Below are 144,179 nucleotides of genomic sequence, written 5' to 3'. Positions count from 1 at the left end.
TTAATGTTTAAGTTATTTTCTATGGATCACCAGTCTCTGATGAAGTTCTGGTAAGCAAGAAACGTGTCAGTGGTGTTCCTTTTGCACCTCCCTTGTCCTAGCTAGCATGTACTTTTCATTAGCATAAAGGTAATTTATCATTATGCACTATGGGTTATTCACTAAAGTCCAAATGGCTTGCTGTTGTATGTGGCTATTCAGATTATATAATTCAGACATTATTCACACTGTTTAACAATGCCTGGATTTTCAGGTGGACTGAACACTGTGGACAGCTGAATTCCAGACCAAATACTTTAAATCCACGTCTGGGTATTAAAAAAATATCCCAGTTCAAATTTAAACAAACATTATTTTACAAATACCTGTGAGCATAAATTTGATAATTGTTATTTATTTGTGTCACACCTACTGTTAGAAAAATATATATATTTTGTTTTTATACTAACATTTGAGATGATGTTTGAAATATGGCAATATAAAGGACACTGTATATTCCAGTGGAGCCTCATCCGTAGGGCACTTGAGTAGTGCTTTACCAGTTTTTAGGTGAAAAAACAATTATTGCAATAGTTTAGAAACACCAAGATTATTTTTTGGTGCGGTGGGCGGGGGTAAACTAAAAAAAATTAGAATAAGGAAACATTTAAGTGTTCTGAATATAAACTGTATTCCTATGCTATAGTATGCCCCTATCCCTAACTTACTAGATCCCTCCTCCCACCAACCACCAAAAAATATTTTTTTACTCACCTTAATTCCAGTGCCAAGGTTCCTCAGTGCTCGATTGATCTCCTTTACCTGCGATGTCATATCGATGGAGGTTCTAACGTTGAATCAGTGCTTTCCTGTGGGCATTTTAAAGATGCTGGATGTCCTTTTGCAAAGTGTAAAGACGTCTAACATTGTTTCACTTGATGAAAAACCAGGAAGCACCTCTAGTGGCCACTCAAGATTGACTTAAAGGGACTCTCCAGGCACCCAGACCACTTCTGACCATTCTGACCATTCCCACCACCCTTAACCATGCAAGTGTAATTATTGCAGTTTTTTTTAGAAACTGCAATAATTACTTTGCAGGGTTAAGTCTTCCTCTAGAGGGACTTCCGTGTTCTTAGAACACGAAAAGTGTTTTAAACGACGCTGGACGTCCTCACGCTATGTAAGGACCTCCAGCGTTGCCGAAATCCCTATAGGAAAGCATTGAATAATTTAATAATCCCCATAGGAAAGTATTGAATAATGTTTTCCTATGGGGAGGTCTAATGCGCGCCCATTGCGTAGAGTAGGCGGAGCCTAACCCAGCGACGAGGGACATGGGCGCTGGACTCCGGTAAGTCACTGAAGGGGTTTTAATCTTCAGCAACATGGAATGGTGGGTGAGAGTGAGAGGGGTATTCACTTGCAGGGTTAAAGGGACAGGGGAACAACACCCAGACCACTACAATGAGATGTGTCCCTTAAAACAGCACTGTCACCGTCTGGGGACTTTGGCAAATTTGCAAAGACCCCCAAGGGTGACATAAATGCAGGGGGTCGGGTAGGGGCAGGTGAGGGTGAAATTTACTTACCTGAACCTGTTCTTCATGGGTGCAGTCATCTTATTCAGTCTGCTCCGACGTCACTGCTGTACACTCACACATGCATGACAGTACAGCATTGAAGTCTATGGAGAATTCCGCAGTACCACAGAATCCTCCATAGATACTGCCAATTCCCTGAAGCTCTCACTGCCATATATGTGGCTATTCATATTGTATAATCCATTATTCACACTATTTAACAATGTCTGGATTTTCAGCTGGACTAAGCACTGCTGGACAGCTGAAATCCAGACTAAATGCTTCAAATCCACCACTGGATTTAAAACATATCTGAACTATATAAGCTAGTAGCTAGCAAGCAAATATTTTAAATTACCCCAGTGGCACAAGGGTTAATTATGTGACAGCTGGCAAGAGCATTAAATGTAGTTAAAAAATATATATAAAATAATAGGAGTCAATAAGACCTCTTTATTACCATGTATGAGGTAGGTAGCCATTGCTGCCCAGTCACTGGAAAGGCCCTATCAACATGGAATAGGGAGGTAAAATAACCAAAGCTTGTGTATTTATCTGTAATAGGTGTCATTACTAAACATTTAAAATTAGTCACTGATAGCCATTTTTGCCTTATGAAATAACAGGGAGGGTGGGGGGTTAGTTGAAATTATGTAATGGCGGTAGACATTGGGTGGGGGCTATTTATTAAAATAAATTGGACTAAATATACATTAATGTATTTATTATATGTGAATCCTAGTGCCCTTCTACTTGCCCACACCCATTGGTAGCATTTAAGAGCTCTGATCTTAATATTCAGGGCAGATGACTTAATGTGGTGGGTGGGGCTCTAATTAATTAAACAAACATGGCAGACATGCAAGGTCCAGACTATAGTCTGCATTCTGGCTCAAAAGGTTATTTAGAATTGTCCCATGATTACATACACCCACAGAGTAATATTTTTTTTGCTTGTACTCACTGCTTGCAAGAAATCGTCAAACACAATCAATGTGACCTCCAGGGCTGTGAACTTTTATTATAACATCCTCAAGCTGTGGTCATCGTGGCAGTTTCATGAATGTTGCAAGAGAAATAACGGGAGACACGACACCCCCCCTCGGTCCATACATGGGAGAACTCCCGGCTATCCAGGACACAAGAGACTAGTCCACACAGACAGCATGCAGCAACAGGGCAAGCCAAAATGGCGGACGACATGTGCATAACGAGCCACAAGGCAGGAGAACCTGACATCCTGACAAGACTGGAACTCACCTTTGCAGCCTTTTGGGTGAAGCTGGCGGACAGGCTGGAGCAGGCACAGCCACACGAAGCAGTGGTGAATCTACCCAAATCCTCTTCACCCAGCTCCCACCAACAACAAGCAATCCCCAAGCTGAAGAGGGCTAGCAACAGGCTCCGGAGAGAACGGCACCTCCAGCCTACCCGACACTCCACCCGACCACACAGAGCAAAGCCTGGGAACCTCCATAAGCGACAGCCACAACAGTGGCAGGAATATACCAGAGAAAACACCTCAATGAAGGCACCAGGGAGACTCCCCCCCCAGCAACAGTTCCCATCTACCTACCCACAGCAAGCTGGGACGGCCTGCGGTACATAATCTGGCTACGGGACTTTGTATACCCTAGGGCAGGCATCGGCTAACATGTCCCAACCGCAAGGACCCAAGGGCCACCCACCCTACCCACGGACAACCAACTTATATGGCGTGCAACCCCCACAAAATGAAAGCTATCCTGCTTCTTACCACCCGATGTTTCTCTATAAGTTACTAAAGTTCAGTTTACTTAGTTGACACAAGTATGCTTTTACCGCACACACCTAATGTACTCCCAGTCGCATGCTCTATATCTCCTAATTCTGTACTTTAGGGTATTGCACCCCTAGCATTGTTTCCCATAGATATAAGGTGCAGGACTACCACCATGCCTATAACACATATGCCTGTTATGCTCTCTCTAACCCATTACTGTACCTGCAGACCACATAGCAGTACATATCCTGGGTCTAAATCCCATGAAGCGCAGACACCTCACATAGCGAGCTAATCACCAATTTTAAGCAGGTCATGCCTTTTTGCTTCAATTATTTGTATTACTTATGTTGTGTATACAGTCTAGACCTGCAACCAGACGAGTACAAACTGCTGGACTATCACTATATACAAAAAATGTGCCGAATCCATAATGCCACATATATGTCTGATTGTATTATCACTGTGCTTGCATACGCCGTTGTGGCAGTGTAATACGCATTGTTATTTTTTGCACAACGAAAAATAAAGAATTTAAAAAAAAAAAGCAATCCTTACACTATCACTATGAGAGTAACTCGAGAATCTTCATCAGAGCCAGACTGTTCAATCTCAGACCCTACAAAGGGATCCTACCCCCGATACCATGGGTCTATCTAGGGGTTAGTCTGATCTCTCTGTGAAGTTTACACTTTGGTGAGGAAATAAACAAGCAATAAAATAAGTGCAAAAAAGTGCTTCCCCAACACTAAAAATATATAGAAAAGATAAAATTCAACATGTAAAACATACACCAAGTGTATATATGTAAATACATAAACCACTTAATGTTCCAGAGATGTGAACTGATGTGAATGATGATATTTTTTAATTTGGAAGAGTATTCTTTAAAGGTACTTTGATCTTTGACCAGTGAATACAGCCAGTCCTGAGCCCATTTTCTAGATTTGGACATATATTTAGAAAAAAAAAAATTGAAAACTGTAATATAGTAATATTGACACAACCAACTAGAAATTGTGATGATCTTGATGAATTTGACAAACAGGCAAGAATATCATGATCTCATTTTGAAATGAAAAGGTATAAGCTTTCAAAAATCAATAAACAAATAGAAAATGTTAAACAACTAGATATTACGGATTACACAGTTACATAGTTGGAAAGAGACATGCGTCCATCAAGTTTAGCCTTTCTTATATTTATTTTTGCTGTTGATCCAAACGGAGGTATAAAACCAGTTTGAAGCACTTCCAATTTTGCACAAACTAAGAAAATAATCCTTCTTTACCCTGGATATCTCCATGAATCAATAAGTTATTACCTCACTAACTATTACATTTCTGAATTTTATATTTTTGCAAGTATTTATGTAAAACATCTGTATAGACTGTGATAATAACACCCAGGCAGATCATTCCACATCCTTGTTGTTTTCACTGTATAAAAACAAAACCTTTCTTTTGCCTTAGAGTAAATCCCCTTTTATCCAGTCGAAATGTGTGACCTTGTGTCCTATGTATAGTCCTGTTTATGAATTGATTTCCAGACATTTGGCCCTAAATATATTTGTATATACATATCCCCTTTGAGGTGCTGTTTTTCTAAACTTAAGATATTTACATTTGTTAACTCGTCTTCATAACTAAAATGCTATATTTTTTTATTAATTTTATATCCCACCTATGCAAAAGGGTGGGCCACTGATGTAAAACACATAACCAGAACCGCCCCAAATGGACAAGAATTCCCAAAAAGAGGGCGGGTCTGCATGAAGAATTAGAGGGTCAGCCTGGCGTGAAAGCATGTCATGCTGCTTGCCAATCATACAGGATGACCAACCAAGGGCATACTGTGCAGACAGTACCCTGAACTTGTCATAAATGCATCTAATGATGTACTAGCTCTAGGCTTTCTAAGCATTTGCTGGTCCACTCCTCTCCTTACCTTCTAACTAGAAGGCAGAAGCTCCTCTTATACAGTCTTGGAGAGAGAAAAAGCGTATGTAGTGAGTGTAGAAGAAAGGGAACATGCCACAGTGTTAGAGAGACTGAAGCAGCAACAGCATTCGAAGTGGGTATACTATCATCCTCATGATCGAAGATTCGTTTTCCAAGAGGCTACACTTCACACATCTTCTGAAACTGCCTTCTGCTGTGTTTGGTAAAATCTTCTCGAGGGAGGAGTTGCATTTACTTGGTATTCTTAAACAGATTGTATCAGATCAACTAAATCAATTTCTCTCATTTCTGGAGACCTTTTTGCTCGGAGGTGGGTTTTGCTAATGCAATACTCATCTCTAATCTCTTTGAGACCAATGAGGCTGCTGAGCATGCCAACCTGTCCTTAGAACAGTAACTTAGTCCAAGTAGGAAGCCCAATCAGTTAAACACAAAGCGCCGGAGTATAATTGCAATAATGCTACTTACGGATCTTCTGTGTACGGTCTTCTGTACAGTAAACTGTACATTCTGATAGATATCATCGCACATCTCCTTTTTATTGAGTGTGGCTCTCTACCTCTAATGTAGAGGACAAATGTTGAACCTTTACGTGGGTTTTTCTATAAGGTTTAACTTCTCCTAGCACCTTCGATGACGCGGAGTCCCAGATTCATTGGTTGATATATGATTCTGAGATGGATTAATCTGGTCTCATACACTTTGCGTATATCTAATGTATCCACACCTCCATGCTGAAGTCTCTCCTGTATAACACGTTTATTAGACCTAAGAATCCTCCATCTCCTGTCTTGGTGGAGGGTCAAGAGGAGTACGAAGTAGAATCTGTTCTTGATTCCCATTTCTCTTGTCCCAGACTTTAATATTTTATTCACTGGAAGGGGTACAGTCTTGAGGAATGTAGCTGGGATCCAGCTGATATTCACACTCCTCATTTAAGGGCATGCCTTTCATTCTTGTTTTCCTGTCAAGCCTGGTTCTTCCAGCCCAGTGGGCATGTCTTTCAGGTGAAGAACTTTAAAAAATCTTTCCTGATTGGAGCAGCACTCTCCTCAAGACTTGCAGAGGCACATCCTTTCACAAAATTAAATTGCCCCCGTCACTTCTAGTCCTGTTGTTTCTGCTGCACATTTCTTTTTTCTTGATATTCTGGTATTAGCCTTGTTTCTGGATTTTTTTGTAACCCTTTCCTGGCTAGTTTCTACATTATTCTATTTTTATGATCCCGACACGGCTAGTTATTATGTTTATCCATTTATCTGTAACTGTGACCTTGGCTTGTATACTAACTTTTATTTCTCTCATTTATACATTGACACTTGCCTCTCTAAGGTCTAGTAATAGGGCCTTTCTGTCTTCTCTGTCTGTTGTACTAGGTGCTAAATTTCTGGGTTTGCTCACCTGGAAAGCAGGATATGCAACCTTTTCCACGGGATGATTTTTTTTGCAGGCTGTATGGGGATTGCGGAAGGAAAGTGCTGGCCACAAACTTTTCTCTGATTGAAAAGTTAAAGGATTAAATACGTAAAAGGTTAAATAAAATATTGGATACAAGCTACATTTTAAATTAAGGAAAGGCATCCCTGTGGATTTTTTTTTGTATACAGCACATAGGAAATAGGTTAAGTAGATGGCATGTTTTTTATACCAGAATGTAGTCTAGGGGTTAAAGATTTTAGACTGTGTGCACTGAGCAGCCAAATCTACTCCCCCATATATTGGCTGTACTCTAAAATGCACTATGACATTTCTATTTGTTAATTTTTCCCCTTGATATACACCGGCACTATACTTTCTTTGTGCATTGATGACAGCATTTTTTATCTGTTTACTGAAGGGCCAGCACCGATGTTGAGCCTCTACTGCTTGTTAGCTTTTGGAGGTTACCTCTGCTTGCTGTGAATTCTGTGCCACATGCTACAGTTTCAAAACACAATACATTTTTAAATAGATCAATACGGATGTAGTAATTTTAAAACCATAGATGATGCCTTTATTCATCAAGGACAGAAGGACCCGACTCAATCTTGTCATTTGTGCTCACAGAATCAGGGCACCCAGGCAGGTCAATATGTCTGTCGTACATTGATAAATGCATTTGCCCAGGTGTAACCAGTACTGCATTTGCAGAATTTGTACAATGCAATCCCATATTGTTACTGCTTTGATTTTATAGATTATATAAAAAAAAAAAATAATGTTTTTTTCAATTTCACCAGGAATTCATCTACGTATATGTTTTGTTCACGGATATAAATTTTTTTACATTTATGAAAATGTAATAGGTGTTTGATAAGGGGCCAAATTTTCTATAGCCTATCATAGAATCATAGAATCTCTTTTAGGTGGGCAAAAGGTGTATTTTGCCAAATTGAGGAATCTCAGCATTTGCTCATATTGATCCCTCTTTATAACCCCTGGAAAAAGAGAGGTTGCCAGGACAAGTTGCTTGTGCCAGTACGAACTTATGCTGTTTCTTTTTAAAATACCCATTGTTAGAGTCAGTGACCAAAATCTTCTCATTTCTGAAACATCATGATTAGCAGAAAGATACTGGATGGCATAGAGATTGGTTTATGCAGCCACATGCTCAAATATGTTGTCTAACATAAAAATGTTAACCCCTTCAGGACTATGAATATTTTGATACGTAACACGTTTGTGTGCAAGGCCTTTTGGCACTTTTGCTATGCATTCATTCTACCACAATTCACACTTTCTGTATAACTGCACCCAAACATATTATATATAATTTTTAAAGAAAAAAAATATTATTGTTATTGCATGATGGTGTTAAGTTTTTGACAGAAGGAACCCATGAACCAGAACTAAGCCAAAGCATGGTACCAAGAGGAACAAGCAAAAACATACTCAAGGAAGGTCAAAGGTCAGGAAAGGCAGTATAGCTCCATAGACTATAAGACTAGTGTATGATCAGGTTCCAGATAATCAGATAAAGTCAAACAGACATACTGAAGTTAACACCACAGTAAGTCCAGTATAACTGAGCGTAGGGGATAAGGTTAGATGTGATTAAATAAGGGAGAGGATCACACATCTCCCACACAATTGGTAACTTAGGAATTAACTTTGGGAGGTAATTGGTCATTTGCCCCTTTAAGCGGAAGTCCCTTTGACGCGCATGCGTGTCTATGGGACATTCAATGTGTGAGGGTTGTCAATCTCTCATGGGGCTGCTGCGAGAAGCAAGAACCCATGGCACTGCATCCATTCAAGAAATTGTAATTTCTCCTTCCTCACCAAACAATTGCCGCATTGGCCAAGAAGGGAGTCGTGGTGAGGGAAAGCCCAGGTGAGTGAGACAGGGACCCTGACAGACGGTCTATGCTGTCAAGGGGTATTAAAGCCCACAGCATGACAGGATAGGCAATCATGTGGACCTTAAGTGGTTAAAATGATTTCCTGGCTACAAATCTTAACAATGGTTGTGATGTCAGATGTAGCCAAACATGTTTTTGCAGGGGCTGTAAAGTTTGGAGGTATCCAACTTTCATCTGGCTTTCTAAGAGTCTCCTTGAAGATGGTGGTTCACTTGAAGAACCATAACTAGAGGACTTGCTTAGGGGCTCAATATTGTCTTTCAGAGTATGACTGTCAGCAATGTCCAAAGTGTCACTCTCTGAGCCTGCTACAATGGTGTAAGCTATTATTTTCCTGCCTGTCTTACGCCCAACCTACACCCAACCCATAAAATGAAAATAACTAATCGCACTATAAATAGTTGTGATCTATCCTGAAAGGGTAACTTTTTTCTAAACTAACAAAAAAAAAAGGGTTAGCTTCATCAGAGAGAAAACTCTGATGACTGATCACAGATACTTTAGGAAGTTACTTGAGCATTTCTAGACATGCAATTTTTGGGTGCTGGGTAGTGACTGATCACAGATAGAGAGAGTGCAGAAGAGATATAGTAAAGTGAGCAGGGAGAAGGTTAAAAAAACAGAAATATAAGTAATATAACTTGATAAAGTGCAACAGTGTATATAGTGTTAAATATAATTATAAAGTGCTGCCAAGTAGACTAAATTGCCTCTTCCAAATCAAAGTGCTAATGTGAACATAAATCTAACAGTTGTCTAAGGCGTTCATAAACAGATTCATAAACAGTGTTATCAACACCTAAAAAGCACAAATGCAATTAAGACGGTGTATATTTGCCTTATGATCAAAGCTGGATTAACATAGAAGCTGATTGACATGAAATTCCAGGCCCATGGAATAGGCCCATTGCCTATTTTTTTTTTTACTACTCTTTACACGCTCTTGCTTTGTGCTGAGGGAATTAAGTATGGAAACCTAAGAGGGATGTAGGGAGCAAAACCTGTGTGTGCTGGCTGACAATGAAATGAGTTAAAGTAAAGCTGCCTTTGCACACTGTTCAAATGCTCTTGCTGCTTCGAAACATATTCCCTTTCTTCTACACTCACTACATGCACCTTTTCTTTGACCTAGACTGCATATTAGGTGTTTCTGCCTGCTAGTAAGAAGGTAAGGAGAGGAGAGAAGTGGACAGTTCTGGCGAGTTCTAGGGGACAGTCCCCAGAAAGCATAGAGTGAGCATCAGGGGCGGATCCAGTACCAAATCACGGGAGGGGAACTAGTAGATTATTTAAAGGAACAATCCAGGCACAATAACCACTACAGCCCTCTTAAGAACAGTTTGACATCTTACCTGGGGTCTGCGGAGGTTGGCACTATAGTAGGGAATAGGGGCAGTAATGTGTGTTAGGAGTGCTGTGTGTGTGTGGGGGGTGCAGTGTGTATGGTGGGGTGCAGTGTGTGTGAGGTGCGATGTGTGTGAGGGGTGCAGTGTGTGTGAGGGGTCCAATGTGTGTCTGAGAGCAGTGTGTGGGGGTGCAGTGTGTGAATATATATTTATTTGCATTTTTTAGATAGTATTTAAAATGTATAATAAAATTATTATTGTTATAATAAACTTTTAATTAAAACAATTATCTTTATATCCCCCCCTCCCTTCTTACCTTTGCCTGGGAGGGAGGACATAATCCCTGGTGGCCCTAGTGGTGAATCCCTGCTGGTCCGGTGGTAAGTGAACTCTAGCCTGCAGCTCCTGAGGCTAAAGTTCACTCTTGTGAGATCAGAGCATTGCCATGGTAACTGCGGTAATGCTCTGTGCTTGCAAGAGGAGACCCGGCGGAGCTGCAGGTAAGAGCTCCTGGTTTTCTCTCTCCCTCCCCTGCCGGCTGTCAGCAAAGTGCAGGTAATCTCCCCTCTGGGCCGTGAAGGCACACAGCAAGGCTGGCAATTGGCTAGAGCCGGCACTGTTAAGGCCGGCAGGGGAGAGCCTCAGCACAATCTCAAGGGGGAGCAATTGCCCCGTTGCCCCTCCCCCCCACATCCAGTCACTGGTGAGCACATCATTAAATGCCAAGCTCAAGGCACTGTCTGCATAGTACGCACTCAGTTGACTAGCATTCATGCCAAATAGGAAAGTCTGGGAACACCTGATAGTTTCTTAAAGCAGGCAGTCTTATTAGGAGTACCCTGGTGGGAGTATCCCCCAGTTAACTTTGAAACTTTGCATTCATGTCAGACTGACCTTCCAATTCTTCGGCAGATCCGCCACCTTTGTAGGTTATGTGATTCATGCCAGTGGCCGATTCTTGTACCGCACCCACCGACATCCTGGTTTACTCCATGCTAATGTTATGGCTTATGGATTTACTTGACTGATGAAAACAAGAGATTAGCATTGGGTATGTTTTTCTAATAGCGGCATCCTGTGAATTTCCCTCTATCACCACCTCCATCAGATGCATGACACTTGTTAGGTATGACTGTTTTAGTGTTTTCTCTTGATAAGATTCTGTAAGTAGGCTCAAGATTCTGTAAGTAGCTCTTGAGACAGTATATGATTATAGACAAAATATGCTTAAATATTTGATTGTTCTGCTCCATTTATTCAGGGCCAGATTTATCCTCTCTGCTGCCCCAAGGCCAGTTTTCTCAATACACCCTTGCTCCGCATCTCCCTTTATATATTGTCAGTACATTTATATATCGGCAGATATGCTGTGTTAAGATAGAAATTAAAAGTGTATACTGCCAGTCACCCTCACAACAGAGGTGACTCTATTTTGTATTACAAGGCTAAGACAGACACAAGATTTCTCTTTCTATCACTCTATTCATTCAGGTCTGAGCTAAGGAATGCAACTTATGTAAACAAGACAAGAAAACCAGACAGACGCCAAATAACAGATAACAGATCATTTTACTTTCTAAAAAAATTAACGGAACATTACTAGTTCCATTGTAAGAGAAAGGCTGAAATTAAGGTTAGGAGGTGTCAAATCTAATTTTACGACCGAAACTGCAGACACCCAGACTGGGAAAACACTTTGAAGTTGAAATGTTCTTTGATATATAGTAGCTATTAGAGATAACAAAATTATGTCAAACACATCACAAAATTAAGTTAACCCATTATACAAACAGGTAAATGGACCCCATGACAAGAATTGTCTGTGATGTAATTGCACCATCAACTGACCAAAAACTAGATTATAGTCTGTAGGGAAGACACACCTACAGTTCCCTATTGGTCCTATCGACTACTGACGGGCAGAGAGTTTTCCCCTTTAAAAGTAAGGACAAAGGGAAAAGAGGGGACATTCGGACCATTGGACACTCTCAAACTCTCTGGGACTTACATATTCTGACTCTTGGACTGGACTCAAAGCTCCCACTTCCAGACTCTCAAAACACTCTCTTGGACACACCTAATTCTTTATCTTTTGCAACTAAGACAACTTCAGAACTCTTCTATTTTCCACAATTCTCATCATACTTGCATTCAAAATTCCTGGGACATATCTACACATCTAATAGAAAATCTACAACCTAACTGGTAATTATGCTGATTTTATTTAATTAAATTAAATTAATAACGTTTTACAAATAGGAATATACATCTGGATAAATCTTGGTCAGATTTCAATTATTAGAAATCATAATTAGCTAAGGAATATATGGTTATAAAAATTCCATTCCTACATGTGGAATAAAGATAACGATATAGTAATGGTAAATTTGCCAAATGTTAGCATACCAAATTTTTATCCAGAGGTAATGATTTGTTCTGATACAAGATAGTGAATCTTAATTAGGAAAGTTAAAATTCTGCAAACGTAAAATCTGGTAGAATTATTCTTTTTGGATGCACAAATGAATAGTCAAATGATCTGGTATGAACATTACTTTAATTGTAAAATTGTAATATAATAGGATATCTGGTATGAAGATTGTAGCCAGCAGTGGAAGAGTTAATTCAGTGTGATTTGACGGTCAGCCAAAGTTTTTATTGCTTTACGCTGCACTGCTGCAGGTCTTATCAAAGTACATTGGACGTGTACTGGACTACAAGGAGGATGACTCTTCAGAAAAAAGAAATGCCTAAAACTGACAAAAAGGTTCACATTTTAACTTGAAAATAGATAAAAAAAAAAAAAAAAAAATCAGAAGCGCACTAATGTACTAATTATATTGATCATAGTAGTAACACTGATCAGCACTGAAAGGGCTAAAAATAAAAAAATGTATTACAGTAAGCATGGTTAGAACACACAGAGACACTCTAGCATTACAGCTCATTGACCACGTCAGCTCATTGAAGTGGTCTGGGTGCAGTGTCCCTATTGCACCTAGCGATGCAATGTTAAACGTTACAGTTCCAGAGAAACTGCAATGTTTACATTGCAGCACTAAGTCTGCCCTCAGTGGCTGTCGTCTAGTTTTCCTAGCCTTTATTCATAACTAATATGTTCCATCCCTTTTATTAAATTAAATTTCATAGTTTATCCTCTGCAATTGTTCTAATTGTGCAATATACTTCTTTAACCCCTTAAGGACACATGACATGTGTGACATGTCATGATTCCCTTTTATTCCAGAAGTTTTGTTCTTAAGGGGTTAAAACTGGTGCCCAAAACTGCACTGCATATTCAAGGTGGGGTCTTACCCTTGATTTATAAAATGACAAACCTCGTTATAAGTCCCTTTTTACATGACAGCACATTATTAGCAGCTCCACATTACATGCTGTTACCTAATTTGTTATCTATAACTGTCCATATATCTTTTTCATCCCCACTTAATTTATAAATTGCTTTTGTGTTCCTTATTCGAAAATGTAAGACTTTGCATTTATCTGTATTAAATCTAATCTGCCACTTTGCTGCCCAGTCCACCAACCTGTCTAAAGCCCTCTGTTGAGAATTATATAAAGTTCAGACTATATTATTGTTACTAGTTTTGTGTCATCTGTAAATTCTGGCACATGACCATCAATGTCCACTTCAAGATCATTTATAAACAGAATAAGACCTAGGACAGAAACACTAAGGCACCCCACTTACCACTTTTGTCCAATTTCAAAATGTTACATATACAACAAATCACTATTCTCAACATTCTACCCAAAACACACTTGCTCTTCTAAACCTGATTTCAGCGTTAATAGTAACCTTTTGTGTGGACCTGTATCAAATGCATTAGCAAAATCCAAGTGGATAACATCCCAATCTATATTTCTCCTAAGTTCTTCACAGAACGCATTACCTGTTTTTCATAAAACCATGTTGATTCCTGCTAATGGTATTGTTTTCCAAAATGAGTTTTTAAGTATTATCCCTTAACAGCTTTTCAAATAATTCCCCAACCACAGATGTTAAGCTCACATACATAGATACATAGTTACATAGTTACATAGCTGAAAAGAGACTTGCGTCCATCAAGTTCAGCCTTCCTCACATATGTTGTTGCTGTTGATCCAAAAGAAGGCAAAAAAACTAGTCTGAAGCGCTCCCAATTTTGCCACAAACTAGGAAAAAATTCCTTCTTGACCCCAAAATAGCAGTCAGATGTATCCTTGGATCAAGCAGCTATTACCCCACTAATTAGAAAATATATCCCTGTATGTTATGTTTTTGTAAGTATTTATCCAATTGCAGTTTAAACATCTGTAGTGACTCTGACAAAACCACATCTTCAGGCAGAAAATTCCATATCCGTATTGCTCTTACTATAAAAAACCTTTTCTTTGCCTTAGATGAAATCTCCTTTCTTCTAGCCTAAATGTGTGACCTCGTGTCCTATATATAGCCCTGTATATGAATAGATTTCCAGATAAAAGGTTTGTACTGGCCCTTAATATATTTGAATAAAGTTATCCCCTCTCAGGCGCCATTTTCCAAACTAAACAGATTGAATTTTTTTAACCTTTCTTCATAACTAAAATGCTCCATTCCTTTTATCAATTTTGTAGCTCGTCTCTGGACTTTTTCTAGAGCCATGATATCTTTCTTTAGAACAGGCGCCCAAAATTGCACAGCATATTCAAGGTGTGGTCTTACCAGCGATTTATAAAGAGGCAAAATTATATTTTCATCCCGAGAATTTATGCCCCTATTTATACATGACAAAACCTTACTGGCTTTAGCAACTGCAGATTGACATTGCATATTGCTGCCTAATTTGTTGTCTATAACAATTCCCAAATCCTTCTCGTGTGTGGTTATCCCTAATTCACTACCATTTAGTGTGTAAGTTGCTTGTGCATTCTTTTTTTTTTTTATTCTGTATTTTATTGTGCAAATAATGAACATAACAGGCTTGTCACGCCACAACAGCGGACCAAATTCATGCAGTATACATATATTGACATCGTCATGGCATTTAGATTTCTTGCACATTTTTTATATGTTAAATGCAGTTTCCAACATATTAGTCAGGGATGTCTAGGTTGAGGGAGCATGAGCAGGTTCATGAGAGATGCTAGACAAAGGAGTTAGTAAACTAACATATAGAAAAACTATAATTGTTATAAACGTCAGATAATAACATGCTAGGTAGGCCTCGATCTTGTAGTCTACATGAATGTGTATATGCTAGATCAAAGTTAGGCGTACATGATGCATCAAAGTAAGGTGTGAAGCCTCCGTGTGCATATGCATCAAGTTAAAGTTAACAGGCATAGTTAGTCAGCTAGTGTCAAGCCGGTGTGCATCTGTAAACTATGGTTACTAGTTAGGTGCGAGGCAGTGATGTACTATCTCAAGGTGCCAGTGACGAGTGCGGTTATTGGGTAGTTAAACTAAGCTTGGCGCCCATACTTGCTTTTATTAAGGCTAACATAAAGAAATATACAGTAGCTGTATTTCTGAGCTAGCGGGGATTCCTTTGAGCTTGCCCCTGAGTTTATAATTTACAAAATAATTAGTAAGAAGTAAGGCAAGAGCAGAATAAACATGCAAGCAGTATATGTAGCAATACTAGGAAAAGAAGATCCTGAGAGGCATGACAGGCTTATTACTTCTGGTAGGAGCCCCATGGTGTGGGCCAGTGGGCAAAGAGGCTACTAAGTAAGATTCCTCTATGTTGGGTACATTGGCATAAATATTAAATGACTGCACATAACACTACGGCTGCTGTGTGTATCCTAGGGTTTACCCCCCACCGATTAGTCTCAGGGACAGTCTCAGCCTATGCCAGCAGGGGGTACCACATGATCCCAGAGTGAGGAGTTGCACTGCATGTCAGCTTGCAATGATGTGGTCCGGTGAGTTGGGGCTTGTGTCTTGTGTATATTGCTGCTCAGCTCTCCTGGTTGCAGTTGCGGTCTTGCTTGTGTGCGCTTGGGTGATTTCTTCAACGCCATTTTGAGGCTCGGCACTGTGCGTCTCCTATTCCGCCGCCCCGTTAGTTTTCGTGTCGCAGAGGATGTGTGCTTGAGTGGGGAGCGCTTGGGTAGGTAGGCAGCTTTGTGTGGCAGAGCGGGCTGGAGTATGAGGCGCTCTAGCTTCCACCAGAGGTTAGAGAAGTGTCTGTCTATCTTTGAGAGTATGTCGTCGGGGGCTTTGTCGGCCCCTGTGATCCCAGGAGCATAGTGCTTTACCTTGTTCGAGAGACCTGCTTCCTGTTGTAACCGGAGGGTAAGTTGGCGTTTGCTGGGTGTCAATGGCTTTTGCTGTGTTGAGAGGCCTCTTGTTTGGGCATCATGGTGGGTACTTGTATTTTGCAGTGGCAAGCTTCAGATCAGAATGTGCCTGGAGGCTATGTTGTTTGCTGCAGGCTCGGAGGGAGAGTTCGTCTCTCTAGCTTCGGCCCACGTGGCATCCGCCATTTTAATTGAGGCTCCCAGGCTTCGCTGCATGGTGGTAGTGTTGCTGGGCTTGTGCCCTGTTGCAGCGATCTGATCCTCGGGGTAAGGACCGGGATCACCCCCACTGGTCCATGGGGGGGAGGGGGGGAAAGGGTCCGGTCCACACGGCTTTGGGCCTTTGGCTGGGCTCTGTAAAGCTCCCGCCGTCCGCCCCACTCACCACCAGAGTAGGCCCCAATCGGGACATCAAGGCCCTCTCCTCCAGGGGACTGCAGCTTGAGAAGCCAGCCTCACCCTGGATCCAGTTTACCCACAACACTGACGACTGTCGCTGGTGGTCGTTATGGAGGTTTTAAAAGAATGGTTTTAGAGGTTAAAGTTTGGTAACTCGCAGGAGCTGAGTGAACATGCGACCATCCAGCTCGGCGGTCCGACCCCGCCCCCCTGCTTGTGCATTCTTAACCCCAAAGTGCATAACTTTGCATTTCCCTACGTTAAATTTCATCTGCCATTTTAGTGCCCAGTCCTCCAATCTATCCAAATCCCTCTGCATCAAAGCAATATCCTGCTCACATTTTATTACTTTACAAAGTTTTGTGTCATCTGCAAACACTGATACATGACTTTCAATGCCTATTTCAAGATCATTTATAAATATGTTAAATAGAAGTGGTCCCAAAACAGAACCCTGAGGGACACCACTTACCACTTTTGTCCAGCTTGAAAATGTACCATTAATGACAACACGTTGTACTCTATCCTTAAGCCAATGTTCTACCCAAGAACAAGAATATTTATCTAGACCAATTTATTTTAGTTTGAAGACTAACCTATTGTGAGGAACCGTATCAAATGCCTTGGCAAAATCCAAGTAGATCACATCCACTGCAACACCCTGATCTATACTTCTACTTACTTCTTTGTAGAATGCAATTAGGTTAGTTTGACATGACCTATGTTTCATAAAACCATGCTGATTATTGCTAATAACAAAGTTCTTCCCAATGAATTCCTGAATATTATCCCTTAATAGCCCTTCAAATATTTTCCCAGTTACAGAAGTTAAGCTCACAGGCCTATAATTTCCAGGCAAGGATTTTGAACCCTTTTAAAATATAGGAACAACATCTGCCTTCCTCCAATCCTCCGGTACAACACCTGAAACAAAAGAATCTTAAAAAATTAAATACAGAGGTTCACTTATTTCCCCACTTAGCTCCTTAAGTACTCGTGGGTGAATACCGTCAGGCCCCGGAGCTTTATTTACATAAATTTTCTTTAATAGCTGTAGCACCTTGTCTCGAGTTATCCAATCACAAGTTATTTGCAAGTTTTTTGCAGCAATCATTTGCATATCTCTTGCCATAGGATCCTCATTAATATATACTGAAGAAAAATAGTTATTTCAAATTTCTCCTTTTTCCTGGTCTTCATTAGCTAATAAACCCAACTCTGTTTCCAGTGTACCTACACTTTCATTTTTTTTTTTTTTTAGAATTGATGTACTTGAAAAAAATGTGGGGGTTGGTTTTGCATTCTTTAGCTATCAATTTCTCATTTTCTTGTTTAGCCACTTTAATTGCCTTTTTGCAAGTGTTATTGGCTTCCTTATATTTTAAATAGGATGCCTCTGATTTGTCTGATTTAAACGCCCTTTTCTTATTTTTAATCTCTTGTTTTACTTCTCTACTAAGCCACATTGGTTTTAATTTGTTTCTTTTATATTTATTACCCAATGGTACATACTGAGACATGTACCTTTCTAATATTTGTTTGAATAGTTTCCATTTATCCTCAGTGTTTTTATCACTAAGGAGTTTATGCCAGTCGATATGTTGTAGAGCTGCCCTAATCTTATTGAAATTGGCTTTTTTAAAATTATATGTTTTAGTATACCCCACTTGCTTTTGCTTTTTTGAGTTTATTTCAAAATTTACCATATTGTGATCACTATTTCCCAAATGCTCCCCTACTTGAATATTGGTTAAAAGATCAACATTGTTTGTTATGATGAGATCCAGACAAGCATCGTTTCTAGTTGGTGCTTGTACCAGTTGTGACACACACGTCTGTAGTTTCTCAGATGAACCTTTTTTGAGATAGGTACCAGATCTGCTTTTCACCAATAATCTGGTATGATCCCTGAAAAAACAAAATCCTGAACGATTAAAACAGTGTCTCTGCCAGTGGGGATCTCTTTGCTCCCAAACCCTGGGCCCTGTCTCACAGCTACCCTAACTCCCCCACCCCCCACCATACCGGTCTGGGTTAACCAGGTCCCCACTGGCATTCCTTGAGTATCTCACTTTGCACTTACCATGGTTTCCTGGTTGCAATCAAGCTAAACTCCGACCACACAGCTCGTGCAAAATGGCGACGGTCCTTCCATTTGAAAAAGGAGTACAGGGTCCACTTCAGCACCTCACTGTGGCTCCTTGGAGCATACCCTGCGAAAGCTCAGTGAGCTATTCCAGAGCTTCTGCACGCGACTTCATGATCGGGCACAGGCTGCCATGAAGGGGCACGGTGTAGCCGACGTGGGAAGCAACCTGCCGAAGCAAACTAGGTCCCTTCGTGGTAATCACACCTTAACTGCTCCTGTGCAACCTGATGCCAGCGCCGAGAACCCCAAGAGTCATTACTTCATCGCAGTCATTACACTTACAGGAGATTGCCGACTGTGGTATCTTCCAACTAGATCCCCTGCTAGCTCCAGAGGGACCATGGGATGCAGGCCCTTACTAATGCCGGGAGTTGGAGGAGAGCTCAGCACAGACACCACCATGTGGTTACTCACCTGGACTCTCGTGACACCACGCCGTCCCAGCAACCCATCAGAATTGGTTGAACCCGGTGCCAGTCTGCAGCCTGAGAACACACACACGACAAGCAGATGCCGTATGATGTGCACAACTCAACGCCTGACTTATACTTATCAAAGCTATCCACACTGTTCTAAGTTTTATTATAATTATTGTTTCATTATTATGCAAATTTTCTCATACTACTTAGTATTTTTATTACTATTCTAATTCATCAATATGTGTGGATACTGATATGTGATATGTGATATAGAAAGTGCAGGAAAGAGTAGAAGTTTATTTTTTTTTATTTTTTTAACTGTACTAGAAGTCTCTCAGGCCCAGTCAATGTCTCAATAATTAAAATCTCTAATTATTACCAAATGGCCCAGATGTGCAGCCTTGTTATATGAAGCACTGGAGTGTGGATTTCACCAAAGATTACATACCTGGATCACATGTTTTAATGCTGTATTTTACTATCCTAGTCATATTGTTGATTGGTTTCATAAAGTTTCATGCTATGCTGTAGCTTGTCAAAGATTGCATTATTTTAATGCTAAGTATTGTTATTCATTGTAATATAGCTGATTTGGTTCACATAAAGTTTTGCACTAAACTGGAACTTCTTAGTGTAGTGATTGCATTATGTACAGAAAAGGAGACCCTTGAAACAAGGGGATCCTGAGAAGCAACTTTGGACACGGAAAAGGCACTTGAATGCCCGGTAACAGGAAAGAGAGAGAGAGTAATAGGAGAGTGAACAGGTGAAAGATAATGAGTCATAACCTGTACCCCCAACTTCCTTGATGTACCATACTTTTACAAAATAGTAGTAAAAATAGATAAATAGCCCCACACAAGGACTATAGAGGGGTAACAAACAAGAGAACCCCCAAAAATATCTCTCCAATAGCTGTCTAGTATTGTATGTGGATACAACCACCTAGACTAAGGCAAACACGCTAAATACCTGCTACCGCTAGCAAACCGAAAAGTCACCTAATAAAAAACTATAAAGTGCTACCTAAAAGTGTAAGGCAAACATAAGAAAAAAAAAGAAAAAAGAAATAAAGTGAAGGAAACGCTCGACGCGCGTTTCAGCGTGTATGCACGCCGTCGTCAGGAGCTAGTCAACCACTGTGTGCTCCCAGGCTTCTTAAGTATCTGACATATCATAACCGAATGGCCTGCAGCTGATCGAGGCAAATTGAAGGTGTCGTTCTGTCCCACCTCCTATACCGCGTCATAGCCGAATGGTGGCTATGCGTTGGTGGATATGTGGGTCAATCAAAAGGTGATCCCACGACGGATCCGCCTATCCTTATTACTGCACACACTCGGCGGCGGTCATAGGTTCAACAGCACGTCCGTCGAGTGTGGGCGGACAAGGGGGAGGGGATACAGTAACTGGCAATCCGATCGCCATAAATTCTCTAATGCTGGGCTGTCCAACTAAGTGGGAGTGTGAAGCTCCGTCTAAGAGGCGGGGCTTCGTGTCACTCACTAAAGTCCGGTAAGTGAGGATTATTCACTAAACTAGCATATCGCACATACACCAATTATGGTGTTTAACGAGGGCTAATAGATAAATAAACCACTTGTGAGTGCCCACAATGGAAGATCAAGTTACGACATCTAACCCAAGCTTAGAGGTAAAATGAATGCTGCAAGGCCAACTCTATAGCTCCACTATCTTAAAAGGTTATGCTAATGCATAATGTGGATTAATACATCAACCCCATATGCTGCAAAGAACTACGAAAAAAGAGAGAGAGGGGCCATTAGTTAAACTGCGTTAAATGACAATCCCTCAATTAAAGGGATAGTACTGTTTAGTCAGACAAAGAGCTAGTGATTACACACAATGTTGTTCCGAAGAACAGATGACAGAAAACAAAAAAACGTTATTATTTACATATATACACCATTGCGCGGTCAGCAATTTAGGGATTTAAAAATAGTTATAAGAGGGTGACTAGCCTATTAACCGTGGATGTTATAGTACCCTTTAAACTATAAAAATGAAGTGAATGAGAACCCCTCATTGAGTCCTTTAGGGGAGAGTGTTTTTAATTTATAAATCCAATAGGACTCCCTTTGTCTCAATTTGCGGTCCCAGTCGCCTTTGCGTTGGGGCTGGGGTATAAGTTCTATACCCATAAAACGTAGTCTGCTAGATGAATTAGCATGATGTATCTTCAAATGTCTGGAGATAGGGGTTTCCAATCTCCTTCTGACAGAGTTCACATGTTCCCTGATGCGGAATTTAAAGGGGTGGAAGGTCTTCCCCACATACTTAATTCCACATGAGCACGTCAGAAGGTAGATGACCCCCTCCGTACGACAGTTGAAGAAAGATTGTACACAATGAAAATCGTGATTGGAACTGTCTGAAAACATCTTAGTGTCTTTGGGTATAAATTGGCAGGCACTACAGTGTCCGCAACTATACGTGCCTTTAGGAAGATATGGTTTGGCTAAATTGCCAATTGGTCCAAAATGGCTAGGTACCAATAAGTCCCTGAGGTTTTTCCCCCTCCGAGCTGTAACTGACGGGAAGGGGGAGACCACTGATTTTAGTTGTTCGTCTGCCGTCAGGATTGGCCAATATCTGCCAAGAATCGACAGCATGGTATGCCAACCTGCATCAAAGGTTCCGATACAACGGATTTGGTGACTAATTATTGGACTGTTGTCTTTAAGAAGGTCACTTCTTTCGGACTTTAAGGCCCTTGAGTAAGCCCTTTTTAATACCCTGTTGGGGTACCCTTTATCTTTGAATGATTTTCTTAGGTTGGCTGCTTTGATTTTAAAATCATCCACCGTAGAACAGTTCCTGCGTAAACGCAGGTACTGTCCGGTCGGTATGCCAGCCTTTGAAGGGTAGGGATGGTGACTCTGCCAGTTCAAAAAACTGTTTGTGGCAGTCTTTTTACGGAATAGGGTAGTGGATATGTGGTCATCCTGCAGGGACAATGTAATGTCCAAGAAATTTAACTGTTTACCCCCAATTTCACTAGTAAAATGTAGATTTAAGTCATTATCATTAAGCAGTTGTACAAACTTATTAAAGTCTTCTGTAGACCCCAGCCACACTACCAGCACGTCGTCAATGTAGCGTTTCCAACAATATACCTGAGTCATATATTGAGTCAGACGTACATCTATTGACAGACTATGCTCCCAAGTACCCAGGTATAAATTAGCATAAGATGGGGCACAGGATGTGCCCATTGCTGTGCCAACGATTTGGTGGTAGATGGTCCCATTGAACAAAAAGATGTTTTTGGTAAGTACAAAATTCAAAATAGCACATACAAAATCAATATATTCTTGAGCGAATTTGGACTGTTGTAAAATTAGTCTTAAGTTCTTAATACCCAGGTTATGTGGAATGGAACTGTAGAGAGCCTCCACGTCCAGACTGCATAGTACTGCATCTTTGGGCACTATGAGACTCTCCATAGTTTGAAGCATCTGTTTGGTGTCCCTTACGTACGAGGGAAGTGCTAAAACAAAGGGACTCATTACTTTATCAAGATAAATACTCATATTTTGAGTTAAGTTTCCTGTACCGGACTATTGGTCTTCCCGTAGGATTTGTCATGGATTTATGGATTTTTGGCAAACTATAAAAAGTTGATATCGTTGGGTGCCTAGTAAACATAAAATCAAGCTCATCTTTGGTGATAAGTTTGTTGTCAAATGCCAGGGACAAAAGCCCTTTCACCTCAAGGATATATTCCCCCGTGGGGTCCGTCTGTAAAGTGCGATAAGTTTTAGTATCGCTCAGTAGTCGGTTTACCATAGTTATGTAATAAGGGCGGTCCATTATTACAATGTTACCGCCCTTATCCGAGGGTTTAATGATAATATGCGGATTATCACGGAGAGATTTAAGGGCATTCATTTCGGCATATGTTAAATTACCGTTTGTTTTAAAGTCCAAATCATTAGGGTTAATACATTCAATGTCCCTGCATACCATTTCCAGAAAAACCTCTATGCTTTTATAATCCTTAAAATGGGGAGTAAAGGTACTCCTGGGTTTCAAACCCGTCTGGGGTACGTCAGACTGTCCACCTTCCTCATTGCACTGCAACAAATCAACCAGAGTGTCTAGGCATTCTAAATCTTTTACCGTCAGCCCTAAATTCTGTGCCTTATGCTCTTTCCTAGTAGTGTGATATTTGAATAAGGCTAATTTACGGGCAAACAAATTCAAATCTTTAGTCCAAATAAATTTATTGAACGAATAAGACGAAAAGTTCTATTGCTGTTTAAGGGATAGAGGACAAATTGACCACTTTAAGATCATCGGAAGCTAGTTTCGGTACTTCCGTTGGCCCCTGCCCCTTTGAGATTGTCTGGTGTTTGGACCTTTGAATTCCTCGGCCTGTCTTAGGCCTAAAAAATCCACACCTTTGCGTAATATACTTTTTGGAAACTGGGTTTGTGATGTCTGGCTAGAGGAAGTGGACGGGTCTGACTCATTGTCAGTTGACTCGTATTCTGAGGTGCTAAATCGGTCAGAATCCGTTCTTATTCTTTTATTGAAATGACGGTATATTCTACCGGTATCGAAATCGTTAGTATCTCTTAAGAATTTCTGATGTTTCTTGGTCTTAATTTGATATGAGAACTTGTCAAGATTATTTTTTAATTTGACTTCCAGGCCTTGGAACAGAGGATCCACATTAAAGTTCTGGATTGCCTCTATCTCAGTGTCTAGTTCCTTTTGTATTTTATCAAGTTGTAAGTTCTCATATTTACAAATGATAGTCATAAATGTAGTCGAGCATTTAGATGCTGCCTCCTCCCACTCTTTGTTAAAACCATCAATCTCTATATTCCTAGAGGGTGGCACAAGAACTCTTAGGCCCCTCGGAATAATATTTTTAGAAATATATGTGTTTAGTGTCGAAATTTCCCAGCTGGTCTTAATTTGTTTCTTAAAGGTCCTAGTTAATTTGTTGAAACTGGTATGAATATTAGGAGCAAAGGGGGATGACAGGGAAGTGCTATTAGAAAAGACCACATCTGCATCAGTGCACCATTGATGAGCATTATGTGTTTCCACCTGCATCGAGAGGTATATATTCCTCTGATGAAGTAATCCTATGATCACGAAACGCATAAGGCAGCATCCTACACAGATTCCCGAGTGATAGACTGGAACGTATCCAGAGCCGCAGTGGAACGCACGCGGCTGACAGCCAGTGTTGATTCAGCACGAGGAGGTCCACACTCACTTTTATCTGGCCGGTGAGAGAGAGTTACGAACAATATTGGACCCTCAGTCTACATACCTGGTACTCTGCTTTTTTCACTTGGGACATTTTTAAATTTTACTTATGAGTCTTTTATATATATATTTGTATCGTACTGACAGTATTTATGTGCCAATAAAATCGTTTGGAATAAGCACTCTGTCTGCTACACTATATAATTGACACTATTTTATGGACTTTTAACTCCTTGTGGGAGTAAGAGTCATTTATCCATTCTCTGATTTATTTTTTAATTTGTATAGGTTCTCTCACATTGGTGTTTTAGAACCAATACTAGATTATTTTTTCAGCAATTTTCTGTTTCCCCTACCCTTGTATATGGGAGGCATTGATCCGATTAGCTGATACATTTATATTTTATAATTCATTAAGATATCTTTATCCTTAAGTTCCATTTCCACTAAGTCCTGTTACTCAATAGACACATACACCTTGTATTCTCTTTAACCGCAGGTGGCGGTTATTTTTGCAGTGATTAAGTGGTTATGGTTGTATTTGGTCTCATTTTCCAACTTTAAAGGTTATTCACCATTACAACTGGTGTTCACCTATTAAGTTACTTTTTATATATTCAAGAAGCATGTCAAGCAGCCATTAGTACTGAGTTAGTGCATATAAATGTGCGACGCATGTTAAGATATTTTTTGTCTTTTTTTCTTCCACTCCTTTTATGGGATTGCCTGTCTCTTTAAAAGTATTTTTGTAGTAAACAGGATACTACAGATTGGAATATAGATGTATAATAGGTTCGGTACTTGGTGTGGTTTGGGAGACTTGAATTACACTATAAATGAAAAATAAAAATGGGAAGGTAGTGTGAGTACCTGACATGTGCAGTGTGCAGCGCCCCTAGTATTGTACAGATTGCATTGGGGAGTCACAGTATACATGGATATTATAACAAATTCCAACCGCATTGGAATTCTCATGTTTACTAAAGCCAAATGCTCTCAGGATTCCGTACTGATTTTGTAACTTTTGTTTGGATGATTTCGCAAAACGGTGATTTTCACATCCAAACCCGTTTACAGCATCGGAAATGGAGATCTATTAACAAACGCATCTTGGCCGACGATAAACTGAATGCATCCAGCAGGATGCACATTCGCAAATTTTGATTCACTTGCTTTATGTAAGTGAATAGATAATTTGACAAACGCTAGCAACCAGCTGGGAATAAAATTTTTTTTTTAAAAACCCTTGGTGGCACGAGGATTATTATGTTGCAGCTGACCTCCTCTGCTAGTCAGCCGCCACAAGCAAATAAATAAATAGAAAAATAAATAGAGGTTAATCTATTATCTTTTCATTTTCTAGTTTAGCCAATCTAATTGCCCTTTTGCAAGCACAATTGACATGTTCATATTGAGTGCCCTTTTCTTTTCTTATTTGACTGACCCTTGTGCTAAGCCACATTAATTTTAATTTGCTTCTTTTAGATTTGTTTACCAATGGGATGTATTGAGAAATGTACTTTGTAGAATTTGTTTAAAAAACTTCCATGTATCCTCTGTGCTTTTGCCAGTGAATACTTCCTGCCAGTAAATAAGTTATAACGATGCCCTTATCCTATTGAATTTAGCCGTTTTAAAATTAAAGTATTTTTGCATAGCCAATATAAAATTAATATTTAGTTAATTTCAAATTATACTATATTATGGTCACTATTTTCCAAGTGCTCATTAAGTTGAATGTCTGATATTAGGTCAATATTACCATTATGATAAGATCCAGAGAAGCATCTCTTCTAGTTGGTTCTTCTACTAATTGACACATAGAATTATTGTTTATCAGGTTCAAAAAACTGTTTCCCTTAAAGGGACACAATAGTCACCAAAACAACTTTGGTTTAATGAAGCAGTTTGGGTGTATAGATCAAGTCCATCCAGTATCACTGCTCAATTTTCTGCAATTTAGAAGTTAAATAACTTTGTTTCTGCACCCTAAGCACACACCCTACATGTGACTTACACAGCCTTGCTAAACACTTCATGTAAAGAGTCATCTAATGTTTATACTTCCTTTATCGCAAATTTTATTTAATTCCTGCACAATTAATAGCAATTGATAGCTTGATAGACTCTGTAGGAGTCTTTTTATGTAATTAAAGTAACTTTTAGAGCTAAAAACTAATAAAGTAAGTAACATCTGATTGCAAGTGAAAACTTTTTTTTAATGCAGGCTGTGTCAGTCACAGCCAGGAGAGGTTTAGCTAGGGCTGCATAAACAGAAACAAAAGTGATTTAACTCCTAATTGACAGAGAATTGAGCAATGAGACGTCAGAGACACAAAAAAAAAAATCTGTTTAATTAAAGGATCACTACAGGGTCAGGAACACAAACATGTATTACTGACCCAATAGGGTTAAAACCACCATATAGCCCCCCCCTGGGTCCCTCATGTCTCCATAAATATAGCAAAATCTTACTGTATTTAAGCCTGAAGCTGTAACTCTGCATGTCTCAGAAAAACAAGCAGTCTGCTGACATCATCAGAAGTGGAAGCCTGATCCAATCACAGTGCTTCTCCATAGGATTGGCTGAGACTGACAAGGAGGCAGATCAGGGGCAGAGCCTGTATGATTCAAACACAGCCCTGGCCAATCAGCATATCCTCATAGAGATGAATTGAATCAATGAATCTCTATGAGGAAAGTTCAGTGTCTGCATGCAGAGGGAGGAGATACTGAATGTTCAGATGCATTTTAGGCAGCCAGGACCCAGGAAGGATCTCTAACAGATATCTGAGGAGTGGCCAGTGAAGTTATCACTAGGCTGTAATGTTAACACTGCATTTTCTCTGAAAAGACAGTGTTTACAGCAAAAAGCCTGAATGTAATGATTCTACTCACCAGAACAAATTCAATAAGCTGTAGTTGTTCTGGTGACTATAGTGTCCGTTTGAGCAAAAGTTGTTTTGGCGAATATAGTGTCCCTTTAATTGTACTACTAGTCCCTCTAGCCTAATCAATGTCTGAATAATTTAAAAAAAATGATTAACAAATTACCCAGTTGTGGCAGGGCCGGTGCAAGCATTTTTGACACCCTAGGTGAAAACAAATTTGCCGCCCCATTTGCTTTACTCAATCATGCAGACTGACACACATGCACTAACCCATGTATATTGATGCACACAGACTCCTATACACACACACTGATCCATGCAGACACACACATACAGACACACTGAGCCATAGAAACACACACACACATACAGATACACTGACCCATGTAGACACACACATATAGACACATTGACCCATGCAGACACACAATGACCCATGCAGACACACAATGACCCATGCAGACACACACAGTGACCCATACAGACACACACACTGACTGACCTACATAAACATACTGACTGAAGCAGACTAACACACATTCTCTGACATACCTTACCTTCATTTCTGTTCATTGCCTGCACCTGGCTGCCCATCACTTCCTTTCTCTGCACATTTCCTGTTATGCTCCCACCCACTTCTCCCCATGTACAGGGGAAGGGGCGGGAGCGAGGAATTGAAGCACCCGCGTGCTGCCGCTGTAAAAATGCATGTCTGGGAGTCATTTATCCATTCTCTGATGTATTTTTTAATTTGTATAGGTTCTCTCACATTGGTGTTTTAGAACCAATACTATATTATTTTTTCAGCGATTTTCGGCTGAGTGGGCTGTGGTGGATGCCGCCGGGCCTGTGTTGTACCGGGTGATAGTGAGCAACAATGTAAGTGCTTTTGAGTGTCCGGCAAAATGTCCGGCGGCATATGCAAAATAATTAATTTGATGGAGGGGCGGCCGCTGCAAGAACATAAAGCCTGGGCCGGAGCTCCTCCCCCCCTTAAACAGCACCCCAGGCGGCCGCCTAGTTTGTCTATGATTGGCCCTGGTTGTACTGCCTCCTTCCCCATATGTATTAATGTTTGGGGGCATGTAACATTCTTACTATTATTGTTATTTATATAGCACCAGCTTATTCCGCAGCGCTTTACAATAATACAATTAATGGATATCCCCTTTTTCCTATTATGCATATTTCTACCCATAAGGCTTCCACATTCTCACCTGTTTCATCACATACAAATTTCTTTAATATTTGGATTCAAATCAGGTTTATTATAAAGACATACCCTGCCCTTTTTTTTATTCTTTCAGTATGTTTCAGTAATCCTAGTTATGCCATACTGCTTCTATCATGCTTGACCTACCCTTAAGGACCCATAATGAGATAATTCCATCTACCTCCCTGGCCGTGTAAGACTTTTTCTCCATCTTATGTCTGTCTGTATACTCCATTATACTAGCATAACTACGCTGACATGAATGCACAAAGAATACCTAAAGTGTGAATGAGAAATAGTCCTTTTTAGGCTTGTATTGTTAATATCCTAACAAGTTTATCTCATAGGCATTTAGATTAATCACATTTATTGATCCTTGCAAGCTTATAGAAGTTACAACTACAGGGAGAAAACTAATTTTTAATTACTATTTAAATGGTGAATGTTGGACAAATTAGAAGATTTTCTTTATGATTTATTTACCTTAGAAGTAAGGTCATTTATGATAAGTAATACAAGAAGGAATCATGATTCACTTTTAAGGGACTGAGAAAAGTTATGTTTTGATTTACCACGTTTACTTTGTTTTAATTCAGAGAGTGTTTGAAAACCAACATTTAGTTTCTGTGTTCTTCCCTGCTCACTCCCTTCACAGAAGCAGGGAAGACCATATAGATGAACTGACAGTTTTCAAATACGGTCTGAACCAAGGTGCATGTATATGGTTACAGGATCCAGTCGCATACAGTTAAATATATCTCATTCAAAAATATCGATTTCCTTTCAAAACTTGTTCAAATTAGTATTATATTAAAAATAGTTGAGGTGACAGTTATTTGTAAACTTAAGCCATAATTTGTATTTGTATTGTATTTGTATAATTTCGTGTGACTGAAAACATGACTTAGCAAATTATCACTTTTCCTCCCAGCAAAAAATATACAATTGTATGAAGATGAATGAAATAGATGAAAATGAACAACTCCTTCAGAAAATGATGAACATGACATCAAAGAATATGAAACAGATGAAGATGAAAGAACATTACAAGATCATCAAAGAGTTGGGCAGTGGTTCATATGGACATGTTTTGTTAGCAGAACATAAAATAACAGGTAAAAACGTTCAATATCAGAATACATCACGACTGTAATATCAAGGAAAACAATAGTAATACAGACCTATTAATAAATTAGGATTTAATCTCAATAGGTTCATGCAACTTTAAATTCATTTTTCAATTATGAAATAAATGACAGTTACTGTTAAACAAGAACAAAGCTAAGGTTTGTTTGTTTGCCAGCAGATTGAGCTAGGCTAGGACTTTCATGCTTTCAAGTTTTATTAAAAGAATGCTTCAAGCACCATAACTACTGTAGCTTGCAGTAGCTGTTATTGTCCTAAGCGTGACCTGGTGCCCTCCCAGAGTAATCTGTAAAAACATCTTAGCATCTGCTCTATTTTTAGTCTTCTGCCAATGTGTAAGTAGGGTATGCCACCTATCTTGAAAAAAAAAAATAATAAAAAAAATTATATATATATATATATATATATATATATATATATATATATATATACCGACCATACTAATTTGCATAATAAATTATGCATATGTGTTATAGTGTAATTTAGAAATAAACAAAGATGTTTAAATGTCTATCTGTTCCTGTCCAAATTATAAAAAAAATTGAATTGCGTATATACGCTGAAGTAATTCAGAATGACACACGGAGTTCAGGTTAAAATAACTTCGAGGAAATTTATTGGCAAGTGAAGCAAGAGCGGGCTCGCAGGCCCTTTTAAGGGGAACTTTGCATCATCATTGATTATCGAGATATCAGTAAATAAACATTGTTAATTGGATTAATCGTTAAGTGTTTGTGTCAGTGACCACCTATCAATATGATTAATTGGCTCAAAAACTAAGTGGTTAGCTAAGTGTCCACCCACCGAGAGGTGGTATTGTTCTGGACACGGGTGTGGACAGAAGGCTCAAGCGCCATCTTTCCCAGCATGAGGTTTACTCGGTGGAAAGGGGGGCTTGAGCGTCATTTTACACAGTTAGTGATGTCAGTCTTGTGGTCAGGTGCAAGGTTCTCTTATGAATAGAACATTTCATTAGTACAGTGTTCTCATGGCCTTCAAATTATACTATGTTGCAAATTACAGGAGATTCAGCAATTCCTGGGTTAGTCATGTCTTTATAGAAAATACAGTCTCTGTTCATTGTATTAAGTGTTGTTGGGAAATTCTGTCATGTAATGTAGTTTAAAATGGAGAATCTGTCAGATAATGAGGACAAAATGGAGGGTCTGTCACTGTGTGAGGTTAAAATGGAGTTAGTACAATAATTCAATACAAGTTCAATAAAGATTTTTAATAATTCTACATCATATGTGACATCACAAGCTGTAAATTACAAGGAGTGACAAAACATGAAAATTATTTAAAATCATCAAAAAGCTACTTACAGTTTGATTTTGCTGTAAAAGTGATTGCTCCCACTGTCTCCCTGTCTCACAGCGAGGTGTCTTTAAGTCTCCCAGTGTCCTTATGTCTCCCCTAGTGTCTCAGTGACCCTAGTGCCTCACTGTGCCCATGTCTACCAGCGTCCCTAGTGTCTCAGTGTCCCCTAGTGTCTCAGGGACACAGACACTAGGAGATGTGGGGACAGTGAGACACTAGGAAACACTGGGATACATAGGGACAGTGTCCCCTAGTGTCTCAGTGTCCTCATGTATCCCGTAGTGTCTCAGTGTTCCCATGTCTCTCAGTGTCCCATAGTGTCTCAGTGTGCACTAGTGTCTCAGAGACACTGAGACAGTGGGAGACATGGGGACACTAGTATACATAGGTACACTGAGAGACATAGGGACACTATGTATACCAGTGTCTCATTGTCCTTATGTCTCTCTTAGTGTCTCAGTGTCCCCATGTCTCCCAGTGTTCACTAGTGTCTCATGGACACTGAGACACTTGGAGACATGGGGACACCGACTCTAGATGGTACTGAAATAGGTGCGGACACTGAGACACATAGGGACACTGGGAGACATGGGGACACTATGTATCCCAGTGTTCCCTAGTGTCTCAGTGCCCTCATGTCTCCCTTAGTGTCTCGGTGTCCCCATGTCTCCCAGTATCCCCTAGTGTCTCAGTATCCCCTAGTGTCTCAGTGACACTGAGACACTGGAAGACATGGGGACAAAGACACTAAGGGATACTGAGATACATGGGGACACTGAGACACTAGGGGACACTGGGAGACATGGGGACACATGGGAACACTGAGACACTAGGGAACACTGGGATACATATGGACACTGGGAGACATGGCAAAATTATGTTCCACGATTAGAATCCACGATCTCCGCTGGTATCACAGGTAAATCCACAGTCAGCGCTGAAAAGTAAGGCAATATCCCAATCCTCCCAATAACTGGACGAAACACAGTTTGGGAGTCAACTAACTGGCTTTATTTGCAGGCTTGTATATTTATACAGTTCCCCATGAAAGGGGTTTCCTTACAGAAGTTTAAGGGGATTTCTCCCATCATGCATTGTAATTCTCCCAGGGTACATTGCTACACGAGAGGGATACTCCCACTAAAATGGACGATTAAGTGGATTATCCCCTCGTGTAGCAAAACCGACAATTCACCTTAAAATACCTTGTATGAGCTTTACACGGTACATTGACATAACCGAACGTTCGGCAGATAGCTGGGGCCTAAGCGTATCTTTTGTGAGAATACCGCTCAGATCCCAGCTGAAATGACCGAACGCCGCAACAAATACAGTCATATATGGAAGTTCCCCTCAATCTACCGATTGCACTTAGGGGAACGATCCTACCGAACACCGGGCTCCCGAATGGTCTGGAAGTCCAGCGGTGTTCGAGTCATCGAGTAGCCGATTTCGGTTCCAGGCGCTCGACGACCAAACACCGCTGAAGAATAGACGATCCAAGATGGCCGACCGCCGCATGGTCGGTAGCCGAACGACGGCCACCTAAGAGAGCCTCTAATTAATTGCAATCGGTTAACAAGCGCCACACGACTCTAAGTGTGTGGTCTATCAGGGGAGCCCGTATTCGTTCCACGAACAGCCCGGATAGCTCGAAGTACTTGCATGCTGGTAGCTTACAGCTGCCAGCATGCGAACCACCATAGTACAGTATACACACAGCAAAATACACACAGCACAGAATACAGCCTACAGACAACCTTTCCACATATAGTCCAGAAGTGGCTAGGTTTGCCACAGTATCCCCTGGTGGCTCAGTGTCACCATGTCTTCCAGTGTCCACTAGTGTCCCCATGTCTCCCAGTTTCCATATGTCTCACAATGCTTCAATGTCGCCATGTGTCTGTATCTCCCAGGATCCTCCAGTGTCCCTATGTCTGTGTGCCCTAGTTTTCCCATGTCTCCCAGTGTCCCCATGTCTGTGTCCCCCAGGGTCCAGGTCCCCATGTATCTGTGTCCCCATGTCTCTGTGTCTTCCAGAATCCCCCAGTGTCCTCATGTCTCTGTGTGCCCAAGTGTCCCATGTCTCCCCTAGTATCTGTGTCTCCCCAAGTGTCCCATTGTCTCCCAGGATCTCTCAGTGTCCCCATGTCTGTATGCCCCAGTGTCCCCATGTCTCTGTGTTCCCCATGTCTATGTATTTCTGATCCCCCAGTGTCCCCATGTCTTTGTGTGCCCCCTGTGATACCTGTTACAGACTGCCCTTCTATTTGTCTCCCCCCCCCCCCATCCCTCACGCACCTAAGCTGCTGGCTGGACTCTGTGCTCCCCCGCGCATCAGTGAGTAGAGAGAGGCAGGGAGGGAGATGCTGTAACGTCCTATCCCTGTCTCTCTCCACACACACAGTATGCCGGTATTGCAGTTTAATCTCAGTTTATACTGAGAAAAATACTGGCACCAGCCAGGCAGCCTCAAATACCGTCTGTGTCGGTAAAATAATGGCCAGGTGGTAACCCTATAGTGTAATTTAATTAATTGGCTGAGCGAGTCAGCTAAGTGCCTAAATGAGAAGCAAATTGAACAAACTGACATACATTTTCTCCTGCTCTGAAACAAATGGATGCAGAACACAGGTAAGTGTCAAACCATAAACCAACAACTACAACAGAAGGAACAGCTTCCTACAGTACTGATACCGGAGAAACTGACGGAAGCCAAGCACAGAGAGATGGACACAGGTTTCTTCAGGAAGGAAGAGATTCTTTATTGGATCACCGATCGGGACTCAGAGGGACTAGCGTCACCAAAATACAGCAAAGTCTGAGTACTGAATACATAGAGTACATTCCTTATATAGCACTGTAGCTCCTCCCACAATTAACTACACCCACACATACCCTTAACCTATTTAATAAATAGAGTCTAAACTCATCCATCCGGTCTAACCACGTGGCTCATCTGATACAAAGGAGAGGGACGCGTAATTCCAGTTCTTACATTCCTGCACCTGGTCAGTACAGTGATGACAGTATCTTAGCTACGTGTTATTAACTAACTGATACTACAAACACATATACATACATATGCCTTGTGGCAATCTTAGCCTGCTAAACTTGTATTTTACTGGAATTACATCACATTCCCCCCTTTGATGCCTCTGATATTTCACAATTACTTGAGGCATCACTTAACCTTGGTTTGCATATACCTCAGGTTACCATGAACCAGACCAGACTTATCTTATGATGTGAATCTTTTAACACTCATCTTCCTGCATTGGTTCTCCTTGATCTAGAGCCTTATACTTATATATCGCCATTATCTGTGCAGCAGCCTTCCTCTCTGCTATACTTCCTATCAGGCTTTGCACAGACCTAACTACTAAGGGTATAAGACACGGTAGGAGTAGACACAACAGTAAAATCAGTAGGACTCCACCTACCACTGCCTTAAGCCCTCCAAACCACTCATACCAGCTACCAAACCAACTACTTGGATTGTACCCTTTCCATACCTGAGTAGGCACATGCACTAGTTTAACCATATGGCTAGTAAGCTCAGCTATTGCTTGCCCTTCGTCATCTATTTGAAGACAGCAATTACTTAGGTTAAACTTCCCACATACACCTCCCTCTACTGCCAAAAGGTAATCCAAGGCTAATCTATTTTGGTAGACTGCTGTCCTCATCCTGGTGTTATGCTTCGCTAGAAGATTGAGCGCTTGTGATGTCTCATTTGTGATAATCTCAACCACCGCCTGTAATCTTATAATACGGTTGAGCATATAAATAGGGGTTCTATAACCAAAGGTACCATCTTCTGCCCACGTGGCTGGCCCATAATAATCTATAATACGCTGGGGAGGCCATTCATTATCTTCCCAGGTGCCTATCTCTAAGGGTCCCCTTTTCTTCCTATGATTCACATCATACACTTTAACACCTAAAGTCTCACCTGTTTCAATCGGTAACAAGAAGAAGGATGGTTTGAGCATACCCAACACACATGCCCCTTCCCAGTCCTGTGGCAACTCCGAATAGGCTTTCTTACCACAGATCCAGTACAAATTTGCTGGGGCTCTCCAGGTAGATGTGATGGATAGATCAAACCACACATCCTTTAAATTGGCATATCTAGCAAACGGGTTAGATGGTTCTGAGACATTTGAAGCCGACCACCAAGTTGTATTCTTAGTATCATCATCATAAGCTTTTTGCCCTAGACAAGTTAATTCTCCTACAGAAGTATTATACATTATTCCTTTCCTTGCTATGCAAACATAACCTATGATGGAGGTCTTTAATCTCCACTCAGATTTACCTCTAACACTCAAATGATAATCGGCTTGTGTAGATATTAGTTGGTCAACTGCCTCAGAACCGGACATTACCTCCTTTGCTTCCCAAGGCCATTGGTCTCCCATGTTAGTACCTCCACACACATAGCAGTTGGTAACATTAAGACTACCGGCAATACTTTCAGCTAAATCGATGAACAGGTTTTTAGCATTATGGGGGATCTTATTATCTATACTCATCTCTTCGTAAAAGGAATGGTATACTTGATGAGTCTGGGAGGATACCGTATCAGTCTCTATTCCTATAAACAATAATGTCCCAGGATCTAAACCCGTCCCGTATATTTGAAACCCAAATAAATTTCCATACTTATCTAAGAACTTGTCGGGGTTATTAATAAGTATATGGACTGGGTTGCATTCCATAGACTTACAATAAGGGCTAGTCGGCAACTTAGTCACTATCATGTCTTTATCTACTGTCTGTCCCCAAGTCGCCCACCCCACACAAGACCAATATGGACAAAAGTTATAGTCTTTATTTGGGCATCTAGGACTCACATATTTATTTTTACTACTGGGACAAATATATTTATCATTAGACCCATACGTCCTCTCCCATCTAAGATCCCCACATACATTCCACGGTTTTCTACCACTTGATATCGCCTTACATGCATCAAATAGCAGAACACCCGAAGAATGTACGGATTCTAACACCGTTTTATTAATTAGGGTCCCCTGAGGATCTCCATTCCTGAGAGTCAACCAAATTGTACGAGGTTGATACTCCGGACTGAAGCACTTAGGTTCTCCTACTCCTAAATGGCACACACTATAATCTATATTTAAGTATCTACATCTCGATACATCTCCTTTACACTCGTATTGTGAATGCCAAATTAGGGTTTGGGAAATATGGTTACCTGTTCTCGTAGTCTTAATGCATACCTCACAGCTAGGAGTGTCGGTACCTCTACCTTCCTGAATATAAAAACACATGTAAATAAACACAATCAAAAGCACATCTTTCGCCGTCATCCTCAGTCTTCGTCCGTGCGATGGAACCTCAGCTTCCAGGATGTGAGGGCTGCAGGGAATGGAGTTCTGCTCGTCTTCACAGGTGTCCCTTCGAGACTTTCCTGGCTTATACACTATGTGATGGTAAGCGGACAGGCTTTATTATGGCCTTCTCACTCACACCTGTAACAATAAAATTTGTAATCCACAATAATTCCTCGTTACTCCGACTGAGTAGTGCGTTTTAACCGGATCTTGCAGGGATTCTCTGGATCTGCTGTAATTTGCCAAGAATCGACTGCTGCTGGTTTAACCCTGGAGTGATGTATCCACGGAGTCACTTCTGCTACTTTTATTGCTGTAGGGGTAGACAAAAGAACAACATAAGGACCTCTCCACTTGGGCCCTAACGGTACATTATTCCACTCTTTAATCCACACTTGGTCTCCTGGATGATAACTATGAACAGGGGGATAAATATTCACAGGTAATCTATCTTGTACCCATTTCTGTACCTCCTCCATAGTCTTACCCAACTCTACAACCTGCTGCCGGGTAATTCCTTCTCCCAACTGACTCAAGTCCCCCCTTAAGTTACCAAGTACGGGAGGTGGTCGCCCATACATGATTTCAAAAGGAGAGAGGCCCATCCTTCTGGTAGGGGTACTGCGGATTCGCAATAAAGCTATGGGTAAGAGAACGTTCCACTTAAGTTGGGTTTCCTGACACATTTTAGCCAACTGGTTCTTTATAGTTCTATTCATTCTCTCTACCTTACCAGAACTCTGGGGTCTATATGCAGTATGAAGCCTCCACTTTATACCAAGCATATGAGTCAGTTGTTGTAGGCACTGATGAACAAAAGCTGGACCATTGTCCGATCCTATAGAACAGGGTAGTCCATATCGGGGTATTATTTCTCGTAGCAGGAATCTCACAACTTCTCCTGCTTTCTCTGTACGAGTAGGACATGCTTCTACCCAGCCTGAATAGGTGCACACAATTACCAGCAGGTAACGATGTCCACCCGATTTAGGCATTACTGTAAAGTCTATTTGTAGATCGGACATGGGGAGTCCCCCCATAAACTGGACTCCTGGTGGCTTTACTGGTCCTTGTCTTGCATTATTCTTAGCACACGTTACACATCTGCGTACAATGGCCTGAGTCAAGTTGGACAATCTTGGTATGTAGAAATGTTTCCTGAGAGATTCTTCAGTACTGTCTCTCCCAGAATGTGTCCCGTTGTGATAATTTTGGACAATTTCTACCGCTAGTGATGCTGGTATGACTATTCTTCCATCTTCTAGCTGATACCACTTGTTCTCCAAATACTTTCCCGGTTCAGTCTTTAACCACTCCTCTTCTTGAGCTGTATAAACTGGAGTCCATTGGGACAGTGGAGTTGGTATAAGAGCAGCTATATGCCCCACATACTCCTGTCTTCCTGATTCAGCAGCACGCTTAGCTGCACTATCTGCCATCCGATTTCCCTTGGTTACATCACCATCACCTCTCAGATGTGCTCGACAATGAATAATACCGACTTCTTTCGGCTCCCACACTGCTTCCAATAGTTGTAGGATTTCAGCTGCGTACTTGATTTCTTTGCCTTCTGAATTCAGTAGTCCTCTTTCTTTATACAAAGCTCCGTGGGCATGAGTGGTTAAAAACGCATACTTAGAGTCCGTATAGATATTTACTCTTAAACCTTCAGCCAATTGTAACGCTCGTGTTAGTGCTATTAATTCTGCCTTTTGTGCTGATGTTCCTTTCGCCAGTGGCCGAGCTTCTATCACCTTGTCTATTGTTGTCACTGCATATCCTGCATAGCGGATCCCTTCTTTCACATAACTACTGCCGTCGGTGTAATATTGAACATCGGGGTTCTGGATGGGAAAATCACGAAGATCTGGTCTACTTGAAAATACTTCATCCATTACTTCCAAACAATCATGTTGACTTTCAGTAGGTTGTGGCAAAAGGGTAGCTGGATTTAAGGTGTTTACAGTCTCTAAATGCACTCTTGGGTTTTCACACAACATTGCTTGATACTTGGTCATACGGCTGTTACTAAACCAATGATTTCCTTTGTAATCCAACAACGTCTGTACTGCATGTGGGACTCGTACATAAAGTTCTTGACCCAGAGTGAGTTTATCGGCTTCAGCTACTAGCAGGGCGGCTGCAGCTACGGCTCTTAGACAAGGTGGAAGTCCGCTGGCCACTGCATCCAGTTGCTTAGACATGTAGGCAACAGGTCTTTGCCATGATCCCAAGTACTGTGTCAATACTCCCACAGCCATTCTTCTTTGCTCGTGTACATATAAGTAGAATGGTCGTGTGTGATCAGGTAGACCTAATGCTGGGGCACTCATCAAAGCCTTCTTCACATCTTCAAATGCCGTTTGCTGTTCTTGGGTCCATAAGAAGGGGTCGTGCTCTGTACCTTTGATAGCTGCGTACAGAGGTTTTGCTAGTATCGCATAGCTGGGAATCCATATCCTACAGAAGCCTGCTGCCCCCAAGAATTCTCGCACTTGTCTTCTATTCTTGGGTATTGGTATTTGGCAGACAGCTTCTTTTCTCTCTGGCCCCATAATCCTTTGACCTTCAGAGATATGGAATCCCAGATATTTGACAGTTGGCAAACACAACTGAGCCTTCTTCCTGGACACCTTGTATCCTGCCTTCCAGAGAATATGTAGTAGATCGTGCGTTGCTTGCTGACATTTTTCTTTTGTAACTGCTGCTATCAACAAGTCATCTACATATTGTAACAATACACATTCTCCTGGGATAGACTCGAAATCCAGTAGATCTTGACTTAGAGCTGAACCAAATAGGGTAGGTGAATTTTTAAACCCTTGGGGCAGTCTTGTCCAAGTCATTTGGCGTTTTGAGCCCGTTACAGCGTTCTCCCATTGGAAAGCGAAAATACATTGGCTTTCTGCGGCAATTCGGAGGCAAAAGAAGGCATCTTTGAGATCTAAGACTGTGAAGTAAGTAGCCCCGCCCGGAATTAAAGCAAGCAGGTTATATGGATTGGGTACAACTGGATGTATGCTAACAACCGCATCATTGACTGCTCTTAAGTCCTGTACAGGTCGATACTCATCTGTACCGGGCTTTTGAACAGGCAGCAATGGGGTGTTCCAGGGGGAAGTACAGAATTTTAGGATACCATACCGTATGAACTTATCCAGATAGGATTGGATGTTCTTCTTAGCCTTCTGCGGAATGTGATATTGTCTTAGGCTCACTGGATAAACCCCATGTTTCAGTTCAATTTTTATTGGTGGAATATTGCGGGCCAGTCCTGGTGGGTTGTTCTCTGCCCAAACTCCTGGTATGTTAAACAATGTCTCATCACTCCTAGGGTTTTGGCTAGTCAACACTGTATAAAGTCGCCACTCTTCTTCCTTTGGTACGGATAAAGTCATAATACCTGAAGGTCCATTAAACTTTAAAGATGTTGTTCCATCTGGTAGGAACGTAATCTGCGCTTGTAATTTGGATAGCATATCACGTCCCAGCAATTGGACTGGACATTCAGGCATATAAAGGAATTGGTGTTTTACTACGTGGCCTCCCAATGTACAGAGTCGACTTTTAAGAACCGGTCTTTCAGCACTTCTTCCAGTTGCTCCTATCACAGTAATAGTCCTTCCAGATGGAGGAGCAACTAGATTAGTCACCACTGAATGTTCAGCACCAGTGTCGATCATGAACGCACTCCTTTTCCCCCCTATTGATACATCGACCATAGGCTCCGCTCGACCAAGGGGGATGGAGCCCGGTCGGTATCAATAGTCCTCCATGACCGTGTCAGCCAATCCTACGAAGTCCCTACCTTCTCTATCGCGGGACCTTTGCGCTGCTGGAATATATCTGTCTTCCCTAACACTTCCTCTGTTCCCATTACTCCCTCTATAACCATTACTCCCTCCGGGGCCTCCTCTACCTCTCGCTCTGCCTCTAAAGTTTCCGTAGCCTGCCCTGGGTAGGACCCTCTCGTACTGCTCTCTTTGCGGACATTCGTTCCTCCAATGCCCTTCTTCCTTGCAATACGCACACTGATCCCTACTCAAAGGCTCCCTACTCCATCTATTATTGCCTCTATCTGGGCCCCGTTTATCTACGCCTGCGATCGCTACCGCTAGCATATCAGCCTTTTTACGCTTCTTGCGCTCCTCCTCTTTCTTGCTTTCTGTTTCCCTATTCATATACACCTTATTAGCTACCTCCATTAGTTGGGTGATTGACATACCTGCAAACCCTTCTAGCTTTTGTAGCTTGCGCTTAATATCTCCGTAAGCTTGGCTGACAAAGGCGGAGTTCACCATTCGGGAATTGTCTGCGTCTTCCGGATTAAAGGGGGTATACAAGCGGTATGCCTCCAATAATCGGTCATAAAAGACACTGGGCGCTTCATCGCTTTTCTGGATCACCTCAACTGTCTTCGACATGTTAATGGCTTTCTTTCCTCCGGCTTTCATGCCAGCAATTATAGCGTCTCTATAGGCTCTGAGTTGAACCATATCAGCACCATTTACGTTCCAATCGGGATCAGTGTTGGGATAATGTGTTGCGGCCCATGCTGCTGGATTAGCTTGGTTCAAAGCACGGGCTCTATCTTCTAATGCTTTAATGGCTGCTTGATTTATTCTTGTCCTTTCCTCATTGTTAAATAAAGTCATTAGTAACTGCTGGCAATCAGCCCATGTCGGATTATGCGTCTGTACTATTGAGGTGAACAGATCAGTCATAGCTTGTGGTTTCTCAGTATACGAGGAATTATGGGTCTTCCAGTTTAAAAGATCGGTTGTGGTAAATGGGACATATACGAAGACTGGGTCAGCGTGTGCCATTTGACCTGCGGCATCGATATAAGCTGACCCGGGATTTAAGCGAAGAGGCATCTGATAGTGCTTTAATTGTTGGGCACCAGTCAACTGTCGGGTTTGGATGGGGCTACGTAGGGAAGCGTCAGTCATGGGTTCCGGTCGGGGAGAGATAGGGTATGGGGATGTGGGAGGTTGGTTTTGGGAAAAGGTCGTAAATAAAACACTTCGAGCCGAGCTAGATGAAGCTTGACCGGAAGTCTGAAGTGGCGCCAAATCAGGATATTCGTTTCTAATGGGGGTGGATTCTGGTTCCGGAAGGGGAGATTTAGTACGAGGGGGGGTGGATCCTGTACTAGAGGAGGAAGCGGAAGTGGATGGGGGTAGTGAGGGAAGGGTTACAGGACTTCCTGCGTTTGCGTCACTTCTTCTTAACGGAAAGTAAGGGGGCGGCAAAGGGATCTCGGACTCAGGGGGCGTGTCCAAAATGGGCCTAACACCAGTCCTAGTGGACGAACAAGTCCTAGCTACCATGAGGCGACACTGTTCCTCGTGGCATGTCCGGAGCCATTTTGGCGAGTCATTTACGGCCTGTCTCCAACAATCAATATAAGGAAACTGGCCGTAAAGTTCAGGCCTACCTGATACAGCCACGTGTAAGCGCTGTACCAGAGTTGGATCCAAACTGCCACGTGGCGGCCATGCCGCAACCAAAGTAGGCCACTCCCTAGTACACAAAGTGACCAAACGTACAGGGGACATCTTAACCCCAAAATCACAAACTTTGAATCCCTTTTTAAAATTCTTAACCATACATCCTAAGGGATCCGGAATCGTTGACTGCGACGCACCCATATTTAACAGTGGAACGTTGTCGACAACGATTACTATACACGCGTACTATTCAACAGTCACACCCGTTTCCTCTGGCAACAGCACCACGTGGTACGGTTATCAAGTGAAACGTACACAATAACAATAAACACTCAGGGAATTCCCGTACACACACAGCTGCTACACCAGTCACTATATAATCAATATTATGCCCTTTGGCGTAACTACACAGTCACCCACGCTATAATTCTCTATATACGAATTACCCGTCTATAACACACCCCAGTAACATCGTCTTTTACAAATAGCGGTTACAGTACGGTTAGCATAGGTCAAAGCACAAGTTAAGGTCACAATACAATTATTAGTGGTTATGGTGTTAAACATGCAATGGACGACAATGATTAGTACTTATTATATAATGTCAGTAAATATACAGGGTTATGGTACCGTGCACTATAATACAGCAACACACTATTAACACTCTCGCTAGACGGCTGAGCTCGCGCTATCTAACAAGATATACACTTTACTAAACAATCGTTAACACATTTACAATTCCCAACTAAACTATTGGCCAGTACCTTGAATGGACTACCTAAAACTATATACACCCGTTTTGGTTAGCCACACTGCCCAATCACCACATATACATAGCGAGCTAGAGATCCGAATTTACACAGGCGCCTCTTAGTCGCACTATACAACGAGCTAGAGATCCGAATTTACACAGGCGCCTCTTAGTCGTACTATCAAAAGTCTAGTGGGTTCCAAATTTACACGCCTTCCCACTTAGCCCAGATAGGATGAGAACTAGCGAACCGAATTTACACAGGCGCCGCTTAGTCTCCCGGTCCCTCCGACCTAGCGAACGTAATATACACCCTAGAACGCTAGTCTAGACAAGACACCGGTGTCCGGCTAGGGCTATCTTACACCAGGACCCCGCCTGACTAACCAAATCAAACGGTCTGACTAAAGAGCGTTCGATCGAGCGGTGCGCCTTCGCTCCTTCCCTCCGACAGAGGGGGCAGATACAGATTCAAAAACCCCTTTGGGCCTACCGCACAATCGGTATACCCCTAGCGGGTCCTGCCGTCTAAAACAGCAGTTATCTTACCTCCTCGTTCCTGAACCTGAGTTCACACTCATCGACGGGGACACCCCAGCACTTCTCACGTAGAGGCCGATGATCTCCTGGACAACAGACCAGTGGCGCCGAGACGAAGGGAGGTCCACGCAGAAGTTCAGGGGTGCAGCCGTAGAGAACGTGGGCAAAGATAGACCGTCTCACGCCTCTGCCTCTCAGCTACCGTTGAACGATGAGCTTCCCGGCCAATGCACCAAATGATACCGGAGAAACTGACGGAAGCCAAGCACAGAGAGATGGACACAGGTTTCTTCAGGAAGGAAGAGATTCTTTATTGGATCACCGATCGGGACTCAGAGGGACTAGCGTCACCAAAATACAGCAAAGTCTGAGTACTGAATACATAGAGTACATTCCTTATATAGCACTGTAGCTCCTCCCACAATTAACTACACCCACACATACCCTTAACCTATTTAATAAATAGAGTCTAAACTCATCCATCCGGTCTAACCACGTGGCTCATCTGATACAAAGGAGAGGGACGCGTAATTCCAGTTCTTACATTCCTGCACCTGGTCAGTACAGTGATGACAGTATCTTAGCTACGTGTTATTAACTAACTGATACTACAAACACATATACATACATATGCCTTGTGGCAATCTTAGCCTGCTAAACTTGTATTTTACTGGAATTACATCACAGTACAGCTACTCCTGAGCTGACGCTCCTAGCATCTTCATGGGTTTGCAAAACCTTTTCTCTACCCTGCTTCCACATGATAGTGTTATCCAGCTATGTGCCTGTTTCCCAGCTATCTCTTCTCCTCTCACTCCACTAGAGGCCCCACTAAACTCTGCGGACCCCTTTCTAAATTATCTGTCAGTCTCAATGTTGCAATTTGCTTCTCTAGATCTCAATCAGGGCCGGCCTTAGGCCAATATGCGCCCTGTGCGAAAAAGTCTTCCCGATCATATCTTTTCATTATGGATACTGTGTGTATAGGGGTGTAGTGTTTCTATAGGGTATTAAATGAATTATTATTTCAAAACAAATATTAATTCCCCCTTCCCTTACACTCAGTTACACACACACACACACACATTCTTACAGACAGTCTAACATTGCTACAGAGAGTCACTCACACACACACACACAATTACAGGCAGTCACACACATGTACAGCTACATAACGTTAGTCACACATACACACTTACCTCTTGCCATTATGGACTGGAGTGAGGAGGGAAGGCACTCCAGTTCCTGGTAGTTGGGGAAGTAGGGGCTCCTTCCCACTTAGTGTGCAGAGGTTAAGGGCAGCGGGTGCTTTTAGTTCTGCCTCGGTACTAAATTAGGCTCCACCCCCACTGCTTTTTTTTTCTTTACAGAACTGGGTGGAGAAAAATGAAGTTCTCCATCCAGGTGGGTGGACAGGCAGTATAGGGGTGCTTTATGCACCCTGTCACCTGGGGCATGTGCGAGCTATGTTGGCGGCAGCATGACACCCCCTGCAGGCATGGCGCCCTGTGCTGCCGTACAGCTTGCACACCCCTCAGGCCGACCCTAGTCTCAATACAATTTCCAAAGAAGCCACTCACTCCCACCTGCCACAGAGGTATGGACCCAGGATGGAGTCATCCAGACATGCATACATGTAGCAATATGTGCACTTAGTCAAACCTGCAATCTTGCTACCACCCATTTCCACAGTTACCAAAAGCAACTAGTACATAAAAAGCAAAACTATAATTACCTTGTTGATTTCAACTCTTGTTTCTCAAATTCTACTTAAAAATAGCCTACTTAAAGGGATACTATAGGCACCAAAAAAAGCTTTAGCTTAATGAAGTAGTTTTAGTGTATAGATCATGCCCCTGAAGTCTCATTGCCATGTTTCCTGCCATCTAGAAGTTAAATCACTTTAGTTTCAGTTTATTCAGCCTTAGCCACACCTCACCTGGCTTGAATTTTTTTTTAATTTTCAATTAGATGTCACCTTGTTTTTAAAGTTTTTATCTTTTGCTCTGTAAATTGAACACAGGAGGCTCCTACATCGTTTAGAAGGCTATTAACAGAGCAAGAGATAAGACATTCTAAATTAAACAGAATGTGCAATAAAGGAAGTATAAACATTAGATGTTTCCTAAAGTGTTTAGAAAGACAGTGTAAGTCATATGCAGGGATGCCTAGAGTGCATAAACAAAGTAATTTAACTCCTAAATGGCAGATAATTAGGCAGTGATACTACAAGGGCATGGTCTATACACCAACAAAAACTCATAAACGTTTGGTGCATCTAGTGTTCCTTTAAAATAGACTACTTTTAAGCACCTCCAAGTTAGCAAGGTCAGTGAGAGTATACAAACACAGGTGGAAATTAGGGGACCATTCACCTAATTAACCCAACAGAAGCACACAGGGGACTCCTCCCCTTCTTTTTAACCCTTTCAGGTTTAGCAGATTTACTGAATAAGAAATACCTCTGGTCACAAATTGTAGTTCTCCAAGGGAAGTCCTGTATTTCATCTTTATCTTAAAAAAAGGCCTAATTTAAAGAAACTATTTTAAAGCAACTCTAAGTTAGAAAACACAGCGAGTCAGCTGTGGGTTTATATAGGTATACAAAAACACACACGTGGGAAGGGTTAGTTTCTTGATGCATAGTAGTAGCTTGTATTAGAGCCTTCCAAACATCCTCAACTTTTTGTGGGGCCTGTACCTTTAAGGTCTATTTAGAAGTGGGACCGGTACAATAGAATATTCCACTTCTGACACCACTTGTAATAAGGTCACTGCGGAAACAGCCACTCCAATGCTTTTTCAGGATGTTTATTTGCAAAACCAACAGTTTAACATCCAGTGTGATCTTTTCCCTTAAGAGAAAAATGAACTCAAAAAGCAAAAAAAAAAAAACCTATTCCTTTCAGGAGACGAACTAAACAGAGGTATTTCCTTTCTAACAGTACCGGCCAGCTAAGCTTGCTAAGCTTTTCCTACGTACTAGTCACAAACAATAATTAAACAGCACAAAGTTTAGCTCTGGCTCAGTTTAATACTTTCACTGTGTCTGTGATCAGCAGTCTAATGAGAAAATCTCAGCAGGCTGAATAGGGCTGGGCGGTGTTAAAGGGACACTCCAGGCACCCAGACCACTTCTGCCCATTGGAGTGGTCTGGGTGCCAACTCCCACTACCCTTAACCCTGCAACTGTAATCATTGCAGTTTTCTATAAACTGCAATAATTACATTGCAGGGTTAAGTCCTCCCCTAGTGGCTGTCTACTAGACAGCCACTAGAGGGAACTTCCTGGTCCCTAGCACAGATTGTTTTCCTGGCACTGGAGTTTCCCTTTAATTCAGTAGCAGCCGAAGCTGCTACAAGTTTTAACCTTCAAAGCAGTTCAAAATGAGTTATGTACACTGACTTTTGTACCTGCCCTTAACCCAATAACACCATTAGGACGTACCATGCCTCCTTGCAGAAGGTGGGAATGGTATGCTCTAACAATCGTGAGCCCCCAAGCTACATAAAAAAACCTTTGCCTACAGTCCGCATTGATCTCGATCAGATGGTACCAGGGAGATTGCCAACCCAGGCCATGTGATCTCGATGATGTCTCAATCGCATGGCTGCAATGGCAGTCTGCACAACCACCTGCAAGGGTAGTGCATTGGTTGTCAGACAATCCCTCAAACTAAATAAATAGTTAGAAAATTAGTAATTAAAGTATTTAGACAGTATATTAAACATGTATAATATATTATAAAGGAATTAAAGCATCTCATTAATATATTATACATATATAAGACATATAATTTCATTGTTCCTGTATTTTGATATATTTTACATAATTAATTGATTTTATTATTGATAATGTGAGGAATCTGCCTGACAACCCTGGAGAATTAAATTTTGCTTTAAAACAGTAAAACAGATAATGATGGTGATATCTACAGTGAAAATGCCTTTTTTGCAAAACTAAAATGCAAAAAAAACAAATATGAACAATAGATTTGGCCAGGATTTGTTACTGGATATATTTAATTTTGATTACCTTGGGTTGTCTACTTTTGCAAATGTTATGCCATTATATGGGTAGTACACATTCCTGGGCTGCCATACAGTCTCAAATGTGTAAACACTAAAATTGGCAAGCTTTATATTTGACCCTGTTGCAAATAAAATCTGGACATCACTGAAGACAAATACGTTTTAAATGTTTTAAAGCAGTAAAACAAATAAATGATGATAATATCATCATTGAAAGGTCAGGTATTTTTGTTGTCAAAAAATAAATAAAAATATGAAGCACTAACTTTGACCAGGGTCATATAGGGATGCTATAAGGTCTCAAAGGCAACATAGGCCCAGCAAACTAATCTGGAAAACTGAAATGGCAATGCCCTGTATTTTATCCTGTAACTTACCAAAATACCATAAAACCTGTAGATGGGGGATATTGTTGTACTCATGAGATATCACTGAACACAAATGTTTGTTTTAAAGCAGTGAAATATATAATGACAATTATAATGACAATTATATCATCAGGGTTTAAAAAAAATAAATAAAAATATGCCAAACAAAATAAATATAAACATTAACTTTGGCCTGGTTTTGTGACTAAGTGGCTACTAAAAAGGACTGGACATAACCCACTTTGAATACTCTTGGTTGTCTACTTTTGCAAATGGTAGACAAAGGCAAAGGCAACATAACCAATCTTACAAATTTCAAGGTGTAAAAACTAAAATGGCAAAGCTCTATATTTAGCCCTGTAACTTACCAAAAACCCCATAAAACGGGTACATGCGGGCAGATGTGTATTTTGGTTTTGTGTTGCTCCAGGAGTAAAAAACTTGCGCACCCCCTCAAATCTAAATTTTCCCCACCCCTTCATGTCAAAGCCGCACCTCTTTCTGTTTAAGACCAACATGCACTTTGACTGACAGACACACACCCTCACTGATGCATACACTGATATACACTTACTGATAGACACAGTCTATACACAGTCATTGGCACACATGTTTAACAAACACACACTTTCACTGAGAGACACAAACTCACTGACAGATATACATGCACATTCACAGACATACACACACACAAAAATTGACAGACAGACACATATTCAATGACAGACACAAATGCACACTTACTGACAGACACTAACTGACAGATACACATACACATTCACTGACACAGACAGACACACACACGCACTCTGTCACAGATACACACTACCTGACAAACACACACATACACATTAACTGAAAGACACACGTTCACTGTCACTGACAGAACACACATTCAGTGACACACATTTACTGACAGACACGCAAACACTCACTGATAGACATACATACATTCAATGACAAATACACACTAACAATCAGTCACAGACACACACACTGATAGACATGCACATTCACTGACAGACACATACACACACTGACAGACATACACACACTGATACGGACACACTGTCATGCTCCTTCTCTCGGCAAGAAAGACACTGCATGCTACTCGAGTGCGTCTATTTGTGAACAGTTGTTCCAATGTCAGATTAGTGTGAGTCTAAGCATGGATTCGGTCAGCGAGAACAAATTCAATAAGGACCTGAACGCAATTTGGGTCTTCAGCCGCTCCACAGTAATGCCAACCAATTGTTAAAGTGTACCGGCTTTATTAAATCAGGTCTTCCTGGAGCAAGTTGCCCTTTTGTGGTTCTTGTATACCCTATAGTGCATATATTGTATTGGATTCTTTGTTACTGACCTTGACTTGTTTAACCATTTCACCATGTTTAACGAGTTTCCCTCTCATGCCTTCTATTCTCAGCTCTGTGGGCGGTGCTGGAGGGGGTATATGGTCATGCTTAGCTGTTCTGGAGCTCCTTCTCCACCATCCGACAGCAGGAAAGACGCTGAACGCTACTAGTGCACGTCTGTTTGTGAATAGTCGCTCCAACGACCCTGAGCATGAATTCGGCCAGGAAATTCAAAATGGCCCAAATTCAGCTAAAGCTTGAATTTGGGTCCATTTTGATTTAGCTAGCACAGGACAAATTTGCGTTCAGAGTCTTCAGGCGCTCCACAGTGACGCCAAACAATCATTGTTATATAATGTCAGGACTTCCTGGAGCAAGTTGCCCTGTTGTGATTCTTGTATACTCTACAGTGCATTTATATTGTATTGGATTCTTTGTTACTAACCTTGGCTTGATTAACTGTTTCTCTACTCTCTGTGTTCCTGACCTTTTGGCTTGTTTATCGTTGTCCTGTTTTCTGTTACTCTCGATTTCTGCTTTCCATCTAACTATTTTATATGTTAAATCTGGCCATTCTAAGGTCTAGTAATACATTGCATTTTTTCACATAGGCCGATGATGGTTTGTGATTGTTAGATTCCCCTATACAACCATGCCATGCACTCACTCACTTACAAATTATAAAAAAAAAAAAAAATCCTCTCGTATAATGATAGCACTTACAAGTGGGATGTTCCTTCTAGTTGGGACAAGAAGCTCCCCCTTCTTTTTAGGATAATTGAAGTGCTCCGCCTGCTGCCTCTATATAACCTGCCAGTCAGAAGAGAACACCAGTTCTTCTTGTCCCGGCTAACGGGACGGACAAGTTTCCCCCAGGATCCAGGTGGAGATGGTGTGGTCAGCACAGGCTGCTGACCGGGGAGGTGAGCTGGATATCCGTTTATGTGGCATCTTTGGGAGTTTCCGGGCAGACCTCCCACCAAGGAGCTATGCGCATGCGCACAGCGGTGGAACGCACGCCCGGGTGGTTTTGCATTCCACCGAACAGCGCTACTGCGAATGCGCGAAGCGGTGTTCGCGATTTTGGCACCAAATTTGACATTTGGGCGCATATAAAGCTGTGCAGAACCTATCTGGCCCCAAGGGTGGGTGTACAGTCCTGGTTCTCCGTGTCACTAGCCCTTCTACACGGATTTAAGGTGGTTTGAGGTGAGATTTAACTCTTTAAACTCTCCCTTATCACCTATCTCTTTTGCATGCTCCTATATAAATGTCTGTTGTTTCTTTACAAATATGTCCAATCCTATTTTACTGGATAAGGCAGAAAAAGAGAAGATGTCAGCCTCTGTTCCTAAAAGAGCCACAAATAAATTGAAGCACTTAGCTTGTCTGGAATGTGCGGTCCCTCTACCTGATGGATGTCGCAAAAAAGACGTGTAATCAGTGCGCTACGGAATTGCTAGAAAAAAACAAGCAAACTGATATGTCTTTCTTCCTGTGCTGGTTTCAGGAAAATTTATCCCAGACTTTTGGATCTTTTAAAGATGCTGTTAAGAAAGAACTGGCTTTTCAGGAGAAGCAGATTAAGAAACATAGGAGAGATAGATCTCCCTCTCTATCTGATATCTCATCAGGAGAATGCTCTTCCTCCTTGCCTTCTGATATTTCTAGCGTAGCTTCGAGTGTGGAGGAGGGTTTTCCACCAGATAATAATAATGGATCTCCTTCAAAAAGAATGGAAGAATCCTGAAAGGCGTGCTTTTATTTCAAAACATTTTAAACTTCTTTTCAACCTACAGTGTGAAGAGAAATGGGAGGATCTTCCCAAGGTGGACATTGAGATAGCCCAGCTGTCAAAAAAGACACCAATGAAAGACCCAATGGACAAAAGAGCCGAAACTTTGTGTAGAAGAATTTTCCAAGCCGCAGGCTACCAGTGCAGAGCCGAAATAGCAGGTTCAGTGGTTCTCAGGGCACAGAGCAGTTGGCTCCAAGCCCTTGAAGATTCCCTCATGGGTAAGTCTGATTCCGACCCTGCCCATCTTATGTTCCTCCTAAAATTATCAAACGAATTTCTTTCGGATGCCTCTGATGAAATTCTTCTTTTATCAGCCAGAATCATGGGTTTGTCATATGTGGCCAGAAGAGCTCTGTGGCTACAAACATGGACAGCTGATTCAGCTTCTAGGGCAGCCCTGTGTGAACTACCCTTTGAGAGGAACAAGCTCTCCTTTGGAAGACATTATCAGACAGATGTCGGAAACTAGGAAGGCTCTACCTCTGGAGTCAAGACCCCAAAAGTATAAAAGATATCAGTTCAAGGGTCAGCGTTCCTTTCGTTACCAAGGGCGTTCTCGCAGATTTCGCAAAAACAGAGTGAATCCAGCAGTCAATGGTCTTGGCAGGATTTCAACAGACAAGAAAAAAAGAGGAAATTCTGACGCCAAGAGAGTACGAGGACGCCTTCGGTTCTTCGCCCGCGAATGGGTAGAGATAACATCCAACGGGTGGATTCTGAGAACTATTTCAGAGGGTTACAGAATAAAGTTCTCTGCAATACCACAACCATCCTTCCTACTGTCAAGCTATCCATCAAAAAAGAAATCGGAGGCTCTCCTGGCAGAAGCTCTTTTTCTTTTGCAAAAAGAGGATATAGAAAAGGTACCAAAACAATGGGAATTTCAAGGTGTGTACTCTCGCCTGTTCTTGGTACAAAAACAAGACAGATCTCCATTTCCAGTTCACGGCTCTACCCTTTGGCCTGTCATCAGCTCCTCGTATATTTACGAAAATCCTGGCACCCATAGCAGCTGCTTTGCGCCTGAAGGGTATTTCGATAGTTCCGTATCTGAATGACTGGTTCTTGAAAGCCCAATCGGAACAACTTCTAAGATCTCATCTCGAGATCGCTATGAAGATGTTGAAAGAGCACGAATGGCTCCTGAACCTAAAGAAATCCCAGTTGAGTCCTTCATTGAGTCTGGAATTCTTGGGTCTTTGGGTGGAATCAGAATCCCTGTCACTTTTTCTTCCAATAGAGAAACAAAGAAGGATTTTCAAAGCCGTATCAAGTTTGCAAAAAAAATCAAGCTCCATCAGGGAGGCTATGAGTTTACTGGGCCTCCTCACTTCTGCAAACCCAGCAGTGGCTTGGGCAAAGGCGGAATTAAAACCATTACAATGGGACATTCTCTCTCAATGGTCAAGGCGACAGGAGGATCTAGAGTCTGTCTTTCACCTATCCGAAGTGGTGAAGACTCAACTGAACTGGTGGAAAGAAGGAAACAACATTTCGAAAGGCCTCTCGTTTGCTCAACACCAGTGGATTACAATTACCACAGATGCTTTCCAGACTGGTTGGGGCGCCCATCTAGGTTCTCAGTTCCATCAAGGTGTTTGGAACAGGGAAGAGGCAAACGCCTCCTCAAACTTCAGAGAGTTGAAAGCTGTTTGGAAGGCACTGAAGTCCTTCAGTTCAATGATCACCAATCAAGAAGTAAGGATTCAGCCGGACAACACCACTACAGTGGCCTATTTAAATCGCCAGAGAGACACAAGGATGAAAGCTCTACAAGATCTCTGCTACCCCATCATGTCTTGGGCACAATCAAGACTTCTCGCGATTGCGGCTACACATATCAGAGGGTCTCTAAACGTAATTGCAGACGACCTCAGCAGAAGTCATTGGTCTCAGGCAAACTGGTCACTATCAAACCAAGTTTTCTTGGAGCTGGTTACCCGCTTTGGCCGGCCGGATATAGACCTGATGGCCACGAGGAGAAACAGAAAAATTCAGGTTTTTGCTTCTCCCCAAGCACAAGATTGTCCAGACGTTTTAGACGGTCTATCGATCACTTGGAATTTCAACATGGCTTATATTTTCCCTCCAATAGCCCTCATTCCCAGAATTATTCAGAAGATAAAATGTGAAAAAGCAAGAGTTCTAGCCATCCTCCCCTGCTGGCCAAACAGGAGTTGGTTTTCAGAAGTGGAAAACATGACCATCTCAAGTTGGACTCTCCCAATCTCTGCCAACATGATAGAGCGGGTGACTCTTCCCTTAGAAACCCTGGCAATGTTCCACCTGATGGCATGGCTTCTGCAAGGTTGGTCCTCCAAGGACATGGTCTTTCAGATCGCTTATGTGATGTGTTGCTGTCTTCAGTCCGCTTGTCCACGTCTAGAATTTATTTCAGGGTTTGGTTAAAGTACAGGTCCTGGTGTTCCATTCGAGGTTCGTATCCTGTCAGAGCTTCAGTCCCGGAAATTCTGTCCTTTCTGCAGGATGGGTTTGAAACCGGACTAGGGGTCTCTACTCTCAAGGGCAGATTTCAGCTCTAAGTCATTTCCTGGTTCGTGACATTGCCTCTGACCTGCTTATTCGCAGGTTTTGTAAAGCCATACAGGTGAAGCGGCCTCCCAAGATAGTCCCTTTTCCTACCTGGGATTTGTCCTTGGTGCTTCAAGCCCTTTGTGAACCACCGTTTGAACCATTAGTAGAGGTTCCCTTAAAGCTTCTTACCTTCAAGACAGCATTCCTTGTGGTGATCACCTCTACAAGGAGGATAGGTGAAATTCAGGCTCCTATCCTGAATTCACCATTTTTCATCAAGGTAAAGTTGTCCTGCACCCCAGGCCTTCTTTTTTGGCCAAGGTTATTTCAAGTACTTCTTTAAACCTACCTATTATTCATCCTGCACTTTGCCAGTCTCCTTCATCGGATCTTGAAAAAAAGTGGCATCTCCTTGATGTTAGAAGAGCACTGAATATCTACCTTCAGAGAACTCTGGATTTTAGGACCTCGGATCATCTCTTTGTCTCCTTTCAAGGCACTCACAAGGGCTGTGCTGCTTCCAGATCCTCTTTATCCAGATGGCTGACCAATGCTATTAGGTTAGCTTATCTGTAATGTTCAATTATTGACAATATGGATCACAACTGTAGATAACTGAAATTGTTTATTAATTTGTTATAATTGAAATAAAGTAAAATTCAAGTTGAGCTGTCTCTTTAATTCCTTGTCAGAAATTTAAGCAGCAGCAGGATTTGCAGAGAAGATTAGGTTGAGGCAATTATTAGTCCGAATAGAGATGAGATTCCAATGTAGAATTGTTAATTGGCAGCAGAACAATTAGTTAGGGAGAAGCAAGAGAAGGTAAGCAGAGATGCAGGATAACTATACTCCTGTTTAGGCAGATGAGTTCTACTTAGCTTTGTAGGGGTTATAATCCGGTTCGGTGAGATGATCTCAGAGAGGATTAAGGTTGCTGCAGACAAAAGAGTATCCAAAGGCAAGTCCGTGGTCGAGGAGAGGAGAAGGCAGGTAAACGATAAACAGTCCGGGTCCGATACACAGTAGAGGTAAACACAAATGCACTTAGCGTTGAGGTTTTCGCGGGAGGCTTTCAAATTGATCCAGCACTGAGGTGTTGACGCGGTCTCCCTTTGTATCCTGGGAGCGACCGCGTCAGAGGAGGGGGAGTGGCCGCGCTCCGTCTACCCGGAAGTCCCCGGAGTACGGATGCCGGAAGGTCTGACAGAACCCCCCCCATAAGAAGCAGCCACCGGATGCTGTCAACGAGGTCTGGAAGGGTAGCGAGCATGGAACGCGTTGATGAGTCGACGAGCATGCACCGCGGAGGACGACACCCAGGAATCCTCGTCAACTCCGTAGCCTTTCCACCGGACAAGATACTGTAAGGAACCACGATGGATTCGCGAATCCAGGATCCTCTGGACTTCGTATTCCTCTTCACCTTGTACCAGAATGGGATCAGGAGTGGTAAGAGTATCCCTTAGAAAAGGGTCGGAGCGGTGTGGTTTAAGCAGAGACACATGGAAGACAGGATGAATTTTCATGGTAGGTGGAAGTTTCAATCTGACCACGTTTTCGTTGATAAGAGACAATATACGAAAAGGGCCAAGGAAGAGAGAACTCAGTTTCTTTGAGGGACGGTTGGTGACAATGTTCTTTGAAGAGAGCCATACGAGATCACCAACGTTGTAAGCAGGGGAAGGTCGTCTGCCAGTATCGAAAAACTTTTTCTGAGCAGATGATGCATTTTTGAGGTTATCACGTAACTTGAGGAAGAGGGCAGACATGAAAGCGTTGTGGTTGGAGACGTATGGATTAGATGAAGGGAGTCCCTGATCAGGAATCGAAGAGGGATGGAATCCAAAATTTGAAAAGAATGGAGTCATTTTACTGCTAGCGTGTACAGAGTTGTTATATGAGAATTCTGCCATTGGTAACCATGTGATCCAATCGTCTTGTAAGTGAGAGCAGTAACACCGTAAGTATTGTTCAATACACTGGTTAACTCTCTCTGTTTGTCCGTTGGTTTGGGGATGATAGGCTGAAGACAATTTACGTTGAATACTGAGAGAGGAACACATCTCATTCCAGAATTTGGAGGTGAACTGTGTTCCCCTGTCTGAAATGATTTCCTCAGGAAGTCCATGGAGTTTCACTATGTTGTCGATGAATATTTTTGCAAGCTCAGATGAAGAGGGTAATTTCTTTAAAGGAATAAAATGAGACATTTTGGTGAAACGGTCTACCACTACTAGAATGGTGTTATGATGTTGCGAAGGAGGGAGTTCCACCAAGAAATCCATTGAAATGGACTGCCAAGGTCTTTCTGGGATCGGTAGGCTTAATAGTTGACCGAATGGTGGATGATGGTCAGATTTTGATCTCAGACAGGTTGGACAGGTTTTGACATAAGATTCTATGGTTCTGTCCTGGCGAGGCCACCAGTAATATCTTTTAGACAGTTCCAGTGTTTTCCTTGTACCAGGATGACCAGCCAGAGGGGAATCATGTATTAAGGTGAGAATTTTATTCCTAAACAAGGGAGGAATGTATAACCTGTTTTTGAAGTAGTAGAGACCGTCCTTTTTTGATAGTTTCTTTTGTTTGGGGAGCTCAAGATCTTCTTCTTTAAGATGTTTAATATCATCTATTAATGACGAAATGATACCTATGATTTTAGGTGGGGGAGTTCCAATCACAGGAAGATCTTGTTGAATTCTGGACAGAGCATCTGCTTTTTTGTTTCTGGATCCAGGTCTGTAAATAATTTGAAAATTGAATCGGGCAAAGAAAAGATTCCATCTTACTTGTCTGGCAGAGAGAGTTTTGTTCGAATGAAGATATTCAAGGTTCCTGTGGTCAGTGTAAACAATTACAGGAGTGCGTGAGTCTTCAAGTATGTGTCGCCAGTTTTCGAATGCTGCTTTAATACTTAACAATTCTTTTTCTCCTATAGGATAATTTCGTTCAGCAGGAGACATAGATCGAGAGAAAAAAGCCACTGGATGGAGAGGATCTTGAGGCGATCGTTGCTGAGAAAGGACAGCCCCGATAGCTGCGTCAGAAGCATCTGTTTCCATGACGTAGAGAAAATCAGGATTAGGGAGTTGGAGAATGGGAGCACTTGTAAATCTCCGTTTTAATTCATCAAAGGCTGCTTGAGCCTCTTCGTTCCAAGCAAAGGAACGTTTACTGCTATTGAGCAGGTTAAGCGGATGAGCTACATTGGAGTAATTTTTAATGAATTTCCTGTAGAAGTTGGCAAATCCCAAAAAACGTTGTAAGTCCTTAAGATTAGCAGGAGTAGACCAATTGACAATACAATCTATTTTTGAGGTATCCATACTTATGGAATGAGGGGAGATAACGTATCCCAAAAAAGTGATTTCATTGACTTCAAAAATACATTTTTCAGGTTTTGCATATAATTTGTGTGTTCTTAATCTGGATAATACCCATCTCACGTGTTTTCTGTGTTCCTCAAGGTTGTTGGAGTAGATGAGAATATCATCTAAGTAGATGATGACACAAACATCTAGGAGATCTCTGAAGATATCGTTTATGAAATGCTGAAAGGTTGCAGGGGCGTTACAGAGCCCGAAGGGCATGACAAGATATTCGTAAAGGCCATATCGGGTCCTGAACGCCGTTTTCCATTCATCATTGGCCTTGATTCTAACAAGGTTATATGCCCCACGAAGGTCAAGTTTAGTGTAGATGGTAGCTGTTCTTAATCTTTCGATCAACTCATTGATCAGGGGAAGAGGGTAACGATTCTTGATAGTTATTTTATTTAATGACCTGTAGTCGATGATTGGGCGTATGGTCTGGTCCTTGTTTCTTACGAAAAACATGCTGGAAGCGGCTGGTGAACAGGAAGGTCTAATGAACCCTTTACGGAGGTTCTCATCCAGGTATTCTTTGAGGGTTTTTAACTCTGATTCAGAGAGAGGGTAAATGTGTCCAAAAGGGATAGGAGCACCAGGAACAAGGTCAATCGGACAATCATAGGGTCGATGAGGAGGAAGTGTCTCCGCTTCCTTTTTACTGAATACATCGGCGAACTCAGAATAGATGGAAGGTATGGGGGTTTCTTCAGTAACTTGTAAAATGGGGATGTGTTGTAGACATGTTTCCTTACAATATGCAGAGTTAAAGGTGAGAGAGAAAGGAGCCCATGTAATGTATGGGTTGTGAGTCCGTAACCAGTCGATTCCTAATATGATTGGATAAAGAGGAGAGTTTATAACATCAAAAACAAGAAATTCAGAATGGATATGATTGGTAGTAGTTCTTAGAGGGATAGTTTCAGAACGAATGGGCCCCGAGGATATTAAGGAGCCATCAATAACTCTGACAGAGACGGAATTACGTTTTTGAACACAAGGAATTTTATTTTTTGTAACAAAGGATGAGTCCAGGAACACCCCACTAGCACCGGAATCAACAATGGCATCAGTGGTAATCCTTTCTTTGTCCCACTGCAATATGAGAGAAACAGAGGAGAGATGAGAAGTAGTTTTAGGAGGAAGTACACTCATTACATTCGTAGTAGAACCATGCTTACCGCCTCTAGGACGTTTCAATAGAGGACATTCTGGGACCACATGTTCTTGTGAAGCACAGTACATGCAGAGGTTCATTTGTCTTCTTCTGGTTCTCTCTTCTGGAGTAAGAGGACTTCTCAAAACCCCTATTTCCATAGGTTCTGTGGGAGTTACAGGTTTCTCTGGTGCTCGTGAAGAAGTGAAGGGTTTTTTCCATAGGGAGCTAGTGAGTGATTTCTCAGCTTTTCTTTCCCTAAGTCGTCTGTCAATGCTGATTGACAATTGGATAAGAGTATTCAGTGTAGTAGGTAGTTCCGTCCTGGAGAGCTCATCCTTGACAGCTTCAGATAACCCAATACGGAACTGGTTACGTAGAGTTATGTCATTCCACTGAGTTTCTGGTGCCCATCGTTTGAATTCAGCAATATAATCTTCGACAGGCCTGTTTCTTTGCTGCAGTGTTCTAATGGTTAAGTCTGCAGTTGCTTGTTTATTAGGGTCCTCGTAAAGGAGAGACATGGCTTCGAAGAATTCATCCAGAGAATCCAATATGGGGTCATCATTTTCCAGGAAGGAATGAGCCCAGGCCATGGGTTCGCCTCTTAAAAATGAAATAACAGAACAAACCTTAGATCTTTCGGTGGGATATGATCTAGGTTTTAAGGCAATCAACAATTTGCAAGAATTGATAAATTCTCGGTATTGGGACCTGTCTCCAGAAAACTTTTCGGGGCTGGAAACAGCAGGATCACTGGCCGAGTGTGTAACGGTATGAGGAGTATGTGTTTGTAAGTCCCTTACATAAGTAAGGATTCGTTCATTGGTGACCTGTAGGTCTTGCATGCCTTGAGTAAGCGTATCCACTCTTTGGTTCAATCTTGTGATTTCAGAAGTGAGATCTACTGGATCCATTAAGAGGGCTGGATCAATCTGTAATGTTCAATTATTGACAATATGGATCACAACTGTAGATAACTGAAATTGTTTATTAATTTGTTATAATTGAAATAAAGTAAAATTCAAGTTGAGCTGTCTCTTTAATTCCTTGTCAGAAATTTAAGCAGCAGCAGGATTTGCAGAGAAGATTAGGTTGAGGCAATTATTAGTCCGAATAGAGATGAGATTCCAATGTAGAATTGTTAATTGGCAGCAGAACAATTAGTTAGGGAGAAGCAAGAGAAGGTAAGCAGAGATGCAGGATAACTATACTCCTGTTTAGGCAGATGAGTTCTACTTAGCTTTGTAGGGGTTGTAATCCGGTTCGGTGAGATGATCTCAGAGAGGATTAAGGTTGCTGCAGACAAAAGAGTATCCAAAGGCAAGTCCGTGGTCGAGGAGAGGAGAAGGCAGGTAAACGATAAACAGTCCGGGTCCGATACACAGTAGAGGTAAACACAAATGCACTTAGCGTTGAGGTTTTCGCGGGAGGCTTTCAAATTGATCCAGCACTGAGGTGTTGACGCGGTCTCCCTTTGTATCCTGGGAGCGACCGCGTCAGAGGAGGGGGAGTGGCCGCGCTCCGTCTACCCGGAAGTCCCCGGAGTACGGATGCCGGAAGGTCTGACATTATCATTCCAAAGGGACTCCTCTTAGATTTCTGTTAAAAGCCCATTCCACTAGGGCTATGGCAACCTCCTGGGCAGAAAGAGCAGCTGCCTCACCTGAAGACATCTGTAAAGCAGCTACTTGGTCATCGTTTCAAACCTTTTATTAAACATTATAGGCTGGACATTTTCACATCATCTAAAGTTGCTTTTGGGCGTAAGGTGCTCCAGGCAGTGGTCTCCTGAGTCCCCACCCTTTTGTTTTGTTTCCAGGGATCTTGCTATATCCCACTTGTAAGTACTGCCACTATATGAGAGGAAAAGCAGTAATTTTACTTACCGTAAATTCCTTTTTTCTTAGTATAGTGGCAGTACTAGTTTTTCCCTCCACTTTGATATGTATTAAATAATTTTGCAGTATTCAGTCTCCGTTTGGTTATTTTGGATTACTGGTGTTCTCTTCTGACTGGCAGGTTATATAAAGGCAGCAGGCGGAGCACTTCAATTATCCTAAAAATAAGGGGGAGCTTCTTGTCCCAACTAAAAGGAACATCCCACTTGTAAGTACTGCCACTATATTAAGAAAAAAGGAATTTACAGTAAGTAAAATTACTGTTTTTTTTAATTTTACTTTCAATCCACCGAGCCATTGGGAGTGCTAAAGTGGATTCTCTTTTTACTTTTGAAGATCCAATGAAGATGCTGTTATGGCCAGCAAGAGAGCTCAGATATTCCTGCTCTGCTCTATCGTGCACCCCTTAGTGATGCAGGGGCCGGAATGATGTTATATTCAAGCACCCAACATCACTGCTGGGCGAGCGAGGGAGCAGAGCAGTAAGAGATCAGAGCTCTCCCTCGCTGCCTGCCTGCAATACGAAGAGCCGCCTGCCTTGGGGTAGGCTCTAGCGTGGCCAGCCAGCCAGCCAGCTCTTGGGTCCCCCAGTCCCGAGGACTAGAGCCATCTGGGCATATCAACCCACTATCACCCAGCGGTACTTCCCTCATTTTACATGACTATTATTTGTTTGCTCTCTCTGGGGCATATCCCAGCAGACCACCCATTATCGAACTTTAAGCGTGTTCACTTTTACTCTTACGTTTTTGTTTTTTTTGTGTTTTTTTATCTCTTTTTTTTTTTAAGTTGTATTATGTTTTGAGAAGCCTCTTTTTTTATAGTATTGCAATTGCTTCGAGCATTCAGGAAAGACGTAGCAGGCAGTGTGCTTTAACCAGCTCAGTTTTACTCCTTTACTATATGCAATGTGCTACTCGCTCATGCAATTCTCTTGATTCAGCAACGTAATTCGCAGCAAATCGTTTATTTAGATATGACATGTTCAGCCTGCATTTAGTCAGTGTTAAAACATACCCAAACCTGTACATGAAGCATCGTCAAGTTACATTTGCTCAGCATGCCCTCTACAAGTAACATTTAAACATTGCTATCACAGGATGCTAGAAAAGCTAGGATCTTAAACTATGACCTGTTCACAGCCCAGGGCTGAGGTGCTTATCCAGGGAATACTCACCTTAATTACAATTGTTATGTTAGTGGCATTTCAGCTGAGTGATAGCTTACAACATGAAAACCATACAGCCCTTTAAAGCACTAAGATACACTGAGAGTTAACTAGTTATTACTTAACACAATAGTCATCATGACACAGCATCGCAGAAGGGCACAAATGTTGATACCATCTCATTGTTTTCTTTCTTAAGTGCAACTCTGAGGTCCAACGAAGTCAGGATGCTGCAAGCTTGTTCATTCTCTAATAGTTTATCATTTAGACATACCGGCCTAGCTTACTATGCCTTTAAAACAAAAAATGTGCAAGTTTCCCATGCCACTGTTTAACCTATCTATGTTTATATGTAAACGTACGCTGTTGTGGCGCATGACTATGCTCTGTACTTACCTGCACAACAAAAATAAAGAATTAAAAAAAAAAAAAAGATGTGTAATAAAACAAAAAAAAACAATAATATATATATATATATATATATATATATATATATGTATATATATATATATAATATGTTAGTCGTCTTAAAGGAGCACACCAAGCACCATTACTATAGAGTGTGGTTGTGGTGCTAGGAGTGCCCTTTCACCCCCCAATGTACGTTTTCTAACCACTGGGCACTTTTCACTTCCTCCATGAGAACTGGAAGCTTTGTGCAATGAACTACACTTGACAATGCATGACTTAGCTCATTGCTTGAGAGAGAACAGAGTGCACAGAAGTATCCATGGTGCTTAGAGTGTTCCTTTAACCCCTTAGTAACCAGACGTTTTTTTAATTTTCTTACCATTTGGGACCAGGGCTGTTTTTACATTTCTGCGGTGTTTGTGTTTAGCTGTAATTTTCCTCTTACTCATTTACTGTACCCACACATATTATATACCGTTTCTCTTGCCATTAAATGGTCTTTCTAAAGATACCATTATTTTCATCATATAATTTTCTATAAAAACAATTATAAAATATGTTTACATTTTTTTTTTTTAAACACACTTTTTCTAACTTTGACCCCCAAAATCTGTTACGCATCTACAACCGCAAACACCCATGCTAAATAGTTTATAAATTTTGTCCTGAGTTTAGAAATGCCCAATCTTAACATGTTCTTAGCTTTTTTGGAAAGTTAAAGGGCTATAAGTACAAGTAGCACTTTGCTATTTCCAAACCATTTTTTAAAAAAAAATTAGCACAGGTTACATTGTAACACTGATATATGTCAAGAATCCCTGAATAACCCTTCACATGTATATATTTTTTAAAAGAAGACAACCTAAGGTATTAAACTTGGGGTATTTTGACTCTTTTCAGGCAACCATTTTACCACCAATCCATGCCAAATTAAAATAAATGAATAATAATAATTGATTATGTTTTTGACACACATAGCAATTTAAGCATACATGTACAGAGAACTTTAAGGGTTACTGCCAAAGAACACCCCAATATGTGTTTAGCAACATCTCCTGAGTACAGTGATATCCCCCATGTATATGTGTGTCGGGTTCTCTGGGAGCTAAAAGACCTTATTTGGAGGGTGCGCATTCCAGTTTTCCAACTTGGAAATTTCACAAATGGTCATCATGCACCCATGTCCTACTTGGGACATTTTTGAAGCTGGCCAATGTAATTTACCCCCATCACACCATATATTTTTTAAAGGTAGACACAGTGGGGTATTTCGAATGGTCGTATTTTTTTTTTTTTTAATTCTTTATTTTTGGTGCATATAGTAAGTTTAACATATTCGCTGGCATAGCCCCAACGGCTTTTGCCTGCACATCAATCAACATATAATAACATTTGTTAGGAATGCATAACAGTGCACATTTTGTGTTTTAAAGAAAAAGATAATAATACGTTGTAGTGGCTTAACGCTTGGAAAGAAGTACAGTGGGCTATAACCCACAAACTAGGAGCTATGACTAGTAGAGCTTGTTCTGATGTCGCTTTGTCGTCTGGGGTGTAAGACCCCCTAACGAGAGTCATCTATGTATCTTAGGACAATATACAAGAAAAGAAAGCTAAGTTGCTAACTGATTAACGGAACGATCTGTAAATCTAAATAAAATAAATAAGAATAGTATTGTGACTATTTCTGTGGTGATCATCAGCTGAAACAAACGAGGTATCCATTTCTATGTAGAGGTGCACTGGGAGGTTTCAGCACTTAGTAGATGATCCCCTTGTTGGTAGTGAGGGTGTCTAAATATTAAGGACAATCAAGCACCATATACCATACATAAGGAAATTTAAAAATAAGATGAAAAATCAAAAAATAAGAACAACTATGGTCCAGACTATTTGTAGAAAAATACCAGTATAATGGGAGATCGAAGGTCTGCATAACCTGAGTGTATCTTAGGAGCTCATCAGGGAGAGGAGAGTACTGGAATAGGGAACCTTAGCGGTTAGTCTGGATTGCTGGTTGTCGTCTGTTAGCTGGGGGTCTAGTGTATTCCTTAACCGGAGGGGACTCCGAGGGGAGGGTGCTAGGAAGTAGGCCTACGTGGGGCCCTGTCATGGTCATCGCTATTAGTAGGGCTATGGTGGGCACAGACTTTTTCCGGGGCATTCGTCTAATCGGTGCAGTGGGGGTAGAAGTGGGGGTGTTCAATATGAAGGTCGGGTCAAAGGAGTACTAGAGTCTCAATCTATGGCTGAGGTGTGATTCCCTATGTCACTGCTCCATGTTCATGTCGGGGGACAAAGGGGGTGACGTTGTCAACGTCCCATGTCCCACTGGTATCTTGGGCCTTCCGCACTTGCGGGGCGTCTCCGATGCCAAGCGCTGTCAGAAAGGTGCTGGCCTCCGCCACATCGGTGGCCTTGAACTGGGTGCCTTCTTTAATTACTGTGAGTGATCGAGGGGCAGTCCATCTATATGTTATCCCTTCTTCTTGCAGCCTTTGGGTGATGGGTTTCATGGTCTTTCTCCATATTAGAGTGGTGCGTTGAAGGTCTTGGAAGAGTGAGATCTTGTGGGTCTCAAAGTGCATAGGTGATTTATTATGGATAGCTCTCATCAAGGCTTGTTTGTCTTGCCTCGTTCCGCATCGCAGTATAATGTCCCTGGGTGCTGCAGGTGGCGCCCTAGGGGATTTTGCGATACGTTAAGCGCCGTCGTGTGTGAATTGCTTCGCCTGTTTTGCTGGGAGCAATGTAGTTATTAGGCGTCTTATGAGGTGCGGTAATTCCTCCGCAGTTACTGCTTCTGCGACCCCTCTGATCTTTATATTCTTCTGGCGGGACCTTTCATCCAGTAAGTCTAGTCTCAGAGACATGTGTGAGTGTTGCTCTTGTAGTTTCGTTACAGTGTCGCTCACCTCTGCCAGGTTGCTTTGCAGATCAGCTATGTTTGTGTCAGATGCCTGGATGCGGGCAGTGACCGCCCGTACCTCGGTCCGCACTGCTGCTATGTCTGCGGCAAACAGTTTTTGGATTCTGTCGAAGAGGTTATCAATGTCATGTTTTGTTGCAGGTTCAGTGTTGGCTGGGGTTTGTGGGGATGGGGGCCCTTCTGTAGGTGGTCCCTGTGTATCTTCACTCACCCCTGCTGTCATCTGGTAGTTATAGGCCCCTGGTTCGGCCTGTTCCAGCTCTTTGGGCCTGGGTGTGCGTTGAAGCAGCTTGCCGATGTCCTGTGAGTCATGAGGAATGGGTGCCTGAGATTTGTGGGATTTTTTGCCCATCTCTTCTGGCTCTGGTGCCTGCGCTTGCTGTTGATCGGGTGTAAGCCAGTCTGTATCCCACCAGGCCGCGGTTGCATGCGGCCTGTATTTCTGGCTGGCCGCGTGGGAGACCCTTGGGGGGCGACGTTTCTGCTTTGCACTCTGTTGAAAGGAAGGCATCGATGTGTGCCTTACGCTCTCCTGGAGCTGATTCTGGTCGCCCCGGTAGTCGGGGTGTGCTCGTCTAGGCGTTATTCGCTAGTTTCGTTGCAGGATTAGCGGAGCTCCCGAAATGGCGTCTGTGCCGTTTGCCCGCTAAGCTCCACCCCCCACCCCCCTCCGAATGGTCGTATTTTAACACTTTCCATGCACTAATTCTACCATCAGTCTTTGTCAAATGTTTGGGTAGTAATTTTTTTGTGTTATTTTTCTCTCACATTGTATTTTAGGCATGAATTCTCAGTTCCTGTTATGTGTTACTGACAAAGAAAACACCAATATGTATTCAGCAACATCTCCCGAGTACAACAGTGCCCCGAATGTACAGGTTTTATGGATGTTTGCAAACTTACAGGGGTCAAATGTGGGGCTTTCCTCTTTTCCATGTTTGCACTTGAGACTATATAGCATCCCAGGAATGAAAATTAACCCCGTCATGGCATACCATTTGTAAAAGTAGACAACCCACAGTATTAAAAATGGGGGATGTCCAGTCTTTTGTTGTAGCCACTTAGCCACAAGCGCTTGCCAAAGTTAGCTTTCATATTTGTTTTTTGCATTTTTTTTTACACAAAAACTGCACTTTTACTGGTGGTTTCCTCGTCGTGATACGTTTTATTGTTTTAAACACTCATATTTGTGTTCAGAGATGTCTTCTGAGTATACCAAAACCCTCCATGTACAGGTTTTATGGTGTTTTGGAAAGTTACAGGGTCAATGTAGGGCTTGCCCAATTCAGTTTGCCAAATTGGTTTGCTGGGTCTGTGTTGCCTTTTGAGACCATATGGTAGCCCAGGAATGTGAAATAACCCCATCATGCCATACCATTTTCAAATGTAGACAACCCAGGGTATTTCAAATGTGGTATTTCCAGTCTTTTGTAGTAGCCACTTAGTCACAAACGCTGGCCAAAGTTAGCATTTTTATTTGTTTTTAAAAAATGTTTTTTTTTTTATTAATTTATATATTATATATATATATATATATATATATATATATGCACACACACAAACACACATATAATACATATGTATGTATACATATACATATAATACGTGTGTATACAATACGTGTGTGTGTGTTATGTGTATGTGTGTATATATATATATATATATATATATATATATATATTTATATATATATGTGTTGTAACGGACCGTTTCGCTCACCAGAGGTTAAAAAACGTTTAGGCGATAATGCCCTTCCAGATAGACAAGCAGCTACTGCAATCACCAATCTCCCGAACTGCAAACTCTACGAATTCACCAACTCCCGAACAAGAGACACACGAACACTGGAAGCAGCCGAACAGGAAAAGCCCTATGAACAGCTTACACTCCTCGAAATCGGCATACAATCAAATTCCCCCCAAAAATGAGACAACACTTCACTTTGAGGGTTAAACAGGAACTCACTGTCCTGGCACATACAGTCTCTTTTATTCCCAATCCACAACCACAGTACAGCCCACAGGGTTTTACAGAACAACCAATCAAACCGTACAATACACACAGACACTCCCACACAAAATCCTCCCCTCTGCCTGTGATATGATTACTGAACACAATGGGTAATCTCATTATCACAGGCAGAGGAATACAGTTTTTACACAATATTTATAACTTCTAAAATATACATGTCACAAACATAAAACATACATTTTCATAATCAGCATGCGAGAAATAAACACATACTCAAAAATCAGGGCAATCGGTTCAGGGGTTAAAAAGTTATATGGAAGTCCTTTAGGACCGACCGCAAGCACATTTTCATGCCCAAAACAGTTCCATAGATTTGGGCTGTGCGGTCGGTCTATTTCAGGCTGAAAAAATGACTAAGTCCCATTCGAACGAGCGTTCGAATCTTCGAACGGGACTTAGTCTCTGCGGCTGCAAAATCACTGTGGGAGAAGGTAAGGCTCAGCGGTGTTCGCGGAACTGTGTAGCCGATTTCACTTCCATGAATTTGGCTACACATACCGCTGACCACATGGAATGAACCAAGATGGCCGCCGCCACGTGTTCGTTTTTCGAATGGCGGCCACTTCGACTACTTCGGCACTTAGACGGCATTCGAAGTGCCAATTTAAAAGTACAAACCCTTCCTTTGGGAGTTAAAGGGCCAGTAGCAGCACACCAAAAATCCATTATGCCCAAATCTTGTAATTAAAGGGCCACATCTTCCCGGGCCATAGTCAGAAGGCAAGAGGCGGGCAAGCAGCCCCCTCCAAGGACACGTGGCGAGGTCGGTTTCGCCACGTATGTGTATAAATATATATATATATATATACACACGCACACACTTTTATTTCCTATATATGTATAATATATTATAATTAAAGCATTTTATAATATATTATACATATATAATGCATATATATGATTTCATTGTAAGTGTATTTTGAGATATATGTGTATATAAATAAATGATCGATGCGGATCACCGGTCCAGGTAAGTTCAGGGCTTCAATTTGCCGTGGTCATACTAGGTACGTCCGCGGTCCCTAATGACCGTTTTGTTGTCGGACGTACCTAGTACGTCCACGGTCGTTAAGGGAATATACATAGATATATATATATAATTTCATTCTAAGTGTATTTTGATATTAATATATACATATTAATATCAAAATACAGTTAGAATAAAATGATATAATTTTGTAAAAATTAGTTTTACAGTTTTTTTATTTATTTTTAATTAGTATTTATTTACTATATATATATATATATATATAGTTATTATATATATAAACATGTATGTAACTTTTCTCGAAGTGTATTTTTATATTAATATAAGTATATATTAATATAAAATACACTTAGTATGATGCTTTATATATAAGATATATATATATATATATATATATCTTATATGTAAAAATACAATAATCCCCTGCACTCACGCTTAAAAAATGATCCAATCACCAGAGCTCCAATAGATAAAGAATCCAACAAGTAAGGCTGCTCTCCGGACTTTAAAACTAAAATGTATTGAGTAATATTAAAAATAACGACCAACGTTTCGGTCCCCACTCGGGACCTTACTCAGGGTCAAAAAGACAACAAGACAACCTTACTTGTTGGATTCTATATATATTATATATATATATATATATATATATATATATATATATATATATACATATATATATATATATATATATATATATATATATATATATACATATATATATATAAATCTCATATATACATATATTAAAAAAAAATGTTTACTTTTTTTAAAACTTTTTTCACCAACAGGGAAAACAATGGCTCTAAAACTAATGAAGAAAACATCAACAAGGAAAGAACGTTTTCTCATGGAATATTGTATATCATTATGCCTCTCATCTCATCTAAATATTATTAGAACTTACACTGTAGCCTTTGAAACCAACAGATATTTTATATTTGCTCAAGAGGCAGCAATAGCTGGTGATCTCTACTCTATCCTTGACCCCAGGGTAAGTGTTACAAAGTGTGTGTGTGTGCTGGTGTGTTTATTATATTTTTACATATGGCAATACATTGATAGCACTGGGGTATTCCTATTCTTATTCTGGAATGCTACAGCAAATGTCATGATGTTTTTTTCTATCTATATTTATTATATATTTGTGTGGTAAAGTAAGTCTTATGGCTTGACTGGTGTACAGATCTGTGTTTAAAAACGTATTGACTATATATGGTCAATACATTGTTAAACACAGATCTGCACACCAGTCAAGCCATACGACTTACTTTTCCCACAGAAATCTCCAATTTGCAGTAATGTTACTACAGAGCATATCAAATAAGTTCAACAAAGAATCACATTGTTGTCTCATTATCCATTTTAAACATGGATACTTTAAAGTTTGTTTGCTGTATAACAGCTTTGAAACACAACTCGGGAAGAGATACAAAGCCACTGAAGCACTCGTGTGCATATATATGTATATAAATGTATGTGTATATATAAATAATGTCAAATATATAGGCTCAAAATGTTAAGTCCTGAGCTACTTGCCAGACCATAACGTTACTCACCACCAGTTGCCCTGCATAACCTCACCACATTCTGCCCATCTCCACAGCCATCTCCTCATCCTAAACTGTGCCAATCTCCTGCCCTTAACACCACCTATCTGAGATTCTCTTTGATTTAATTACACTGTTGTGCTTTATTTAAACACAACCACCACCTCAAGTGGGATTACCAGTGTGTGCTACATCTGATTAACCATTCAGGAGACAGATTTTCCCAGCCTTTTCATACTGTAACAACGTATTGCACAGGCACCACAACTCTTTTCAGCATACCTCATTCAACTACAGGTTATGTATTTTATGCTGTTTGGAGCAAAGGATCAGTGAAACCAGATGCTGAGCCTAGTTACACTAGGTGACAGGAACAGACAGATTCTCAGTCCACATCCTACTGAACTACTAGGATGAGTAAAAGAGTGTGTAACCTGTTTTGTGTCTTGTTGCCCAGCAGCTTTTGTTATATCCACCGGCCACTGTCCAAAGTGAGTGAGTGGGGGGGTGGGGCCGGGCCAGGCCGGGCCGCCGAGCCGAGCGGCAGCCACCCTTGCTGGCTCCGGCTACAAGCTGCATAAAATACCCACAATCGAACCCGAAATCGCACTAACCACCGAAGAAAAGACAGGTGGTCGGGTGGTGAGGAACCAGAGAGCGAGGAGCTGCGGCACAAACCCGGCGGGCACCGCTAACGGAGCACAAAAAGCCCATAAAGCCTGTGACACGCCGCATGAGCGGGAACCGCAACACGCAAGAGACATGCAGGGGGTCGGATCCGGACCCGCTCCCCCCCCTCACGGCTGGGGGGGTGATCCCGGCCCAAGTGTCCGAGCTTCGGAGAATGGAGGAGGGGGCCCATCCGGTGAGTGTTGTCCTCCCTAACGGAGCCAAAATCGCGAACGGACACCCCGCGCATAAAAAGCAACCGGGTGGGCGCCACACGCACACAACGGAAACCCAGACCAGGGCGCCTCGGCCCCCCGGGATAGCGGGTCCCACGACTAGACCCCCCTGGGCGGCGAACCGACCGGCATGGAGCCGGCCCTGTTTTTCAGATTTGGTGGTGGTTCGGGGAAATGCCCCCAAATCTGCGAGCCCTGTGGAGCTGGGGTGCGCAGACCACTCGGTGGTTAAGTTGGCTCATTCAAATTGGCTCTTGTTTCTGTAAAATAGTACATTATATCTTCCACCTCTAAAATAAATAAATAACTAACACATTTGCCACTTAAAGGGGGCATCAATATACCACTTTCAAAACATTGCCATTTAAACTAAATCCATCTTGGCCATGTTGGCATTGATTTATATAAACTGGCCACCCCTCTTTATTATACAATAATAGTTAACATGAACCAAACCACAATTTTGATTAAAAACTGGCACCAAAGTGGCACCATCAACTCAATGCATATCAATAGGGATTTCTTAATAAGTAACCAATGTTTTCCTATATGAAAGCCCACTTGGTTCACCCAAAATGCCATTGATTTCAATACGCTGGGGAACCCACTATGTCATCCAACAACATTAAGCCTGAGTCAAACCACATTTCATATATAAACTGGCACCAAAGTGGCACCATCAACTCAATGTATTTCAATGGGAATTTCTGAATAAGTAACCAATTTGGCTCACCCAAAATACCATTGATTTCAATACACTGGGCAACCCTCTATGTCATCTAACAAAATTTAGCCTGAGTCAAACCACATTTCATAAAAAAACTGGCACCAAAGTGGCACCATCAACTCAATGCATTTCAATGGGAATTTCTGAATAAGTAACCAAGGCTTTATACATCAAATCCATCTTGGCTCACACAAATTGCCATTGATTTGAATACACTGCATACCCGTCTATGTCATCCAACATCATTTAGCCTGAGTCAAACATATTTTGTATCAAAAACTGGAACCAAATTGGGACCATCAACTCAATGCATTTCAATTGGGATTTCTAAATAATTAACTAAAGTTTTTCTACATCAAAATCATATTGGTTCACCCAAATTGCCATTGGTATCAATAGACTGAAAAACCCTCTGTCATCCAATAACATTTAGCCTGAGCCAAAGCACTTTACATATCCAAACCTGGCACCATCAACTGCATTTCAATGGGAATTACTGAATAGGTGAAGGGCATTGGGGAAGTCCCCGTATTACCACATTAAATATAGGACATTATTTTATACACTGCCATTACAGGTCTTGTGGTATATTAATACAATTGATGTCATGCAAGCTATGAGTTGGCATCACATCATCGGTTATTGTTTACCATAAAGAGCTGCTAGCCTTTGGCTTAACCCCTTCAGGACCAGACTGTTTTGGCCATGTTGCACGTTAAGGACCAGAGCTATTTTAACACTTTGTGGTGTTTGTGTTTAGCTGTAATTTTCCTCTCTCTCATTTACTGTTCCCATACAAGTTATATACTGTTTTTTTTCAGGACAAAAAGGGCTTGACATGCGCACAGTCGTTATTCGGCAGGTGCGCTGTTTACCCCAACACCCCAATAACTTACAGACACCGTATTTCTGTTGGAATATAAAAGTCCACAGCTTTATTTATTATTATAAACAAGGTAACAAATTGGGGTCATTGCCACATAATATAAATTTACCCCCATCCCCCACCGTACATAAATTACCCCCGGCAATGACCCCGACCAATAACAATACATAACATTATAAATAACAAATAACACATAACACATGGCCTACCAAAGAGGCCCCATATCCATAACTTTTTTAACTGTAGGGGTGTACCGAGACCCCCCTACACCACCTGGTTCGGAGCCACCGATGAGCTCGAACCCACAAACCATTTAACACTCTGGTCTAATCCAACCTAACTTTAGCCTAACCACTTAATACTCCTCCTACCTTCCAATTACCCAAGCCCTATCCCGCCGCTGTGACCAAACGGGAACTCCAAAACTACAGGGAGGGTGGAAGGGACAATTACCAGGTAAGTGTCAGTTCAGTTAAAATGTCCCTTACTCATAAAATGGCTGCTTAATATACTCCTATCTTCCAACCCCTATTTACAGATAACCACGCCCCTTTAACTGGTTACTCCCCTGCCTACTCCTGGCTCTGTCAAGGCCCACTCCCCTGACTGCGCTGTTCCATGGGCTTCATGACATGCGCACAGTCGTTATTCGGCAGGTGCGCTGTTTACCCCAACACCCCAATAACTTACAGACACCGTATTTCTGTTGGAATATAAAAGTCCACAGCTTTATTTATTATTATAAACAAGGTAACAAATTGGGGTCATTGCCACATAATATAAATTTACCCCCATCCCCCACCGTACATAAATTACCCCCGGCAATGACCCCGACCAATAACAATACATAACATTATAAATAACAAATAACACATAACACATGGCCTACCAAAGAGGCCCCATATCCATAACTTTTTTAACTGTAGGGGTGTACCGAGACCCCCCTACACCACCTGGTTCGGAGCCACCGATGAGCTCGAACCCACAAACCATTTAACACTCCGGTCTAATCCAACCTAACTTTAGCCTAACCACTTGATACTCCTCCTACCTTCCAATTACCCAAGCCCTATCCCGCCATAGCAAGAGACTTGATCCCTTAATGTCTCGAGCGACCCCCACCACACATAAATAGGGCTTTAGCAATACCTTCTAGGAAGCCTAAGTTTAATAGATCACACCCAACCTCAGACAGGTGCACACCATCCCGCCGAAAATAACCGGGCAACATACCCTCCAGTTCTAAGTGCCTCACCGGAACCCCCCCTATCCTTCTAATAAAAACTGACATGGCCTTATTAACTTTACCTCGGCAACGTGCCACAGCCGCCGGGTCCCTGGCATGCCTCCAGTTCAACCGCGGCACCATCTCAGACCACACAATTACCACGCCAGGGACCAGCTCACGTACCCTATCTAGGTCTCTCTTCATTCTCCTGACCAACACCTTCTGGGGGACCAAACCCAAATTATTGCCCCCACCGTGAATTAAAAGTACATCCGGGGCAAACCCCCTTGATAACATCCCAAAAATCTCCCCACTTATGCTCTGCCAGCTGAGACCCCGAAAACCAAACCACCGAAGGTCCACTGTGTCCAGAAGAAAACCCAGTTGTGTGCCTTGTCTCCGAACTGCAGCCCTCTTCTCTGCCCAGTAGACAAACGAGTGACCCACCAGCCAAGCGACCAAGCCTGAAAAGAAACAAATTCAGTTATCCGGCAGAGCACCTGTTTCCCACAGCCACCATTCCATTCACACCAACCTATCCGGCCTTACATATGCGCGGAACCGTATGGATTCCCACCTCCCAATCCGCTTTATCCGCTCCTCTCCTAGCCCGAGACGCGCCGCCTCAGTCGCAGCCTCAATACGGAAGGAGTGTGTACCAAATTGCCCGGGCTGCAAGCCCAATTTCGTTAAACCCATGCGAAAGACCCGCAAGAACTGAAAGCGCGACAGCGCTCTCCCATCCTCGTGTATCAAGAAGCAACCACCAACCTTTGGGCGAATCTGCAAAAACAAGTCCCCACATAACACCGGACACACCGTAGACCCAGGTAGCGAGGACAAGACAATTTTCTTACCCTTTCCGAAGACGTCCGTCTTCGAGCGCCGGAGCCAAATCACGACCTTGTCCTGTTCGACCACCGCATCCTCGAACCGGAGCCCCGTTGTCCCTGTCCTATTGGCGCTCACCAATTCTCCAATTCGAAAAGCCCCAAAGAAAGCCCATACGAAAGCCGCAGAAAACAAAGTTACCTCAAATGCCGATATGCACACGTCGTTCAACAACCCCACCAACCCTTGAAGGGTGGCAAAGGACACGGGCCTCCTCGTATCCACCGACCTCCTGCCTTTCTTGAATCCCCTCAAAGTTTGTTTCACCAAAAAATGTTTTGTCAAGTCCTCCCACCCGTTAAATTTGAACAGAAAAGCCAGAGCAGACATGTAGCGCTCAACCCTAGAAGGGGACGACCCACCTGCCACCAATCTGCAAAGAAGCCACAACAGCGTATCCAACCTACCGGCTGCTGAGTCGCCCACTCCAGCCTGCGCCATCATCTCCTCCCATTCACTCCAAACCTTTGTATAAGCGGCCCAAGTTCCCGGTGCTAGTGAGCTCCTGATGTATCGCCCAAGCACGATGTCCCGAGCCGCCACATATCCTCTGGGCACGCCTGCCCCGTCGCTTGTGCGTCCGGCGCCGCTTCCCGAAACCGCTCCCACTGCGAACGAGACAGAGCGTCAGCGACCACATTCAGCAGACCCGGCACGTGCCGCGCCCTGAAAACAATGTTCCAAGACATACATAAAAGCACTAGCTGGCGCAACAACCTTACCACGGGAAGGGACGACGCCGAGAGACTATTAATTACTTGTACCACCGCCATGTTATCAGAGTGGAAGATAACTTTCCTGTCCTTGAGCTCCCTGCCCCAGAGCGATACCGCTACCACCACTGGAAAAAGCTCCAAGAAGGCCAGATTCCTAATCAAGGGGCTCTCCAACCAAGCCTTAGGCCAAACCTCGGCACACCACTTGCCCCCAAGGTATGCCCCGAAGCCAACGCTCCCCGAGGCGTCCGTAAACAGCCCAGCGTCACTTAACGCCGTTGTCGCATCCCTGAAAAACACCCGCCCGTTAAATTTAGTGAGGAAACTGTCCCAGATGTCCAAGTCCTGTCTCATACCCACAGACACCCTGATGTAGTGACTCGGCAGCCGAACACCGCAGGTAGCCCTAGCTAGCAATCTACAAAAAACCCTCCCCATAGGGATCACCTTGCAAGCGCAGTTAAGGCTTCCGAGCAGGGACTGCAGTCGCCTCAGCGTAACTTTCCTAGCGCCCTTTACTGCGCTCACTTGCTGGCGGAGCACCCTCAACTTCTCCTCCGGCAGCCTACATTCCCCCATGACCGAGTCAATTTCCAGCCCCAAAAAACTCAGGCACTCGGTCGGACCCACTGTCTTGTCCTCAGCCAAAGGAATCCCAAACTGTTGCGCTATCCTCTGAAAAACCCGTAGTATCTGGGCGCATCTGTCGGACCCCGCCGGGCCCACACACAAGAAGTCGTCCAGGTAATGGACCACTGTACCCCCGCCCGTTTCCTTACGCACTACCCATTCCAAGAACGTGCTAAATTTTTCAAAGTACGCACACGAAATGGAGCAACCCATGGGTAGGCATAGGTCCACGAAAAATTTACCCTCGAAAAAACACCCCAACAGGTGGTGACAGTCCGGGTGGATAGGAAGGAGCCGGAATGCTGCTTCCACATCCACTTTCGCCATCAAAGCCCCTCGCCCTGCTCTCCGCACCAACTCGACAGCATGGTCGAATGATGCATACGATACGGAGCACAGGGCCTCGTCAATGTCATCATTTACCGATGCCCCTTTTGGGTATGATAAATGATGGATCAACCGAAACTTGCCTGCTTCCTTCTTGGGGACTACCCCCAGCGGGGACAGCCTCAAGTCAGACAATGGCGGAACCGCGTACGGCCCTGCCATTCTACCCAGCTGCACCTCCTTCAGCAACTTGTCCCGCACAACCTCCGGGTGTTCCCCCACCGACTTTAGGTTACTGCATAACCTCCCCACATCCCTACTCTGAAACGGTATGGTAAACCCCTCCGTAAAACCCTGCCATAAGAATTCGGCGTCCTGATGGTTACCGTACTGTTTTAGCCACTGTAGCATCTCGCCTATTTTCACCGGGGTTGCCCCCAGCGGCAGCGGAGGGGGCCGTCGCTCCATTGGCTCCCCCTCCTGGTGCAGACTTACCTCGTTTGAAACACCGACTGGCCCCATGGGCCCCCCCACAACCGGAGCACTCGTGCTTAAACCTGCACGACGTACCCCATTTGCATTGGCCCTCATTAAAGAGCCAACAGAAGCCTTTCTTTTGCCCGGCCGATGCAGGTCCCCCAGGGGCCGCACCGGCCGTCCCGTGAAAGGGCGCAGCCTTCTGCGCCATCATGTGCCGCATCCAGAGGGGGAGGTCCATTTGATCCCACCGCATGCTGGGATTTGCCGCTAACCTCTGGCGGAATTGCTCATCGTACCGCCACCATGCGACCCCACCGTAAGTCCGGTACGCTTCCCCGATCCCGTCTAGATAGCAAAACAGTTGGGAGCATTTATCCGGGGACTTTTCCCCTATCACACTGGCCAGGATACAAAAGGCCCTTAGCCAGTTCCCAAATGTTTTGGGAATCTTCCGATACCTACGTTTTTTCTCCTCCTCTTCCTTCTTCGCGTCCTTCTTGTCCTCCTCCTTCATGTCCAAAAACTCCTCCAACGGGAGGAGGGAAAAAACCTCCACAAACTCACCCTTCCAAATCTTTTCCTTTACCTCCAATTTCAAATGACATCCTAATGGGCCCGAGAAAGACACGTGCACGTTTTGCCGCGCAGCGTCGGTAATTTCGCCCCCTACACCTACCTTCTCCCCCGACTCCTTACTAGCTTCAGACACAGATAAACCCACCTCGCTATCCTGTGCCGGACCCTTGGCCCTACCCGACGACCCTTGGCCCTTCTCACACGTCCACACTCTCCCAAACTGAGGTGAAGATACTGCCCCACCCGCCCATGAGTCTAAGAAAGATTTTAAACAATTCAACAGTGTTCCTGCGTGTGGTGCAACAGTTGACTCACCGCCTGAGCCCGAAGCCGCGGAAGGCCGTGGGTTCGTCTCCCTTCCGTCCGCCATGCTTGGCTCCGGAGCATCCAATTGGCGCCGACTCCTGTCAGCCTGGCCCTGCCTCAGGACCGTGGGTGTAGGGCTGCGTGACCTGCAAGGAGAACGACACCTGGGTAGTGTGTCCACATGATCACATACCCGCCCCACCTCCTTACGCTCCTGCCTGTAGTTCCGCACCTTGTTCCGTCCCACTGCCTGGCCCTCCCGGCTGTAAGCGCTGCGCCGCTGACCTGGCGAGCTCCTGCCTGATGACCCAGACGCGCTGCGTCGTTGCCTCCTCCTCCGTTCCGCCGAAACTGATCTCCATCTACTATGCCTGCTTGTGGACCGGCTCCTCTCATGGCCCCTCCACCCGTCCGCCCGCCTCCTGTCACGCCTGGCACTGACGCCGCGCTGTTCCCTGCTGAGATGCGCCCTAGGGTCGTGTGTGAGATCCCGCCGCCCCTGGGAGCCGCCCCTGTGGCCCTCTCGCTCTCTCCTAACCCGTCCTGCCTCCATGCCCCGGGCTGATTCCTGGGAGCTATCCCTACGCGCTGTCCCTGGCCCCCTTTGGGCCGCATCGTGAATTGGGGATTCCACCTGCCGGTCCTGGCGTCCCCGGTCCCCCAAAGCCGTGGGCCCTGCCTGCCCCAAGGTACCTGGCTGGGCAGACCCGCCGTCTGTGTCCCCAGTGCTGCACCTGGCCCCACTATAGGCTGCCCCTGATGTGTCTCCTTGTCCAGGGGCTCCCCCTGCCATCAGGGGGACCGCCTGGTCTCCAGAGGCCTCCGCTCTGCCCCCTGTCCGCTGCCCGGCCCCAGCGTCATTCCCTGACTCACCGGGCCGCATCCGCTCACTGCTCCCTCCATCCGATCCGCTCTGGGTCCTGGCTCCTGCCGCAACCGTCCCGCCGGCCGCCTTCTTGCGGGGCGCGCACCGCGTGGCAGGCCGCGGCCTAGCTGCTGCCCGCGCCCGGCCAGCACCGCGTCGAACAGGCGGTGCCGGCCGCGGTACCTCCACTCCGCTGGGGCCCGCAACCTCATCCAGGGCCCCAACAGACTCCGCTGATGGGCTCCTCCGTCTGCCGACTTCGGGCTCCACGCCTGGGCTCAGCCGCTGGGGTGGTCTCGCCCTCCTCATGGAACGCCGTGCAGCCGCCGCAGGGGTTGTAGGGGGGGGACCCTGAGCCCCCAGTTGCTCATGAAGCCAGGCCAGTCCTCTATCCCTCACAGCAGCTCTCACTCCCTCCAGGATTTCCTCCAGCGATGCCATGATCTGAAAGACAAAAGAAAAACCAACACAGACCTGCCAAAACAATTACCAGGTAAGTGTCAGTTCAGTTAAAATGTCCCTTACTCATAAAATGGCTGCTTAATATACTCCTATCTTCCAACCCCTATTTACAGATAACCACGCCCCTTTAACTGGTTACTCCTCTGCCTACTCCTGGCTCTGTCAAGGCCCACTCCCCTGACTGCGCTGTTCCATGGGCTTCATTCTTTACATACCATTATTTGTATCATGTCATATAATAATAATAAAATATGGTGAAAAATTGTTTTTTGACTTTTTTTGACTTTTACTTGAAAAATCGTTTACTTATCTACAAAAGCTAATGGAAAAAACTGCTAAATAGATTCAAAATATTGTCCTGAGTTTCAAAACACCCAGTGTTTACATTGCGGTTTCAAAATATATATTTTTAAAATGTATCAATAGTGAAATTCTAACACTGTTATATGTCATAAATCTCTGAATCACACCTCACATGTACATATTTTTTTTAAACGTAGACAACCCAGGGTATTCAATAAGGGGTATGTCCAGTCTTTTTTAGTAGCCACTTAGTCACAAACACTGGCCAAAGTAAGCATTTATATTTGTTTGTGTGTTACAAATGTAAAAAGCAATTATGAACGCTAACTTTGGCCAGTGTTTTTGGCTACTAAAAAAGACTGAAAGGGACACTATTGTCACCTGAACAACTTTAGCTTAATGAAGCAGTTTTGGTGTATAGAACATGCCCCTGCAGCCTCACTGCTCAATCTTCTGCCATTTAGGAGTTAAATCCCTTTGTTTATGAACCCTAGTCACACCTCCCTGCATGTGACTTGCACAGCCTTCCATAAACACTTCCTGTAAAGATAGCCCTATTTAGGCTTTCTTTATTGCAAGTTCTGTTTAATTACGATTTTCTTATTCCCTGCTATATTAATAGCTTGCTAGACCCCGCAAGAGCCTCCTGTATGTGATTAAAGTTCAATTTAGAGATTGAGATACAATTATTTAAGGTAAATTACATCTGTTTGAAAGTGAAACCAGTTTTTTTTGTTATGCAGGCTCTGTCAATCATAGCCAGGGGAGGTGTGGCTAGGGCTGCATAAACAGAAACAAAGTGATTTAACTCCTAAATGACTGAATTTAGCAGTGAAATTGCAGGGGAATGATCTATACACTAAAACTGCTTTATTTAGCTAAAGTAATTTAGGTGACTATAGTGTTCCTTGAACATCCCCCATTTGCAATACCTTGGATTGTCTTCTTTTGCAAATGGTATGCCATCATGGGGGTAAGTCTCATTCCTGGGCTACCATACGCTCTCAAAGGCAACATAACCAACCTGTCAATTTTCAATGTAAAAAAATGTGACCCTTATATTTGACCCTGTAACTTTCAAAAACATTATAAAACCTGTACATGTGGGGTTACTGTTATACTCGGGAGACTTTAGTGTTATATTAGTGTTTAACCCTTTAAGACCGGAGGGCATACTATTACTATTACGCCCTATTTTAAGCTGCTCTAAACGCCGCCGGGCATAATAGTACGCCCTCCGTTTTTTTTAACTTACCCGGTCGCCGGCGATCCCACACCGGCGATTGCGGTTGGGGGGACTCCCAGGGAGCCCCCCACGGCACGTCCGTCCTCCTGGGGGCCCCCTGGCCATGTGAGAGTGAGGTCCTTGCGAGGACCTCACAATCACATGGCCGGGTTAGCTGGCTGAGGCATTGCCAGCAGGGGCACTAACTGTAATGACTGTAACTGTAATGTAATTAAAATAAGTGTAAAAAAAAACAATAATATACTTAAATATATATATGTTTATGGTAGAAAGGTGAACCCATTACTGTTGAAGGCCTGCGTGCCCACTTGAAAATTCTGTTACAAAAATGTATCTTCGCACATGTTGCGCTTTGACCGTTATGCATGAAACACTGATAGAGACCTGCGAGTCTCAATGTATTCTGCTCTCATCAACATAGAACCGAATAAAAAACATATTTACATAATATAGATGTGGTTTGGCTCAGGGTAAATGTTGTTGGATGATATAGAGGTGACCCCAGTGTATTTAAATAAATGTAATCTTGGGTGAGCCAAGATGGTTTTAATGTAATACAACCTTGGTTACTTATTTTAAAAATCCCTATTGAAATGCATTACGCTAAATGTGCCACTTTGGTGCCAGTTTTTTTTTATATGAAACGTGGTTTGGCTCAGGCTAAATGTTGTTGGATGATATAGAGGGGTCCCCAGCGTATTGAAATCAATGGCATTTTGGGTGAGTAAAGATGGTTTTAATATAGGAAAACCTTGGTTACTAATTCAGAAATCCCCATTGAAATGCATTGAGTTGATGGTGCCACTGTGGTGCCAGTTTTTAATCAAAATTGTGGTTTGGTTCATGCTAACTATTATTGTATAATAAAGAGGGGTGGCCAGTTTATATAAATCAATGCCAACATGGCCAAGATGGATTTAGTTTAAATGGCAATGTTTTGAAAGTGGTATATTGATGCCCCCTTTAAGTGGCAAAGGTGTTAGTTATTTATTTATTTATTTTAGAGGTGGAAGATATAATGTACTATTTTACAGAAACAAGAGCCAATTTGAATGAGCCAACTTAACTTATGTAACTAATAAAATGTATTATTCTTTTTATTGTTTTCATTATTTATTATTATAGCAGAAATTTGTAGAAATATGGCTTGCATATGAATACTGTATTAATCAAGAAATAATTATTTTGCACAGTTCATAATATTTCCATACATTTTGAATGAATAAAAAAAGTTAGATGAATATGAAGCTATCTTCTATCACTGAATAAGAAGCTGGCCAACTAAGAAGCAAGCTTCAACATCATGATAGCTAAAGCAGGATTGCAATTACGGCATATGGATAGTTTGCTGCAGTGATTGACTGACCTCTAGTGGTTGTAGACATGAATACTGCCACACTAGGAGGGTTTTTCACTAAACTCCAATTTTCACTAATTAAATCTAAACTTCAAAAATAGTCAAGTTGTAACTTAGAGAATTTTTCCAGGTAAGATACTTTTTGTTCATTAAAATTTAATTTGGAAAAACTGAGAGTTTAGTACACAACTCAATAATAATTAGTAATGTTGGAGTATCTTTGAAAACATTAAGAATGCCTAAAAACTATCAATTGGTACTTTCTTATGTAGAAAGACTGTTATTCATTAAAATCCATTAAACATATTTTTCTTACACTGCTCAAAAAAATAAATGGAACACAAAAATAACACATCCTAGATCTGAATTAATTAAATATTCTTCTGAAATACTGTGTTCTTTACATAGTTGAATGTGCTGACAACAAAATCACACACAAATTAAAAAATGGAAATCAAATTTTTCAACCCATGGAGGTCTGGATTTGGAGTCACACTCAAAATTAAAGTGGAAAAACACACTACAGGCTGATCCAACTTTGATGTAATGTCCTTAAAACAAGTCAAAATGAGGCTCAGTAGTGTGTGTGGCCTCCACGTGCCTGTATGACCTCCCTACAACGCCTGTGCATGCTCCTGATGAGGTGGTGGATGGTCTCCTGAGGGAACTCCTCCCAGACCTGGACTAGAGCATCTGCCAACTCCTGGACAGTCTGTGGTGCAACATGATATTGGTGGATAGAGCGAGACATGATGTCCCAGATGTGCTCAATTGGATTCAGGTCTGGGGAACGGGCGGGCCAGTCCATAGCATCAATGCCTTCATCTTGCAGGAACTGCTGACACACTCCAGCCACATGAGGTTTAGCATTGTCTTGCATTAGGAGGAACCCAGGGCCAACCGCACCAGCATATGGTCTCACAAGGGGTCTGAAGATCTCATCTCAGTACCTATTGGCAGTCAGGCTACCTCTGGCGAGCACATGGAGGGCTGTGCGGCCCCCCAAAGAAATGCCACCCCACACCATTACTGACCCACTGCCAAACCGGTCATGCTGGAGGATGTTGCAGGCAGCAGAACGTTCTCCACGGCGTCTCCAGACTCTGTCACGTCTGTCACATGTGCTCGGTGTGAACCTGCTTTCATCTGTGAAGAGCACAGGGTGTCAGTGGCGAATTTGCCAATATTGGTGTTCTCTAGCAAATGCCAAACGTCCTGCACGGTGTTGGGCTGTAAGCACAACCCCAACCTGTGGATGTCGGGCCCTCATACCACAATTATGGATTCTGTTTCTGACCGTTTGAGCAGACACATGCACATTTGTGGCATGCTGGAGGTCATTTTGCAGGGCTCTGGCAGTGCTCCTCCTGTTCCTCCTTGCACAAAGGCGGAGGTAGCGGTCCTGCTGCTGGGTTGTTGCCCTCCTACTGCCTCCTCCACGTCTCCTGATGTACTGGCCTTTCTCCTGGTAGCGCCTCCATGCTCTGGACACTACGCTGACAGACACAGCAAACCATCTTGCCACAGCTCACATTGATGTGCCATCCTGGATGAGCTGCACTACCTGAGCCACTTGTCTGGGTTGTAGACTCTGTCTCATGCTACCACTAGAGTAAAAGCACTGCCAGCATTCAAAAGTGACCAAAACATCAGCCAGGAAGCATAGGAACTGAGAAGTGGTCTGTGGGCACCACCTGCAGAACCACTCCTTTATTGGGGGTGTTGTGCTAATTGCCTATAATTTCCACCTGTTGTCTATCCCATTTGCACAACAGCATGTGAAATTGATTGTCACTCAGTGTTGCTTCCTAAGTGGACAGTTTGATTTCATTGACTGGAGTTACATTGTGTTGTTTAAGTGTTCCCTTTATTTTTTGAGCAGTGTATTTTAAATATTGTCATTTTGTATTCAATACATTAAATTGTTTTAAAATAGTGGAGAATTGCTCACTGCAAATAAAAGATATTTAATCCAGGTAAATGCTATATAGATGTAGCTATTTTTATTCTTGTTTGAAAGTCAATCATACATAATCAAATCTTTGCTTTTAATGAAGTCTGTTGTTCAAGAAAACACATGCATGTTGATTTTTCTAGATCAGGGGTAAACAACCCTCGGCACTCCAAATTTTTTATACAAGGCCGGCCTTAGGGGTGTGTGAGTTGTGTGGAAGCAGAGGTCACTGTAAGGAAACCTAGGATATCCAATCCTCATTCGGTAGTTTCCTCCCAAACCGCCAGAGCATCAGTGATTATAGCTCTCCGTTCGGTAGATGAAATAAACAAAATCCATATGAATACAATAGCTTTACAAGATGATTCCCTTAATAAAGCATACGCATCCCCAAACAACAGCCGAAGTCTAGAAGAAGGGTGTAACAGAACTGGCTTTTAATGATCACACACTGGCTTTTATGCAAGTCCCCATGCAAGGGGACATCCCACAGGGAGGGACAAAGTACAACCAATCATTTACAAGAAAACCGTAAAACACTCCCAGCACAAACATACAATTCCCTCCCCTAGTCCTGGAGATAATCAAGTCTGATAAAGTAATAACTTGATTATCTCCAGGCAGAAAAAATACAGTTTCCCCCAATATTTAGATCACCCCTTTAGGCATATGGTATCCACACAAACAATATGTCCCCTGATAGCCCCGATCTGGGTGACCAACATATTCAAATTTCACCCAGATAGGTTAAGGGGTTCTCCAAAAAATATGGAAGTCTTTTGTGACCGGCTAACCGCAAGGTGGCTGCCCAAAACAGTTCCATGAGTTTGGGTAGTTTTGCCGGTCTATTTCGTTAAGTAGCAAAAATCGAATAATCCTACGAACGGTTTCCCCTGGCTCTTAGCAGCGATTGTTCCCCTCATTGGAATGAACAAAAGTACCGAACAGCGCTCTTCTAGCTGTTCGGGAAATAAAGATCCAGCGTTTGTATGTTGAGACCGGTGTTCGGGAAGTCGAGTGTCTGATTTTAGTTCCAGACACTCGAAGACCAAGTCCCGCTGCCTTTGTTCGCATCAAAAAAAGATGGATGCTGTTTTCTCAGCCACGTGGCGTTCGGTAGTACGAACGATGGACGCACAGGTAGAGGTTTCAATTGAGGCATTCTTTGAAGTTTAACGAGCCAGGGGGGTGTTCTCTGTTCGGTAGTTACATCTACCGAATGAACAGGGGAGAAATAGTAAACATAAAGAGGGATTTCTTCACAATCACTATGGCAAAAGTGGTGCTAGCTGTCCGCACAGCTCGCAAAATATGACTTAGGGATACTGCAGCCCCCTAGATGACATTTTTATCTAACTCATTGCCAGACCAGAATAAAAATGCCCATGGTGGTCTGGTGGTGTATTGCACTACTGTACCAGCCACTTGTACAAATCATCATATCCTCTACCTCGACAAAAGAGGGTGAGTGTTTTTATGTGTGTCAGTGTATGTATCTGTGCTTGCATGTCAGTGTTTGTGTATATTTGTGTTTATCTCTGCATGTGTGTCAATCTATGGGTATTTCTTCCAGTGTATCTCTGTGTAAATGTGTCTGTGGGCACCTGTGTTATTTAATATATGTGTGTTTCTGTGTATAGCAGTGTGCACATGTGTGTTAGGCTGTGTATCTGTTTTTATGAATACATACCTGCATGCATTCACTAATATTGCACACAAACACGTCACTGCATCCAAACACCAATACTAAAAAAAAACACACACACACAAAAGGTGGATCCAAAAGACGTATTACTGAGTCTTAGAGTGGCCGGACTTAAAGGGATACTGTAGTGCCAGGAATACGCACTTCCTCCTACCCAGTAAATAAAGAGTTAAAAATCCTTTATTTACTTACCCTATGTCCCTCGGCGCTGGGTTAAAGTCCCGTCCCCTGCTCCGCCCCGCAACGAGCGGGGGTCTAATACGCATGTGCGGCAAATGCTGTGCACACATTACACTGCCCCATAGGAAAGCACTGAATCAATGCTTTCTTACAGTTAAAAATCTGCCGCTGGAGGTCCTCATGCAGAGCGTGAGGACGTCCAGCATCAGATAATAACCCAAAAATCGGTTACAATTCCAGAAGCGCCCCAAGTGGCTGTCTGGTAGACAGCCACTGAGGGCAGACCTAGAGCTGCAAACTAAGCATTGCAGCAGTAGGTGCAAAAGGGACACAGCACCCAAACCACTTCAATGAGCTGAAGTGGTCTGGGTGCCTAATAGAAGTACTCAGAGTCAAGACAAAGCTGGGTCAGGATATCAGAAATCACAAGTCAAATATGAACCTGAGGTCAGAAATCATGAGTCAAATATGAAGCCGAAGTCAGGATACCAAAAAACAGGAGTCAAATATTAAGCCACGGTCAGGATACCAGGAATCACAGGTCAAATACGAAGCCGGGGTCAGGATACCAGAAAGCTCAAATCAAATACGAAGCAGAGGTCAAACACAGGAAATCACAAGGGAATCTCTAGGAGCACTAAACAAGGATCAAACATAAATCAGTATAGGGCAATGAATGGGGGCTAAATTGGCTTACCTATGTTTTAATAGGTCCACATCATCTCTGCGGTCCAAAACAGATTAGGATCGCAATGATGACATGGTCACTTTAAGAGTACGCGTGACGTCACGTCCACATCTATATATAGACGTTGAGCTGCAAGGCCGCATAGTTCAGGAAAACCGTGCGGCAGGAGGAGGTCTGCTAGGATCGAGGGGGGTGAGTAATGCCACACTACCAACACACATATACACTTTACATCCTCTAGACACACACACACAAAGTGTCAGCATTACATGACATCCTGACCGTTTCAGGACTGTATATATCTGCACCTTAATGTATGTAATGTATATATTAGTTTGATAATGATTGTTTAACACTTTAGTTTATTTACAGCTGTTTTATTTAACAATTATACATATATTGCAATAAAAAAATTAAAGGCACACCATAGGCATAGACTCAATGAAGTGGTCTGAGTTTCATGTCCTGTCTGTTTTACCATGTAAGGTAAAACACTGCCATCCTGCAGGAATGACAATTTTAACATTGCAAGTTTTAAATGCCTCTAGCGGCTATCACTCTGAAGTGAAGTAGCAGAGTAAAAATGCAGCAATTTCTATCAGAGACAATCAGGTTGATGGAGTGCTGCGTTTTGACACACATGCACACTAGCCTGATAAAGGATTGGTTTTGATGAGATCATCAGTCTTGATGACAGTTGGAGACATCATCTGGGAGAGAAATCAATGGATAACTGGTATGAAACACAGAGTGCAAGTACTGCTAATAGGATAGCCACTTTACACTTTCCATAAATCTATTGCAGCATTCATCAGTATAAAAATAAAATCTGTATTGGAAAAATAGACAATAGAATTAACAACATGACATTAATACAAATAAAAATAAGAAAGTACACCTACAAAGCAGAACACTACTCTTTGGGGCATATTTACAACAAATCTTGCAAGACGGTCCTATCTAACTAGAGACAACGCTAATATGATAAAACATAAGAGTAGACAAATTGAAGTTACCATAAATGATCAGGCAACGGATGCCTGCACTCCTCAACCCCAATGCTGAGCAGGCATATCTGCTGTTGATCCAAAATAGGTTAAAAAAACATGTAAATTGCCCATAAAGCATTCTTCACTCCATTGTGATTATTTGATTTCTTAGTGGATGGACAAGGTCCTAATAATACCTATATTAACTTTTCTAGATGTTATTTTCCTTCTTTTCGAAAGAAAATAGCAAGAACATTTTAAAGGATACTGTCAAGCCCAGTGGGTATGTTTTATTGCTCATTGTAAAAATATTGCCAATCAATGTGGTGTGCATTCATTGTTTGATTGTCAATCAATGTTATGTGTGTAGTAAATGTTTTGCATACCATTTGTTCAAGTAGACACCACATGATATGTCATATGGTATATTTTAGACATGTGCACCAGTGAAATTTTCGTTTCGTAAAAAATGATTTGTGCTAAATAAAAATGTAATTCGTCCATTCCGAATTTTGTCCGTAAAACATTCATTTTTCGGACGAAATTCAATAAAAAATAATTTGTTTTTGGCCATTGGGACAAAAATAACACTGTGCATGCGCAAAAAGAAAAAAGCAAGGAGGGGAGCCGACAGCGCTACCAGCTCCCTCCTTAAATATGAACAATTCCTACCCCCCTGCATTAAAACATATGGTGGTCACTGTGACCCCATATTAATAAAAGAGAGGTTAAACCCTCCCGCGTGCACCTACTCGTGGTAGCCTGAACACTGGATATAAATCAGTATCTTATATAGAAGTGATAGAGAGCTACGGTAAAAGTACGTGTAACCAGTTATAGCAAAAACAATAACAATGTTGCAATATGAAAAAGTAGCTATTTAGATCAGTAACACAGCCTTGTAAGGCTATTCCACTGGCTGCTCACTGTTTAGGCGACATATCCCTACTCATGGCATGCTGCGAGTAGGGGCATGCGGGACCTATTGTCTTCCCCCCCTTCGGTCCCCATCCATGAGCGGCAGGTGGGGGCCAAAAGTAACAAAAGGGGGAGGACCTATTGTCGCAATTTGTAGGGAAAGCATGTTTTTTGCGGCAATCATTTGCATAGTTAATGAAGACCAGTAAAAGGCAGAAATTTGAAATAACTATTTCTCTTCAGTGTTAATTAATGAGGATCCTAGGGCAAGAGATATGCAAATGATTGCTGCAAAAAACTTGCAGATAATTTGTGATTGGATGACTCGAGACAAGGTGCTACAGCAGTTAAAGACAATTAATGTAAATAAAGCTCTGGGGCCTGACGGTATTCACCCACGAGTACTTAAGGAGCTGAGTGGGCAAATAAGTGAATCTCTGTATTTAATCTTTCAAGATTCTTTTGTTTCAGGTATTGTACCGGAGGATTAGAGGAAGGCAGATGTCGTTCCTATATTTAAAAAGGGTTCAAAATCCTTGCCTGGAAATTATAGACCTGTTAGCTTAACTTCTGTGACTGGGAAAATATTTGAAGGGCTATTAAGGGATAATATTCAGGAATTCATTGGGAAGAACTTTGTTATTAGCAAAAATTAGCATGGTTTTATGAAACATAGGTCATGTCAAACTAACCTAATTGCATTCTACGAAAAAGTAAGTAGAAGTATAGATCAGGGGTTGCAGTGGAGGTGATATACTTGGATTTTGCCAAGGCATTTGATACGGTTCCTCACAATAGGTTAGACTTCAAACTTAAAGAAATTGGTCTAGATGAATATTCTTGTTTTGGGCAGAACATTGGCTTAACCCCTTAAGGACAGAGCCAAATGTACACGTTGTGAACGAAACAAAATGTAAACAAAACCTGGCATTTGCGCTATATATCTGTCCAACCGTAATTCACCTCTTTCATATTAAATGCAGCCCCCCTTATTATATATCATTTTATTCAGGGGAAACAGGGCTTTCATTTAATATCAAATATTTAGCTATGAAACATAATTTAATATGAAAAAGATGGGAGAAAATAAGAAATGTTGTTATTTTTTTAGTTCTACATGACATTTTAACTGTCAACGTCATATTACTGTTTGCTTTTACTGCAATAAAATACACATATTTGTATTCAGCAAAGTCTCACGTGTAAAACAGTACCCCCTATGTACAGGTTTTATGGAGTTTTGGGAAGTTACGGGGTCAAATATAGCACGTTACATTTGAAATTGAAATTCGCCAGATTGGTTACGTTGCCTTTGGGACTTTAGAGTAGCCCAGGAATGAAATTTACACCCATAATGGCATATCATTTGCAATAGTAGACACCCCAAGGTATTGCAAATGGGGTATGTCCAGTCTTTTTCAGTAGCCATTTGGTCACAAACACTGGCCAAAGTTAGCGTTAGTATTTGTTTGTGTGTGAAAAACGCAAAAAACACCAATTTTGGCTAGTGTTTGTGACTAAGTGGCTACTATAAAGACTGGACATACCCCGTTTGCAATACCTTGGGTTGTCTACTACTAATGGTATGCCATCATAGGGGTAATTTTCATTCTTGGGCTACCATAGGGTCTCAAAGGCAACATACCCAATCTGGCTAATTTTAATGTGAAAAAAATGAAACACAAGCCTTATATTTGACGCTGTAACTTTTGAAAACACCATAAAACCTGTACATGAGGGGTGGGTACTGTTGTACTCGGGAGACTTCGCTGAACACAAATATTTGTGTTTCAAAACAGTAAAAAGTATCGCAGCAATAATATCGTCCGTGTAAGTGCTGTTTGTGCGTGAAAAATGCAAAAAAACGTAACTTTTACTGGCGATATCATCGTTGTAATACATTTTTGTCACGACTAATAATGTGGTCCAGCACGCAGAAACTATGTAAACATATACATAAGTAAGAAAAGGAAAATAACAGGATAGAGCGTAAACCGGACCTTAGAATGGCCGGACTAATACGCTGGTCAAAGGGAAAGCCGAGGTCAAGGAAGCCAGAAAATACTCAATACCGATAAGACAAGCCAAGTCAGGGATACCAGAGATCAGAATAACCAGGGAAACGCCAAGGATCAGGATACCAGGAAATCAGAAACACGAGAATAGCACTTTCAGGGAACCAGGAAACTGAAACCACGACATGGCAAAGTACTAGGGTGAATTAGGGGTTTAAATACCCCTTTCTAAGCTATGATTGGTCAGAGGGCGAACTCTGACCCCAGAACGTGCGTGTGCGTTGACGTCGTGACGTCACGCACACGTTAGTATAATTCTCGGGGGCGGGGCTATCCATAGACGCGACCACGTGGTCGGCGCCATATTGGATTCGGGCGTGATGCCCGGAAGAACTACGTGCGCGGTTCCCGGCTCGCCGACGAGCAGGTATGCTCGTGTAGTCGGAGCGGTCGTGCCGGTCGGGCACGACCGTGAGGCTCGGCGGGCCGGTGACCGCAACAGTACCCCCCACTCGAAGACCGCGCACCGGGCGGGAAGGACCCGGCTTAAGAGGAAAGCGGTTGTGAAATGACCGGATAAGACGGGGCGCATGGACCCGGTCAGCAGGAACCCAACAACGTTCCTCGGGACCATAACCCTTCCAGTCAACGAGATAGGACAAGACACCTCTGGATAATTTGGAGTCCATGATAGAACGGACTTCGTATTCTTCTTGATCACCCACTACCAAGGGCGGAGGAGGAGTGGATACCCTGGTGTAGCGATTGCAAGTAAGGGGCTTGAGCAGAGACACATGGAAAGTATTCGCTATTCTCATATGAGCCGGTAGTGCCAAAGTATAGGTCACTGGATTAATACGTTGGGTAACTCGAAAAGGACCAATGTACCGAGGGGCAAATTTCATGGACGGGACCTTAAGCTTGATATGTCTTGTGGAGAGCCACACCCTGTCACCTGGAAGATAGACAGGATTAGCGCCCCGTTTCTTGTCAGCTTGGACCTTTGCTCGTAATGAGGCTTTTTGCAGAGCTGAATGGACGGAATCCCAGGTATCATGAATCGATTCTAAACGGGTGTTCAAAGCGGGGATTTCTGTGTCTGAGAATGCAGAAGGAAAAACAGTGGGGTGATAACCCTGATTAACAAAGAATGGACTGTGATTAGAAGATTCATGAGTGGCGTTGTTTCTGGCGAACTCAGCCATGGGTAAGAGCTCATACCAGTTAGATTGATTGGCATTTATAAAGCAACGTAAATAGGCTTCTAAAGACTGATTCGCCCTCTCTGCTGCTCCCTTTGTTTGAGGGTGATATGCTGACGAAAAGGAGAGTTCGACGCCCAATTGTTTGCAAAAGGAACGCCAAAACCTAGAAACAAACTGGGTACCTCTGTCAGATACTATGCTTTTGGGTACACCGTGCAACCGAAAGATCTCTCTCAAGAATATTTGAACTAGATCTTGAGCAGATGGTAATTTTTTAAGTGGGACGAAATGTGCCATCTTCGTGAATCTATCAATAACCATAAGGACTGTATTAAACCCGTTTGAACTGGGTAGATCCACAATGAAATCCATGGCCAAGTGGGTCCATGGAGCACTAGGTATGGGCAGTGGTTGTAACAGTCCAGGAGGTGACCTAGGAGGAACTTTAGAAACGGCACATATTTGACATGCCCCAACATAATCTTTGATATCGTTTCTAAGAGCAGGCCACCAAAACCTCCTGGAGATGGCAGATAGAGTTTTATGGACTCCAGGATGGCCCGCTGTGAGGTTGTCATGGAACAAATCTAGTACCTTCTTTCGAAACTGAGGTGACACATACAGTTTGTCCGGAGGTTTTCCCACAGGTGCCTGAGTTTGATCTGCTATTATGGCACAGAAGAGTGGAGAAGACACTTCGGAAACTGTAGTGGCAATGAGGCATTCAGGAGGTACAATAGGATATATCACCTGTTCCGGAACTTCATCTGTCTCAAACTGCCGAGAAAGTGCATCTGCCTTGGTGTTTTTAGTACCAGGTCTGTATGTAATTACGAAATTGAATCGGGAGAGGAACAATGACCACCTAGCCTGACGAGAGGACAGTCTCTTAGCGTCCCCAATATAAGCCAAATTCTTATGATCAGTAAAGATCAAAAGTGGCTCTTTGGAACCTTCCAAGAGATGCCTCCATTCCTTAAGGGCAAGTACAATGGCCAAAAGTTCCCTATTCCCTATGTCGTAATTCCTCTCTGCAGGTGTGAGTTTGCGAGAGTAAAATCCACAGGGATGTAAAGGCGTATCAGGACTTTCTCTTTGAGACAGAATGGCTCCAACTCCTGTCTCTGATGCATCCACCTCTAGGATAAATGGTTTGGATGGATCAGGATGGGTCAGGACAGGTGCTGAGGAAAATAAAGATTTTAATCGTTCAAATGCCTCTCTTGCTTCTTTGGGCCAAGATATACAATTTGCTCCTTTTTTTGTTAAATTGGTTATAGGGGAAATCACGGAGGAAAATCCCCTTATGAATTTGCGGTAGTAATTCGCAAAACCTATAAAGCGTTGAGTAGCTTTAAGGCCCTTGGGTAATGGCCACTGTAAGACTGCCTCCAGTTTGCGAGGATCCATCTGGAAACCAGACGGAGATATAACGTATCCAAGGAATTGTATCTCCGTTTGGTCAAACTGGCATTTCTCCAGTTTACAGTAAAGGCCGTTCTGTAACAGGGTTTTCAGTACAATTCTCACATGTTCGTGATGTGTCTCTAGGTCTGGGGAATAGATGAGAATGTCGTCCAAATACACTAGAACGAACATGTGAAGGTACTCTCTTAGGACATCGTTAATAAAATCCTGGAATACCGCTGGAGCGTTACATAATCCAAACGGCATAACCAGGTATTCGTAATGTCCCATTCTGGTGTTAAATGCGGTCTTCCATTCGTGACCGTCCTTAATCCTGACTAGATTGTATGCACTTCGGAGATCGAGCTTGGTAAAGACTCGAGCTCCCTTCAATCTGTCAAATAGCTCTGATATAAGGGGAATAGGGTAGGCATTTTTTATGGTAATCCTATTCAAACCCCTATAATCAATACAAGGGCATAGGTCTCCTTCTTTTTTAGAGACAAAGAAGAATCCAGCCCCGGCTGGTGAGGAGGACCTATGGATATGACCCTTTCTGAGAGCATCCTTAATATATTCCTCCAAACAAAGATTTTCCGGGGGGGACAAGGCATAGACTCCTCCCTTGGGAGGCATAGTCCCTGGTAATAAGTTTATAGTACAGTCATAAGGTCTATGAGGAGGTAACCCTTCTGACTGGACCTTGTTAAATACCTCTTTCAAATCCATATACTGGTGTGGAATTTGTGTGGTCAAGGGAGGTGTAACAGGAACATTAATGGTGCCCATAGGTTGTGGGATTTGCTTAAAGCAAACACCTTTGCATCTCTCACCCCAACTCACAATCTCTCCTTCAATCCAATCCAAACGTGGATTGTGTTTCAGGAGCCAAGGGAAACCGAGTATTATCGGAACTGTAGGTGAAGATATGATTTGAAAGGTCATTTCTTCAGAGTGGAGAATACCCACTGAAACAGTGATTGGCAGAGTTTCGTGTGTGATGAAAGGCTGGGTAAGAGGCCTTCCATCAATGGCCTCGACTGCTATAGGTTTCTCTTTATGTCTTAAGGGCAGGAGATGTTTTGCAGAGAATTCTTTGTCTAGGAAATTCTCCGCTGCCCCAGAGTCAATCATAGCCTCACACTGAACAGTAGTGTTCTCGAAAGATAAGGTTACTTTGACAAGGAAACGGTTCTTAGTCAATTTAGGGGACATATACATCACACCTAAGGTCGGTCCCCGTACGTGCCTTAGGTGTGCAAGTTTTCCGGCCGAACCGGGCATGACGATCTTAGATGTCCCTTCTTGCCACAATACATACATAACCCCTCTTTACGTCTGTGTTGTCTCTCTGCCTCAGTGAGTTTAGCACTACCCAATTGCATGGGTTCAGGTTCTGGAAGAGTCGTTTGGCTACTCACCACTGGGTTAGAGAAACGAGGAGCTATGGACAAATTAGAACGTCTGTTACGTTGTTTGTTTTTCTCTCTCTCTCTGAGCCGGTTATCAATGTCTATCATGTAGGCAATAAACTCATTAAGATTAACCGGAAGGTCTCATCTTGTATATTCTCAGCTAAACCTTCAGAGAAAGCAGCCACCAGACCGCTATTGGTCCAATCAACCTCAGACGCTAATGTCCTGAACTCTATTGCATAATCGGCTACAGAACGACTGCCTTGCTTGATTCTCATAAGGGCTTTGGCAGCGTTCTTCTCCCTGTCTTTAGGTTCAAATGTAGCCTTAAAGGCCGTAAGAAAGGTACTGTAATCACGGGCTACTGCGTCACCACTTTCCCATAAGGGGTTAGCCCAAGTCAAGGCTTTTCCAGTTAATTGGTTCATCAGATAGCCTATTTTAGATCTATCTGTTGGGAATGAACCTGGGGAGGCCTCAAAGTGGTATTCTATTTGGTTTAAAAAACCTCTGAATTCCTTAGAATCACCTCCATAACGAGGGGGCGGTGACAAGGTTATGGACGGTGGTTTATGTGGTACGGGAACCACTACAGGTGGCGGAACCACAGGTGGTACAGGAGGGACCTCTAAATAGGCAGTCCTCTGGAGCAAGGTCTGAAATGCCTGGGCAAATTGGTCTAACCTGTGGTCCATATCCTCCACCCTATTTTCACAGGCGATCATATGTTTGCATAGTTCTGCAGGATCCATGGCCATGTCGTAATGTCACGACTAGTAATGTGGTCCAGCACGCAGAAACTATGTAAACATATACATAAGTAAGAAAAGGAAAATAACAGGATAGAGCGTAATCCGGACCTTAGAATGGCCGGACTAATACGCTAGAGACAGAGAATGGTCAAAGGGAAAGCCGAGGTCAAGGAAGCCAGAAAATACTCAATACCGATAAGACAAGCCAAGTCAGGGAAACCAGAGATCAGAATAACCAGGGAAACGCCAAGGATCAGGATACCAGGAAATCAGAAACACGAGAATAGCACTTTCAGGGAACCAGGAAACTGAAACCACGACATGGCAAAGTACTAGGGTGAATTAGGGGTTTAAATACCCCTCTCTGAGCTATGATTGGTCAGAGGGCGACCTCTGACCCCAGAACGTGCGTGTGCGTTGACGTCGTGACGTCACGCACACGTTAGTATAATTCTCGGGGGTGGGGCTATCCATAGACGCGACCACGTGGTCGGCGCCATATTGGATTCGGGCGTGATGCCCGGAAGAACTACGTGCGCGGTTCCCGGCTCGCCGACGAGCAGGTAAGCTCGTGTAGTCGGAGCGGTCGTGCCGGTCGGGCACGACCGTGAGGCTCGGCGGGCCGGTGACCGCAACAATTTTACTGTTTTGAAACACTAATATTTGTGTTCAGCGAAGTCCCCCGAGTAGAACAGTACCCCCCATGTACAGGTTTTATGATGTCTTGGAAAGTTATAGGGTTAAATATTGTGCTAGCAAATTAAATTCCCTTTATTTTCGGCATGGGTTGTCAGGCATGTCCCGCTAATTGTAATTAATTAAGATACCCAATTATGTAAAAATATTACATAAATATATATGTAGAATTAATATATGTGTATATATATATATATATATATATATATGTATGTGAATATATATGTATATATATATATATTTTTTTTTAAATATTTTTATTTATATATAGGTATATATATAGTGATATATACGTATATATTTATGTATATAGATATATATATTATTTCGTTCTACGTGTTTTTTGATATAAATATATATATATATATTAATATCACAATACAGTTAGAACGAAATAACACACATCTATATATTTTTTAATTATTTTTTTAATTATTTTATTTATTTTATTTTTTAACATATTTACATATTTTATTTTTTTATATTATATATAAATATATATATATATAACAATAATTATATATATATTTAATCAGTATCAGTCTACATGTAATTTGATATTAATATATATATATATATATATAATTATATATATATTAATTGTAAAATACACCTATACAGTGTACCTGTGTGTATGTATATGTGTATATATATATACTTAGATCATATATATATATATAATATATATATATGATCTAAGTATATATTATAATTTTTTTACACTTTTAACACTTATTTTATTTTCAGCCAGCAGGGGGACCACCTGTCATTACAGGCAGTCCCCCTGCTGGCAATACAGAAGCCAGCTATCCCGGCCATGTGATTCTGAGGTCCTCGCAAGGACCTCACTCTCACATGGCCGGGGGGGACCGGAGGAGGAAGATCTGCCGCAGGGGGGCCGGTGACCCGGCAAGTAAGGAAAGACAGGAGGGCGTACTATTACGCCCGGCGGCGTTTAGAGCCGCCTATAATAGGACGTAAAAGTACGCCCTCCGGTCTTAAGGGGTTAAGGATAGAGTACAACGAGTTGTCATTAATGGTAAATTTTTAGGCTGGACAAAAGTGGTAAGTGGTGTCCCTATGGATTCTATTTTAGGACCTCTTCTATTTATCATATTTATAAATGATCTTGAAATAGGCATTGAAAGCCACGTTTCAGTGTTTGCAGATTACATAAAACTTTGTAAAGTAATAAAATGTGAGCAGAATATTGCTTTGCTGCAGAGGGACTTAGATAGATTGGGGACTGGGCACTAAATGACAGATTAAATTTAATGTAGAGAAATGCAAAGTTATGCACTTCGGGGTTAAGAATGCCCAAGCAACTTACACCTTAAATGGTAGTGAATTAGGGATAACCACACACAAGAAGGATTTGGAAATTGTTATAGACAACAAATTAGGCAGCAACATGCAATGTCAATCTGCAGTTGCTAAGGCAAGTAAGGTTTTGTCATGTATAAATAGGGGCATAAATTCTCGGGATGAAAATATAATTTTGCCTCTTTATAAATTGCTGGTAAGACCACACCTTTAATATGCTGTGCAATGTTGGGCAACTGTTCTAAAGAAGGCAATAGAAAAAGTGCAGAGATGAGCTACAAAATTGATTAACGGAATGGAGCATTTTAGTTACGAAGAAAAGTTAAATAATTTAAATCTCTTTAGTTTGGAAAAACGGCGCCTGAGAGGGGATATGATAACATTACACAAATATATTCGGGGGCCAGTACAAACCATTATCTGGAAATCTATTCATGAACAGGGCTATACATAGGACACGAGTTCACGCATTTAGGCTGGAAGAAAGGATTTCATCTAAGGCAAAGAAAAGTTGTTGTTTTTTACAGTAAGAGCAATAAGGATATGGAATTCTCTGTCTGAAGAGGTGGTTTTATCAGAGTCCAAACAAATGTTTAAACAGCAATTGGATAAACACTTACAAAAACATAACATACAGGGATATCATTTCTAATTAGTGGGTAATAGCTGCTTGATCCAAGGAGATATCTGACTGCTATTTTGGGGTCAAGAAGGAATTTTCCCCTAGTTTGTTGCAAAATTGGAAGCGCTTCAGACTGGGTTTTTTGCCTTCTTTTGGATCAACAGCAAAAACATATGTGAGGAATCCTGAACTTGATGGACGCAAGTCTTTTTTCAGCTATGTAACTATGTAACTATGGTGGCAAAGTAGTGAGTTTAAGAATCGCCTGGGATTGTGAGAGTGTGTAGTAATTATATTGATATAATACCTGTTAAATATGAAAACAAAATTGTATTAATATATATATATGTTTACATGTAGGTTGGACTTCCTGAATCAATAATAAAACGGGTTGCCAAGCAACTGGCAGAAGCTCTGGACTTTATACACAGCAAAGCACTTGTTCACAGAGATTTGAAACTTGATAACATTCTTCTGTTTGACAAAGAATGTCATCTTATAAAACTTGCAGACTTTGGGCTTACAAGATTTATGGATTTTTTGATCTCGCCTATGTCAGGGACTCTCCCATATTCCTCACCTGAGCTTTGCAGCCTAGAAGATTCTGAAACTCTTCCATTGGATCCAAGTCTAGATGCATGGGCCTTTGGCATACTTCTGTTTTGCATTTCCACTGGTTACTTCCCATGGAATACAGCTGTTTGCAGTGACACACAATATGAAGAATTTGCCTTGTGGCAGAGAAAAGAACATTTCATAGATATTCCTTCTTCGTGGAAAATATTTACATCACAGGCTTTGGACATGTTCCAGAAACTACTAACAATCAATCCAGATAAAAGAGGTCCAGCAGCTGAGGTCCTGAAATATCTTACGGTGCCATGGAGAAAAGCTGTTTTAAAGATTACATGAATACAGTGTACAATTCCAAATTATTGGAGGGCGCCACTGATGACATCAACATTTTACAAAACCAAGTCAAGGCCATTCGATATAGATCAACTGAAAATGTTAGCTCTCAAAAAATGTTTCTCATTAACTCGTTCTGAAATAATGAAAAATTGAGGTCATCACAATTTAAACATTATGATATGGGAAAAGAGATTTCATTCCACTTTCAAACATTGAAAGCTTGCTTAAACCATGATTAATGTTAAAACAAAATAATTAAAAGTAAAGTGCAACCTAAACATAAGGTATAAATAAGGTTGAGGCATTTATGATTTTTTTTCTACAACTCTAAGATTAAAGTAGCTGGCCTAAAATATATTTAACTGTTATATATATTGTGTAATATAAAGTTTGCTATGGTTAGTGCAATGGTTCGTGCTAGAGCTCTTTTAATCTTACGACAGCACTGGAAAGTGCCACTTGGTCATACATACATGTCCCTGTCTACAAGTATTTACACTCCTGGGCACCAATTGTTACTCACAAGCAGAGAGCTGAATTAAATTAATGGCAGCTCAGCTACATATAGCAGTTACCTGTTCAGGAGCACAACTCCAACTAATCTCATGCCGGAGAAATATGTACTGACTTTGCCTGAAATTAGTGGTCTCCATAAGACACAATAGCCATTAAACCATGCACTAAGGGAAATATTTGCACACCATCCATGAATCTGCATGTCACTATCAGAGATAGATAGATAGATAGATAGATAGATAGATAAATGTACACTTACAGATATTTGTGAACAAGCATTTTGAACAAATAACTAGGCAAGAGACTTGATCTCAAGACAGAAAATTGACATGTATTTGTGGGTTTATAAATGTAAAAAGCGCAAGTAACATTTTCTTTTCTTTGGTTTTTACTACATATTGGGGCTGATGTGTGTGGTAGTCCTTGCTGCTTTAGCGCAGGACTTCTCTTTTTGTATTTGTATTTACTTTGTATCACACAGCCTGGTTACAATGCTGCTACCCATCCCATGTGTTCCCTATTAAGGGTTAATAAGTAAAGGGGTGTATATAAAAAATACCCCTTTCTGTCTCATTAGAGATATCTTTGCCAGAAGCTCAAGGAAGCAGGCTGAAGGGTCAGTGTTAGGACCCGCTTAGGGGGGGTCTGCCTTGACGTTGGCAGGCGGGCATCCCTCCAATGGCCATTGGAGCAACTAAATGACCTCCATTTGTCTAAATATACATAGGGATTAAGGAAAAAGCGCAAGTAACATTTTCTTTTCTTTGGTTTATAAATGTTGCCAGAATATTTTCAGATTGCAATATTCCTCCTCTACTGTATTGTTCAACCTGGTGAATTATGGTTTATATTACCTGAATAATAATAATTGAGCAAAATAGGGTTAGGGAAAGGAATAGTCAACCTTTGGCACTCTGATACTGCTCTTACAGACAATATGCTGGCAAAGCACCTGGGGAGATGTAGTCCATAACCTCTGGAGTGCTTATGGTTGCCTACCCCGGCATAGGCTATCATTCCTGACTTCTTTGCTTATGTAGCCTAAAATCCTTGCACTGGCTTTGCACAAGATATCACTTTGAAAGAACATAAAAATGATTATATTTAAAGGACCACTATAGTGCCCTGAGGGTGCCCCCACCCTCAGGGTCCCCCTCCTGCCGGGCTCTAGGGGGAGGAAGGGGTTAAACATACCTCTTTCTCCAGCGCCAGGCGGGGAGCTCTCCTCCTCCTCTCCGCCTCCTCGGCTGAATGCGCATGTGCAGCAAGAGCCGCGCGCGCATTCAGCCAGTCTCATAGGAAAGCATTTACAATGCTTTCCTATGGATGCTGGCGTCTTCTCACTGTGATTTTCACTAGAGGCTGAATTAACCCTATTATAAACATAGCAATTTCTCTGAAACTGCTATGTTTATGGAAAAAAGGGATAATCCTAGCTGGACCAGGCACCCAGACCACTTCATTAAGCTGAAGTAGTCTGGGTGCCTATAGTGGTCCTTTAAGCAATATTGAAATATCGTCCAAAGGAACTAACTATCATGGAGCAGTGTATGGTGTGTGTGTGTGTGTGTGTATGTATATATATATATGTATATATATATATATATATATATATATATATATATATACATAAAGGTATCATTGCATACTGCAATACTCTGGTATTTTGGCATTATATATATATATATATATATATGTGTGTTTTTAAAAGCAGGTTAAGAACACACTAAATAAGTGCAAGCAGGAAGTTTTTCCACACTTTGACTGAGCTTTGATGGGGACAAACTGCAGTGGCAGATCCAGAGCCTGATCTCGGGAGGGGCACTGGTAGATTATTTAAAGAAATAATCCATGCACAATAACCACTACAGCTCTGTGTAGTGGTTATGGTGCCAGGAGTGCCAGAACCCCCTCTCAGAGTAAGTAGTCAAACCGTTTAAGAACAGTTTGACAACTTACCTTGGATCTGCTGGGATATGGGGTAGGGCATAGGAGCAGTGGTGTGTGTGAGGGGTGCAGTGTATGTCAAAGGTTCAGTGTGTGGGGGGGTGTAGTGTGGGGCAATGTGTGTATGGGGCAATGTGTGTGTGGAGTAATGTGTGTATGGAGCGCTATGTATGTGTGTGTGGGGCAGTGTGTGTATGGGTGGGCAGTGTATTTGTGTGTGGGGCAATGTGTGATGGGGCAGTGTGTGAATGTGTATGGGGCAGTGTGTGTATAGGGGGCAGTGTATGTGTGTGGGGGGCAATGCGTGTATGGGGGGCAGTGTGTGAATGTGTATTATGTGTATGGGGCAGTGTGTGTGGGGGCATTGTGTGTATGGGGGCAGTATATGTGTGTGGGGGGCATTGTGTGTATGGGGGCAGTGTATGTGTGTGTGTGTGTGTGGAGCAATGTGTGTGGGGGCAGTGTGTGAATGTGTATGGGGCAGTGTGTGTTGTGCAATGTGTGTATGGGAGGCAGTGTGTGGATGTGTATTGTGTGTGTGGGGGCATTGTGTGTGTGGGGGCATTGTGTGTATGGGTGGGTAGTGTATGTGTGTGTGGGGCAGTGTGTGTATGGGTGGGTAGTGTATGTGTGTGTGGGGCAACGTGTGTATGGGGGCAGTGTGTGAATGTGTATGGTGTGCGTGTGGGAGCAGTGTATGTGTGTGGGGGGGGCAATGTGTGTTTGGGGGCAGTGTGTGAATGTGTATTGTGTGTATGGGGGCAGTGTGTATGGGGGGCAGTGTATGTGTGTGAGGGGGCAGTGTGTGTGTGTGGCAATGTGTGTATGGGGCAATGTGTGTATGGGGGCTGTGTGTGTATAGGTGGTCAGTGTATGTGTGTGGGGGGCAGTGTGTGAATGTGTATGGTGTGTGTGGGGGCAGTGTATGTATGAGGGGGCAGTGTGTGTATGGGGGCTGTGTGTGTGAATGTGTATGGTGTGTGTGTGGGGGCAGTGTATGTATGAGGGGGCAGTGTGTGTATGGGGACTGTGTGTGTGAATGTGTATGGTGTGTGTGGGGGCAGTGTGTGTATGAGGGGCAGTGTATGTGTGGCAATGTGTGTATGGGGTGGCAGTGTGTGAATGTGTATGGTGTGTATGGGGCGCAGTGTTTGTATGTATGGGGGGCTGTGTATGTGTAGGGCAATGTGTGTATGGGGCTGTGTGTGTGTGTGTGAGAGGCAGTGTGTGTATGGGGGGCAGTGTATGTATGGGGGGCAGTGTATGTGGAATCAGTGTGTGTGTGGGCAGTGTGTGTGGGGGGGCAGTGTGTGAATGTGTGGTGAGGAGGGTAGGGGGGCTTTTTAGAACTTTTTACTAAAATAAATAAACATTATGTCCCCCCTCCATTCTTACCTTTACTGAGGGAGGAGGGGGACATTTCTCGATCCCTGGTGATCCGTGGGATCCCTGGTGGTCCCAGTGGTGAGAGTGAACTCTAGCCTGCAGTTCCAGGGCTAGAGTTCACTCTTGCAAGATCCGGAGCATTGCTGTGGTAACCACGGCAAAGCTCCTTGCTCGCGAGAGTAGGACTCGGAGGAGCTGCAGGCTGAGCTCTTGGGCCCTCTCTCTCTTGCCGGCTGCCTGCACGGTGCCTGCGGACTGGGGAGGGAGATCTCTGATCTCCCCTCCGGTCCTTGAAGGCACACTGCAGCAGGGCTGGTGCTTGGACAGTGCCAGCCATGCATTAGCCGGCAGGGGAGAGCCTGGGGTTTAGTTGCCCCATCCGCCCCCCCCTCCCCCCCCCGGATCCACCAGTGACACACGGCCATTTTCACATCAATCTGTGCTAGGAGATTACTGTAACTTTGTTTTCTGTGCTGTGTGCAGCTGTGCTGGCCCACTTGCCACAATGGTCCACCTGCTTGTTGCATGCTTGCAGCATCCAGTTTTCTCTATTCTTTATTTTTGCTAATACTATCTCTATTTTTCAATTAGCTTTAATGGTTTAGTTAAAATTTATGTAAATGTCTAAGGACGAACAAGAGTAATTCAGGTTAGTGTTTGAGAGGGCTTGAGGGCTTATGTCTTATGGGGGTTGGAGGGAAGGAGGGCAAGACTACAAAATTAGGCAAGTTAGGTTAGCCTAGTGGAGAATAAATAAAGTGCAGCAAAAGCATTTGCTTTGTAAGAGGTGCTGTTGCTGCAAGGGATTTTCTAATACTTCTTTCTTTTTTAGGGTTATATTTAGTGAACTTATCTCTGTTTTGAGTATGTAATGTTATTTTTATAACTCCACTGTTAGTGTAATTTTTTGCAGCAGTTCTGTGCCAGTATGCAAGTCAACTACTAGCACAGTGACTTACTGATTGTTGTGCTTCTACTAGAATTTTTGTTTTAGTACAATTATCTTTTTCCTTTGATTGCGGTACACCACTAGTGAGAGCTACCTATTTTTCTGTCATTGAGTTACTTTTTTTTGCTCACTTAGACCAGTGAGGTGAACTGTGGTGTGAGATTACTTAGTTCAATTAGGTTTTTTGATTTTTTTTGTAAAAGTAATTAGTGTATTAACTAATTGTTTTTTATTTGTTTTAATTTAGCACATATAATCTGACAGTGTGACGACTCAGTTGAGCTTCAAGGTAGCTGTAGTACTTATTTTGTTTGTTTTGGGTATTTTTTTCTAGCAGTAATTTAAAATTTTGATCTTTAATACACTGAGAGCAGTGTGTGAAGTGAAAAAATCTGCTTCAGTGGTCTCTCTTCTATTTTTTGCTTAAAATGTATTAGACATGTATTATCTATACAGCTATTATAGCAGCATGCCTACAACTTCCATATGTTATTGTTTTCATAAAGGTTAGTTTAACACCGCACACACCATCATACAAAAAAACCACCACAACACGGTACACCGACACCAAAGCACAACATCCACACAAGCTCTTACCATCAAATTTTGTTTAAGATGTTAATATTTTCACATTTTTCCAAAACTCTTTTCTTTTCTTTTTATTATTAAGCTTCTAAAAGGAGTTTAGAAGTTTTTCCCTACTTGGAAAGTGAGGGTCAGGCTCCAGCCAACAACATTAGTAGGGCTACTATTGTTAGCAGTTCTACTCAGCCTTTGCAGTCGTTTAGTTGGACAAGTACTTCTGCTGGAATGTCCAACTTACCACGTAGGAGGCAATTCACTTGGTCTCTGCCTTTTTCTGGCACACAGGTTAAAAAATCTGGTCAAGGAGTTGTACCAATAGCTCAGGCACCACCAGCAGTTAAGGCATACTAGTTAGTTAGCATTAAGGCTACTAAAAAAATGATGACTAGTATCCCAGTGACTCTTGCCCCATCTTTCTCTACTACCACCCTCTCTTCATTTCTCAGTGAAGAAAGGGAAATGGTAGGTGCCAAAGATAAAAAGTTTGGTACAAAGGGTTGGTACTGTGAGTCAGCCTCCCAAGAAGCCTTTCTCTTGTACACAGAGGCTGTTTTCTGATCCTCCTCCCAAGACCACCACGTCTACAACCTGTGCTGCTATTACCACTGAAAGTGGTTTGTCCTACCACCACTTGCACCTCTAGTTTAACCAAGCTGATCCATTGTATTTCAACCAGTTTTGCGCCAGCTCCAAGCCACATTCTATCTACACATGTAGCGTGCTCATCTCTTGCCATGCAGCGCTTAAGCCACTGTCACACCATTGCAAATCATCCCCCAGGAGAGCCACTTCACACTTATACCTTTTTGGAAGGAACTTGAGGAAAACAATCTGTGTTTCTCAGACCCCCAAACTGGAAGTCCAGGCATACAAGAAAGTCTGCTGCTGGACACGTTCATTCCCAATTCATCTGGCTTACACCAGCAAGATCGAACTTGACAATTACTCCAACACACGAAACCATGTTTGCCGACTCCAATCACCTACAATATTCAGCTCAGAAAAAGATACAGAACACAATTCCTGTCAAAGATTGTAAATACCTTTGTTATAGTTTTTTTTGTTTGTTTATGCCACGCCCTTAAATGCTTACCCAACAGTCTTCAGACCCATTATTTTTCTAAAGCTTGTTACTTACAAGTTACAAAATAGACAGTCCCTAGAAATTGCAGGATGCACAGTTTTAACTATTCCTAGTGAAATAATTTTTTACGAGGGGACTACTGGACTCTCAACCTGTATGCACAGATGCCCAGTGTACTCTCTAACAACCTGGTGCCATGCTCTGACCACTGAGGACTATGGCTGAGTAAACTACTATAGATACATTGAATTTACGGTAACACCCTGCAAAAATGTTCACAAAACTTGTCTTGGGACCTGATACCCCATGAGAAATCCTGCCCACAGTTGTTTGTGCCAAGCTATCTATAGCCAGTGGACACACATTCATGTGAACCATACCAAACCAAGGGTCACAGTTTAGATTGCCACGCAATGTTTAAACTGTACAGAATTTCTATGCAGAATTTTTAACAGGTATTTTCTATCATACCTATACCATAATCTGGCTACACATAATTGCTGCACTTCCTCATTGTCCCAAAAGATTGAAGCTGTCACCAATATTGAATAAAGGTGGTGGTCTCATATCAGCTTGCAAACCTAATCTACATTAATTGATGTACCCTTCTTGAGTTCCTGAACGATCTGAAATCCCCCTCTGTAATGCAGATACTAGTGAGCTACACACTACATACATGCTTCTACTGACCCTCCTGGAAAAGAGAATTCACCCTGCATACTCTTATTCTTGTTTCCCACATTGAGGACCTCACAATCTCTTCCACCTGTCCTGTCTCTCTAAGCTCCCTGTGAAGCTACAATATTTCTCCAACACAGCCCATTGGCTGACCCCAGTCAGAGGCAATTAATTGTTCCCATTTATACTATTTCATGTTGGAAAATCATATAGTGACATAGAAAATCAAAAAACAAAAAAAAACTATCCCTAAACAATTAGAAAAGTGGTTACAACTCTGAAAACTCCATACTGTCCAGTTATCCTCCTCACCCTTATGCTCTATTCAGCATCTACCTTACCATTACCATTACTATTTCCACTCTTCTGCTTGACTTGGACAGGTTCGTAGACAAACCATGTTCAAAACGACCTAATGCAAAACCTAGACACCCAGCCAATAAGCACCATTCCTTTGATCTACTAGCAACACAACCTCAACCTACAACCCACCAAGAATCTGATGTTGATGATGCAGAAGCGCAGACGTGACAGCCATATTATAACCCTTGTTTGACTTGCAGTTCAAGGACTGGAAGGTTCTATCAACTCAGCACTTTATTTTCTTCAAACCCATCTACAAACCCATATTTTCTACAAACCCATCTCCAAGGCACAGTTCTTAACAATACACAATAACAACTCGACAAGGCAAACCTGATGATTTGGAAAATCGAAGCAGGAGAAATAATCTTAGATTTGTAGGCATTCCTGAATCTGTCAAATCTCGAGAACTCTTATAGTTTCTCCAAACCTGGCTTATGGAGTCACTTGACTTACATGGCCCTCCAAAAACTCCATTGCCTATTGAAAGAGCCCATCCCAGAAAAAACAAAGACCTCAACAAGCCACGATCTGTTATAGCAAATTACAACTTAACTACAACAATCGTATAAAGATCATATCAGCCTATAAAAAAAGTATTCCAATCAACCCCTCTTCCAAAATCAAAAAGTTCCCATATTTAAGGAATATTCAGCACAAGTGACTCAGAGAAGAAAAGCATTTTCCCTAATTTGCACTCAACTTTAAAAAAAAAAAAAATTTGACCTAACATTTTCGGCCACTCTGCGGCTGACCTCTTTTTCAATCACGTCTTGGCGGACCGTCAGGGACCGCCCCATCCCCCCCACCCCCCTGCTGTTTTCACCACACCAAGAATATTCATATTCGTATATGGTTTTCAGAGCATGGCTCATGTTTGCTTTTAGCGCTACATGGTCTCTGTCACTCAATGTTACTCAGGATGTGCAGCTCACTTGAGCTGGGATGGGTAGAGTCTGAATCTGAAACATCAAAATGTCCAGGAGAAAAGCCTAAATGGGAAGTTGGATAAAATCATCCCCCCCACTCCCTCCCTCCCTACCAACACCTTTTTAACAGTCTTCCTTCAAATTGTTTTCCTAGGGATGGTAACATAACACATCTAAAGAAATAAAAATCCTTACTGACATTTATCACTCTGCTGCAGGAAACACACTGGGTATCTCTAAAAAACAGTTGGATTCACACCTGCATCTCCGTTGACTACAGCCCCAAAGCAAGAGGGGTAGCTGTTTTACTGCATAAAGATTTTTCATGTACTATAGATAACTCTGTACCTGAGGATAATGGTCCTTATATCTGTTCTGTCTCTAGGACAGAGAGCTAAACCTTCCTGCTCCATAAACTTCAGATACCATCTTTCTTTGATCTCAAATTTATTAGAACAAGCCAGGTGAAACTACAAATTGGTAGAAATAAACATCAATCAGTACAGTATTGCATACAACAAAGAAACAATGATCAATAATACAGGATAGGATAACAAGAACTCACTTGTTAAGCTCTCTAAGGGGTGATGGCTAGGGATGAGAAGAACATGCCTTGCTGCTTACTGTATCTTCTTAAAATGGAGACTGATACACTTCCTGTAGAAGTCCTGCCCATAATGCTGTGCTTTCTAACAACTTACTGAGTTTACAATATATGCAGAACTAGAGCTATACTAGCTGGTGTAAGTAAAGGAACCAAACATGTTATTCTAAACAACAAAACACAAATATACTGAATAAAGTCTGGAGGACAGAACAATATCTTGCTTTACATAACTGTTCATGATATTAAATATTGCATAGTGATTTTATTTGAACCAAATGTAAACAACGCAACCTTTGTGACCTGCGAGGTAGTTCTTCGGGGGCAGGTACTTTCATATATGTCCTCTCACTGCACAAAATGGCATTGAGACCTATTTATTTAAATGGTCTATCAGTAGACTACATTAACTTAGTTTGAACACTTAGCAAAGCTATCTACAACTACTTCTCTACATGGTACAACTCTATAGACCACATCCTCACTATCACACCCACTCCCACCTACACCACATCTACACTCTACTACTCTTACTAGATATACAATTAATTGGGAAACTAGTCATACCTCAATGGCATGCACACTTCCCTACACTCACAACTGAAGACATTTTGAAAGTTCACTCATTTTTAATTGCCAATGTCCTACTATCATGAAATTAGTCTTAAAATGCCCTAATATGTATACTATACTACTGCTTTACTCTGTACAATGAGTAGAAAATCCAACAGAAAATATTTCAAATGTTTAGCTGAAAATGTACCATTGTTTCTTTAAGTGTACGGTGATTCGGAAATTCTGGGATGAAATCCTACACTACTTAACCACACACAAACTGCCAAACCTTCCTCTCAGGCGTAAATTCTTACTGCTTGGTCGTGTCTCAGACCACCACTACCGCAATAAAAATTTTTAGCACAATAGTAACGGCAGTAGGCAAACCCTCTTCAGAATGGATTTGCCCAACACCTGAATTCATAAAGAGATAATGGCAAAACCTTTCTTTATATATATATTAACACTAAATCTCCCATTCCAAAACACAGTACATACTACACTTCTATATATGGCCTGATATTCCTCTGAGGTGGTGGCAGGATGCACACCTTTACTAATTTCAATATAACTGATTGCTGTTCCAATCCCACTCGTGCTTATGAGACAGCTCCTCTTCCAGGATTTTCGAGTCGAGAGACAAATGACACACACAATGTTAAAAGAATGTATATTTTGTTTTGGTGCAACAAAATGTCCTCCTCCCTCTGGTAGTGGAGGAGAATCTCTATTGCCTCAAAACTACTTCATCATTCCACCTTTTTCCCAACCCACCCTTTTTTCTCCCTTTTATTGGTTACAACTTAAAAAGAGAATGTTGTAAAATTGTCATATCATCTCTTATTCTGTAACAAGATTATTTAATTGTGCTGTAACCATGAAACATGATGTACATCTATGATGCACCACATTCTCCTTAATAGAAGTTATTTTTTAAAAAGCGACTGTTGGACTATGAACTACAACAAAGACTGCTGCTGTACAATAAAGTGTATTTATTTCAAGGTTATTGCCATGTTTTGCTTTATGTAGTTTTTTTCTTTATATTATCATAACTATTACAGTGCACTGTGGTGGTTATGGTGCCAGTGTTGCCCTTGCACCCAAACATTGTCAGTAGTTAAACCATTTGCTTTATATGTGCAGTATTGCAGTACACTAGAAGAAGTGACCAGTCCCATACCCTTTAGGTGTGCTGGTGAAAAGTAAGTATTGTATTAGGCTGGCAAGAACTCCTCCATGGAGCTTCCATTTGCTCTCCAGAGACAAGCCCTGCCGTGCAGGGCTCGCTTATTGTCAGAAAACATCTTATGATTGCTCGGTGTAGGTTAGCTCCGATAGTCTGGCTGAGTACCTCCGCTAAGAACCTCTCCCTGATCCCACAAAGTAGTTGTTATTGTTGAGTAAAACATGAGTTTTTTATACACAGACCACCAGCATGGGGTCTCCAGGAAAAGGATAGGTAAGCCTGCCCAGGAGCCTCTGTGTCTGGGAGCAGTTTGCAACATACACCGCTAATTAAATTAACTCAAAGGCACACAGTCGCTTAATACAATTATTCCCCAAACATATTGCAACACACACCATAAATGCAATCAACTCCCAGACACACAGGTGCTTAAAACAATTATCCTCCAAACATATTGCAACACACAGCTAAATTTAATTAACTCTCAGACATACAGGCATTTAATGCAAATATCCCCTAAACATATGAAAAACTTTCAAAAACATACTGACAACAGTGATACCCCCCACACACTTGTCGTGTCCCGAGAAGCAATTTTTAGGTGACTATAGGTCTTTTTAGGAGAAAATAATGATGGTTCTTCACACTCGGCTAATGTGTAGGCTTTGCTCAATGAAGAGAGAGAGCGCTTCCACTTTTCATGGTGAAGTATGGGTAAGCTCCTTAACAAACCAAGGGCTCTGTTAGGAAATTGTTTAATGCTCAAAGGTGGCTCAGGAAATGCAGTGCACTAATTTTGGTACCATAACGACTACAGCACAGAGTGTGGTTCTGTTATGGAACTTGGATTTGTGCTTAAATAATTCTCCCAGCATTTATGTCAGTTAAGAAAATATATCTGCTAGACAGCTCCCTAATTTGGTACCCTTCGATGTGATTTTCTTTTATCCATATTTCATGATAACAGATGAGATGGTTAGTATATAGCTCCCTAATTTGGTATCCTTAAATACTGGTGACTGCCTATTATTATCTTACATAAGGGTGCCAAATTAAGGAGGTGTATCTCTAAACTGCTACCTCTCTGAAATTCGGTAGTGGTACCCTTGACAAAAAATTCTATTCCCTCATAAAGCAAGAGTGCCACTGTAACAAATAAATAATGGCCCTATCTAAAATAAACACACAACAGACCAAAAAAGTGGCATTAAGAAAAGTGCTGCTTTTCTTAATTTTGACCATTACGCTAAAACAGCAGAAAGACCAAGATTAAGAAAAAGTCCTTTGGGCAGGTTATGAAAAAGTTCTCTTATTCAGTATCCATAAAAATTGGCAATAGGCAAACCAATTTGTATAAAGTAAATGTCAAAGTGGGAAATGTGTAGTATGTGCTGTGTTTAGTATACAAAAAGTATTTTCTTCCAACAAAATATTTTGGTGGCACTCAAACGTACTTCTGAAAAACCTAAATTGAGCAATATATATATATATATATATATATTTGGTATATATATATATATTTGGTGTGTGTTGCAATATGTTTGGGGAATAATTGTATTAAGCGACTGTGTGCCTTTGAGTTAATTTAATTAGCGGTGTATGTTGCAAACTGCTCCCAGACACAGAGGCTCCTGGGCAGGCTTACCTATCCTATATTGCTCAATTTAGGTTTTTCAGAAGTACGTTTGAGTGCCACCAAAATATTTTTTTGGAAGAAAATACTTTTTTGTATACTAGGGAGATATCTACTAAACTGCTGAAAGAAGACCAAAATTAAATTAAAAAAAAAGCTAAGGGTGACAAATTAAGAAAGTGTATCTCTTCCCTACCTCAAATATGGTAGTGTTAACCTTCAAAATGGGACTATGAGTGTGTAGACTCTAGAAAAGCAAGGGGTACACTCTCAATGTACCAAATAGGGAATGAGAAACTAAAAGAATACTGATCGAATAAAATAGTGGAAAAGAAAAAGGAGCTGTTGACCCGATGTATCAGCTGAATCAGATGAAATACCAAAATTAAGAAAAAAATAAATGTTTCCTTAATTTTGGTCTTCTTTCAGTGGTTTAGTATATATATCCTTGCTATACAAAATATTTTCTTCCAACAAAAAATTTAAATGGCACACAAATTTACTTCAGAAAAACCTCAAATGAGCAATATATTTATCCCACTTTGACAAAAATCATTACATCTAATTAAAAATCGGTTATCTAATTCCTAACTTGCAAAGATATGGTACCATAATTCCTTCTTAAAAGGGTAGTTGGCGGTTGGTTCTCTGGAGCTGGTTGCAGCTCCACAGTCCACAGTGCCTCCTCCAGGCCAGAGACCCTCGTGGAGCATGCTTCACCACCCCGCCACATGCACAAGGAGTGCATTCTCTCTTCACGGGGCTGTGACCCTTCTGTCAAGAGAGATGGGATCGATGGATACAACGCAGTAGCTCCACTAATGACATGGGCGGATGGTGGTGAGAGATCCAGGCACTGGTAGTTGGGCCCCCTGCAACAGTCTAGGGTGGCAAAGAGTGAAGGCACCTGGCAGAGGTTTTACCAAACCTAACACTAAATTCTATTCTCATTCTTTTGTATGATTTCACTCTCAGTGGTATTTTGTTTCAGTTTATCTTGTTTTAGTTTATTTATTTTTTCCTCTCCTGTAAACATTAGCATGCTAATTCTCATGGGCATAGTGCCTTAGTCTATTCAGTTTATGCAACCAGTGCTTTTACCTCACATTTTACCCTGTTAACCCTATAAAATCTAGCACTGTGGGGGCGGAGCCTACTGCCAGAAGCTAACAGACGCACATTCTATGAGCTCTGGCATGTCTCAATACTAACTACGCTAAAAACATACAACTCACAACAAAAACAACCATAATCTCGAATTCAGCAAACATGGGCAGAAAAACAAAAAAGCAGAAACCCCACAAGCCCTGGATGGGGATGAATATCAGCGATATGCTCCGCCAAGTGCACGAGGCGGCAAGGCCAAAGATGGCCGACTACCTGGATGAATGCACAGAATCCTCGGACGAGGACACACTATATGGGGAACCTGCTGACCTACCAAAACAAGCACCCACTCCACGACCCTCACGATGCCCAGACTCCCAACCGGTCACGATGGGGGCACTGAAAGACCTACTCACAGGCCTCCAGAGGACTCTCCAGGCCGATGTGGCCTCCCTCCGTGTAGATATCACAGACCTAGTAGGAAGGCTGAGCACATTGGAGACCTCCTCAGACGAACAGGCACAGAAGATTGCAACACTGGAGAACATGGTGAGAGGCCTCCAACAACAACAAGCAAACAAGGAGTGCATTCTCTCTTCACGGGGCTGTGACCCTTCTGTCAAGAGAGATGGGATCAATGGATACAACGCAGTAGCTCCACTAATGACATGGGCGGATGGTGATGAGAGATCCAGGCACTGGAAGTTGGGCCCCCTGCAACAGTCTAGGGTGGCATAGAGTGAAGGCACCTGGCGTAGGTTTTACCAAACCTAACACTAAATTCTATTCTCATTCTTGTGTATGATTTCACTCTCAGTGGTATTTTGTTTCAGTTTATCTTGTTTTAGTTCATTTATTTTTTTCCTCTCCTGTAAACATTAGCATGCTAATTCTCATGGGCATAGTGCCTTAGTCTATTCAATTTATGCAACCAGTGCTTCTACCTCACATTTTACCCTGTTAACCCTATAAAATCTAGCACTGTGGGGGCAGAGCTTACTGCCAGAAGCGAACAGACGCACATTCTATGAGCTCCGGCATGTCTCAATACTAACTACGCTAAAAACATACAACTCACAACAAAAACAATCATAATCTCGAATTCAGCAAACATGGGCAGAAAAACAAAAAAGCAGAAACCCCACAAGCCCCGGATGGGGATGAATATCGGCGACATGCTCCGCCAAGTGCACGAGGCGGCAAGGCCAAAGATGGCCGACTACCTGGATGAATGCACAGAATCCTCGGACGAGGACCACTATATGGGGAACCCGCTGACCTACCAAAACAAGCACCCACTCCACGACACTCACGGAGTCCAGACTCCCAACCGGTCACGATGGGGGCACTGAAAGACCTACTCACAGGCCTCCAGAGGACTCTCCAGGCCGATGTGGCCTCCCTCCGTGTAGATATCACAGACCTAGTAGGAAGGCTGAGCACAATGGAGACCTCCTCAGATGAATAGGCACAGAATATTGCAACACTGGAGAACATGGTGAGAGGCCTCCAACAACAACAAGCAAACACCGAGAAGAGGTTCGCCGCTCTGGAGGATCAGAGACGGCGCAAAAAAATCAAAATACGAGGCATACCTGAGGAAACCCCGGAGGCTGAACTCCCACACATGGTGAGACGCCTGCTGGCGGCGCTGCTAACACCCAAGCAAGCCAAGACCGTCACTCTGGATGGTGTATTCCACATACCTAAGCCGAGGAAGGCCCCAGCGGAGGCCCCAAGGGACTTAATAGTATGCTTCCAAAACCTGAAAGACAAAGCGGCAGTGACGGCGACCCTCCAGGGGACTACCCAATACTCCTTCGAGAATATGGGACTTACATTTTATGCGGACATCTCCAGGAGCACAATGGAGTGGAGAAGAATGCTCCAGCCATTAACCAGCCTCCTCAGAGACCGCAGCATCTGGTACACCGGGCGGTCACCCCGAACTCTCCTGGTCACACATGGAGGATCCTCCTACTCGATACGAGAGATGCCTGAAGCAGAAGCCTTTCTGGAGGCCTCACATGGGACTGTCTAGGCCCCCCCGGACGGGGGAAGGCCCCAGCAGTAACACACAGATGGGACCCCACCAAAGTCACCCCATTCGTCCCCAACGGGTGGCAGCCGGTGCCTGCGCGGCAACGATTACCTAAGACTTGCCCTGGACGCGAGTAGAAACAGGACTGTTGCCTGCCAACCCCAGCAGAATCTTACATAGTTTGTTTAACATGTTCTTCTTGTTTTTATTGCTGACCACCTCACACTCACCTAGCTCTAGAAAGCAAACACACACCCAGACGGATAGGTTAAAAGGCCATCATTAAACTCCCCTCCCCACCCCCGCCTCTAACCACAACATACAGCCACGCATTGTAGGCTCAGCACCTCCTGAAACCATAGAGGCGTAAAACTTTTAGATATCAGTCCTACACACCTAAGGCTAGTCGGCGGTCACACCAGCGCCTTAGGGGACATCCCAGACCAAGCCTGCACACACAAGTCCATGACTACCCTCCCACTAACTGAAGAGTATTGCCCCAGCTAGCAAACCACAAAACGAGTAAAATTACTAGTTGTCACACAGCAAAGCTAATCTATCGATAGTATATACTATATCTACCTACGAAACTTTAATAACAAAAATTGTGCCAATATTGTATGCCACAAGTGTTTAAACTGTGTACCTCTCTTTGCTTGCATCTGTCGTTGTGGCAGCACAAGCGGTTTTGTTTAACTATGCACTGCAAAAATATTAAATACAAAAAATAAAAAATCTAGCACTGTGTCTTCCTAGCTTGAGTAATTAATACAACATGTGCAGACTAAGCTCTACTGTTTTGTTTTCTCACAACATGTTGATAACAATTTCTGTTGCTTAACAGTACAAAATGCTGTCATCCATGCACAACAAAAATAAGAATTACAAAAAAAAAAGTTGGCTTAATCATCATTACAGTTTAGTAATCTGAACCATTTTCCTCCTCTTGTGCAGGGCCGGATTAACATAGGGGCTGATGGAGCTGCAGCTCCAGGCCCATGCCCATGAAAACGGCCCATTGATTTTTTTTTAAACTTTTCTTTTTTTTTTACTTTTTTTTTTACACACTATTCTAACGGTTTCCACCTGGCTGGTATTTTACTGGCACAGCCAGTATTTGAGGTTGTCTGGCCGGTGCCGATATTGCAGTCATATTGGCAATACACATGCTGGTATTTTTCTTAGTATAAACAGAGATTACAATGCAATACCGACACTGGCCAGTAGGGGTCACTATATGTGGAGAAAGGCAGGAATAGGAAGTTCCAGCATATCCCTCCCCGCCTATCTCTACTCACTAATCCGCAGGGGAGCTACAGAGATTCCAGACAGCAACTCCCAGATCAGGGAAGTGAGGGATGGGGAGAAAGGCTTCAAAGAGACATGGGGACACTGAGACAGGGGTCATTGGGAGACATTATGACACAGACACTTGGGGACACAGACACTGGGAGACATGGGGACACTGAGACACTAGGGACACAGTGTCCCCATGGCTCCCAGTGTCCCCATGTCTCCCAGCCTGTGTCCCTGGTGTCTCAGTTTCTCCATGTCTTTACATATCCCCTAGTTTCTCAGTGGCCCCTAGTCTCCCAGTGTCCCCATGTGTCCCAGCCAGTGTCCCTAGTGTCTCAGTATCCCCATGTCTCCCAGTGTCCCCAGTGTCTCCGTGTCCCCAAGTGTCTCAGTGTTCCCATGTGTCTAAGTGTCCCCATGTCTCCCAGTGTCCCTAGTTTCTCAGTGTCCCTAGTGTCTGTGTCCCCATGTCTCCCAGTGTCGCCAAGTGTCTCAATGTCCCCATTTCTGCCAGCCAGTGTCCCTGGTGTTTGTGTCCCCATGTCTTCAAGTGTCCCGTAGTTTCTCAGTGTCCCATAGTCTCCCAGTGTCCCCATGTGTCCTACCAGTGTCTCAGTGTCCCCATGTCTCCCAGTGTCCCTAGTGTCTGAGTCACCATGCCTCCCAATACCCCAAGTGTCTCAATATCCCCCATGTCTCCCAGTCAGTGTCTGTGTACCCATGTCTTCAAGTGTCCCCTAGTCTCCCAGTGCCCCTGGTGTCTGTGTCCCCATGTCTCCCAGTGTCCCCAAGTGTCTGTGTTCCTATGTCTCAGTTTCCCTGATGTCTGTGTCTCCATGCATCACAGTGTCCCCATGTCTTTACACCGACTTTGGCCGCCGAGCCGCAGCTCTCCATGTGTTCTAGTGACATGGGGACCCTGGGAGACATGGGGACACAGACACTAGGGGACACTGAGAGACACTGGATGACATGGAAACACAAGAGGACCCTGGGAGACATGGGGCATAGGGACACTGTGATACATAGGGACACTGTGTGATACACAGGGTCACTGGGAGACCTGGGGACACGGCACTAGGGAACATTGGGAGACATGGGGCACTGAGACACTGTGATACATAGGGGCACTGTAAGACCTGAGGTAATCGACAGATGGGGACACCGAGTCACTGGGAGACTAGGGAACACTGAGACACTGGGCGACATGGGGACACTGGGAGACATGGGGAAACTGATACATAGGGACACTGAGACAGTGGGGGACTTGAGACACTGGGGGGCCGGGAGACACTGGGAGCAGTCCATCTATACAGCAGAATCAAACTGTGAGTAGTTTTTTGGTAATTTTACAGCATTTTCTCTTATGTCACTCTCATGTGATGTCACCTATCCATAATGAATTATACAACTTAGTAAGGCCAGTATGTTTTTCCAAGAAAGGTGGCATCCCTTATTACTTTTCACATACTCTTGCTTAGGTATGGAAACTTAAGAGGGATGTATGGAAACAAAACATGTGTGGACTGGCCGACAATGAAATTAGTTAAAGGGACACTGTAGTCACCAGAACAACTACAGCTTAATGTAGTTGCTCTGGTGAGTATAATCATTGCCTTCAGGCAAATACATTGCCCCTAGGGACACCTTCAAGTGGCCACTCCTTAAATGGCCACTGGAGGTGCTACCTGACTTAGTGCTGCACAGTAGGCAGCACTGCCGTTCAGCGTCTCCACACTCTGCATGGGGACGCTGAATTTTCCGCGTAGAGCATCATTGATTCAATGCATCTCTATGAGGAGGTCTGATTTGCCAAAACGGCGTTTGACCCCACCTCCTTGCCGATTTCAACCAATTGGCTAAAAATTGGCTATTCTGATTGTCACCAAGTGGGCGGTTTTAGCACCGGTGGACCTGCACAGTGCTGGAATTAAGGTGAGTTTTAATTCTATCTAAGGGGACTACAGGGAGGGGGGGGGGGGTCAATTCACCTAAATGGTGGGCTAAACACTATAGGGTCAGGAATACATGTTTGTGTTCTTGACCCTATAGTGTTCCTTTAAGGTAAGGATCATTATCTATACATCACATGGAATATAGCAACTTATCAAAGAAACAATGTTCACTTATCCAAAATCTTTCCAACAAACCATCTATAGTAATTCACCCACCTGACAAAGGGGGAAGCATAGTGGTGTTAATGTATTATGATTATTCACTTAAGTTTAGAGACAAGTACAGGATAAGGATACTGTGTCTGATTACCAATTTATCACCACCACATTTTTCCCCAGTATTGTAGCTCCAATACTCCAGAAAATAAATATCACTGGTATCGCCTTTCCCCCACACATTAGTCGAGACTGAATGATGGGAGTTGATTAATGCAGGCAAAACGTCAGAATTTATACACACCGTAAACTCCTCCCCTGTGCCTGAGAGATAATTGAGTCAGGAACTGTACAAACTCAATTATCTCCAGGTACAGAAAAATACAACAATTTTACAACACCCCAAAAGTACCCCCAAAATCCATGGAAACCCCTCGAGAGAGTCACATCCCCAGATAGCCCTGATCTGAGTAATTATCATATCCAAAAATCACTCTCATCGGTTTGGTAGTTTAGAATTGTAATAGAGGGAAAGTTTTGAGGAGTAAGCCCAAAATCGTGGTAAGGGCTGGTCTCAGTTCGAGGGATTTTATACAGAAACTACACACAACATACAAAAGCTTTCCAATGTTGAATACTCCCCCCAGTCAGTAGTTCATATCTCCCGAATGCCGTTCATGTAGGTGGTCGGGAACTTAAAAGGGCAGCAGTTCCAGCTTCACTGAAAATCAGCTCCAGGCACTCAATGACCAAGTACCGCTGCCTACGTTCAAAATCCATTCTGTCAACCATGTGCGTTCGGTTGCATGAAATGGCAGCCACCCAGGGGAGCATTCTATTTGTTTCCATACTGTGGTTTTCGTACTGGTTACTTAGTGTTCCATGTTCTAATGAAGTGCTGGGATGGTCCTTGTTCGGGAAACAAACCAGGTGGGTTCTAACAAATAAATGAACATAAAGGAAACTAAATGTGCCGAACCAAGTGATGGGGTATTCCTTCACACTGCTTCCCCTTTGCACATGGCTCCAGCAGAGACGGTTTGACCCTTTTCGGGTCAGCTTGGGGATGTCCGGGAAATAAAATTAGTCTTTTAGTTGGCTAGCTCGGTCTGGCTTGATAGCTTCTCTGTATTCCCGTTCTGCTTCCTGGGTCTGTAGTGTACAGTGAAATCGTAAAGGTTGCAGGGCCAGACTCCACCTTAGGAGTCGGGCATTGTGTCCAGCGACCCGGTTGAGCCAGACTAATGGGTTGTGGTCTGTGATGAGGGTGAAAGCGCGGCCATACAGGGACGGTGTTAATTTATTCATTGCCCACACCAGAGTTAAGCACTCTTTTTCAATAGCCGTGTAGCTGGGGTAACTTCCGACTTACTTAGGTCACTGGATGCTCTCCCCCGTCCTCACTGACCTGTCTTAAACTGCCCCCAGTCCAAACATGGAAGCATCGGTATGGACGATAAAACATTTGTTAGGATCTGGAACAGCTAGGACAGGTGCATTGACGAGAGCTTGTGTCAAGGCTTGGAATGCTGTCTCACATTCTGGGAACCACAGGACCTGCCTAGGTAAGTTATTTTTGGTCAAGTCAGTCAGGGGTTTGACCATAGCACTATAGACTGGGACAAAGTGTATGTAGTAGCTGACTGTTCCTAGCAAAGCCATGACTTGTGTCTTGGTACGAGGAATGGGCCAGTTAGTAATGGCCTCGATCTTAGCTAGTTCGGACCGCTGTTTTCCACATGTAACATGGTGGTCCAGATACTGTACCTTCACCATACCAATGTGACACTTGTCTGGTTTCAAGGTTAGCCCGGCTCCCCTAATCCTGTCTAGTACGGTCCCTACGTGCTCTAAGTGAGCTTCTTAGGTGTCACTGTATATGGCTATGTTATACAGGTATGCACAAGCATAATCCTGGAGACCATCTAGGAAATCGACCCACCATCCTTTGGAAGGTGGCTGGGGCATTCTTCATTGCGAACGGCATAACCCGGAACTGATATAAGCCGAACAACGTGATGAAGGACGGTTTAGTAAATTATGCCCCTACTCGCTATGCCACGAGTATGGGGCATGTCTATTAAACAGTGGGGTCCTCCCCCCTGGCTCCCACCACTGAGCGGCGGGTGGGGGCCCTAAATACTAATAAAGGGGGGTGGACCTAATGTCCTCTCCCCTGGCCCCCACCCCTGAGCGGTGGGTGGGGGCCCTAAATACCAATAGGGGGGACCTATTGTCCTCCCCCGGCCCCCAAACCCCTAGTCACCCCCCCCCCAAAAAAAAATTATCCCCCTACCTACCCCCCTCACCCTAAAAATAATGAGGGGGGACCTTTAACTAAGAACCTGTTAGAAAAAATAACTTACCATTCAATATTTTCTGATTGGTGGATTAAGTAACCAATCAGAGAGTTATGAGTCAAATTACACAGCGTGGGAAAATTCCAAAGAACTTTCCCACGCTGTGTAAAATGACACAGAGCACTCTGATTGGTGGATTTCAAACCAACCAGAGTGCTGTGACAGGTAAATGTAGAGACTTACCTGTCAGTCTCTTCATATGACGTCATATTCCGGCTTCGGCATCAGTAAGCAGCGCACGCGAGGGAGCTGGGCAGAGAGCGCTCATGGGAGAGTGCTCCCTCGCGCCCGCAGGACCGCCCAGCAGGCCCACTGGACCCCAGGGACAGCAGGAATCCCCTCAGCACTCCCAAAGGTAGGGAGGCTGGGGATTAAATAAAAAAAAAATGTGTATATGTGTATATGTGTGTTAGTGTGTGTGTTACTGTGTGTGTGTCTGTTAATGAGTGTGTTAGTTTGTGTGTGTGTGTGTCAGTGAGTGTGTTACTGTGTGTGTTAGTTTGTGTGTGTCTGCTAGTGAGTGTCAGTAAGTGTGTTAGTGAGTATTACTGTGTGTGTCACTGAGTGTGTTTGTGTGTCTGTTATTGAGTGTGTGTCTGCTAGTGAGTGTCAGTGTGTGTGTGTGTGTTACTGTGTGTGTCTGTTACTGAGTGTGTTAGTTTATGTGAGTCTGTTAGTGAGTGTGTGTTTGTCAGTGAGAGTGTATGTTTTGTGAGTGTGCGTCTGTCAGTAAATGTGTGTGTCTGTTAGCTAGTAAATGTGTGTGTCTGTTGCGCATCTGTTCGTGAGAGTGTGTTTAGTTAAAAAAACCTTCAGCACTTACCTTTTTCCAGCGCCGGGCTCCCTTGGTGCTGGGGATCTCTCTGCCCTGATCCGCCTCTCAGCTCCGATTGCGCATGCGCTGCAAGAGCCGCACGCGCATTCAAACCGCCCATAGGAAAGCATTACTCAATGCTCTCCTATGGACGTCCAGCGGAATTGCGTAAGCACCCAGACCACTTAATTGAGTTGAAGTGATCTGAGTGCCTATAGTGGTCCTTTAAGTGTATGTGTATCTGCATGCACTGGCAGCCCACCGCGTGTAGCAGCACCGGCCTGCGCAGAGTAAGCGTCGGTGGGGAGGGTGGACCACGGATCAATTTTCGCACCGGGGCACCAGAAATCGTGTCTACGCCACTGGACATGTCAGTCAGTTAGAGCAAAATAAAATAGAAGCATGGTTAAATATAGAATTGGAAGCCAGTCAACTGAAGGACCCAGTTGATTTAATATGGAACATAAAAATGCAATTTATCCAACTCTTACATTTTGAACCAAATTATACCAATATGGCATAAAATTAATAAGAAAATGGATTTGGAATACAAAATCTTCAACTTTCAAAGTTTTAACTCATTAGAAACAATTATGAAGAACATTTCCTTAATTACATGGAAAGCCAAACATGTAAAAACAATTAAAGATGTAGTTCAAGATAATAAAATAAAATCTTTTAATATGTTGGCAGAGGAGTTTCACTTGACATTTGCACAGACGTTATTCGGCATGTGCTAAAACTTTATATAAACCTTTTGCACAGACGTTATTCGTCATGCACTATAACCTCATACTAAATAAGACACGGACACAGTTAATTCTGTTGGAGTACAAAGTCCACAGCTTTTATTAATTAAATTATTAATGAAATCATAAATTAGCATAATTAACATAATTTAGGGTCATTGTCCAACTATACATTAAATTACTATACCCCCCACACAGTACCCCTGACAATGACCCTACCAATTGAACAATATATAACCAAATAACAATTACCGTAACTTGAAACACGGCCTACCAAAGAGGCCCCACATCATATTGATAACTGTAGGGGTGTACCTCAGACACCCCTACACCCCCAGGTTCGTTGCCACCAAAGAGCTAGAACCAACGAGTCCTTAATTCCATCAGGCCTACACCTCAGCCTGTCCAGTTCAAACTCCACGCCAAATTCCAATTTTTACTATGCCCTGTTCCGCCGCTGTGACTTAAACGGAACTGCTAAACCTAGGGAGGGTGGGTGGGACAATTTACAGGTAAGAGAGGCTCTGGTTAAAATGGCCCCTATTCTAAAATGGCTGCTCTTTATACTCCCTGTCTCCGCCCCCAAGCACCATTAAACTAATCCAACCCCCAAACACTAGCACCTGCCCACTCCCTGGCTCTGTCAAGGCCCACTCCTCCTACTGCGTTGTTACATGGGCTTCATGACAGGCAAGGATATTTTCACTTATATCAGGGTTCAACATTTCATGGAATAAGTCATATTGGTATCAGAAGGAAATCTGTATAAAATAATAACAACAATACTACGGCAGAATAAAGTAAAACTGCTTTTCTCTAGATGTGTAAAATTAACAGAAGAAAATATCACAGAAACACCTACAGCCATAAGAAAATGGAATAAAGATTTAAGAATAAAAATAGATGAAAAACAATGGGTATCTTCTTCCTATAAAATTAACAATTATGTTCATTGACTCACGTTGATAAAAACCCATTTAAAACTGATCAATTTATGGACTTTAACAAGACTATCGAAATTCTCTCTAGGAACGAGTGAGGAATGTTGGAATTGTAGAGAGGAGAAAGGTAGCTATGTACATATGTGGTGGACATGTAGAAGAGTGGCAGTAGGTGCAAAATATTGTATTTAAATTGTGATGTTAAACTATTTATAACTCCAGAAATAATGCTATTACATTTGCTGCAGAGGGACTTAGATAGACTGGCACTCAAATGACAGATGACATTTAATGTTGAAAAATGCAAAGTTATGCCCTTCGGCATAAAAAATGCACAAGCAACATATACCCTTAATGGAAGCGAATTAGGGATAACAACACACGAAAAGGACTTGGGAATTGTTATAGACAACAAACTATGCAACAATGTGCAATGTCAATCAGCAGTGGCTAAGGCCAGTAAGGTATTGTCATGCATGAAAAAGGGCATTCATTGTCGGGATGAGAATATCATTTTGCCTCTTTATAAATCACTGGTAAGACCACATATTGAATATGCTGTGTACCTTGGGCACCTCTTCTAACAAAGGATATTATGGCACTAGAAAAAGTGCAGAGGCGGGCTAAAATTAATAAAAGGAATGGAACATATCCGCTATGAAGAAAGGTTAACAAATTTAAACCTCTTTAGTTTAGAAAAATGTCGCCTGAGAGGGATTATGATAACATTATACAAATACATTCGGGGCCAATACAATCCATTGTGTGGAAATCTATTCACAAACCGGACTTTACATAGGACACAATGTTATGCGTTTAGACTGGAAGAAAGACGATTTTGTCTAAGGCAAAGGAAAGGGTTTTTTTTTTTACAGTAAGAACAATAAGGATATGGAATTATCTGCCTAAAAATATTGTTTTATTAGAGTCCATACAGATGTTCAAACAGAAACAAGATGCATACTTGCAAAAACAGAATATTCAAAAATATAATTTTTCAATGTAGAGTAATAGCTTCTTGATCCAAGGATAAATCTGACTGCCATTCTGGGGTCAAGAAGGATTTTTTTCCCCTAGTTTGTTGCAAAATTGGAAGTGCTTCAAACTGTTTTTTTTACCTTCTTTTGGATCAACAGCAAAAAACAAATGTGAGGAAGGCTGAACTTGATGGATGCAAGTCTCTTTTCAGCTACGTAACTATGTAACTATGTAACTATAAAGGAAACTAAATGTGCCGAACCAAGTGATGGGGTAGTCCTTTACAGATACATATATGGTTCTATATGGCTACCCCACATTACAAGTCACACGCAAAATTTAAGATATCTTAACTATGGGATAGAGTTGAACGGACACCTGGATGTTCGGGTCCGGCGGGTTCGGCCAAACATTAAAAAAAAGTCCGGGTTCGGGATCAAACTTGACCCCAAACCCGAACCCCATTGAAGTCAATGGGGACCCGAACTTTTGGGCACAAAAATGCCTCTAAAAAAGTCCTGGTAAGGGCTATAGGGCTGCAAAATGAAGTAAAATGGGGGTAAGAGTAGGACAAGTGCCCTGCAAACAAATGTGGATAGGGAAATCACTTAAAATAACATAAAATACCTAAAAATTAAAAGTACAGCTATGCCATAAAATAGCACTAGATGGAATCTTTGATTTTAGCTTTGGAAGAACATAAATTAAAATCTAAAGCATGGCTGTCAGGAGGATCAACAGAATTATCAATTTGAGAGAGGGTTGGAGTGCAGAGTATTCTCTTTCATTATGGTATACTACCATTTTGATAAAGCCTTAAAGGTGAAACGTGGTAATGGTTTTAAATTGTGTATTTTAACAATAAAAGTTTTTTTGGTTACCTTTTTGGTTACCTTTTTTATAGGACCAATCTTCATTTTATTGTATTTTATATGCACTTTTTATTGTTACTTTTCCTGGCATTTTTATTGTATCCTGATTCAAGAAATCCTAGGTGGGGATCATTCCACCAGTGCTGTGTTAATAGAGCAGTATCCTCTGCTCTACACTTGTGAGTATATTTTATTTCAATTTATTTTATTTATCTTTTTCAAACTGAGAGCACTATTGCTGTTTTTTATATATTGTGGAGTACGACGTAACCAAGGCCGGACTGACAGACACACCTCTTCAGTATATCCCTTAGCGGGGATCATACCGCTAAACGCCCTCCATCCTAGAGCTGGCCTAAGCTCTTCCAAATATGAGTGTACTATCTTCCTTTTATTCATTTTATCCTTGTATTTACAATACTTCACTATTGGCAGTTTGTTGTGTTTTTATTCTTGTCTTCACATATACGGATTATTATTTACAACCCGGACGGATCAACTCCTGAGGACTGTACACATACTCTATCCAGCTATATCAGTGAGACGTTTAATTTATTTTTACCCTATTGAACATTTTATCACTCGGATGGACTTTCTTTTATCTTTTTTTCTGTTGTTTTAAGTGAGACTTTTTATCAGTTATATAGGCCTACTTGTTGTTGTCTATTCATTTAGACCAGTGGTAGTCAACCTTTTTCTGCCTAACGCCCACTAATGCATCTTTCTTGATGGCAAAATGTCCTAACCGCCCACCAGTTTTCGCGCAAGTGCAGAATATTTTTTAGAAAGGAGGGTGTTTTAACAAAAATAAATGTACGTACATTTATCTTTTTATTTCTACTTAATGCATGTTTAAAATGTTTTTCATTTTATAAAGTTTAATGAGAAAACATTAAAGTAAATTGAAATTACCATTACTAGTGATTAAGGAGATCCTTGAGGCTGATGATGCGAGACTAAATATTTGATATCTGGTTCGATTTCCGTAAGGAACAAACAAAGGTCTCCTCTTTCGGTGATATTTAGACGACTTCTCTGTTTGCGCATAATATGATTCCTCATCTGTGCGTCAGCTTATCTCCTCTCCCTCCTTTTCCCCCCCTTTTTTCTATTTTTTAACCTTCCTTATAGCAATGCCTAGTAGGAAGGCTGAGCTAGGTAGCCCACTTACTATAGCCCACTATAACAGACAGGCACACATACATACAGAAACACACACAAGACACACATACACAAACACAAGACACGCATACAAAGACACATACATACAAACAGACAGGCACACATACATACAGACACACAGACAGGCACACATACAGACACACACACACACACAAGACACATACATACAAACAGACAGGCACATATACATACAGACACACACACACATACAGACACACACACAAGACACATATATACAAACAGACAGGTACACACCTATTGTCCTCCCCCGGCCCCCAAACCCCTAGTCACCCCCCCCCCAAAAAAAAAATGATCCCCCTACCTACCCCCCTCACCCTAAAAATAATGAGGGTGGACCTTTAACTAAGAACCTGTTAGAAAAAATAACTTACCATTCAATATTTTCTGATTGGTGGATTAAGTAACCAATCAGAGAGTTATGAGTCAAATTACACAGCGTGGGAAAATTCCAAAGAACTTTCCCACGCTGTGTAAAATGACACAGAGCACTCTGATTGGTGGATTTCAAACCAACCAGAGTGCTGTGACAGGTAAATGTAGAGACTTACCTGTCAGTCTCTTCATATGACGTCATATTCCGGCTTCGGCATCAGTAAGCAGCGCACGCGAGGGAGCTGGGCAGAGAGCGCTCATGGGAGAGTGCTCCCTCGCGCCCGCAGGACCGCCCAGCAGGCCCACTGGACCCCAGGGACAGCAGGAATCCCCTCAGCACTCCCAAAGGTAGGGAGGCTGGGGATTAAATAAAAAAAAAAATGTGTATATGTGTATATGTGTGTTAGTGTGTGTGTTACTGTGTGTGTGTCTGTTAATGAGTGTGTTAGTTTGTGTGTGTGTGTGTCAGTGAGTGTGTTACTGTGTGTGTTAGTTTGTGTGTGTCTGCTAGTGAGTGTCAGTAAGTGTGTTAGTGAGTATTACTGTGTGTGTCACTGAGTGTGTTTGTGTGTCTGTTATTGAGTGTGTGTCTGCTAGTGAGTGTCAGTGTGTGTGTGTGTGTTACTGTGTGTGTCTGTTACTGAGTGTGTTAGTTTATGTGAGTCTGTTAGTGAGTGTGTGTTTGTCAGTGAGAGTGTATGTTTTGTGAGTGTGCGTCTGTCAGTAAATGTGTGTGTCTGTTAGCTAGTAAATGTGTGTGTCTGTTGCGCATCTGTTCGTGAGAGTGTGTTTAGTTAAAAAAACCTTCAGCACTTACCTTTTTCCAGCGCCGGGCTCCCTTGGTGCTGGGGATCTCTCCGCCCTGATCCGCCTCTCAGCTCCGATTGCGCATGCGCTGCAAGAGCCGCACGCGCATTCAAACCGCCCATAGGAAAGCATTACTCAATGCTCTCCTATGGACGTCCAGCGGAATTGCGTAAGCACCCAGACCACTTAATTGAGTTGAAGTGATCTGAGTGCCTATAGTGGTCCTTTAAGTGTATGTGTATCTGCATGCACTGGCAGCCCACCGCGTGTAGCAGCACCGGCCTGCGCAGAGTAAGCGTCGGTGGGGAGGGTGGACCACGGATCAATTTTCGCACCGGGGCACCAGAAATCGTGTCTACGCCACTGGACATGTCAGTCAGTTAGAGCAAAATAAAATAGAAGCATGGTTAAATATAGAATTGGAAGCCAGTCAACTGAAGGACCCAGTTGATTTAATATGGAACATAAAAATGCAATTTATCCAACTCTTACATTTTGAACCAAATTATACCAATATGGCATAAAATTAATAAGAAAATGGATTTGGAATACAAAATCTTCAACTTTCAAAGTTTTAACTCATTAGAAACAATTATGAAGAACATTTCCTTAATTACATGGAAAGCCAAACATGTAAAAACAATTAAAGATGTAGTTCAAGATAATAAAATAAAATCTTTTAATATGTTGGCAGAGGAGTTTCACTTGACATTTGCACAGACGTTATTCGGCATGTGCTAAAACTTTATATAAACCTTTTGCACAGACGTTATTCGTCATGCACTATAACCTCATACTAAATAAGACACGGACACAGTTAATTCTGTTGGAGTACAAAGTCCACAGCTTTTATTAATTAAATTATTAATGAAATCATAAATTAGCATAATTAACATAATTTAGGGTCATTGTCCAACTATACATTAAATTACTATACCCCCCACACAGTACCCCTGACAATGACCCTACCAATTGAATAATATATAACCAAATAACAATTACCGTATATACTCGAGTATAAGCCGAGTTTTTCAGCCCATTTTTTGGGCTGAAAAACCCCAACTCGGCTTATACTCGAGTCAAGGTCTGTATTATGGCAATTTGCATTGCCATAATACAGACCGGGGGAGAGGGGGGCTGGCAGAGCTGTACTTACCTGTTCTGCAGCTCCTGTCAGCTCTCTCCTCCTCCGCGCCGTCCGTTCAGCACCTCGGTCAGCTCCCAGTGTAAGTCTCGCGAGAGCCGCGGCTCTCGCGAGACTTACAGTGTGAGCTGATAGAAGGAGCTGCACGGACGGCGCAGAGGAGGAGAGAGCTGACAGGAGCTGCAGAACAGGTAAGTACAGCTCTGCCAGCCCCCCTCTCCCCCCCACTGAACTGCCACTGGACCACCAGGGAAGGAGAGCCCCCCTCCCTGCCATGTATCAAGCAGGGAGGGGGGACGAAAAATAAATATAAATAAAATAAAAAATAATAATTAAAAAAATAATAATAATAATAAAAAAAAAATAATAATAATAAAAAAAAAAATAATAAAAAAAGGGGGTATAAGGACCACTGTGGGAGGGGGGGGGGTATAAGGACCACTATGGGAGGGAGGGGGTGGGATAAGGACCACTATGGGGGGGTATAAGGACCGCTATGGGAGGGAGGGGGGGGATAAGGACCACTATGGGAAGGAGGGGGGGGATAAGGACCGCTATGGGAGGGAGGGGGGGATAAGGACCGCTATGGGAGGGAGGGGGGGATAAGGACCACTATGGGAGGGAGGGGGGTATAAGGACCGCTATGGGAGGGAGGGGGGGATAAGGACCACTATGGGAGGGAGGGGGGGATAAGGACCACTATGGGAGGGAAGGGGGGGATAAGGACCACTATGGGAGGGAGGGGGGGATAAGGACCACTATGGGAGGAAGGAAGGGGGGGATAAGGACCACTATGGGAGGGAGGGGGATAAGGACCACTATGGGAGGGAGGGGGGGATAAGGACCACTAGGGGAGGGAGGGGGGGATAAGGACCACTAGGGGAGGGGAGGGGGAAGTAAGGACCACTAGGGGAGGGGAGGGGGAAGTAAGGACCACTAGGGGAGGGGTGAGTCAGGACCACTGGGGGAGGGGGGTGAAGGAACACGGGGGTGGGGAGGTAAGGACCACTGAGGGAGGAGGAGGGGAGGTCAGGACATATGGGGGGGCAAATATCCTTGCACCGGCCCTGCACACACTGCATTCATACACTGCATTCATACACACACTGCATTCATACACACACTGCACTCATACACACACACTGCACTCACACACACTGCATTCACACACACACACACACTGCACTCATACACACACTGCACTCATACACACGCTGCACTCATACACACGCTGCACTCATACACACACTGCACTCATACACACACGCTGCACTCATACACACACACGCTGCACTCATACGCACACACTGCATTCATTATACACACACTGTAAATAAATATTCAATTAATATATTTTTTTTAGGATCTAATTTTATTTAGAAATTACCCAGTAGCTGCTGCATTTCCCACCCTAGTCTTATACTCGAGTCAATAAGTTTTCCCAGTTTTTTGGGGAAAAATTAGGGGCCTCGGCTTATATTCGGGTCGGCTTATACTCGAGTATATACGGTAACTTGAAACACGGCCTACCAAAGAGGCCCCACATCATATTGATAACTGTAGGGGTGTACCTCAGACACCCCTACACCCCCAGGTTCGTTGCCACCAAAGAGCTAGAACCAACCAGTCCTTAATTCCATCAGGCCTACACCTCGGCCTGTCCAGTTCAAACTCCACGCCAAATTCCAATTTTTACTATGCCCTGTTCCGCCGCTGTGACTTAAACGGAACTGCTAAACCTAGGGAGGGTGGGTGGGACAATTTACAGGTAAGAGAGGCTCTGGTTAAAATGGCCCCTATTCTAAAATGGCTGCTCTTTATACTCCCTGTCTCCGCCCCCAAGCACCATTAAACTAATCCAACCCCCAAACACTAGCACCTGCCCACTCCCTGGCTCTGTCAAGGCCCACTCCTCCTACTGCGTTGTTACATGGGCTTCATGACAGGCAAGGATATTTTCACTTATATCAGGGTTCAACATTTCATGGAATAAGTCATATTGGTATCAGAAGGAAATCTGTATAAAATAATAACAACAATACTACGGCAGAATAAAGTAAAACTGCTTTTCTCTAGATGTGTAAAATTAACAGAAGAAAATATCACAGAAACACCTACAGCCATAAGAAAATGGAATAAAGATTTAAGAATAAAAATAGATGAAAAACAATGGGTATCTTCTTCCTATAAAATTAACAATTATGTTCATTGACTCACGTTGATAAAAACCCATTTAAAACTGATCAATTTATGGACTTTAACAAGACTATCGAAATTCTCTCTAGGAACGAGTGAGGAATGTTGGAATTGTAGAGAGGAGAAAGGTAGCTATGTACATATGTGGTGGACATGTAGAAGAGTGGCAGTAGGTGCAAAATATTGTATTTAAATTGTGATGTTAAACTATTTATAACTCCAGAAATAATGCTATTACATTTGCTGCAGAGGGACTTAGATAGACTGGCACTCAAATGACAGATGACATTTAATGTTGAAAAATGCAAAGTTATGCCCTTCGGCATAAAAAATGCACAAGCAACATATACCCTTAATGGAAGCGAATTAGGGATAACAACACACGAAAAGGACTTGGGAATTGTTATAGACAACAAACTATGCAACAATGTGCAATGTCAATCAGCAGTGGCTAAGGCCAGTAAGGTATTGTCATGCATGAAAAAGGGCATTCATTGTCGGGATGAGAATATCATTTTGCCTCTTTATAAATCACTGGTAAGACCACATATTGAATATGCTGTGTACCTTGGGCACCTCTTCTAACAAAGGATATTATGGCACTAGAAAAAGTGCAGAGGCGGGCTAAAATTAATAAAAGGAATGGAACATATCCGCTATGAAGAAAGGTTAACAAATTTAAACCTCTTTAGTTTAGAAAAATGTCGCCTGAGAGGGATTATGATAACATTATACAAATACATTCGGGGCCAATACAATCCATTGTGTGGAAATCTATTCACAAACCGGACTTTACATAGGACACAATGTTATGCGTTTAGACTGGAAGAAAGACGATTTTGTCTAAGGCAAAGGAAAGGGTTTTTTTTTTTACAGTAAGAACAATAAGGATATGGAATTATCTGCCTAAAAATATTGTTTTATTAGAGTCCATACAGATGTTCAAACAGAAACAAGATGCATACTTGCAAAAACAGAATATTCAAAAATATAATTTTTCAATGTAGAGTAATAGCTTCTTGATCCAAGGATAAATCTGACTGCCATTCTGGGGTCAAGAAGGAATTTTTTCCCCTAGTTTGTTGCAAAATTGGAAGTGCTTCAAACTGTTTTTTTTACCTTCTTTTGGATCAACAGCAAAAAACAAATGTGAGGAAGGCTGAACTTGATGGATGCAAGTCTCTTTTCAGCTACGTAACTATGTAACTATGTAACTATAAAGGAAACTAAATGTGCCGAACCAAGTGATGGGGTAGTCCTTTACAGATACATATATGGTTCTATATGGCTACCCCACATTACAAGTCACACGCAAAATTTAAGATATCTTAACTATGGGATAGAGTTGAACGGACACCTGGATGTTCGGGTCCGGCGGGTTCGGCCAAACATTAAAAAAAAGTCCGGGTTCGGGATCAAACTTGACCCCAAACCCGAACCCCATTGAAGTCAATGGGGACCCGAACTTTTGGGCACAAAAATGCCTCTAAAAAAGTCCTGGTAAGGGCTAGAGGGCTGCAAAATGAAGTAAAATGGGGGTAAGAGTAGGACAAGTGCCCTGCAAACAAATGTGGATAGGGAAATCACTTAAAATAACATAAAATACCTAAAAATTAAAAGTACAGCTATGCCATAAAATAGCACTAGATGGAATCTTTGATTTTAGCTTTGGAAGAACATAAATTAAAATCTAAAGCATGGCTGTCAGGAGGATCAACAGAATTATCAATTTGAGAGAGGGTTGGAGTGCAGAGTATTCTCTTTCATTATGGTATACTACCATTTTGATAAAGCCTTAAAGGTGAAACGTGGTAATGGTTTTAAATTGTGTATTTTAACAATAAAAGTTTTTTTGGTTACCTTTTTGGTTACCTTTTTTATAGGACCAATCTTCATTTTATTGTATTTTATATGCACTTTTTATTGTTACTTTTCCTGGCATTTTTATTGTATCCTGATTCAAGAAATCCTAGGTGGGGATCATTCCACCAGTGCTGTGTTAATAGAGCAGTATCCTCTGCTCTACACTTGTGAGTATATTTTATTTCAATTTATTTTATTTATCTTTTTCAAACTGAGAGCACTATTGCTGTTTTTTATATATTGTGGAGTACGACGTAACCAAGGCCGGACTGACAGACACACCTCTTCAGTATATCCCTTAGCGGGGATCATACCGCTAAACGCCCTCCATCCTAGAGCTGGCCTAAGCTCTTCCAAATATGAGTGTACTATCTTCCTTTTATTCATTTTATCCTTGTATTTACAATACTTCACTATTGGCAGTTTGTTGTGTTTTTATTCTTGTCTTCACATATACGGATTATTATTTACAACCCGGACGGATCAACTCCTGAGGACTGTACACATACTCTATCCAGCTATATCAGTGAGACGTTTAATTTATTTTTACCCTATTGAACATTTTATCACTCGGATGGACTTTCTTTTATCTTTTTTTCTGTTGTTTTAAGTGAGACTTTTTATCAGTTATATAGGCCTACTTGTTGTTGTCTATTCATTTAGACCAGTGGTAGTCAACCTTTTTCTGCCTAACGCCCACTAATGCATCTTTCTTGATGGCAAAATGTCCTAACCGCCCACCAGTTTTCGCGCAAGTGCAGAATATTTTTTAGAAAGGAGGGTGTTTTAACAAAAATAAATGTACGTACATTTATCTTTTTATTTCTACTTAATGCATGTTTAAAATTTTTTCATTTTATAAAGTTTAATGAGAAAACATTAAAGTAAATTGAAATTACCATTACTAGTGATTAAGGAGATCCTTGAGGCTGATGATGCGAGACTAAATATTTGATATCTGGTTCGATTTCCGTAAGGAACAAACAAAGGTCTCCTCTTTCGGTGATATTTAGACGACTTCTCTGTTTGCGCATAATATGATTCCTCATCTGTGCGTCAGCTTATCTCCTCTCCCTCCTTTTCCCCCCCTTTTTTCTATTTTTTAACCTTCCTTATAGCAATGCCTAGTAGGAAGGCTGAGCTAGGTAGCCCACTTACTATAGCCCACTATAACAGACAGGCACACATACATACAGAAACACACACAAGACACACATACACAAACACAAGACACGCATACAAAGACACATACATACAAACAGACAGGCACACATACATACAGACACACAGACAGGCACACATACAGACACACACACACACACAAGACACATACATACAAACAGACAGGCACATATACATACAGACACACACACACATACAGACACACACACAAGACACATATATACAAACAGACAGGTACACACACAGGCATGCACACACACACATACAAAGACACACACATACAAAGACACACATATAAGACATACATAGACACATACACACATACAGACAGACACAAGACACACATACAAAGACACATACATAAGACACACATACATACAAAGACATACACACAACACATACATACAAAGACAAGACACACATACATACACACATATATACAGACAGACAGACACACACACACACAAGACACACACAAAATATTTTAGTTACCCTCCTGTTTCCTACCTTTTAGGTGCAGGAGGGTGACTTTCCCTGGGGTCCAGTGGTGGCTCAGGTGGATGGGAGTCAGAGTTCCAACTCTGACTCCCTCGTCTTCCTCCCGCGCGGTCTGTGTGTTAGCTGGGAGGAGTGATGTGCAGTCACTTCCTCCCAGCGTGTGATGTAATAACAGGGGGCCCGGTCGCGCTGTTAAAGCTCCCGGGCCCCCTTACAATCCACATCCATCGGGTGGCCCTGTCAGCATGGGCCACCCGATCGACCCCTTGGACGGTGGCCCCGGTTGTTTACCGCACGGGCCAGGGCCGCAAATGGTGATGGCGGTACCCGGTCGCAGGGGTATCGCCGGCTCGCACCCGCCCTTCCGCCAACCCAATCTCTGAAATTGAGCAAATCCCTACCGCCCACCTGGAATCCTGAAACGCCCACTAGTAGGTGGTAGGGACCAGGTTGACGACCCATGATTTAGACCATTTGGTCTGGTTTTTACTGTCATAGACTACTGTATTTTAGTTTTCAGCGCAGCCCTTACCCACTTTTACTATTCTCTTTCATTGTTCAAACTGAGCTCAACTCCTGATGCATGGAGAAAAGGCCTTTACAAGCCTCTGCTATTGTGCACATAGTTTATACTAAGTGACCCATAGGTTGAGGAGGCGGTGACCGTGGCGGTGGAGTTGGAAGTGGAGGTGGAGGAGGAGGAGGTAGCCAACACTGTTTTTTTTTTTTTTTTTATTGGGGTAGCCCCCAAAATATTGGGACATATAAAAAAAGAAAACAAAGAATAAGTGCACTTGAGTATAACAATGGCTGGGTGAGGCAGGTATAAATGTCTATTCCGCATAAGGTACAGACAAGTCTGGGGGGATCCATGCCTGGTTCATTTTAATAAACGTGAGCTTGTCCACGTTGGCTGTGGACGGGCGGCTGCGCTTGTTTGTGATAACGCCCCCTGCCGTGCTAAACACACGTTCAGACAATACACTGGCTGTAGGGTAGGCCAACACCTCCAAGGCATAAAGGGCAAGCTCAGGCCATGTGCCCAATTTGGAGACCCAGAAGTTGAATGGGGCAGACCCATCAGTCAGTACGTGTACTGTTCCACCATGTTGCTGAAATGCTGCCTCCTGCTAAGATGTTCCATATCAGATGGTGGTGCTGGTTGTTGTGGCATGCTGACAAAGCTTTTCCACATTTGGGCCATGCTAACCCTGCCTTCCGAGGTGCTGGCGGTGCCCCAGCTGCATTGGCGACCTCTTCCTCCTCCTCTGCCTTCGCCTTGTGCTTCCACTGAGCCCCGGTGTCAGTTGGGAATGCCCTCAGCAGCGCGTCTAACAGCGTGCGTTTGTAGTCTTCATATCTGAGAGTCAAATAGAAGCGTCAAATACTGTGCTTACAGCGCAGTTTGAAACATTCTTATTTTCTGGGTTCTAATCTGCTAAATAGTAAAATTGGGGCGTGCTCTTCTTATCTGAGAGTCAAATAGAAGCGTCAAATACGTCCTCCATATCCCCCCCAGCCACGCTCCAGTGATGCCCACAAGCTGCGTTGGGTGCCACCCTGCTGTGAACATGGTTCCACCTCCTCATCCTCATCATCCTCCTCCTCATCCTCCAGAACTGTGCCCTGGCTGGACAATTGTGTACCTGGCCTATGCTGGTGCAGGAACCCACCCTCCAAGCCACTTGTGAATGACTGGCCTGATAACCGTGGAAATTACCCCTCTTCCTCCTTCTCTTCCTCCTGTGCCACATCCTCTTCCATCATTGCCCGAAGCGTTTTTTCAAGGAGACATAGAAGCGGGATAGTAAGGCTGAGAACGGCATCATCGGCACTGGCCATGGTGGATTACTCGAAACAGTGCAAAATGGCACCTGTGTTTCATCATCATCAGAGACGTGCTGCGGTGGTCCTTGCATGTCCACATCCTGACACATAAGTGGTTGTGCATCAGTGCACTCAATCTCTTCCACTTCTGGGGCAGGGCTAGGTGGATGGCCCACGGAAACCCTGCCAGCAGAGTCATCAAAAAGCATTAGAGACACCACCAAACGGAAGTCCCAGACTTCTAATGACTTCTAACTCCAATGTTTAATTTTTTTCTTAAGCTGGGCCCTCACATCCCACCCACCCCACATCACACTGCTTACATTTCCCTGTGCTCCTCGCATTTTACTTTTCCATTACCCCACTTGGGTCTCTCCTTTCTGACCTTAATGCAACCGCAGTTACGGGGCTCCTACCCTCACAGGAAAGGCAGACAATCCCACACGCACGATAGTACATTGGCGCTCACTATGATTACCGCCACTCCGCCCACGACAGGGGTAGGGGGCTAGAAGAGATGCCACACAGGGTACGTTGCAAACCGGAGCGCCCTTCACACTTGTCATTCCAACCACCCTGGTACTAGAAAGAGCTCCGCAGGCGAGTACACACAGGCATCCAGATCCACAAACCTAAACCCGCTTGCAACAATCATATACATGCTCCCACACATACTGACACATTGCAACCCGAACCAGAGAGCACCCACACACTCCCACACTTGTAGTACACCAGGGGAATTACGCACATAATACTGAACCTGATATAGCCCTGCAGACCCCAGGTATGCCACCCAATGTGATTGTTATATGAAAATGTGCTTACAACCTTGAAACATCAATGTTAACGCTGTTTTACTGTACCTCCTTAAATTATCATACCACTGTTTACGTATGATGCTGTTAACTTGCCAAACCAAGCTCACATAAATAAAGAATTAAAAAAAAAAAAGCATAAGCATAAGAGACTGCTGCATGGCTTGTGGCTCAGACTGCTTGGCTGATTTGCAAGGGGTGAGGTGACAGATGGCCATGGGCTGCAGGTGCCAACTCTGAGCTTTCAGCTGAGGACCGGCTGGGAGACAATGTGCAGGAACTGGAGGCACTGTCAACCATCCAATCTACTATTGCCTGTACTTGTTCTGGCCTCACCATTCGTAGAGTGGCATTCGGGCCTACCAAATAATGCTGAAGGTTCTGTCGCGTACTCGCACATGAGAAAGGTGTTTCACGTGTGCGTGTAGCTGGCACAGATCGACCATGTCCTCTCCTTGCAACAGGAGCTTTACCAACACCAGCAGCACCACGACCAGGGTCACGTCCCTTATTTGACGCACTCCTCATTCTTTGCATTCACCCACCAAACTAACAGATGTTTTATGTTAGGCGACAATGTAACCACCAATAGTCAACAATTTTTTATTTTTTAAAAATTTTGTAGTTTATTGGACTGCAAGAAATGCACCGCAGGCCGCAAATGTACTATTTAGCACCCAGAAAATAAGAATGTTTACAATTGCGCTGTAACCGCACTATTTGACACTTCTATTTGACTCTCAGATATGAAGTTCACCCCACTGATGTACTTTTTAGCATCCCAAAAAATGTAAGTTTTAAAACTACAATGTGACAGCAGTATTTGACGCTTCTATTTGACTCTCATATATGAAGATCACGCCCCAAATTTACTATTTAGCTGATTAGCACGCAGAAAATAAAAATGTTTCAAACTGCGCTGTAAGCGCAGTATTTGACGCTTCTATTTGACTCTCAGATATGAAGAGCACACCCCAAATTTACTATTTAGCAGATTAGCACCCAGAAAATAAGAATGTTTACAATTGTGCTGGAACCGCACTATTTGATGCTTCTATTTGACTCTCAGATATGAAATGCACCCCACTAATGTACTTTTTAGCACCCAACAAATTTTAAGTTTTAAAACTGCAATTTGACAGCAGTATTTGACGCTTCTATTTGACTTTCAGATATGAAGTGCACCCCACTAATGTACTTTTTAGCACCTAACAAATTTTAAGTTTTATAAAACTGCAATGTGACAGCAGTATTTAATGCTTCTATTTAACTCTCAGATATGAAGTGCACACCCCAAATGTACTATTTAGCACCCCAAAAAATGTACTTTTTAAAACTCTGATGTAATCTCAGTATTTGACGCTTCTATTTGACTCTCAGATATGGAGTGCACCCCACTAATGTACTAGTTTGCACAATTCTTTCCTAATCTGTCCCTAACAGCTGCAGCATCCTCTTCCTACACTAATAAGAGCTCATGTGCATGCAGCGCTACGCAACTCCAGCTTATATATAGAGCCTGTGTCACATGCTGCACTGGCCAATCACAGCCATGCCATTAGTAGGCATGGCTGTGATGGCTTCTAAGGGCAAACAAATCAAACACTTGTTGATTGGCTGCCCTGCAGCCTTTTAAAACGCACCATTAAATTGACGAACACCGAACTCCAACCCGAACATACAGTGATATGTCCGTGTTCGGGTCCGGGGTCCAAAAAATGTAATGTTTGGTATGAACATTGTGACAAAAGTACTCCTTTCCCTTGGTACCTTGTCCTGGGATTGGGGTGTTACACACAGTCTTTTCAGGCTTTAGAGACACTTCACACGCTGGATGAGGTAAAAGGACTTGCTCTTTTTATTGTGGTTCCAAAATAAATGCACAGTAAGGTAAACACCATAATTATTACTTCCACCTTACTCCCCTCCCCTCTCTATTCATCTCATGCACTCTACACATACCTTTCCAGCCTATCTCCACCAACTCCTCCCAAATCCTCTACATACATACCCTCCTACAAAACTTTCAAATCCTACTCCCACCTTCACTTCCTTTCTATCCTTCTGCTCCTAGCTGCTGGTGATGTCTCTCCTAACCCCGGCCCCCTCGCAACAAACTCAGCAGATACTAACCCAAGGATCCACACTAATCTCATACCCATCTCATGTTCCTCTAAATCCTCCTTCAATACTGCCCTCTGGAACGCACGCTCTGTTTGCAATATAACTAAATCCACTGCTGTCCATGACTTCTTCATCTCTCGTTCTATAGATTTACTAGCCATAACAGAAACCTGGCTCTCCCCCTCTGACACTGCCACCCCTGCATCTTTGTCCTTCGGTGGTCTCCAACTTACCCACAACCCAAGAAACTCTGAATGTAAAGGTGGTGGTGTTGGGTTTCTCCTCTCCCCTCACTGCTCTTTTAAACCTCTTCCCACCCCCCCTTATCTCTCTTTCCCATCATTTGAAATACACTCAATTCGCCTTTTCAAACCCTTCTCTGCTAACATTGCTGTTATTTACCGCCCCCCTGGTTCCCCTCTTCTCTTCCTTGACCACTTTGCTGCCTGGCTACCCTATTTCCTCTCTTCTAACATTCCATCCCTAATTCTCGGGGACTTCAATATTCCTATAAACCCACCTTTGACCTCTGCAGCCACCAAACTACTTTCCATGACTTCCTCCCTCGGGCTATCGCAGTGGGCAGATTCTCCCACCCATGTAGCTGGCAATACCCTTGACCTAATCTTCACTTATGCATGTACAGTATCTAATATCTGCAACACTCCATATCCACTCTCTGATCACCACCTCTTATCATTTGCTCTCACATACCCCCTCACCCAAAAACCTCAGCCTAACCCCCCTCAACTCAGGAGGGACCTTAATTCTCTTGATCTCCAACAGTTGTCAGCTGACATTGATTCACAACTGCTGTCCATCCCTTCCCTCTCCTGTCCTTCACAGGCCATCTCCATATATAACTCTACTCTTACATCTGCCTTGAACACTGCAGCGCCACTCCAAACAAGCACCTCGAGGAGGACCCGCCCCCAACCATGGCATACTAAATCAACGCGCTACCTGCAAAGATGCTCCCGTTGTGCTGAACGCTCCTGGAGGAAGTCTCGTACACAATCAGACTTTCTCCATTATAGATTCATATTGTGTTCAAACAGTCCTATTTTTCCACTCTCATTAGTTCATGTTCCCGCAACCCCAGGCGTCTCTTTCACACCTTTAATTCTCTTCTTCGCCCTGCTGTGGCCACCCCCAAAACTAACCTTACTGCTGATAACTTCGCATGTTACTTCACTGACAAGATTAAACAGCTAAGGAAAGAATTCTCCCCTCCTTGCCTTTCTGTTTCTCAATCACACATAGATCATGCCTTTCCTACCCTTCAGACATTCTCCCCAGCTACTGACCAAGAGGTGGCTGCTCTTCTTTGCTCCTCTCGCCCCACCACTTGCCCGCTCGATCCTGTCCCATCTCACCTTATTAGATCTCTCTCCACTTGTCTCGTGCCTTCTCTAACACACATCTTCAACTGCTCGCTCTCCTCTGGCATCGTCCCTGCTGACCTTAAACATGCCACTGTAGTACCTATACTAAAAAAACCATCCCTCGACCCATCCACCCCCTCTAACTACCGTCCCATATCCCTGCTCCCTTTTTCCTCAAAGCTTCTGGAAAGACTTGTCTTCACCCGTGTGTCTCATTTCCTCAATTCCAACTCTCTCCTTGACCCTCTTCAATCTGGCTTCCGCCCTCTCCACTCTACAGAGACTGCCCTTATCAAAGTTACTAACGACCTAATCGCAGCTAAATCCAAAGGCCACTACTCCATACTAATTCTTCTTGACCTCTCAGCGGCCTTTGACACCGTTGATCATGCTCTCCTTCTTCAAACTCTTCAATCGCTTGGTCTCTGTGACTCTGTCCTCTCATGGTTTTCCTCTTATCTCTCCCAACGCTCATTCAGTGTCTCCTTTTCTAATGATACCTCCTCCCCTTGCCCTGTCTCAGTTGGAGTTCCCCAAGGCTCCGTCCTTGGTCCCCTTCTATTTTCTCTTTATACTGCCTCTCTTGGCAAACTTATTACCTCTTTTGGATTTCACTACCACCTGTACGCTGATGACACCCAGCTATATCTCTCCTCCCCGGACCTCTCCCCTGCCGTCCTGCAACGTGTCACTGCTTGCCTTTCTTCCATCTCTGACTGGATGTCCTCCCGCTTTCTGAAACTCAATCTCTCAAAAACTGAGCTCCTTGTCTTTCCTCCTCCTAATACTGATCCTCCTCTTTCGCTCTCCCTCCAAGTTTGTGGTACCAACATCAGTCCATCCTTGCAAGCGCGCTGTCTTGGCGTCATACTTGAATCTGGTCTCACCTTTGAGCCTCACATCCAGCATGTTGCCAAATCCTGTAGATTCCATCTTAAAAACATAGCCCGCATCCGCCCCTTTCTTGCACCAGATACTACCAAGGAGCTTGTCCATGCTCTAGTAATTTCCCGCATGGATTATTGTAACCCTCTCCTGATTGGTCTCCCCAATAGCCGTACTGCACCCTTACAGTCCGTAATGAATGCTGCTGCTAGATTGATTTTCCTCTCTAGTCGTTTCTCTCACACCTCACCCCTCTGCCAGTCCTTACATTGGCTTCCTGTATGCTATAGGAGTCAATTCAAGGTACTAACTCACACCTATAAAGCACTGAACAACTCTAGCCCCTCTTATATCTCCTCACAGATCCATAGGTATGTCCCTTCTCGGTCTCTCCGTTCTGCCCGTGACCACCTCCTGTCCGTTGTCCGCACTCGTACGGCCAACTCGCGCTTGCAGGACTTCTCACGGGCGGCTCCCTTCCTATGGAATAGCCTGCCTACCGCCATCAGACTCTCCCCTAGTCTTGCATCTTTTAAGAAGTGCCTTAAAACCCATCTCTTTAGGAAAGCTTATGGCCTCCAAGACTAACCCTTACCTCACATACCTGTCTCTTGCCCTCTCCAAAAGGGCAGCCCACCTTATTTGATTGTAAATTCCTGTCCTAATGTGTTTTACACCCCACCTCCTATAGAATGTAAGCTCGTTTGAGCAGGGTCCTCTTCAACCTATTGTTCCTGTAAGTTTATTTGTAACTGTCCTATTTATAGTTAAATCCCCCTCTCATAATATTGTAAAGCGCTACGGAATCTGTTGGCGCTATATAAATGGCAATAATAAATAAATAATAATAAATAAGGTATAAAAGGTTGTAACAAAATATATTAAACAAAATCCTTGTTCTTCTGAGCACTAACTAAACAAAATAATTAGATAACTGGGTTGGATGGCTTGTCCATTTCCCAACATAAACATAAACAACAACCTTACTGTTTCAGGGTTTTCAGCTCTCTGTTTCCACTCACAGAAATCAAACACAATCTCTCTCCTCCTTTGGCAGGGGAGTACTTAATAGCACCTGTAATTAACAATCCTTTTCAGGTGAGGTAAATTAGGAGTGAAACTGGACTTCTCACCTGTAGGTTCCTAGCAACTTCCAAAAGGTGGAGTGGAGCACTGGCCCACCCTACTCTCCAAGTGCTCCACCCCAGGGCCCAAATATACACATATTTAAAGTTCAATATTCATTTTAAAATAACACATTTCCCTGGGGCTAATTACACAAAGTAGGAAACTTCTGGGGCGGTATATAGATTCCATCCAGCACAATTCCTTGCTTTCGGTCACAACATATATAATACTATATCATACTTTTTAATATTGGGTCCTGACTTAACCCCTTAAGGACCAAACTTCTGGAATAAAAGGGAATCATGACATGTCAGACATGTCATGTGTCCTCAAGGGGTTAAAGGGACACTATAGTCACCTGAACAACTTCAGCTTAATGAGGTTGTTCAGGTGAGAACTATAGCTCCCTGCAGCCTTTCTCATGTAAACACTGTATTTTCTGAGAAAATACAGTGTTTACATTGAAAGCTAGGAACACCTCCAGTTGCAGTCACTCAGAGTGAACTAGATGGACTTCGGAGTTGATGGAGGCATAATATGCCTCCATCCACTCAGATCTGCTGTCAGCTGAGCACAGGGCAACACTGTGCACAGCATCCTGTGATTCAGTATATCCTCCCTCTGCATGCAGACACTGAACTTCCCTCATAGAGGACTGTGTTTGAATCATGCTGGCTCTGCCCCTGATCTGCCTCTTTGTCAGTCTCAGCCAATCCTATGGGGAAGCACGTGATTGGATCAGGCTACCACATGTCAGCAGACTGCGTGTTTTTCTGAGTCTAACAGCATGCAGATTTACAGCTTCATGCTTGAATACAGTAAGATATTTACTATATTTATGGAGGCATGAGGGGCCCAGGGGAGCTAGATGGTGGTGTTAACAGTATAGGGTCAGGAACCCTATAGTGATCCTTTAAATACTAGATATAACTGAGTTTTTATCTTTATCTTTTATCTTTTTTTGCACTTATATACCACTGTTGCACTATATTTGTTATATACTGGTTACATTTCACTACTGTCACTTAAAATATACTTAAGAGACATAAAATCTGCACTTTTATACACGAAGAAATACACTGGCACTTCAAATAAGTCCCTTTGGGATCGTTTTGCACTTAAGCACTTTTTATATATATATTTTTTCATATATACACTGAATGAAATTATAAACGCAAAACTTTTGTTTTTGCACCCATTTTTCTGGAGCGTACAATTGGCATGCTGACTGCAGGAATGTCCACCAGAGCTGTTTCCCGTGAATTAAATGTTCATTTCTCTACCATAAACCATCTCCAAAGGCGTTTCAGAGAATTTGGCAGTACATCCAAACGGCCTCACAACCGCATCCAGCATCTTCACCTCCAAAATCATCTGAGACCAGCCACCCGGACAGCTGTTGCAACAATTGGTTTGCATAACCAAAGAATTTCTTCACAAACCGTCAGAAACCATCTCAGGGAAGCTCATCTGCATGCTTGTCATCCTCATCAGGGTCTGCAGTTCATCATCGTAACCGACTTGAGCGGGTAAATGCTCACATTCGATGGTGTCTGTCACTTTGGAGAGGTGTTCTCTTCACGGATGAATCCTGGTTTTCCCTGTACAGGGCAAAATGGCAAACAGCGTGTATGACGTTGTGTGGGTGAGTGATTTCCTGATGTCATTGTTGTGAATTGAGTGGCCGATGGTGGTGGTAAGGTTATGGTATGGGCAGGCGTATGTTATGGACAATGAACACAGGTGCATTTTATTGATGGCATTTTGAATGCACAAAGATACCGTGACGAGATCCTGAGGCTCATTGTTGTGCCAGTCATCCACAACCATCACTTCATGTTGCAGCAAGATAATGCACAGCCCCATGTTGCAAGGATCTGTACACAATTACTGAAAGCTGAAAACAGCTCAGTTCTTGCATGGCTAGCATACTCACCAGACATGTCACCCATTGAGCATGTTTGGGATGCTCTGGATCAGTATATACGACTTTGTTTTCCAGGTCCTGCCAATATCCAGCAACTTCGCACAGCCATTGAAGAGGAGTGGACCAACATTCCACTGTTATACAGGCTGTATACTTACTACTTTACATTGTAGCAGAGTGTCATTTCTTCAGTGTTGTCACATGAAAAGATATAATAAAATATTTACTTAACAAAAATTCTTGATATGATTTTATTTACCACATCCTGGTGTATTTTAATTTGTTCCCTGGGTCTGGTCGGACCAGATGATCCAGTGTCTTCATCTGGGGATCTGATATGCTTGCTATATTTTATCTGATTTCATACTTTGAAGAGTGATTAAAAATCCAGAAGAAGAAGGATACTCAATTTGAGTGATATGTCTACAACCTTTATACTATTGTGAGTGAAATATTCTAGTCCCTATTTACAGACTATATTGCCCTATATCTGTTATTTGTATTTTGAAGACATAAGAGGAGTCTTCTTGGATTATCTACTTTGTGTTATTCAGATGTATACATTACATTGTCTGCCTACCTTTAAGTCATCTGAAATAACTACCCCTAATCCCTTTCCTCAGATGTTAAAGTTAGGACTATATCAAATAATCTATACTCTGCCCTTTGGTTTTTACGTCCAGGATGAATTATCTTGCACTTATCCACATTAAATGTCAGTTGCCACAGCTCTGACCATTTTTGTAGTTTAACCAAATCATTAGCCATCTGGCTTATCCCTTCTGGAACATCAACTTTGTATCACCAGCAAAAATACATATCTTACAATCAAGACCTTCTACAATATTACTAATAAAAGTATTGACGAGAATGGGTTCAGGTACAGATACCTGAGGTACCCCACTGGTAACAAAACCATGCTTTGAATATACTCCATTCACTACAACCATCTGTTTGGTACGATCTCCCTGAAGTAAACCCATGTGTTTCTAATCTGTAAATCCACATTTTTTAGAAGTCCAATGATCCTATCCTATTCAGTAGTGGGGAAAGTAATGGTATCCATTACTTTCCGAACTACTGAAGAAAGGCTTACTGCCCATTAGTTACCTTACTACTCCCTTGCTACCTTTCTTGTGAATTGGCTCAACATTTGCTAATTTCCTATCTTCTGGGACTACTGCTGTTAACAATGATTGGTTATTGCTGTTAACAAAGATTGGTTATGTTATTTTGGGTGTATCCCATCAGGCCCCATTTACTTATTTGGCTTTACTTTAGACAGCTGAAATATAACCCCTTCCTCTGTAAACTCACATGTAACAAATTACTCAGTCTTTTTTTCTCACCTTTCCTTCATTGTCATCTGTAAATACTGAACAAAAATATTAATTGAAGCGGTCAGCTAGACCACTATCCCTTCATACATACCTTCCTTCTTCTGTTTTTAGTTTAACTAATCCTTGTTTTACTTTCCTCTTCTCATTTATGTATCCCCTTTTTCGACTGACTGGGCTATTTTCTCATGTAATTACTGATGTAAATCACATGAGTATGTGACCTCTCACAGAGGAGGCTCATGCCTGCATTGTAAACGGCCGGTTAAAAATGTGAGCATGTGACCTCTAATAGAGGAAACTCTGACCTGCTTGACGTACGAAACCCTTAATTAATGTGAGTTTGTGACTTCTGATAGGAAGCTCTGG

General features: G+C 42.6%; 1 pseudogene; it reads left to right on the top strand.

Annotated features, from left to right (window-relative positions):
• The first annotated feature begins 29,536 nt into the window (after positions 1-29,536).
• On the top strand, positions 29,537-97,724 carry LOC134577315 (serine/threonine-protein kinase SBK1-like; annotated as a pseudogene).
• Positions 97,725-144,179: the final 46,455 nt, after the last annotated feature.

This window comes from Pelobates fuscus, chromosome 11, assembly GCF_036172605.1.
Source record: "Pelobates fuscus isolate aPelFus1 chromosome 11, aPelFus1.pri, whole genome shotgun sequence".
Lineage (NCBI taxonomy): Eukaryota > Metazoa > Chordata > Amphibia > Anura > Pelobatidae > Pelobates > Pelobates fuscus.
This window is presented reverse-complemented; position numbering and strand designations above follow the sequence as displayed.